Below are 116,882 nucleotides of genomic sequence, written 5' to 3'. Positions count from 1 at the left end.
GCCCTGGAGCAAACAGTTGGAGTTTGTTTTCTGTGGACTGATACTCCAAGACAAAAATAGCAAGAAGGCTGAAGGGAGGAGGCTGGGCCCTGCCCACATAGAAGATGAGAGGCCACATATTTCTCATTCTCTAAGTCAGGAGCCCTGCCTGAACTCAGTTCAGTTTAGTCGCTCAGTCGTGTCTAACTCTTTGCAACCCCATGGACCGCAGCACACCAGGCTTCCCTGTCCATCACCAACTCCCGGAGCTTGCTTAAACTCATGTTCATTGAGTCGGTGATAACATCCAACCATCTCATCCTCTCGGGTCTCCTTCTCCTCCTGTCTTCAATCTTTCCCAGCATCAGGGTCTTTTCCAATGAGTCAGTTCTTTGCTTCAGCTGGCCAAAGTATTGGAGCTTCAGCTTCAACATCAGTCCTTCCAATAAATATTCAGGACTGATTTCCTTTAGGATTAACTGGTTTGATCTCCTTGCTGTTGAACGGACTCTCAAGAGTCTTCTCCAACACCACAGTTCAAAAGTACCAATTCTTTGGCACTCAGCTTTCTTTATGGTCCAACTCTCACATCTATACATGTGAAAAACCATAGCTTTGACTAGACAAACCTTTGTCAGCAAAGTAATGTCTCTGCTTTTTAATATGCTATCTAAGTTGGTCATAGCTTTTCTTCCAAGGAGCAAGTGTCTTTTAATTTCATAGCTGCAGGCACTATCTGCAGTGATTTTGGAGCCCAAGAAAATAAAGTCTCTCAGTTTCCATTTTTTCCCCATTTATTTTCCATGAAGTGATGGGACTGGATGCCATGATTTTCATTTTTTGAATGTTGAGTTTTAAGCCAGCTTTTTCACTCTCCTCTTTTACTTTCATCTAGAGACTCTTTAGTTCCACTTCTCTTTCTGCCATAAGGGTGGTGTCATCTGCATATCTGAGGTTATTGATATTTCTCCCAGCAATCTTGATCCCAGCTTGTGCTTCATTTAGTCTGGCATTATGCATGATGTATTCTGCATATAAATTAAATAAGGAAGGTGACAATATACTGTTTTGAGGTACTCCTTTCCCAATTTGGAACCAGTCAGTTTTTCCATGTCCAGTTCTAACTGCTGCTTCTTGACCTGCATACAGATTTCTCAGGAAGCAAGTAAGGTGGTCTGATATTCCCATCTCTTGAAAAATTTTCCACAGGTTGTTGTGATCTACACAGTCAAAGCCTTTGGCATAGTCAATGAAGCAAAGTAGATGCTTTTCTGGAATTCTCTTGCTTTTTCTATGATCCAATGGATATTGGCAATTTGATCTCTGGTTCCTCTGCCTTTTCTAAATCCAGCTTATACATCTGGGAGTTCTCAGTTCTCTTACTGTTGAAACCTTTCTTGGAAAATTTTGAGCATTATTTTGTTAGCATGTGAAATGAGCTCAACTGTGCAGTAGTTTGAACATTCTTTGGCATTGCCTTTCTTTGGGATTGGAAAGAAAACCGACTTCTTCCAGTCCCGTGGCCCCTGCTGAATTTTCCAAATTTTCTGGCATATTGAGTGCAACACTTTCACAGCATCATCTTTGAGGATTTGAAATAGCTCAACTGGAATTCCATCACCTCCACTAGGTTTGTTCATAGTGATGCCTTGACTTTGCAGTCCAGGATGTCTAGCTCTAGGTGACTGGTCACAGCATCATGGCTATCTGGGTCATTAAGATCTTATTTTGTATAATTCTTCTATGTGTTCTTGCCACCTCTTCTTAATATCTTCTGCTTTTGTTAGGTTCCTACCATTTCTGTCCTTTATTGTGCCCATCTTTGCATGAAATGTTCCCTTGTTATCTCTAATTTTCATGAAGAGATCTCTAGTCTTTCCCATTCTATTGTTTTCCTCTATTTCTTTGCATTTCCTCTATTTCTTTCTATTGTTTTCCTTTCTATTTCTTCACTTAGGAAGTTTTTCTTATCTTTCCTTGCTATTCTTTAGAACTCCGCATTCAAACGGATATATCTTTCCTTTTCTCCTTTGCCTTTCACTTCTCTTCTTTTCTCAGCTATTTTTAAGTCCTCCTCAAACAACTATTTTGCCTTTTTGCATTTATTTTTCTTGAGGATGATTTTGATCACAGCCTCCTGGACAATGTTATGAACCTCCATCCATAGTTCTTCAGGCACTGTGTCTAATCCCTTGAATCTATTTGTCACTTCCACTGTATAATCATAAGGGATTTGATTTAGGTCATACCTGAATGGTCTGGTGGTTTTTCCTACTTTCTTCAATTTCAGTCTGAATTTTGCAATAAGGAGTTTATGATTTGAGCTACAGTCATATACAGAAGGAAAAGGCGATGGCACCCCACTCCAGTACTCTTGCCTGGAAAATCCCAAGGACAGAGGAACCTGGTAGGCTGCAGTCCATGGGGTCCCAAAGAGTTGGACATGACTGAGCGACTTCACTTTCACTTTTCACTTTCATGCATTGGAGAAGGAAATGGCAACCCACTCCAGTGTTCTTGCCTGGAGAATGCCACGGACGGGGGAGACTGGTGGGCTGCCGTCTATGGGGTCACACAGAGTCGGACACGACTGAAGTGACTTAGCAGCAGCAGCATATACAGAAAGGCTCCTTGGAAGTCAGAAAGGGAGGAGGTGCCCTTCCATATTAAGTGATGCTAACTACCCATGGACATCTTCCGCAGAATCCGTCTTGGTTAATTGATGCATGCATACACATGGGAGGATTGTGAGATATACCAAATACAGACTCTGAACCAGGAAAATAAAAATGATTGGCCAAAAGAAACCTGGAAGAAATGCCCCATGTAAGTGATTTAAACTACCAGGAGAGCAAGACCCTCTCACTGAGTCCACCCGTGTGTCTATCCACATATACTCTACTCTTTTTTTCTTCCTAAGAAACACTTCACTTGTTTCACTACTTTTCCTCTTTGTGGGAATTTTCTTGTGCAAAGCTGAAAAGCCAGTGCCTTGTCACTGACCAAATATTTGATGCTCTCCCCACCACCACCTGATTAATCTCTGGCCAGGAACTGAAACCCTACTTCAAGCTGCTGCAGGCTGAGGCCAGCAGAGATCAGTCCACATGGATCCCTGAACTTTTCTGTGCAGGATTTTGGTGCATTCTTTTCCACAGTCAGCTCCCAGATGCTCTGTGTCCTCCTGAGAGCACCACTACTCCCGCCAATGGTGCAGCCTACCTCACCCTGTCCCTGGGGGCAGCAGGAGCTGGAAAACCTGAACACTCTCCTTGGTCTGTCTTTCAGGGTGAGCAAAATGATGAAATACCTGGGCAGTAAAGTTTTTACATAAAGAATGAATCCAAATAGTCATGTTACAATTCTTCTTAGAATAAGAGGACTTATGAGAACAACAGATTTTGCTTCCTAGGATGTATTGGCTGATGGTTGATAAAGCTGGGGAGATCCCATTCAAGAGTCTGAGGAAGTTTTCCACATCCACCTAACTTCTGGAACCAAGTCCTCACCTAGAGACCAAATTCAACTTTTTAGCAGCAGAATACCATGACAAAACGCACATCTTGCAGACATACAACTGCCAGGTTCAACTCAATGGTCATCCACAAGAAACAGAAGTGAAGGAGCAGTTTTTGAGGAGGCAGTTGGGAGAAGGAAACAGAAACTCCTGCTGCACAAATTGCAAAACAGTGACTGCAGAGTGACTCTACTATTGCGCATAACAAAGAAAACAGACTCTTTTAGGGACTTCTCTGGTCATCCAGCGGTTAAGAATCCACCTGCCAGTGCAGGGGGCACAGGTTCCATCCCTGATCTAGGAAGATTTCACATGCTGCAGGGCAACTGCGCACAGTGCACTGCAGCTACTCAGCCCCCTGTGTCTAGGGCTGGTGCTTTCCAACAAGAGCAGCCACTGTAATGAGAGGCTCCCCCAGCACTGCAAGGAAGAGTAGCCCCTGCTCTCAACTGGCAAAAGCCCCTACATAGCAAGGGAAGATCTAGCACAGCCAATAAATAGATGAATAATAAAGACATTTTTATAAGGTTGAAGTACTGTTTCTGACTGTACGAATGTATGTGAATTCAGGGTGGGGGTCGGATCCTGCCACCAGCTCCCAGTAAGACTGCTGGTCTCTGGCTTTTTTTCTTTTTTCTTGCTTAATCTTGTCTGTCCAGAGCCGAATTCTGCAGAAGTGTCTGTTTCCGCACCGCGGTTCCCCACCCTCCACCCCAAGCTTCCGAAGAAGCGTGCAGATGGCGGGGATAAAACGGGTCTGGAGAGGGTGGGGAACCACGAGTCTGCGGAGCTCCAGCCCTGCAGCCCCTGCGCTGGCTCTCGGCTCCGGCTGGCACTCCTGAGCGCGATGAACCAGGCAGTCGGACCCCGCGCCTCCCGCCCGCGGTCCAGCCCGGGGCTGCTGCTCCTGGGGCTGCTGCTTCTGCCGGCCATCGCCCTGGCCCAAGGTGAGCGCTGATGGAAGCAGGGCGGAGAGAGGTCCAGGGCAGCAGAGAGTCCGGGAAGTCCCAGGAACGGAGTCCGTAATCTCCGGATCCCAGCTAGGATTTCCCGAGCGCTTGCTACGTGTGAAGGCGCGGTGCCACGTGCTGGCCGGTGCGCTCGATCACCTAGCCGGCAACACTCTTTCAGAGGGATGTGGTTTGTGGGTGAGGAAATGAAGGTCCAAGGCAGTGAGAAGATCCCCAAGGTCCCTCTGACTATTCACAGAGTCGTCATTCCCTGCCACCTTGGTCCCGCTCCCAGCGGACTCTGAAGGTGGAGAGTCTGAGGACCTCCAATGCGTGTGCCTGAAGACCACTTCGGGGATTAACCCCAGGCACATCTCCAGCCTGGAAGTGATCGGGGCCGGGCTCCACTGCCCCAGCCCCCAACTGATGTGAGTCCTGGAACTTGTTGCTTTCGTGCCCACCCTCTGCTCTCCCCTTCCCTACCGTCCCTCTAAACCCCGCCGCCTCCCCGCCAGTCTAATTCTAAATTCAAACCCCGAGGACTGAAACGCACCTCTCTTCTTTCTCTGACAGAGCTACGCTGAAGACGGGAAGGAAAATTTGCCTGGACCAGCAGAATCCTCTGTATAAGAAAATAATCAAGAGGCTTTTGAAGAGTTAGTTGCCTAAATCTCTACTTTTGCTATAGAAAATGTTTCTTCTTCTTTTTTAAATTTTCAATCTACTTGTGGAAAACAAATCATCTAATGTTTTTATTGTCCTTGAAACTCTACATAAATAAAAGAAATGAAGTTTTGATAGCATGCCTCAATAGAGCAAAGAAATAACGTTGACATCACAATTTCATATGAAGAAAAATCTCCAGAATTTTAAGCAAAAATATATTTTGAAAGAAGATTTGGTTTAATAAAGACTGATTTTACTTAGTATATGTTGGCTGATACAATTTGCATATTTCCATGATTATATTTCTTAATAACTACTTATTTACCTATTAATGTCACAATTAACTTTGCCAATAAATATTAATTGCAGTTAAACTTTCTGGGCTGCTTTTCTAAAAAAAATTAAATATAGTGGACTCTGCTTTTATCCCCTTAAAATTTATACTGCACTCTAGGATAGAAAATTGATAAAAATGAAACTAGAATTCTCTACTACTTAATGGAAATATATTTCAGAGCATGAAATTAAGATATTTTACTCATTATTGGTCCTTTGATAATGTTGACATTTCACAAAAATGAAATGTTAAAAAACAGTTCTTGGGGTCTTCCCTGGGAGCCCAGTGGGTAAAACTCTGTACGTGTCATCTACATATCTGAGGTTATTGATATTTCTCCCAGCAATCATGATTCCAGCTTGTGCTTCATCCAGTCCAGCATTTCTCATGATGTACTCTGCATATAAGTTAAATAAGCAGGGTGACAATATACAGCCTTGACGTACTCCTTTTCCTATCTGGAACCAGTCTGTTGTTCCAAGTCCAGTTCTAACTGTTGCTTCCTGACCTGCATATAGGTTTCTCAAGAGGCAGGTCAGATGGTCTGGTATTCCCATCTCTTTCAGAATTTCCCACAGTTTATTGTGATCCACACAGTCAAAGGCTTTGGCATAGTCAATAAAGCAGAAATAGATGTTTTTCTGGAACTCTCTTGCTTTTTGATGATCCAGCAGATGTTGGCAATTTGATCTCTGGTTCCTCTGCCTCATGACCTAATGCCATTTCAACCTAAGGTGGCAGTGTTTGTGTAGAGGCAGGATTAGACTGCTAAGAGAAAGTGGAGAATGCCCTATTCAGTCTTCTTGAGGTGGGGGAAGTGAGAAGGCTTTGAGATATCAACCTCCTTAAACAGACACTGGGTTTCCCAGGTGGTGCAAGGGGTAAAGAATCCACCTGCCAATGCAGGAAAAGCAAGAAACTTAGGCTCAGTCCCTGGGTTGGGAAGATCCCTTGGAGGAGGGCATGGAAACCCACTCCATATTCTTGCCTGGAGAATCCTATGGACAGAGGATCCTAGGGGGCTAAAGGGTCTCAAAGAGTTGGACACGACTGAAGCAATTTAGCACAAATGATACTATTTACAGAGGTTTATAAAGTATTTCAGAGTATCATCTAAATTTCCATATCCACTTTGCATGCTAGGTAATATTATTTCCATCTTAGAGTTGTGGTAACAGTCTCAGAAAGACTGAGTTTCTCAAGACCACTTTGCTGAAGTCTGAGCAGGTCAGACTTCCAACTCTGTGCTCTTGCTTTCATGGTGGGCTGCCTCTCACACAAGCACATTTTTCAGAGAGGAACTGACCCCAGAACCAGCTCTTGGAGGTGGTATAGGTATTTGCCAAGGGGAAAAAGGAAGAATGAAACAGTCACAAGATGACAAAATAAAAAAGACACAGGACCATTAGGTCCTCAGCATGTTTATCATTCTGCAGAACTAGAGTGTCCACAAGGAGAGGTCTTTCAACTAGTTTCACTCATTTGGTGCTTTTCATTTTTGGTCCACCTTGTGCATCTTCACCCAAATTATCTTCCAGGTCCAAAGTCCTTAGCACGGTCCACAGGATGTGCTATACTCACTTGCCCTCTAGGCCTTAGTTTCCCCATTTATGAAATGGGGTGAATGTCTAATTCATAGATTATTGTGGGGACCAAATAGATGATGCGAACACTTGGCATAACTCCTCTTATGTAGTCTGTACTTAAAAATTAGCAACTATTACAGATATTATTATTTCTATCAATATTGCTCTTAACACACAATTCCCGTCAGCTTGGAGTGCCGAATAAGGCATTTAACAGAGTGATTCTTGGTGATAATTATAAAAACAAGTTGTAAGAGCAACATGTTTCTGAAGCTAAATGAACTTTGGGAGAGGATACATTGGAAATGAGGTGTTCATGGTAAAATACTTTTTTTTTTTTTTGCCTGTTTTTCTTTTACTGCTTGCGTCAAAAAACATAGATAGTTGGATTCAGTAATTCCTAAGTATGACTCAAAGGGCCAAAGGACCAAAACAGTTTTACAAAGTCCTCCAGTTCTGGGGTCTAGTTAATCCTCCCTTCAGAATCACCGTGGCTAACCATCCTGAGAATACTTTCAAGCTGCCGCCTTTATCAGCAATGGTGCTGAGAGAGGGCTTTCCTGCCAGGAAGTCGCAATCAGGTAACAATTTACTGTAGCTACCTGCTGTTCAAACATTCATGGAGTGATAAAGATTGAATAGACTTGAACTTTTTTCTTTCTTTCTTTTTTTTCTGACAGGAATTAGTCAGCAGAAACTGTCCACAAACTAGGCGCTTACTACAGCCATAGACCCTATCAACAAACAAAGCCACCAAAGGGTATTTGGGTCTGGGATATTCTTTTGCATTTTTTTTCCCTTTTAAGGCCTTTGTGGTAAAAAATACTTCCTCTTGAGTGCACGGAGTATTGAGGTCTTAGTTGGTTATAAAGATATACTCATATTTTTTTATCATTATAAAAGGCAATGAATGCATGCTCACTGTAGATAACATAGAAATACAGAGGAAATAAGGAGAAAAAAAATTTTTTATGTAATTTCACTACTCAAAGATGCTCTTTCTATTTTTCAAAATATTAGTTATTTGATACTGTTATAACGTAAAATGTTAATTTTCAATAAAATACTATTGTACACAATCATAAAAGGAACACAATAATTACTTCATCATGTTGAAATTTGTTAGGAAGTATTCTTATTTCAATTTGGGGTAATAAAATAAGTTTTTACATGGCCAGGGAAATAATAAACCTATGTGATCTGGCATCGATTTATATACAAATGGGGCAATGCTCGTGGCTCAGACAATCGGTAAAGAATCTGCCTGCAATCTGGGAGACCTGGGTTTGATCCCTGAGTCAAGAGGATCCCCAGAGAAGGGAATGGCAACCCACTCCAGTATTCTTGCCTGAAGAATTCCATGCACAGAGGATGGGGTTGCAGTCCATGGGTGTGCAAAGAGTAGGACACAACTAAGTGACTAACACTTTCACTTTCACTATATTTACACACATGCAGACTGTATATGCATGTATTCAGTGTTAGACACAAGTGCCTAAAATAAGTTTACATTAAAATACTTATACTTGTTTTGTACAAGTATTGTATTTTGATGTTTTATTTTCTATACTTCTCACCAAACTCAGGTTTGGCTGCTTACTGCTCAAAAGCCGATATTTGAGAGTCGAGTGTTGGTTGGAAAAGGAAAGGTTACTTCATTCAAGAGTCTGGCAACCTGCAGAGAAGGTGAACTTGTGTTCAAAAATCAGCTCTGAAGATTCTAAAGGGAGGAGGAATCATTTGAGGAAGGAGGTCAAAGTCTTCATTATCTTCCCCTGTGTGCGGACTTTCTTCCAATTGGTCAGTGGTGAGTTAGCATGGTGGTGTTCCAGGAATCTTGGGTTCAGTATGAAGTTACCATCCTCCACCTGGGTGGGGGCCTTAGTTCCTGCAGAAGAACTCAAAGGTATTTATATATATATATTACTTGAAGAGGAACCAGGACCCTGCCCCATGACTGCATTATTGTTTCTTGACTGCTCCTCCTTTGTTTCTGCATCCCCTCCCATGCCCGTAAACATTTGTTGGAATCCGAACTTTGGAACTCAGGGAAGGTCTAGGAGGCTGAATGAAACCTATTTCCTACAAACAAGAATAGGGGGCACAAAAAGGATTTGTGCTTTGGAGGACCTCATGTCTTGCTCTTTGAAACCCCTATCCTATTTTATCCACTTAAAAAAATGTTGGTCACAAGCCTATAGAATGATTTCATAATCCACTGATGGATCATAACTTGTAGTTTAAAAACATTGTCTGCTGCTACTGCTAAGTTGCTTCAGTCGTGTCCGACTCTGTGCGACCCCATAGATGGCAGCCCACCAGGCTCCGCCGCCCCTGGGATTCTCCAGGCAAGAACACTGGAGTGGGTTGCCATTTCCTTCTCCAACACATGAAAGTGAAAAGTGAAAGTGAAGTCACTCAGTCGTGTCCGACTCTGTGCGACCCCATGGACTGCAGCCCACCAGGCTCCTCCGTCCATGGGATTTTCCAGGCAAAATTACTGGAGTGGGGTGCCATTGCCTTCTCCGAAAAACATTGTCTAGATCTTTGATTAAACAGTCAAGTTTTAACATTCCACACTCTAATTTGTGCTTCTCAAGATGCTTGGCAAGTCAGTAGGGTCAAGAAAGCTCAGAATCAGCAGAACTGTTAAATCTCCTTGCCTCATCTGCCTTCAATCTCTGTCTCCAGGCCGGATCTGGTAATGAAGTCTTTGGGAATGCCATGAAAGTGAAAGTATTAGTTTAGTCATTCAGTCATGTCCAACTCTTTGCAACCGCATGGACTGTAGCCCACTAGGCTCCTCTGTCCATGGAATTCTCCAGGCAAGGATGTTGGAGTGGGTTGCATTTCTTCTCCATGGGATCTCACCAACCCAGGGATCGAACATGAGTCTCCTGCATTGCAGGCAGATAACTTTACCATCTGAGCCACTAGAGAAGCCCATGAGAATGCCAGTATTTGAGGGGAAGATGTAGCACCAAGTAGGTAATTTTCTGTATTGTAGAGATTCTATGTCCTTTACAGCTTCTACTTATATCCCTTGTCCATTCTGCTTCAGCCACATGCATTTGGTTTGGGGGTCTAATGAAAACTGAATTGAGGGCCAAAAGTACCTGCTTTCTAGAACATGTTGGGAAAGAAGCAAAGACATTCACTGAATTTAATTAGTGGTTTCATACTTATTTCTTCATCCTGTGTGATTCTTCTTTATTTTTGTGGTTGCTGGTTTTAACCCAGCAAGCTTCTGAATAAGACAGTCTGGGTTACATCTTTTGACTCTGTGTGACCCTGAGTTTCCCCAGTTTTCTCACCTGCCAAACAAGGGTAGTAATGTCCACCCCATAGGACTCTGGAAAGGACCATCCCAGGCCTGAGTCAAAATTGGAACTTAAAAAGTAAAAGCTACTTTTCTTCCCTTTCTTTAGAGTTTTACCCCTAGAGCACATATCATTTGCAAACAGTGGTGGCCACAATCCTTGAACTAAGAAGCAACCCATTAAGAATGTGGTCAAAAAGCTGTAACTGCCCGCCCCTCCCCCACAGAACCATAATCCAAAATTTGAGTGCAGATCTTGCCTGGAAAATCCCATGGACTGGTAGGCTGCAGTCCATGGGGTCGCTAAGAGTCGGACACGACTGAGCGACTTCACTTTCACTTTCATACACTGGAGAAGGAAATGGCAACCCACTCCAGTGTTCTTGCCTGGAGAATCCCAGGAATGGGGGAGCCTGGTGGGCTGCCGTCTATGGGGTCACACAGAGTCGGACACAACTGAAGTGACTTAGCATAGCATCAGATCAGATCAGATCAGTCGCTCAGTCGTGTCTGACTCTTTGGGACCCCGTGAATCGCAGCACGCCAGGCCTCCCTGTCCATCATCAACTCCCGGAGTTCACTCAGACTCACGTCCATCAAGTCAGTGACGCCATCCAGCCATCTCATCCTCTGTCATCCCCTTCTCCTCCTGCCCCCAATCCCTCCCAGCATCAGAGTCTTTTCCAATGAGTCAACTCTTCCCATGAGGTGGCCAAAGTACTGGAGTTTCAGCTTTAGCATCATTCCTTCCAAGGAAATCCCAGGGCTGATCTCCTTCAGAAAGGACTGGTTGGATCTCCTTGCAGTATAGCATAGCAACCTGTTAATATGATAGGCACAAGTTGTATTTTCCCTGTGTGGTAACAACTAAAAGAAAATCAAATAATAAAACCATAATGTTTATCAACCAGCATATCTACAAGATTATAAAATCCACAGGACATCTATTGATTGGGAATCTGGCTTCACTGTCTATTTAGTAAAGAAAGCAAGGTAAAGGAATAAACTTTGGATACAACCTTGTCAAATATTTATTTCCTTGCTGAGGCAAACATAAAAAAGAGATTATGGTATTACTAGCCTGTGTTACGGTGAGAGGTAATAAACTTGCAAGGAGGGCGGTGAATGAGCTGCATGGGGACAATCAGGTCGCACTTATCAGCTGTTTGGGGAAAAAGTCTTCTTTTTCTGGTAATTCTAGGGATGATGATAGGATCTTCTGGGCAAAAAGAAGTAAAGCAATTTATGTACACTCTCATTAGAATTACAACCAGACTGCACTGTGATTATTTATCTGTTTCCCTTTTTTAGATTAAGGAGTAAGGGTCATGCCCATTAACCTCTCTTCATTCCCACTTCCAGAAAAATGCCTGACTGTGTTGGTGCTAAATAAATGATTGTCAGATATTAACTACATGGAGGAAACAAAAGCACAGTTAGTACTATTGTGTAATGGTGCAGCAGGGTGCTGGATAAGGCACCTTCCAATAGAGAGTTGGCTGAATCTTCCCACCTCCTGACCTTGTTAACCTCAGAGATTTCACTAAACTATCCACAGACATCATAACACACTCATGCATTTGCCCAGTAAATGATTTATAAAATTTTTTTGTTAGTCGCATTTATAACTGTTAGAGAAACTTTTAAGAGTTCCCCTCATCTGTACATCTACATGGTTCAATAACACACAGATGCTATAATATGTGCTATTAGACATTATTGATCATTGATATTCACATTTGATGCATAAGATAAACATATGTAACATACATATATGTAATATACACATATTTAAAATACAGCAAAGCCATACTTTCTCTACATCTGCCATAATTTCCACCATACCTAGTTGGGTCTCATATTTCTTTAATACCGTCAACCACTTCAGAAATGTCAATCAATGAACTAGCTAGATCATACAGTAGCAGAGCCACCTCTGTGAAATAAATATCATTCAGAATCCTCTGTCTCCAAGATTACCTGAGTATATGGAAGAAGCCTGGAAAGTGAAAATAAAAGCAAAAATATTTCTGGCTAAAAAATTGGAAAATAATGAACACTGGAAAATACCATGGACATTATTCTCAATGTCAAGTTTTTATGATGAGTCGTAATTTTCCTAGTTGAAATCTTCCTGCTATGCGTGCTATTTTCTTTTGCAATTTACTTACATTCATCTTCTGGCTTCCTAAGTTTTGTTTCCGTTAATACGTTAATGTCATAATGATGATTTCATTTCCAAAATAAATTTCTTATGTGATTCTTTCTAAGAAAAGTTTTCTCATTTCCTTATTCTTTTGCAATTTTGGCAATCCTATTGTCATTTATTTAGTGAGTACTACTTTCAGAAAGCTCAGGAAACAATTTTAAGAAAATAGAGATAAAAAGAAATTTACAAAAACTTTCTTAAAACCGAATAAACCTCAAAAAAAAAAAATCCCTGCCAAAAGTTAATATATTGAATAGTTTTCAGTGTTAACTAAATGATTTTAAATATTTATAGACTGATTATAACATCAGATAATCATGCCACTGACAGAAAAATAAATGATCTACTATTGCAGACTTTGACTGTGTGGACCACAACAAACTCTGGAAAATTCTTAAAGAGATGGAAATACCAGATGACCTGACCTGCCTCTTGAGAAATCTGTATGCAGGTCAGGAGGCAACAGTTAGAACTGGACTTGGGACAGACTGGTTCCAAATAGGAAAAGGAGTATGTCAAGGCTGTATATTGTCACCCTGCTTATTTAACTTATATGCAGAGTACATCATGAGAAACCCGGGGCTGGAGGAAGCACAAGATGGAATCAAGATTTCCAGAAGAAATATCAATAACCTCAGATATGCAGATGATACCACTCTTATGGCAGAAAGTGAAGAGGAACTAAAAAGCCTCTTGATGAAAGTGAAAGAGGGGAGTGAAAAAGTTGGCTTAAACTCCACATTCAGAAAACTAAGATCATAGCATCTGGTCCCATCACTTCATGGCAAATAGATGGGGAAACAGTGTCAGACTTTATTTTTCTGGGCTACAAAATCACTGCGGATGATGACTGTAGCCATGAAATTAAAAGACACTTGATCCTTGGAAGAAAAGCTATGACCAACCTAGACAGCATATTAAAAAGCAGAAACATTACTTTGCCAACAGGAATGTGGTCCACTGGAGAAGGGAATGGCAAACCACTTCAGTATTCTTGCCTTGAGAACCCCATGAACACTATGAAAAGGCAAAATGATAGGATACTGAAAGAGAAACTCCCCAGGACAGTAGGTGCCCAATATGCTACTGGAGATCAGTGGAGAAATAACTCCAGAAAGAATGAAGTGATGGAGCCAAAGCAAAAACAATACCCAGCTGTGGATGTGACTGGTGATAGAAGCAAGGCCCGATGCTGTAAAGAGCAATATTGCATAGGAACCTGGAATGTCAGGTCCATGAATCAAGGCAAATTGGAAGTGGTCAAACAGGAGATGGCAAGAGTGAATGTCGACATTCTAGGAATCAGCGAACTGAAATGGACTGGAATGGGTGAATTTAACTCAGATGACCATTATATCTACTAGTGCGGGCAGGTATCCCTCAGAAGAAATGGAGTGGCTACCATGGTCAACAAAAGAGTCCAAAATGCAGTACTTGGATGCAATCTCAAAAATGACAGAATGATCTCTGTTCATTTCCAAGGCAAACCATTCAATATCACAGTAATCCAAGTCTATGCCCCAACCAGTAACGCTGAAGAAGCTGAAGTTGAACGGTTCTATGAAGACCTCCAAGACCTTTTAGAACTAACACCCAAAAAAGATGTCCTTTTCATTATAGGGGACTGGAATGCAAAAGTAGGAAGTCAAGAAACACCTGGAGTAACAGGCAAATTTGGCCTTGGAATACAGAATGAAGCAGGGCAAAGACCGATAGAGTTTTGCCAAGAAAATGCACTGGTCATAACAAACACTCTCTTCCAACAACACAAGAGAAGACTCTATACATGGACATCACCAGATGGTCAACACCGAAATCAGATTGATTATATTCTTTGCAGCCAAAGATGGAGAAGCTCTATACAGTCAGCAAAACCAAGACCAGGAGCTGACTGTGGCTCAGATCATAAACTCCCTATTGCCAAATTCAGACTGAAATTGAAGAAAGTAGGGAAAACCACTAGACCATTCAGGTACGACCTAAATCAAATCCCTTATGATTATACAGTGGAAGTGAGAAATAGATTTAAGGGCCTAGATCTGATAGATAGAGTACCTGATGAATTATGGAATGAGGTTCGTGACATTGTACAGGAGACAGGGATCAAGACCATTCCCATAGAAAAGAAAAGCAAAAAAGCAAATTGGCTGTCTGGGGAGGCCTTACAAATAGCTGTGAAAAGAAGAGAAGCGAAAAGCAAAGGAGAAAAGGAAAGATATAATCATCTGAATGCAGAGTTCCAAAGAATAGCAAGAAGAGATAAGAAAGCCTTCTTCAGTGATCAATACAAAGAAATAGAGGAAAACAACAGAATGGGAAAGACTAGGGATCTCTTCAAGAAAATCAGAGATACCAAAGGAACATTTCATGCAAAGATGAGCTCGATAAAGGACAGAAATGGTATGGACCTAACAGAAGCAGAAGATATCAAGAAGAGGTGGCAAGAATACACAGAAGAACTGTACAAAAAAGATCTTCACGACCCAGATAATCACGATGGTGTGATCACTGACTTAGAGCCAGACATCCTGGAATGTGAAGTCAAGTGGGCCTTAGAAAGCATCACTACGAACAAAGCTAGTGGAGGTGATGGAATTCCAGTGGAGCGATTTCGAATCCTGAAAGATGATGCTGTGAAAGTGCTGCACTCAATATGCCAGCAAATTTGGAAAACTCAGCAGTGGCCACAGGACTGGAAAAGGTCAGTTTTCATTCCAATCCCAAAGAAAGGCAATGCCAAAGAATGCTCAAACTACCGCACAATTGCACTCATCTCACACACTAGTAAAGTAATGCTCAAAATTCTCCAAGCCAGGCTTCAGCAATATGTGAACTGTGAACTTCCTGATGTTCAAGCTGGTTTTAGAAAAGGCAGAGGAACCAGAGATCAAACTGCCAACATCTGCTGGATCATGGAAAAAGCAAGAGAGTTCCAGAAAAACATCTATTTCTGCTTTCTTGACTATGCCAAAGCCTTTGACTGTGTGGATCACAATAAACTGTGGAAAATTATGAAAGAGATGGGAATACCAGACCACCTGATCTGCCTCTTGAGAAATTTGTATGCAGGTCAGGAAGCAACAGTTAGAATTGGACATGGAACAACAGACTGGTTCCAAATAGGAAAAGGAGTTCGTCAAGGCTGTATATTGTCAACCTGTTTATTTAACTTATATGCAGAGTACATCATGAGAAACGCTGGACTGGAAGAAACACAAGCTGGAATCAAGATTGCCAGGAGAAATATCAATAACCTCAGATATGCAGATGATACCACCCTTATGGCAGAAAGTGAAGAGGAACTCAAAAGCCTCTTGATGAAAGTGAAAGTGGAGAGTGAAAAAGTTGGCTTAAAGCTCAACATTCAGAAAACGAAGATCATGGCATCTGGTCCCACCACTTCATGGGAAATAGATGGGGAAACAGTGGAAACAGTGTCAGACTTTATTTTTCTGGCCTCCAAAATCCCTACAGATGGTGACTGCAGCCATGAAATTAAAAGATGCTTACTCCTTGGAAGGAAAGTTATGACCAACCTAGACAGCATATTGAAAAGCAAAGACATTACTTTGCCCACAAAGGTCCGGCTAGTCAAGGCTATTGTTTTTCCTGTGGTCATGTATGGATGTGAGAGTTAGACCATAAAGAAAATGAGTCTGAGTGAACTCCGGGAGTTGGTGATGGACAGGGAGGCCTGGTGTGCTGCGATTCATGGGGTCGCAAAGAGTCAGGCACGACTGAGCGACTGATCTGTTCTGATCATATCTGAGTCAAGGCTATGGTTTTTCCAGTGATCATGTATGAATGTGAGTTAGACCATAAAGACAACTGAGTACTGAAGATGCTTTTGAACTGTGGTGTTGGAGAAGACTCTTGAGGGTCCCTTGGACTGCAAGGAGATCCAACCAGTCAATCCTAAAGGAAATCAGTCCTGAATATTCATTGGAAGGACCAATGCTGAAGCTGAAACTCCAATACTTGGGCCACCTGATGTGAAGAATTCACTCCTTGGAAAAGGCCCTGATGCTGAGAAAGATTGAAGGCAGGAGGAGAAGCGGATGACAGAAGATGAGATGGTTGGATGGCATCACCAACTCAATGGACATGAGTTTGAATAAACTCCAGGAGTTGGTGATGGACAGGGAGGCCTGACGTGCTGTAGTCCATGGTGTCTCAAAGAGTCAGACACGACTGAGCGACTGAGCTGAACTGAACTGAACCACTGCAGAATAAAATAGATAAGCTATAAAAAGAATTTTATTTTAGAAGTTGGACTTTTTCCATCTTTGTATCTCCTACTACACCTATCACTATCTTATAAACAAATTGAATAAGAAAGTATATGGAATAAATAGCTATTATACACTCACTTCCTAACCAGACCTTGTAACTTTAAGTACCTGGATCCTCCCATTTACCATCAGGCCAATGGCCCATAAAGGCCAAGCATACTACACTTCTATTTGTAGCAATTAATCAAGACCTCCCTTGCTGTATTCTTTTTTTTTTTTGGTCATACTGTGCTTCATGAGGGATCTTCCCTGACCAGGAGAATCCATGCCCCCCACCTTTGGAACATAGAATTTTAACCATTGGGCTGACAAGGAAGTCTTTTTGATATATTCTTGACATTGCTCCCATTTTGTTCCAGATCTGAGCAGCTCAGGCCCTCTGACTTTGAACATATTGATGGGTCTTACTTGTGTTCTTTGGACTTGATGGCAGAACGTGGGCTCAGGACTTTCTACAGTCTTTGGTTCAGACTCATTTTTCTGGCTGCCCAAGTTCTTTCACTGGAATACAAACTCTGGCCCATCCTGGTTTGCCAAATGTCCAGAGTGGTTAAACTCAAAGGCTGAGTGGTCAAATGCTGAGTGAACAAATCAGGTAAAAGCAAGTAAGAAAATCTAGGCTGTTGCAATCATTTAAGGATAGTTTCCCGGTGTCCTGCTCTCAGGGATAGTGGCCTAAAACCTTTTATTCATGCATTATTTCAGCAAACATTTACTGAATGTTTAGTATGAGTATGGACCCAACTCACATTGGAGATGGGGATAGAAAGAGTAAAAGGTATGATAGTATTATTGGAGAGCACAGAACCCAGCTTGTGAACCAGTGGTCCCCACAATGTGATCTGTATCCAGGGCCAAGGTAAACACTTAGATGAACTGTGAGATTTCTGATGGAGAGGACATTTGAAACGGCTCCTGAGTGACGGGTGTCTGGGCCATGCTTATCCTCCTGCTCTCTATGTATCCCGGCCTTGATGACAAACTCCAGGTTACAACAAAGACCTGGCCCAACAAAATAAATAAATAAATATTAAAAAAAATACGGAGAGTCAGATACTCCCTCCTCTGAGTTCCTATAAAGTTCTATACAGTGCTATCACAGACTCCCAGGCGACTCCTTTTTATACTCCCATGGACTGAGTTTGGTAGTGGGAGAGTACTGTTTTTGGTAGTGGGAGTATCTGCTTTTGTTTTTTTTGTTATTCTCATCTTTGCAAACTAATTTAGAACCTACTTTAGTTCCTAGGTGGTACTGTTGGTAAAGAACACGCTTGCCAATGCAGGATATGCAAGAGACATGGGTTCAGTCTCTGGGTTGGGAAGATCCCCTGGAGGAAGAAATGGCAACCCACTCCAGTTTTCTCTTTTAGAAAATTTCACAGACAGAGGAGCTTCATGCTATAGTCCATGGGGTCACGAAAGAGTCAGACATAACTGAGCATACACATACTTATGAGTGAAAGACAAATGTTGAAGAGATAAATGAATAGACAGAATAAATGCAGTGAACAGAAAAATGCAATGAATAGAATAGAACTGTGATGAGTTCACCGTGCTCAGCAGACTAGCATCTATTTAGGCAAATTTGCTGTGAGTCCCCTATGTAAAAAGCAATGAGGTTTTCCTTTCCTTTTGTTCTTGCCAGAGAACGTGGCTTTGTGACCATGGAGAGTGTTGTCTCTGACCTCTACCATCCAGAAGGTACATGTACCAGTGTGCATCCCAGACTGGAATTCCAAGACATGAAGTCACAAGCAGCATTCTCTTCATCTGGCCATTCTAGCCATTAGGAGCTTGTCTTAAAGGGTCCCAGTCCATAGGTGGCCTTTGTTGTCTAAATCTTCATTGCTTTGTCAAGTACTGGAAAAGTCCCATTCCAGTAGCACCTGCCCCCTGTCACAGATTAATGCATCTACAGTTGAAGGCATCTCACATTCCCATGAATGACCAGAGACACTGTTTCCATTATATAATTTTTTTTTTAATTATCTATTTATTTGGCTGTGACTTGTCTTAGCTGTGGCATGCCGGGTCTTTTGTTGAAGCATGCAGGTTTCTCTCTAGTTGCTGTGTACAGGCTTAGTCACCCCTCAGCATGTGGGATCTTAGTTCCCTAACGGGATGGAATCTATGTTCCCTGAATTGCAAGGAAGATTCTTAACCACTGGACCACAAGGGAAGTCCCTTCACCACATAGTTCTTACCACCTGTGACAAGGAAGGCCTCCTCTTTCTTAGGCTAACTGGAAATTAATTTTCTGGATCTTGTGAGGACAGCAACTTTTTTTTTCCCACTGCATTGTGGGATGCCTCTTGTTTCCTTGGTTAAGCCATAAAAAGGGTTATTGGTCTGAGTCACTATTGAGATTACTATATCCCACTCATCAATGGCCAGATGATGGATCTTTTGAACTGGAAAAGCTTCCATATTTGAAAAAAGAATTGTTTGAGTGCTCTCATCCTAAGCAATTGTCTTACCCTATAGAGACCATATTATAAATGGATATAAAGAAGTGCAATATAACGACCAGCTTTAAGACCCCTTTAACAAGATGAAAAAAACAAACAAAAACAGAAAATGGAATATTACTCAGCCATAAAAAAGAAATCAAATTGTGCAATTTGCAGAGGTGTGGAGGGGCCTAGAGACTGTTATACAGAATGAAATAAGTCTGAAAGAGAAAAGCAAGTATCATATAATATTGCTTATATGTGGAATCTGGAAAAATGATAAAGATGAACTTATTTTCAAAGCCAAAATAGAGACACAGAGAATGGGTGTATGGATACTGGGTGTGGGGGGAGGACTGGTGGGATGAATTGGGAGATTGGGATTGACCTATTCACACTGCTAAGTATAAAATAGATAATTAATGAGAACCTACTATATAGTACAGGGAACTCTGCTCAGTGCTTTTGGGTGACCTAAATGGGAAGGAAATATAAAAAAGAGGGGATATATGTATACATATGGCTGATTCACTTTGCTGTACAGAAGAAACTCACACAACATTGTAAAGCAACTGCACTCCAATAAAAATTAATAAAAAAGGAAGTTTTGCTATGTTAAATTGAATGATAAAATTTCATTGACTACCTAGATCATTTCCAAATAAGATAAAATATAGACACATTGATTATTAAACCTAGGTTTGTCCACTTTTGGCTTCTCATTACAGAAAAACTAAAGATATTTCGTTTTTAATGATTATATCTTCTGCTACATTTTAAAACATTGTTATATTGTGAGGAAATGTATCCTACTAAAAAATATAAAACATATTTGCAAAATGCTGGTATTGCTTTGTTGTTCAGTCGCTCAGTCATGTCCAGCTCTTTGCGACCCCATATTTTGCAGCATACCAGGCTTCCCTGTCCTTCACCATCTTCTGGAGCTTGCTCAAACTCACATCCGTTGAGTCAGTGATGCCATCCAACAATCTCATCCTCCATCGTCCCATTCTTTTCCTGCCTTCAATCTTTTCCAGCATTAGGGTCTTTTCCAATGAATCAGCTCTTTGCCTCAGGTGACCAAAGTATTGGAGCATCGGCCTCAGCATCAGTCCCTCCAATGAATATTCAGAATTTATTTCCTTTAGGATTGCCTGGTTAGATTTCCTTACAATCCAAGGGACTCTCAAGAATCTTCTCTAACATCACAGTTCAAAGGCATCAAATTCTTTGACACTCAGCTTTGCTTATGGTCCAGCTCTCATATCCATACACGACTACTGGAAAAACCATAGCTTTGACTATATGGACCTATACTGACATAACAATTCACAATTGGTTACTTCTTAGTTTTAACTAGAAATCAAGTTAGGTAAATGTTAAGAATTCTAATGAATATATATAATTAAAACTACTACTAATAGAAATATTATAATAAAGGAAACACTTTTGTATACAGGAAAAATAAGATATGTAATTTGGGTAAGAAAAGCTATGAAAACTTAAGATGCATTTTGTTGAAGAAAATAAAGTAACTTTGCCTTAAAGCTGATTATTTTAGAATGGGAAAGAGAACAAGAGAGAAACTAAAGTGAACATACAGTTATAGAAGGTTTGTAAAAAAGGAATCTTAGGAAAGGAATTTTATGTTTGATCAAACTGGGTAAGATTAAATGGCTTTATTATAAGAGTTTTAAACATAAATTTTAATATCAGTAGCATATTTGTGCAAAATTTGAACTTAATTTTCTTTTATTTGTTAAGAGGACAAAGTTTTCTTCAATTATTACTCTTTTCTTGAAAGATATTATAAAAGAATTTCCTTTATCTTTTAAATTGATCTGCCTAGAAAACAAAGAATTTGTGTCTTTTCATAATAATTTCCTATGCTTTATGTTATCTTTATCATTGGTCTTTGATTACCTAAGTAAATCAAGTCTTCTCAATAGTAAAAGAGTTAAGTTTTGCTCAGAATTATGTAACCTTCTATATTTGCCCTTGAAATCTTTCATTGTTACTTTGGTTAAAAGGATAAGTAGGTACTCTTTCATAATGATCTATGATTCCTTTTAATCAAGTGTCCAAAATCTTTCATATTTTTGACACATTTCCTCAAATCAAATTCTAAATAATTTTTTTGACCTCAAACTAACTTGGGATTTTCCAGAGGGCCCCTGGAACATTTTAAAAGATTTGTTTTCTCTTCATATAAAAATAGAGAAGGAGAATAAGAGAGAGAGAAATGTTACATTGATTAGGCTTATTTGGTACATTAAACTACATGGAAAACTTCTTAGCTTATATTGTATGGGTGAATATTATTAATATGCTAATATCTGCTCTAGTAATTATATGAAATTCCAAAAAATCTGATACATTCTGATTTAATGTTACTATAATTGTTATTATCTTAAAATGTTGTGTGTCACAGAAATAACTAAATTTCTTTGTCAATTGCATAGCAATAAACTTTCATCTGATCTTTAACCATTGTAATTTTTAAGCTTTTTGTCATTTATAGACAGTTACTCTTTTACTCTGATTCTTTTGCAGAAGTATTTCTGCTTCAAAGAAATTCATAGAAAGGACCCTGACAAGTACTCTAGAATACAGGTTTCTGATGTATTTAAGAATATACCACTGAACTGGGTAAGAAATTAGAGAATTCTAAAAAAAAAAACAAAAAACTGACTTCATAAAACTGCTAACAAAATATCAAGATTGAAGAGAATTAATTATTTGGGGCTGAATGAACTGACAAGGATGATTATAATTTTTATGACTTAAAAATATTGCTAGTTCTTTAACCTCTTGTTTTCCAGATGTAAAGAGACCTTTCCTCTTAAACTATCTATGACATGGAAATTTAGTAAAATATCCTTTTATGAACAAAGATAAAACAAATTTTTTCCCCCTATGATTCCTCCAGAATTAAGTGACTTTTAGGGAGTATTCTTATTTTCATGGTAATGTGGTTATTAGCATAGGTTTACTAAGATTCTAATCTCTGGCTTTGACTGGAATGTCATATTTGGGAGAGATATACACACATAGACTAAGGGGAATTCCCAGGTTGTGCTAGTGGTTAAGAACCCACCTGCCAATGCAGGAGATGCAAGAGATAAGAGTTCGATCCCTGAGTCAGGAATATCCCCTGGAGGAGGGCATAGCAACCCACTCCAGTATTCTTGCCTAGAGAATCCAATGGAGAGAGGCGCCTGGTAGGCTACAGTCCATAGGATTGCAAAGAGTCAGACAAGACTGAAGCGACTTAGCATACACACACATACATAGACTAAGATATGACCAGACAGCTTTAAGAAAATAAGGTTGACTTTACAGAGCCAATAAACCTTCTTGGAAAAATCTGTCTGGCACTTTCTTGAAGGGTTCATAGCAGCTTTACCAGGTAAGTAAGATATCTGCCTCCTGAAAATCTGTATGCAGGTCAAGAAGCAACAATTAGAACCAGACATGGAATAACAGACTGATTCTAAATTGGAATTGGGTCAAGGCTGTATATTGTCATCCTGCTTATTTAAATTATATGCAGAGTACATCATGCAAGAGAAGAAGGGGACGGCAGAGGATGAGATGTTTGGATGGCATCACCAACTCAATGGATATGAGTTTGAGTAAGCTCCAGGAGCTGGTGACAGACAGGGAGGCCTGGTGTACTGCAGTCCATGGGGTCAGACATGACTGAGCGACTGAACTTAACTGAAGGTAGGAAACTCCCTGGCAGGTGCAGGAACCTCAGGGTATTTGGGGGACCTACATAAAAGAGGAATAGGCACTGAAACTTGATAGCAACTCTTTGGCTTGACTTCCTAGCCTCAAAAGGATTTCTAAAGGTCCAGTCTGAGATTCCTTATGAAAAGTTCCAGCAAAGAGAACATAAAAGAGCCTATATGGCCGATCACTATTCTTGCTGAACTTATGTAATAATCAGGTCAAATGTATTGAGACGACTTAATTTGCAAACAAATTAGTCTTATTGTTGTTATCTTTGATTAAAAAATGGAATGTTTACAAAGAAAAAGATTATGCTTCAGTGATACACCTTTATGGATATTAGATTCGAGTTCTGTTAATTATCTTAAATTACCTTTGAATTTTTGTTTTCTATCTGTGAACTAACTGGATCCTGAATTCTTCTATTTATCGTTTCCTCCAATACCTGGCTTCAGCTGTCTAAACTAGCATTTCCAACTTTTCTCCCAAACTTATGACTTGAAATCATTAGGACTCAGGGCTTTCACTGCCATGGCCCACGTTCCATCTTTGGTTGGGGTGCTGCTGCTGCTCCTAAGTTGCTTCAGTCGTGTCTGACTCTGTGCGACCCCATAGACGGCAGCCCACCAGGCTCTGCCATCCCTGGGATTCTCCAGGCAAGAACACTGGAGTGGGTTGCCATTTCCCTCTCCATTGCATGAAAGCGAAAAGTGAAAGTGAAGTTGCTCAGTCGCGTCCGACTCGTAGTGACCCCATGGACTGCAGCCTACCAGGCTCCACAGCCCATGGGATTTTCCAGGCAAGAGTACTGGAGTGGGGTGCAATAAGATCATAAAAGCCTCATGGCACAACTGGGAGAAAAAAAAAAAAAGCAAAGCCATGAGAACTAAAGTTGGATAACTTGACATATACTTCATAGAAATCACAACAGCTCACAAATAAACCCCTTTGTCTTATCAATTCTTCACAAATGGGTTTTTATTTTGCCTAAAAGTTATAAACTGAACTTTTCTGGTAGCTCAGTGCTAAAGAACCTGCTTGCTGATACAAGAGACTCGAGAAGGAAATGGCAACTCACTCCAGTATTCTTGCCTGGGAAATCTCGTGGAGAGGAACTTGATGGGCTACTACAGTCCATGGGACCCCAAAGAGTCAGATATGACTTAATGACTAAACAACAACAAAAAACTGCCTGTTTTGGTCACTTCTTTGAGTTTTACATTTTTGTGGAACTCCTGTATGTATGAAATTAAATTTGTGTTTCTCCTGTTCATCTATCTTATGTCAACTTAATTATTAGGCCAACCAAAAAACCAGGAAGAGAAGACAGGATACATTCTCCTCCCCCATACCCTGATGCTGGTACACACTAATATCATTGGCCTATAGAGACAGATGGATCCAGAAATTTGATGCAATGTTCAGACATCTTTGTTTTTCTGCCCCCAGAGCCAGAGTCATTACATCAGATGAGATCATCATAGCATACACAGAGACAGAAGTTGAGAGGGAATAAGTTCTTACAGCAAGCGAGGGGTAAAGTAAAGTGACACTGCCCTTATTTTTCTGACATTTAGTTTTCAGGATGGAGCAGCATCTTAGCCAAGGTATCCCCACCAAAAAGTTGAACCTGAGTCATCAGCCTACAATGTAAGCAGATTTATTTGGGGAAATATTCCTTATGTATGGAACTGGAGAATTTGGAAAAGCAAAATAGGAAAGGAGAGTGTGGGCAATTGGGGTTTAATCCTGTTGGGGAACCTTTGAGAAGTCATGCAGAATATCTGCCTGAAACATGAGAAAGGGGGAAATATTTATTGACTGCCTACTGTTCCCTATTGGGCAAGAGATTTTTTTTTTTCATTGTGGTGATAAAGAAAGCTTGGTGCAGAAAGTAGAGTAGAAGTGAGGAGATGTACGTTTATACCCGCTTGCAGCCGGTTGCTGCAGCAATGACTGGGTAGAACAGTGGACCTCCAAGATGGGAGCATTCTGGATTTTACTAATGGTAAGTTTCAAAAGGTTCATAACAATTGCAGGGTTGGTAGAATTTCACCATTGAAGCTTCCATTTTAAAATTCATTTTATTTATTTAGGAGTTGTGGCTTTCATGGGTTTAAAGACTGTGCATAAAAACCTGGTCTTCAACTTTTGCAAAAGTTAATTGGCTTAAAGAGGCACTTGTTCAAACAAGAAAATGAATTTGTTTATTGTACTAGACTAAGCATTCCTTTGCTTATAAATATTTCTGCATTTGGGTTGATAAGGATATCATGAATTCAAGTGGCATATGAAGGAGAAAATAATAACAACCACAAAAGAAATCTTTTTATTTCATTTCCAAAAACAAGTGATTTTGATTGTCATTCCCAGAAGTCAAATTCTATATGATTTATAGATGCTGGCTACCTCTTGGCATGCTTCATTTACTTTACCCCTCCACCTTTTTTTTTTTGGCAGCTCCTATAGATAAACTGTGGAGAAGGCAACGGCACCCCACTCCAGTACTCTTGCCTGGAAAATCCCATGGATGGAGGAGCCTGGTAGGCTGCAGTCCATGGGGTCGAGAAGAGTCGGACACGACTGAGCGACTTCACTTTCACTTTTCACTTTCATGCATTGGAGAAGGAAATGGCAACCCACTCCAGTGTTCTTGTCTGGAGAATCCCAGGGACGGGGGAGCCTGGTGGGCTGCCGTCTATGGGGTCGCACAGAGTCCAGCAGGACTGAAGCGACTTAGCAGCAGCAGCATAGATAAACTGGAGTCCCACTTCCCCTGAACACATTCATTTACGTCAGTTCTGGGTTGGGTCCAGAGACCATTATAGCAAACACTTACTGTTTTTCATCAGTTACAAGAAATAGATGAGAGATTTGGACAGCATGATTAATGCTGAATACAAACTTTTTAAGTCAATGAAACATGATGAAGTGTCAAAAACAGGACAGCAGATATTCTGGATTCCCACATTTAAGCAAATATGAACTCAGCAAAAAATTTAATTCCCTTTCTAGGAGGCTATCAGGTAAAGTATACATATCTACTGATTTCATTGTAGTGGTATTCTAAATATTCTAACATTGTAGTGGTATCTAGAAAGATAATTTTTTTAATAACCTTTTTATTTTGAAATAATTTTGAATTATAAAAAGTTGTAAAGATAATACAGCTTTGGGGTACCCTTCATTCATTTTTCCCTTGTTGTACCATTTTACATCCTTGTGGTATACTGGTCAAAGCTAAGAACCCAACATTGGCACACTACTACTAATTTATATGAATTTCAACAGTTTTCTCACTTATTGTCCTCTTTTTGTCCCAGGAGTCAATGCAGGTTACCACATTGCATTTGGTTGTCACGTCTCTATATTTTCCTCTGGCCTGTGACAGTTTCTCCGTCTTTCCCAATGTTCATGATCTTGAAATTTATGGAGAATGCTAGTCCGCTATTTAATAATACTCAATTTAGGTTTGAAAAATGTTTTCCTTATGATTGAAAACCATGTGACCCTTTGGAAGGAAGACCAAAGAGGTGAAGTGCCTTTCTCATCACATCATATCAGAGAATCCATGATATCCACATGACATCACACTGATGATATTCACCTTCAACATAATTGTTTAGATAAGAAAATGTTTGCCAGATTTCTCTATGGTAAAGTTACTATTTTTACCAGAATTGGACACTCAGGCTAGATCAATGCCACAGTAGACAGTTACGCTGTTAGTGAAATCAAACTGTGGAGGTATCTTGTCGTATACTGTGTTTGCATTTCAGAATAAGTAAATTTGAAACATTCAGCTAGTGGAATTATAAACAAATTTTTTAAAACCACTCCTCTCTGAATGTTTTTGTTTTTTGGTTGCGCCGATTCTTCGTTGCTGCATGCAGGCTTTCTCAAGGTGCAGTAAGAGGGGCTATCTCTAGTTGTGGTGTGTGGGCCTCTCATTTCGGTGGCTTCTCTTGTGGAGCACAAGCTTAGTTACCCCATAGCATGTGAAATCCTCCGGGACCAGAGGTCAAAGCCATGCCCCCCGCATTGGCAGGCATATTCTTAACCACTAGACCACCAAGGAAGTCCAAAAAATTATTTAGTTAATTAATTAAATAACTTTTTTTTTTGGCCACACCACTCAGCATGCAGGATCTTAGTTTCCCAATCAAGGATGGGACCCATGTTCCCTGCATTGGAAGCGAGGTATTTTCACCACTGAACCACAAGGGAAATCCCCTGAAAATTTTAAATTATATATCACAGAGCATTGTTATAATAGCACAATGGTTAAAAGTCATTTCCTCTGGGTTAGAGTCCCAAGTTTCAATATCTGGTGAACTTTGGGAAGTTCCTTAATCTCTTTCCAATTGTTTCCTTATTTGTAACCTTAAAAAGTACCACAAAGATAATAACAAATACCTTCACAGAGATGTTTGAAAGATTGAATGAGTCAATATTTGTATAATTCTTAGAAGAGAGCCTGGAATTTGGCACCAAATCATTGTGCTGCATTTTGGGGTGGGTACAGAGGCTTAGTAACTTGGCAATGGTATGTGACAACTAAATAAATTAAACAGCTGCTTTCGTATTCACCCAGAACCCTGTATACTCTTATAACTTGTCAGCTACCATGTTTGTTGAAGAAAAAAAGCAAATTTTCAGTGACTTGTTAAATTTGTGCTGTAGACAAAAATTAAGAGAGATTAGAGGAAAAATAATCTCTTCATGCCTTTCTGACTTTTATAAACTCTAGAAACTGAGCCTGCATTACTTATAATTAGAAAACAAAACAATACATTTTACAACTTTTAAAGCCTAACTTTTGTATACCTGGCTTGTTTCCCATGAAATCCCCCAAAATAATTGATAACAAGGGAAGAAATAACACAAATTCTCAATTATTCCTGAGCTTGTCACCATATGTTATAGCCTTTATATTGTTTTTCATTTCTATTGCTTAATACAAATATTATGACTCAGACAGTTAAGAATCTGCCCCAAATGCGGGAGACCTGGGTTCAGTCCCTGTGTTGAGAAGATCCCCTGGAGGAGGGCATGGCTACCCACTCCTGTATTCTTGCCTGGAGAATTCCATGGGCAGAGGAGCCTGGAAGGCTACAGTCCTTGCAGTCCTAAAGAGCTGGACAGACTGAACAACTTTCACTTTCAATACAAATGTTAATACTCCTTTAATGTCCCAGGTTTTTCTTTCAGGATCATACTGAAAAACACTAGAATATTTTTAAAGACAGTTGTTTATTTTAATAAGACTTTTCCAATAAATAAGGTGAAGAGTATTGAATTCAAACTCCTTTCTAACAGATGAAGTGATTGAAAACAAGGCTACAGAATAAAGCAATGATAGATCTGAAAAGTAGCAACAAAAAGCAAACAAGCAAAACCACCCAAATCCCATGTACGTGCATCTCCTAGTAGAGTGTAACTGTGCACTCTTTTCAAAAAAACTAATACAGAAATTTTTTAAATATAAAAAGAAAAATTGAGAGGTGAACATTTCTATTACCTTTTTTTCCTTTATCATAAGATTTAAAACAGAGTTTGTGTTTAGGTTATATTGAAAAAAGCTATTTCTATTTTATCTGTTTAAATGTTTACAAATATTTATAAGGCATTTATTCCCAGTCAACTTTCACACATGTTAACTCACTTCTCATAACCACTGCCAGGTGAGCAAGGAAACGTTTAACACTGTGTAGGTTTAGTTCAGTTCAGTTTGGTCGCTCAATCGTGTCTGATTCTTTGTGACCCCATGGACTGTAGCACACCAGGCTTCCCTGTCCATCACCGTCTCCCAGAGTTTGCTCCAACACCACAGTTCAAAAGCATCAGTTCTTCGGTGCTCAGCTTTCTTTACAGTCCAACTCTCACATTCATACACGACTACTGGAAAAAACGTAGCTTTGACTATACAAACCTTTGTTGACAAAGTAAAGTCTCTGCTTTTTAATATGCTGTCTAGGTTGGTCGTAGCTTTTCTTCCAAGGAGTAAGTGTCTTTTAATTTCATGGCTGCAGTCACCATCTGCAGTGATTTTGGAGCCCTGCAAAATAAAGTCTGTCACTGTTTCCATTGTTCCCCTATCTATTTGTCATGAAGTGACAGGACTGGATGCCATGATCTTAGTTTTTTGAATGTTGAGTTTTAAGCCAACTTTTTCCCTCTCCTCTTTCACTTTCATCAAGAGGCTCTTTAGTTCTTCTTTGCTTTCTGCTATAAGGGTGGTGTCATCTGCATATCGGAGGTTCTTGAAATTTCTCCTGGCAATCTTGATTCCAACTTGTGCTTCATCCAGCCCGGCATTTCACATGATGTACTCTGCATGTAAGTTAAATAAGCATATAAATTAAATAAGCACAATATACAGCCTTGTGTGTAGGTAATAGATAGCGATGAAAGTGCTATCGCTGTAGGCTGGCTGGCTGTGGGATGTGAGTTATCACCCACTGAGTTGGGCTGCCCAGAGCCCTGTTCCTAGATGCCTGTCCCTAGGCCAGAGGCCACTTTTTTCTTCTTTTCCCACTCCTATAGTATTCCATGTCTCCAGGAGGTCTGAATCTAATCTGGAAATTTTGTTCAGTTGCTAAGTTGTGTCTAACTCTTTGCAATCCCATGGACTGCAGCCTGCCAGGCTTCCCTGTTCTTCACCATCTCCCAGAGTTTGCTCAAACTCATATCCATTGAATCTATGATGCCAACAAACCATCTCATCCTCTAGTGCCCCTTCTCCTCCTGCCCTCAATCTTTCCCAGCATCAGTCTTTTCCAATGAGTCGGCTTTTTACATAGGGTGACCAAAGTACTGGAGCTTCAGCATCAGTCCTTCCAGTTAATATTCAGGATTGATTTTCCTTAGAATTGACTGGTTTGATCTCCTTGCTGTCCAAGGGACTCTCAAGAGTCTTCTCCAACACTATAGTTTGAAAGCATCTTCAGCCAACCTGGATAACTACACTTCAACCTCTAGACTTCATGTTGAGTCAATGCAAGAGCTCTAAAACTTCTGATGAAAAAATAGTAAAGGCATCAGGTGAAAAAACTGAAATTTCTGGTCAGAAAAGAGAGACATCAATATTTCAAGAAAAAGGAGGACCAACACTGATGTTCCCCCTTCAGTGAATGGAACAGGATTTTATGTGTGTTTTCCTCTTTATTTCATCAGCGCACATCCGTGTAAGGGTGCTATGCTGCAGAAAGCGTTCTTTTGTGTCCATGCGCTATTTTGTCCAAAGACAGACCAGAAGAGGAGACCCCGACCAGCTCGCCCACAGCTTCAGAGTGACCACCAATCCCATATTCTCAGACCAACTCTGAACCCTTCTTAGGTGGAAAAGGAGATCTGCCTCAAATTTTGGAAGTTCCAGTGTTGCTAAGAGAATATTGAGTTGAACAGAACACAAAACACTAGATCGTTTTACAGCCCTCAACTTTCACTGAAATTAACCCAGAATTCAGCTTTTGACACTGATCCCAGTTCTCATGTATGAAATAAGCAAAATTGAATATAGAGAGGCAGAAATATATAGAAGCAGAGGATAGATAACTAAACAAAATCTACATGCTTACTTCTCTTTAATTCCCCCAGTCTGATAAGTAAAGAAAACGAAGTCTCTCTCTAAGACCACCTCCCCAACCCTGTGGGGGTCTCTCCCCAGTGTCCCCAGAGCTTTCTCCTCTCCCTGCCCCGCGACCAGGGTGGCCTGAGACCCACAGCCCCCATCTGGGCTGGAGCCCCAGCGTGGTGGAGGGAGACTCACCGTCGCGTGGGGATTTGGGTACAGGGATGACACCTCAGTGCGCTGACTACGCGTGAGGCGGGCGGGGCCCCCTTCCTTCCGGACCGGGAATTTCCCTGACCCCGGGGCTAGCAACTCCCTTCTGATCAGGATAAAAGGGGTTCACTCGGTTCGGGGAGCCACAGAGCCCGCTCAGCCAGCGCTCCCGCCAGCCTTCCCGCCGCCGCAGACAGACCCTCCGAGCAGACACCCATGGCCCCAGCCGCGAACGCCGCCCCCCGGCTCCTCCGCGCAGCAATGCTGCTCCTGCTCCTGGTGGCCGCCGGCCGGCGCGCAGCAGGTGAGACCCGGATCCCCAGGGCGGGACGGGGGTGGGTGGGTGCCTGTGAGGACAGCCCCTAACCCACTCTGTCCTTCCCGCAGGGGCGCCCGTGGTCAACGAACTGCGCTGCCAGTGCCTGCAGACCTTGCAGGGGATTCACCTCAAGAACATCCAGAGCGTGAAGGTGACAACCCCCGGCCCCCACTGCGACCAAACCGAAGTCATGTAAGTGTCACTTCCGTTTCTGTCCTCGTCATCACCACCCACCGTGCCGATGCCCCCACCCCGACCCCCAAATGTACCCCCACCTCACGTAGATTCTTCTTCTCTCTGCAGAGCCACTCTCAAGACTGGTCAGGAAGTGTGTCTCAACCCCGCCGCTCCCATGGTTAAGAAAATCATCGATAAGATGCTAAACAAGTGAGTTGTGGTTTTTATTCATCGTGTGACTAGAGTCATTCTGCCTGCTGAAAATTATATCAGAGAAACCTAAGATTTAGCTGAAGGAATGAAAAACCACTATTTCAGAATTAAATTTGCCATTAAGGTCATTAATCTGCTCTGATGCCAGAAGAACATTGCCAATGCTTTCCATCATGGCCCTTGACTCTCCCCATTCAAATGAACGTGGGTTAAACTGCTTTCACTAAAATTCTCACTGCTGTTGGACAGTTCAGTTCAGTCGCTCAGTGGTGTCCAACTCTTTGCAACCCCATGGACTGCAGCACTCCAGGCCTCCCTGTCCATCACCAACTCCCGGAGTTTACCCAAACTCATGTCCATTGAGTCCGTGATGCCATCCAACCATCTCATCCTTTGTTATCCCCTTCTTCTGGCTTCAGTCTTTCCCAGCATCGGAGTCTTTTCAAATGAGTCAGCTCTTCCCATCAGGTGGCTGAAGTATTGGAGTGTCAGCTTCAGCATCAAATAGAATTGGCTATTTGTAGCCAATAATACAGTGAGTACTGCAGGCCCCACCTCCATTCCTAAATAAGAGTATCAGAGAGCCTAGAGGCATCTGCCACACAGTATAGCAGGTGGCAGGCAGTAACCACTTGATGCCAGGCTGGGAAGACTGGGCTCAGAAATCTCTGGAACCCAGGGAGAGGGAAAGGAGAAGAGTGCTGTTTCAGTCTTCTGGAGCAGCTACTAAGGAAAACCTTTTCTTCCTGCAGGGCCAGCTCTAACTGACCAGGTGGAAAACAGAAGCTCTTGGATGGCTGTTCCAGAAGTAGACCCTGCCCCTACAGAAATCAAAGAGGGAAAAGAGGAATCACCAGCTCCTAAGGCCACCTGGATCAGGCTTAATATGTTTGAACATCTCTTAGGAGGGTTCTTCCACTTATTTACTTATTTATTTATTTATGTGTTGCTTGGGTTTCAAAGATTCTGTGTTAATATTTACATGTGACATGATTAAGGATGTGATCAAATCTACTTGCACATCCTGTCATTATTGGTATTATTTATTTTATGAGAAAAAAAGTTTATTTAGTCCTGATTCTTTCTGAGTTTGAAGTAGAAGGTTTGCAAATGTTTGCCAGTCATGAAATTAATATTTCTGAGGAGCCCACATTATGCCAGCCCTTGTGGCAGAAGCTGGAGGATCGAAACAGATAGTGAACTCATTGTCGGGTGGGGGGATACGTGTTTTTGTGAATGTTTTTGTAAATGCATTTGTTTGTAAATGTTTAAAAGAATGTTAGTTATTTATTGAAATGATTTCACAGTATGTTGTCAGCATTTCTCATGTTGAAACTTTAAGAGCTACAATGTTCTAAATACCCTTTGGACATTTTATGTCTTTCTTGTAAGGCACAATGCCTTGTTTCATGTTAATTATGCAGTGCTTTTCTATGTCTGAGAAAAGAGAAATCTAAATATTTATTGATGTTTTTACAAAGAACATGAAAATAAAATATTTCAAACTAAACACTGTTTATTTCATTTTTTTCTGAGGAAAACCATTCTACCTTTACTGGATAAATCTGATGATTTACATCAACATTTCTTAGCTTCTTTTTCTCCTCTTGGACATTCATTTGCTACACAGATAAATCAAACTATCAGTTCAGTTCAGTTCAGTTCAGTCGCTCAGTCCTGTCTGACTCTTTGCGACCCCATGAATTGTAGCACGCCAAGCCTCCCTGTCCATTACCAACTCCCGGAGTTCACTCAAACTCACAGCCATTGAGTCCATGATGCCATCCAGCCACAATCCCTCTCAGCATCAGAGTCTTTTCCAATGAGTCAACTCTTCACATGAGGTGGCCAAAGTACTGGAGTTTCAGCTTTAGCATCATTCCTTCCAAAGAAATCCCAGGGCTGATCTCCTTCAGAATGGACTGGTTGGATCTCCTTGCAGTCCAAGGGACTCTCAAAAGTCTTCTCCAACACCACAGTTCAAAAGTATCAATTCTTCGGCACTCAGCTTTCTTCACAGTCCAAAGCTCACATCCATACTTGACTACTGGAAAAACCAAACTATAAGTTATACTTAATTTCATCTGCTGATAGCTGTCACCCTCCTTGGCTCTCACCAACCCAAGAATGTGCTTTTCCAAACTGTGCACTGGCCCTTTCCCCTTAGTGTGAGAGTCACTATAATATTATGAGAGCAATAATAATATATTGCTGTTTTTTGTAAGGACCTTCTTGTACCTTGCTACTCAAGTATACCTCTTTAAAAATTTCTTTTTTTTTTTTTTTTAATTCTTGTAGCTATCTTTAAAAAAAAATGTTATCTGTTCTTTATTTTTTTTTTAAATAACTATTTATTTATTTGGCTGTCCTGGATCTTAGTTTCAGCATGCAGGATCTTCTGTCTTCACTGAGGCATGTGGGCTCTAGTTCCCTGACCAGGGACGGAACCCTGGTCCCCTTCACTTGGAGTGTGGAGTCTTAGCCACTGGACCACCAAGGAAGTTTCTCTTGTAGCTGTCTTAACAATAACCCTCATTTCATTGCTTTGGCTAAAGGATTTTTCAAACAACTATTAACAATTTAGTGAAACTGGCAGTGAAATGATAATAAAGAGGATTTTTTTTTCTTCAGGACTCAAAGTACTTTGTGTCATCAATAGAAGCACAAAAAGTGAGTGGCTGATAATATATAAAAGATCTAGTTGACATTTGGGTTCAGTTTTCTAACTTTCATAAGTAACTATCTCTGAGTTTGGGTTTCCTTGGTGGCTCAGATGGTAAAGAATCTCACCAAAGAGTTTAAGGTTATCCCAACCCCTTACATCAGTTTATCAAATGCAGTAAAATGGTTTTAAGATTTGAATGTGTTAGTTACCACCCTTCAGCATGTTTTCCTTTCCTTATATTAGAGTAGGATCTCTAGTCAGTCAAAAGAACAGGTTTTTATGTCAGTTTATCTCCATTTAGCTATCTCCATGCCTCTAGAGCTTCCCCAGTGGCTCAGTGGTAAAGAATTCACCTGCCAATGCAAGAGACAGAAGAGATGTGGGTTCAGTCCCTGGGTTGAAGATCCCCTGGAGTAAGAAATGGCAACCAGCTCCAGTATTCTTGCCTGGAGAAGCCCATGGACAGAGGAGGCCTGGCAGGCTACAGTCCATGGGGTCGCAATGAGTCCCACATGACTAAGCACAGCACACACACACAGGTAGCAAGAAACAACCTCTGTGAGGTTAGTTTCACACTTACAAAAGCTAAAAAAGTGATCATCTCTTCATAATTCCAATGTATTGATTATGAGATGAGAAGAAATAAACTGTGAACTACAGAATAAATTAAAGCCAGTTGTTTAGATGCTTCCTAAATGCTAGCATTTGCTCCCTAATCCTAAGTCAGAGGACATGGGAAAATGTTTACAAGTGTGACTCACTTGAGAGAGAGTTCAATTAAGCCCTCACCCTTAAGACCAGTCCTTACCCTCAAACGTGGGACTTGCTATATTGGCCACTTAGCACTTGTCAATACAGAACACAGCCCCTAAAAGCAAAAAGATGTTGCTGTTCATTTTGTTGATGAAAGACAACCATTTCAAAGAATCATATTTACTTCAGAGTAAATTCCAGCTCTACCGGTTGTGGACTGTGTGCTCTAGGGTAAGTTCCTGATCTAACCTTAATTTCCCTTCTGCCCAGTAAAGGTAATGACAGAACACTCTTTCTGAAGTTGTACAGGGATTTAAACGTTATCAGTGTCTCCAGGAATCTGCCATTGGCCCTCAAGGCCAACTCCATAGGTATCATCTCAACTTCCAGTGCTGTATCAAGTGGATATGCAGTGTAGTTTTGACATCGAATTTCCCAGGCAGTTCCCATTGGAAGTGTCACAGCAGGAAGTGAATCACAAAGCATGTGAGGTTGTGGTCACAGCATGAAGGAAGTAGAAAATGAATATTTCGTGTTATGTCACAACGTTGAGGGGTCATCAGCGGGAAATAGCAATGGCAGCAGTGACTGAGATTTCCTGAGCAATGTTACTAAATGAACTAGAGCTAGAGAGGAGAAAGTATGGTGTATCCCATTTTGTTATTGTGAATCTTTCTTTGTGAGTTGTATCAAGAGATGTCCTCTCAGGACTTCCAGAAGTAACTGGAGAAACACTGGGAGATGGCAGAGGTGGCAGATCTGTGATAGCACAATGAGGGCCATCCAGAATCACAGATGGTGCTATTTCTCCTTTCTGGGACTTCTCATACAAATAACAAGGGGAAGGGCTTGTCCTATCTTTACCGTTGATGCCCCGCTTGTATCCCCTCTGCTTACCGATGAGTTCTGAAGTCACAATAAGCAACATCTATACTTTTCTGGTGGCTTCCCAACTCAAGCACCTCTCTCCTGCTTCTTTCCTGAGAGTTTTCTCTGCTTGGGAGTATGGAAGAGGGGAATGGCAGAGGAGTCTGCTCAGCTTACAGGTTGGATGGCCTGTCATGAGATGACTCTCACTGAGGGTCAGGAGTTAATGGATGTGTATTCTATTTTCTAGTTGGACATTTCTAGAAGTTGCACTAAATATATATATATAGTTTCTACTTCTCTCTTCATCATGTTCACATTTTCTTTTAAACTTTTTTAGCATATTTATGATAGGTATTTTAATATCCTTATATATTAATTCTATAATTCTGTCCTTTCTGAATCTATTTCTATTGCTTGAATTTTCCTCCTGGTATGGGTTATGGTTTTCTACTTCCTGGCATGTGTAGTAATTTTTGATTGGATGCAGGAAAAATTGTATATTATGTTATGGAATATCAAGATTTTGTTTTCTTCTTTTGGAGCCTTAGCCTCTGTTCTGATGGGCAGCTAAGTTACTGGAGCATCAGCTTAATCTTTTTGAGGCTTGTTTTTCAGCATAGTTAGGGTGGTCTAGAGAGAGTTCTTTGCTTTGGAGTTCATTTAATTGTACTGCTGAGTCATATCTCTTTTGTGTCTCTACGGAATGCCCTGAGTGCTCACAAGCTCTCTAACAAGTCAGACCTCAAGTGTCTCCCCACTCCAAAAGAGGTCTGAGAACTGCTCAGCCTGAACATCTATGGATGTCCTTTCCCTGAGCTTATGGAGTTTCACCCTATACATTTGTGACTTAGTATTGATTAAAGAGAACCAATGGAAGTTCAAGGCCAATTTCTAGAGCTCTATATTCTTTAGCCAACTCCTTAATAACTATCATGATGTTCTGAGCCTTTTTTTTTTTTTTCTGAGCCTATTTTTTAAGCCTTGAAAAACTAAGTTACTTTGAGTCTTTGAACACTTGGTTGTCATATCTTTGTATCCTTTCCTATTATCATCATAATATCTAAACACCTTATAACATAGTATTTTGTGATTTTAGTGACGAAAAATGAGACTCAAAGAAATTAAAGTTGTGTCTGAATAGTGTTTCTAACTTAGTTTTAACTTTTTGGTTTGTAAAAAGGCCAAGGTCTGATCATGTTGTCAAGTTATTGTAACTTATTTTAATATTGAAATAACATTTTTTCTCCACTTTCTCAACATGCCAAGACTGTTGTCTGAGTCCATTTGGGCAGCTGTAACAAAATACCACAGACTGGGTGGTTTATAAACAAAAGATAGTTATTTCACAGAGTTCTTGAGGTTGGAAGTCAAAGCCAGCAGAGCTGGGTGAAGGACCTCTTCTGGATTGTATCCCCACGTGACATAAGGGATGAGAAAACCCTCTGGGGTCACTTTTATGAGGGTACTAATCTCATTCATGAGGGCCCCACACTTATAACCTAATCACCTCCCAAAGACTTCCACCCCCTAACACCATCACATTAGGGGTTAGGATTCCAACATGTGAATTGTGGGGGAGACACAAGCATTCAGACCAGAGCAACCCTTCACAAATATATGTTAATATGAGCTTCCTTTCATCTGTAATAACTCCAGTGTTGCCTCTACTGCAAAGTCTTTCCTGGCTCTGAGGGGGAGGTCCTCCCTCCACTGCCTCCAGGGTACCTATATATTATAACACAGATCACCATCTTTAATCTGTTTACATGTCTGCCTCCCCCTATAGTCCATGAACTTCTCAAGATAAAAAACTCAATTTTTACTCTTTAAATACTTAGTGTCCAACAAAAGTCCTTCAGGTTGTTCAATGAGAATTAGCCAGAAAAACAAACATTCTTTTTAGACTATGTTCGTCTTCAGGCTACATTAGCCCTCAGTAATCACCGATTCTTCACTTCAGTGTTGTTACAGGTTGAATGGCATCCCCTACTCCCACCTTCCAAATTCATAGATTAAGACTCCAACCCCCAATACCTCACTTGGAGATAAGATTTTTACAGAAATAATCAAACTAAAGTCAGGTCATTGGGGTGGGTTATCCAATGTGACTGGTGTCCTCACAAAAAGGGAAAACTTAGAGTGGACGTGCACACAAGAAGAACAGCATGTGAAGAAAAAGATGAAGGAAAGACACTTGAAACAGCTTTTTCCCTCCCAGATCTAGGAAAGAACCAACCTTATCAACACCATGATTTTCGATTTCTAGGCTCCAAAACAGTGAGATAAAGATTTATGTTGTCTAAGCAACATAGTATGTGGGACTTTTTTTTATGGCAGCCCCAGGAAACTGAAACAAATGCTTTGGTTTTTTCCACTTTTTTTCTTAAGCAGTTTTATAAATGACCTTCATTATCCTATACAGCTCATTTATTTATTTATTTATTATATACAAATAAATGAGCTGTATAGGATAATGAAGGTCATTTATAAAACTGCTTAAGAAAAAAAAAATGAAGTTCATAATCCACTGAGTTAATTCAGCTTCAAGCCTTTTGAAACTGCTGCCTTTAAACCGCAAGTAAACCATAATTTGCTGTTCTTGACAGGACAAGGGTTGCTGTAATCTGAACTTTATTCAGTATCTTTGTGAAAGTGCAAGTCACTCCATCATGGCTGACTCTTTACGACCCCATGGACTGTAGCCTGCCAGGCTCCTCTCTCCATGGATTTTTCCAGGTTACAGTACTGGAGTGAGTAGCTGTTCCCTTCTCCAGGGGGTCTTACCAACACAGGGATCGAACCCAGGTCTCCCACACTTCAGGCAGATTCTTTACCACTTGAGCCACAAGGGGAGCCCTCAGTATCTTTAGAGGTTACCCATACTTTAAGTATGGGGCTTCTCCACTGGCCCTAGTGGTGAAGAATCCACCTGCCAGCGCAGGAGACGTAAGAGACACAGGATCTACCCCTAGGTCGAAAAGATCCCCTGGAAAAGGATATGGCAACCCACTCCAGGATTCTTGCCTGAAGAATACAATGGACAGAGGAGCCTGGTGGGCTATAGTCCATGGGATCAGAGTTGGAAAAGACTGAGGCGACTTAGCACACATGCATGCACACATTATGAGTATAGTTAGAGCTTGGAAGAGTCTATTATAACCTTGAATGGATTTACGCGAATAGGCACAAAAGCCAAAAGTAAATACTTGAGGAGGAAAAGCATCTTCATTTCCTACATTGTACAAACATGACCTTTGAAAAGATGTACAGACATCTTTTATTATTCCATTTTGTAAGTTGCTAATTGTAACTGGCACTGAACCCTTCACGATCATGCAGTTTCCCTCCCAGGGAATAATGGGTTCATTTTTCTGTTCAATACATTCATCTCCTCATGCCTGAAATCGCTCAGTTAAAACAAAGCTTGAAAAATAAACCCAGCTTCCTCATTGACTTGTAAGTGACAAATATGCCACTTGAATAAACTGTTCCTTCTATTCTTCGTGGAAAGAGAGTGCAAGAACAACAAAAAACTTCCATGGTTACAGAGAGCATACAAAAGAGGCTGCAGTATTGACTCTACCATTCAGACAAGGATCAAGATCAGCATAGACATGGCTACTGAGAGCTCACAAATGTTCCTCCTGTTGGCCGTCCTTGTCCTGGGCATCTTTGGTAAGGAGCTGTGGCTTACATCTTTTCCTTCTTGGCTTTGGAAAAAATCGAAGCCCAAATGTTTCCAGATCAAATGAGATTGAATCTGGTGTTAGGGCAAAATGTAGAAAAAATTAAAACCTAAGCAGCACATACACTGAGATTGTGGAATGTCAAAGATGTTCCTGTTGAGTTAAAATTTTAAAATCTGTTGAATTAATTAATTAATATTGAGAATGTTATGAATACCCACACACACACGTGTGCATGCTAAGTCATCGCTTCAGTTGTGTCTGACCCTTTGCAACACTATGGACTGTAGCCCACCAGCCTCCTCTATCCATGGGATTCTCCAGGCAAGAATGGGGGAGTGGGTTGCTGTTTCCTTCTCCAGGGGACTTTCCCGACCCAGGGATCAAACGCATGTCTCTCATGTCTCCTGCACTGGCAAACGGGTACACTGTAAGGGTCTGTGCTTTTCTTATTAAAGATGATGGCAGCAGCGTGGACTTTCCCGGTGGCTCAGTGGTAAAGAAACCACTTGCCAATGTAGGAGACACAGGTTCAGTCCCTGGGTCAGGAAGATCCCCTGAAGAAGGGAATGGCTACCCACTCCAATATTCTTGCCTGGAAAACCTCACGGACAGAGGAGGCTGGCGGGCTACAGTCCATGGAGTTACAAAGACTTAAAGATTGAACAACAAGAAGCAGCAGCACACTGCAAAAAGGTTTAGGACGTTTATTTTAATGGTGGAAATTGCCACCTTCAACTGATAGAATTCACATAAAATTTTGTTATTTAAAGTATTTTATAGAAGGCAATGAAGTTGATTTTTACCATTAAACATTTCTTATTGACCATATATGCCTTCAAGCAATAAATTATTGGTCTAGTACATTTACCCATTTCTCAAATATAGTAGATGTTCAATAGTTTCATTGATCATAACAATAGCAAATGATTATATTTATGTGATTGTCTCCCTAAAAATTTCTGATGGTATTTGGTGAGTTGAGTATCTTGCTGCATTGATCTCAGATTTCATAAGTAAAGAATTAAGCATCACGGCTGTCTTTGTTCTTAGTGTTTCACTATTTTCTCACACAGCTGATCCCTCTGAGAGCCAAGAGCTGCGATGCCAGTGTATTCAGACACAATCTGACTTTATTTCTCCCAAATTCATTGCAAAAGTCCAGATAATCCCTGAAGGTGCTCACTGCAACAGAAAAGAAATCACGTAAGTGCCGAAGATGTAGAGGGAGAAGTCTTTTTTTGTGACTGTTCCCCAAGTTTTATTGAAACATAATTAGCATACATCACTATAAGTTTAAGGTGTACTGCATAATGTTTTGAATTATATATATTGTGAAATGATTACTACAATAAGTTTAGTTAGCCTCCATCATCTCATAGATAAATTAAAAATAGATTTTTCTTTGTGATGAGAACTCTCCAGATCTACTCTCTTAATAACTTTATTAATAACCTTTTCTTTATTGCCTCACAGGTGTTCTTTACACATTCTGGATATTAAACCCTCATCAAATTTATGGATAGAAAAGCTCATTTTCCAATTTGTGGTTCATGTTTTTAATCTTTCTGTGGTGTCCTTTCAATTAGTATAAATATATTTTTAATATGCTTTAGATTAGTAACGTTCTCTTTTCTGCTTAGCACTTCTAGTGTTTTAGTTCAAAAAAACTTTCCTTCACAGAGTTCATAAAAATATTCTTCTGTATTGTCTGCTAAATTTTTTTACAGTCTATTCCTTTGTATTTAAAACTTTAATCCACCTGGAATTGATTCTTGCATATGGTGCATCTTTTCCAATGACTCAGCTCTTTGCATCAGGTGGCCAAAGTACTGAAGCCTCAGCTTTAGCATCAGTCCCTCCAATGAATATTCGGGGTTGATTTGCTTTAGGACTGACTGGTTTAATGGTCCTCATGTAATGAACCTCAAAGGGATGGAGCTTTGCTGTTCTGTTAAGTGCAGTTGAAAACTACAGAATAGATTTAAATAACTAGTTTATGGTATCCTCCTCTCTTCCGATAATAAATGAGGCTTTAATGAAGTCTTAAAATCTAACCAAATTTGCAGAGGTGTAGTGATAAAGAGTACATAGTAAATGGTTGATAACTGGCAGCCTGGAAGATACCCTCTATATGCACATTTTCCAGAGTCTGACACTATATCCTGTGCATTTTAAGTCAAGTAAATGTTCAGTGATTATCAGCTGATATCTCTAAAGACTCTAGGAAATTTATCTTCTAGTTGATTTTTTTTAATTGTTATGTACACTGATATGATTAAAAGTCACATTCTAATAATATGATTAGTTTAAAATATTTGTGTGTTCATTTTAAGCATATGAATTTCATGTTACAGAAATTGTAATGAATAAATTTCAAGTGTTATTAAATTATATACAGTTATATACTCTTTTCTTTTCAGAGTCACATTGAAAGATGGACAATTAATTTGTTTGGATCCTGAGGCTGAATGGGTGATGAATATTATCAAAAAGATTGTATAGGTATAATTAATTTCAATGACTCTCACATTAATATTCTAATTTCTTTTAATTAAAAATATATTTAGAAATGCATGCAGATTCTGCTACATATCAGAATAAAATTACAATAAGACTAAAATAAGTTTATATCAGAAAACCCAAAAATATGGTTCCAAGGCCAGCAGAATTATCATCTGGCAATTTTATGGAAATCCCAGTTCTCAGTCTCATTTCAGAAGTTCTGGGGAATGAGCCCAAGAGGCTGTGTCTAACAAGCCCTCCAGGTGATTTTGAGCTTCCCAGGTGATAATGGGCTTCCCTGGTAGCTCAGTTGGTAAAAAATCTGACTGCAATACAAGAGACCCAGTTTCAATCCCTGATCTGGAAGATCCCCTGGAAATGGCAACCCATTCCAGTATTCTTGCCTGGAAAATCACATGGACAGAGGAGCCTGGCAGGCTACAATCCATAAGGTCACAAAGAGGTGGACATCACTTAGCGACTAAACCACTCAAGTTTGAGAACCATGGGTTCAAACAGATTTAACATGATATCCAAGTTGACCTATTTATAAATATCTCCACTGAATATAAAAGTGATTAAAATTGCTAGAAGCTCTGTTACAGAAATCAATCAGAAGCAACAGAACTATTTGATGAGAAATTTTAAGAAAAAAATTTCTCCCTCTTTGAAAAAAAATTACTTGAGGCACAGCCTTTCTAAAGCTAAACTCCAAATAGAGTTTATAAACTGGTGGATGGAGAAGATAGAGGGAGGTGATAACGGGAGTGTATTTGGATTAACTTGTGAAAAAAAGAAAAACTCAAACTAGCTTTTGGGAGTGTTTTGGTTTTGTTTTGTTTTGATTTGGTTTGTCTAAGTCATAGCAGTAGATAAGACCACTTATCACGGAAAAACTTATAATGGTAACCACTTACAATGGAAAAACTAAATTTTGTGGATTTTTAATTAAAAAATGAAAATAAAATAGAGAAATTTGAAGGTTGTGATCCACCTGAGGGTCACCTTGGCAGTTGAGAGGTGTAATGTGGTAGGAAGTACTTGAGTTTTTTTTTAATCCTACAGGTATGATATAATGTTCCCAAACCATCTAGCTATAAGTGATGTCATTTTGGATAATTCACTTAACATTGAAGATTGACATGCTTTTGTTTGCTCTTGCTTTATAATTAGAGAAGTAGATAATACATATAAAGTGTTTCATTATGACCATTAATAATTTTTAACTTACTATACACTTTTATCTTTAGAGGTTTTTTTTCCCCCCTCACAAGAGACTACAAATGAATAATCCTGTGTATGTGTCTAATTGCATGTCACTCTCCTTGTATTGTAGAGCCCTTAACTGATGACCGCAGAAGAAGCATCACATTCTATGGATCTCAAGAGCCCTTTGTATCATCACAAATTTGGACACTGTCCAGAGTTTTCTTTGAAAATAGCACGGACTTATACTAATTTAGGACCAGGTTGAACTGCTTTTTCTACTCATTCTGATTAATTTCAGGCCAGTGATTGGCTACTTGTGGGAGGAGTAATGGGAGGAGAGGTAATACAATTTCCATTATGTAGGAAGCATAATCCTGAACTCATACAGCAGGTGAGAGATTTCCCCGTTGGGCTCTACACCTCTTAACAGAGCCTACCTTCTCCATGGTGTCCTCTGCCACAGACAGAAAAAAAAAACAACAAAACACTTCCTCAGGAGGAACTTGCTTTTTAAAGAGGCGTTTTACACATCTTGAAAATGCTCTAGGCCAAAAGTCCAGGGGCCAGGGTGCCACGTTCTGAGCAATTGTCTGAACTTCTGTATACTCTTGTAAATGTGAAAACCTGGCAAAAACAAAGCAAAGTATCTCTATCACTTGAAAAATAGTTGAGATAATAGAATTACAGTTGCTTTGAAAGTAAGCATGAAGAATCACAGTGTTATCCTTATTAAAATTGTAAAATCACTTCCAATTAGTATTGAATAAAGCTAGTTTCACGGTACCTATTCACACTGTTTTAGGCACAATTATACACCAGGTCTCCAAACTGTTTACGGCTGCAGATCTTGGCAAAAACAATAATCATATTATTAAGCTGTATACTAACAACTAGCTCTGAGACTGAGCCTGTTAAAAGAACTATCTCAGGACCATGAGGGCAAGACTAACAGTAGTTTGGAATATAAAATTCAAAATTTCAAGAGAAAGGAATCTAGTCGGCACAGTTTGAGTATATCCACTCACAGTCCAGGCTTTCCTGGTGGCTCAGTGGTAGAAGAATCTGCCTGCAATGCAGGAAACACAGGTTTGATCCTGGGGTCGGGAAGATCCCCTGGAGAAGGAAATGGCAATCCGCTCTAGTGTTCTTGCCTGGGAAATCCCATGTACAGAGGAGCCTGGAGGGCTACTACTGTCCATGGGGTCACAAAAGAGTCAGACACGACTGAGTGACTACACAACAAATCATTGTCCAGCCACCTGTAGACAGAAGTGTGAGAACACGTCACAGAGGCAAGGCTTCCAGGAGCTGCCCCAGGGTGACACAGTTCATTTCCAGAGTAACAGGCACACGACTCAGTAGAGTCTCTCTACAACCCAGAGAGCACTCTCCTCAAAACTAAGGGAAGAGTCAAGTTTTCTGTTTTGCTGTGGGTTTTTTTATGTGTTTGTTTTTACAGAATAGCTTAAAATCCTTATTCTAGAAACTACTTGGAAATCCTGAAGATTTGAAAGACTCCTTCCAAATGAACAGCTCAGTTGGCCAGAGAAAAGTCCAAAGATCTTCCTCTCAAAAAAGGAAACAGAAACTAGGAAAGGAAATTTCCTAGGTATATACTGTGGCTTGTTCTGAGTGAGGCTTAAAGCTGGTTGCTCTATCAAGATTTAAATGCTAACATTTTAATCTCTCATTAAGACTGATGATATGATTTTGGATCCTTATAAGGAAGAGAGTTGTAACAAAAATCTTTGTATAAAATAAAAACTGTCACTGGAAATAAATCCACTAAAAAAACATGGATTTGTGATAAGGAAGCATGTCTGCCTCAATATGGACAATGGGTGGAAAAAAAATTTTTTTTTCAACCCCTAAAGGTCTGTACCAATAGTCTGCCTTCAGGTAAGTTTGGGATTTCATTACAGCCCTTGTACGGTCTGGAAACTCCCAGGTAGCATAGAAGGAGGCCCAGATCAATATCTGGCAGAAATGAAAGTCAAACTGTCCTGCTAAGATATGTCTTCAACATGGACCCCAAAGGACTGTCAGAGATAAGAGTCTCATGCAGCTGGTGAGTCTACATACAAATTTATAAAACTCTGGAGGAACCATCAACACTACACAGGAGTCAAGACCCACAGTATAGAACATACCTAAACTTGAAAGTGTTAAAATCAACTAGAGACCATAATGAATAAGCATGTTTCAGATCATTAGACATTAAAGAAGGCTTTGGAACTTAAGAAAATAATATAATATTAGGAAACTAAGCAGATTCAAGAGTGGAGGGGGGAGACAGAGACAAATAGGTAATAGGGAAAGGAACAGCAATTGTAAAAACATTCAAGAAATAAAAATATGATTATATAAAGTAAAATCTCATTGGACAACTTAAACAATAGATGAACTTGAACCAGAGGGACAAGTATTTTTTATTCATCTAGGACACAACAGAGAGATAAAAATATAGAATACACAAAAAGGAAGTTAAGAGACTTTAAGCATAGTATGAGAATATGTAACTTATTTCTGAAAGGAACTGCAGACTATGAGAAGAGGGAGAATGCATAAAAAGTAACATTTGAAAGAACAATAACTGAAAATTTTCTAGGATAGACTAAGCCACCATAATCAAGGAGCCCAGTAGATTCTAAGCAAGATAGAAGAGCAAAAATCACACCCAACTACATTGCAGTGAACCTGCAAGATCCAGAACACACAGAAAAGACCTTAGGATAAGTAAGCATGACCCACTGTGCCCCAGGTGGTCTTGGAGGAGGACTCTAGGAGGCTCAAATCTATGATGGGTCACTGGAAATACATGGTTTTTTTAAATGGAATTGCTGTGGATGAATTAGTTGTGGAAGAGTATTAATTTACTGTGGCTTTTTTCTTTACATTTGTAGTGAGGAATAAAGGTCACCAAATTTGGCTTGTGTTCATTATGCCTAAAGGTGAGATGGTTTCTACAGGATATAGTGAACTAGTAAGAAGAACACAGGGTTAGTGATTCACGTATTTATTTGACTAATTCTAATAGAAGTTTTTCGCTTCCTTATGCTTGTGATTCAAACACTACCTCATGACTCACACATTTCACATCTTTTCCACTATGATTTTTTCTTTAGATTCAGAGTCTTTCAAACTATAACCTGTTGGACTGAGAAAAATATGCCTTTATGACTGCTTCCCCCAGTCTCACCCATCTTAATATGTTAATGTGGAGAAGTGGTGGGCTTTCCTGTGGCTCATTTGTAAAGAACCTGCCTGCCCATGCAGGAGATGAGGGTTTAATCCCTGGGTTGGGAAGATCCACTGGAGAAGGAAAGAGCAACCCACTCTAGTATTCTTGCCTGGGAAATTCCATGCATATAGGAGCCTTGTGGGCTAAAGTCCACGGTGTCTCAAAGAGTTGGATGCGACTTACTGACTGAGCACGCATGCTCAGAGAAGTGGTCAAAGTAGTTCAAACAGGATTTGCAGCAGACTCACTAGCTCTACCATTTATGAGGTTATGAGATTTTAGGCAAGAAACTTCTAAATTTCAGTTTCTCATTCCATAAAATGTCAGTACTAGTATCTACTTTGCTGCTGCTGCTGCGTCACGTCAGTCGTGTCCGACTCTGTGCGACCCCATAGACAGCAGCCCAACAGGCTCCTCTGTCCCTGGGATGCTCCAGGCAAGAACACTGGAGTGGGTTGCCATTTCCTTCTCCAATGCATGAAAGTGAAAAGGGAAAGTGAAGTCGTTCAGTCGTGTCCGACTCTTAGCGACCCCATGGTAGCGACCCCATGGACTGCAGCCCACCAGGCTCCTCCGTCCATGGGGTTCACCAGGCAAGAGTACTGGAGTGGGTTGCCATTGCCTTCTCCGAGTATCTACTTTAGGGGGTGATTAAAAGGACGAAATAAGTGGATGCCTTTTGCTCATTTTATTATAATCTAGAGGTCATATCAAATTACTCATAGTCTTTCTGAAGATTCTGTTTCATTTCTTAGCTTAACACTTTTATTCATACTGTTTGCTCTGCTTGGGCCATGCCTCCTTACCCCTCCCCTGACCTAACATTTAAAGGAACTAAAATCTGAAGAATGATCTTGGTTAGTATATAACTTCCTCCAGGAGGCCTCCTCGAACTCTTCAAGGCTGGGTGCTCTTTGTCTATATAAGCTGTTAAAATTACAATTGCTTCACATTTTACCTCATTTCACAGAGGAAGCTTTTAAATCAGCACAAACTTAAATGACTTGCCAAGGATGACAAAACCAGCTAGTGGCAGAGCCCAGGCATGCAGCCAGGAATCCTGATTTTTTATCCCTAATTACCACCATTACTTCCGTTTAAGCTAGCAGGGCCGGCTCCACCCTGGTTACACCCAGATTCTGTGGGATGCTGAAACATAAATCTCCAGAAAGAGACCCTCTGTATATTTCTGGGTGAGTTGCATTTCTTCCCTATGACATGGTCACTCATCAGGCCATCCAAGACATCCTGACTTCTACTCCTTGCCAGCTCTATCAGTCTCCTTTAATCAGATACCATAATCTTGGTCTGGACCGATGCCTGTCTTTCTTCATTTTCTTCTTAGTGCCAACAAAAATATGCTATCATTTTAATTTAGCCAAATCTCCTTCCAAAACTCGTCATTCACATACAGCTTTTTCTCTCCACTTGAGACTCAATCATTCCCACTGCTGAAACAAATAATCCTCTGTCTCTCACCAACACCCCACACCCTGAAAAACACATTTATACATGACTGTGCCTAATCCCGTAGGTGAGGGAGCTCAAGGAGAGGGTGCATTTATTATCATCCCCCAATCTGCTGTTTTCCTGTTTCCTGTTTCATTATACCATAGTTTATCTAGCTGCCTAAGCCAAGACTGGGGCTTCCCAGGAGGCGCTGGTGGTAAGGAACCCACTTGCCAATGCAGGAGATGTAAGAGATTCAAGTTCTATCCCTTGGTCAGGAAGATCCCCTGGAGGAGGAAATGGCAATCCACTCCAGTATTCTTGCCTGGAGAATCCCATGGACAGAGGATCTTGGTGGGCTACAGCTCATGGGTTGCAAAGAGTTGGACATGACTGAGTGATTGAGCACACACACACACAAGCCTGGACTGAGGGTCATCATTTACCGATCTTCTCTCTGTGCCTCACATCCAGCCAGGCTCTAGGTGCTGCCATTTCTACACATTTTCTAGCCTTCATGTAGCCCTCCTTTCTCTTCCTTCTGTGACTGCCTTAGTCCTGGATATCTCATATTTTCACCAGTAACACTAAAAGTACCCTCCAAACTGGTCTCCATGACTTTAGGATGTCCCTGTTCCAGTCAGTCTTATTCCCTGCAAAGAGATTGTTTAAACATGCAAATCTCACCAAATGGGATAGATTCCTCATCTATAAGGCAGGTCAATAATCAGGAAAGACCATTAACCAGATTCTTTACGAAAGCTACCTTAATTTTCATCTCAAAACACACTAAATGGACACAGTTCTGACCCAGTTCTCTTGGAGTTATTCAAATCATGATAACTCTGGGTAACTGGGTAACTCATGATAACTCTACTACTACTACTGCTACTACTACTAAGTCGCTTCAGTCGTGTCCGACTCTGTGCGACCCCAGAGACGGCAGCCCACCAGGCTCCCCTATCCCTGGGATTCTCCAGGCAAGAATACTGGAGTGGGTTGCCATTTCCTTCTCCAATCCATGAAAGTGAAAAGTGAAAGGAAGTTGCTCAGTCATGTCCAACTCTTAGCGACCCCATGGACTGAGGCCCACCAAGCTCCTGAGTCCATGGGATTTTCCAGGCAAGAGTGCTGGAGTGGGGTGCCATTGCCTTCTCCAATGATAACTTTACCCTATACCATACTTATAATGCAGTATCATTTTATTCAAGTTGCTATTTCCAATCTATGGGCCAAATTTACATCAACAAATAGAGACATGTGCTACATTTACTGAAAGAAAACATGTACATGGTGAAAACTCAAGTAGGGTAAGGAATTAGCCTTTTTTAAAGGGAAGATATTAATTTTTCTGTATTGCCTGGTTTCCAACACTAGAAGTATTGATTTTTAGCAATTTTGTGGGTATATATTCTCAGAAATGTTCTCTGCGTGCATCATCGTATCTGATGACAAAACTGGAAGCACTGTTTCATTTAAGGGCATCTATTTACTGATTTCCTCAGGATAGGGAGTGGAGGCAGTATGTTTCATTGCAGGTATCTGCCATTGTTAGTTTACCAACCCATTCTGATGGACATTCAGGTATTTCCAGAATTTTTTAAATACAGCAAATGATATTACAGTGAACATTTATGTACTGTGTATGCATACAGGTTATGCAAGTTTATCTGTAGGATAAATTCATAGAATAGGAATTTCTGAGTCAAAGGATCTGTGCATTTTACATTTTGATAAACAGTGCCAAAACACTTCCAAAGAATTTGCAGTAGTAAACTCCCTGTTAAACTAAGAAAATGCTTATGTCACAACAATCTGGTAATCATACTCATATCAAACTTTTTGATCTTTACCAGATTGATAGGTGAAAATTTCCATTTCATTGTTTGAGTCTGTATTTCTCTAATTCTGAGTGGTATTGGGTTCTTTGCATTTCTTTCTTTCCTTTTTTCCCCCAGCTGTTTATATTTTGCTATCTGGGATTTTTTATTCTGTTGGTTATAGGCCTTATACATTTTTAAAAGAAATGTTTATACATTGAGAAAATACCATTTTTTCTGCAAATAAATTGCAAAATATTTATTTTGTACTTTCCATTTGTATTTTTATTTTATTTCAATTTTCCTTATGGAGAAACTATTATTTTAGTATGGATAATTCATTAAATGTTTCCTTAGTAGAGTCTGTGTGTGTCTTTCTGTATGTATATATATTCAGTAAAAACTATATATGTAGTATTTTGTCTGCATATATAGTAAAAACTATATATGTAGATATTCATAAATATAAATATCTACTTTTACATATTTATACATATTTATATACCTGTATTCCCTGGTGGCTCAGACAGTAAAGAATATGTCCACAATGTGCGAGACCTGGCTTCGATCCCTGGGTTGGGAAGATTCCCTGGAGAAGGAAATGGCAACCCACTCCAGTCTTCTTGCCTGGAGAATTCCACAGACAGAGGAGCCAGGTGGATTCCAGTCCATGGAGTCACAAAGAGTCAGACACAACTGTAACACTATACCTATATACATACATTTAAGACAAAAATACTGTATTTTTGTATATGCATGCATACATATAAAATGCTATATACATATAGTTTTTAACTGAAAAAGGTATTTAACCACATTATAATGTGTTTTGGGTAATAGATGAGGAAGTTATTACCCAAGTCTCACTATGTTAATATAACTTCTGCCATCATTTTGGTTTTCCAGGTGGCTCAGTGGGTAAGAATCTGCCTGCAATGCAGGAGACACAGATTCGATCCCTGGGTCAGGAAGATCCTCTGGAGAAGGGCATGGCAACCCACTCCAGTATTCTGGCCTGGAAAATCCCATGGACAGAGAAGTCTGGAGGGCTACAGTCCATAGGGTCACAAAGAGTCAGGCACGACTGAAATGATTGAGTATGCATCATTATAGTGTATTTCCTTTCAGTCTGTTTTCCTATTTGAGTTATAAGTCTAATGGCATAAGTCATCTTTAAGGGACACTATAAAGATGTCTCCTATTAGATCAAGATAACAAAAGCAGGAAGAAGCTGGAAGAAGAGTGCCTTGGAAGCAGAAGTTGTAGGGAGGAGTTTATAAGAATTTGGGTGGGGCCTGCATCCCATCCAATCCTACTCCACCCCACTAGGAAGTGGAAAAATGCATGGTATTTTGGGTAAGTGTACTTAGAGAACTAACCAACATACCCATAAAAAGTTAACATGTGTATAAAAACATTATGCTAAAAAATAATGTACAATCAGTCAGTGTCAGCCAAATAGTACTGCAAATAGTACCAGCTAAACAAACAAAAAAAATTGGCCTTTTCCACTATATCCCTCTACCCCTGCTCTGACCCTAGAAAATGCAGAAGCAACAGAATGAGTAGAGGATGTAAAGAGGAAATTGAAAGTAGAGGAAGAGAAAAAGAACAGACCTCCATGATTTCATCCAGTCTTATGACTTTAGATGTCATCTGTATGCCAATGACTCTCAAACTTATAGCCCCAACCTTGAATCTCTCCTGAACGTGACTTGCATATCGAAAATCCCATTGAACATCTCTATGTTATAGATGCCTCAGAGTTAACATGTCCAAAACTGAACACTTGATCACCCTCAAAGAACTGATCTACCTGCAAACTCTATCCATTATAGTTGATGGCAACTTCATCCTTCCAACTGTTTTGACCAAAAATCTTGGAGTTTTACTTGACTTCTCTTTATCCACACATTGCATATTAATTTTTGGTCAGAAAATCATGTGGAATCTAACTTTAAAACATATGTATGGAATCTGACCATTTCTCACCACCTCAACTACTACCTGCCTGATTAGAGAATTAGCATCATCTTTCACTTGGAGATGCCCCAAACTCCAAACAGACCTCCTGCTTCTATACTTGCCACTGGCACTTCCATCATCTATTTCAAAACAGCAGCAATAACTGTGTTCGAAAAGCACAAATCAGATTGGTATTCTTCTTTTTTCTTTTATTAAATTAATTTTTATTGAAGTATAGTTGCTTTGCAATGTTGTGTTAGTTTCTACTGTACAGCAAAGCAAATCAGCTATGAAAGTGAAAGTTACAGCTATGAAAGTGAAAGTCACCCAGTCATGTCTGACTCTTTGTGACCTAATGGACTGTAGCCCACAAGACTTCTCTGTCCATGGGATTCTCCAGGCAAGAGTACTGGAGTAAGTTGTCATTCTCTTCTCCAGGGGATCTTCCAAACCCAGGGATCGAACCTGGGTCTCCTACATTGCAGGCAGACTCTTCCTGTCTGAACCACCAGGGAAGCTGCTATATGTCTACATACATCCCTTCTCTTGGATTTCCTTCCCATTTTGGTCACCACAGAGCACTGAGTAGAGTTTCCTGTGCTATATAGGAGGTTCTCATTAGTTATCTATTTTATACATAGTATCAATACTGTATATATGTCAGTCCAAATCTCCCTGTTCATCCCACCCCTCCCCACCCGGTGTCCATATGTTTGTTATTTTTGTCTGTGTCTCTATTTCTGCTTTGAAAATAAAATTTTATCACTTTTATAGATTCCACGTATTGCCTTAATATGCAATATTTGCTTTTCTTTCTTTAACTCAAAACTTTCCAATCATTTTCCATCTCACTTTGAGAAAAGCCAAAGTTCTTACAATGGCCAGCAAGGCCTTATGCTATCCTCCCCCTCTCATCCTCCACCTCATCCTTTCAAGTCTACCATAACAAAATACCATAGACTGGTGGCTCAAACAACAGAAGTTATTTTCTCACAGCTCTGGATGCTGGATCAGAGTGCCAGCATGGTCAGATTCTGGTGAGAGTGCTCTTGCTGACTTGCTGATGGTCCCCTTCTTGCTGTATCCTCACATGGCAGGGAGAGAGAGAGAGACAAATGAGCTCTCTGGTGTCTCTTCATATGGAGATACTAATCCTATTGGATCAGAGTCCTACCCTTATGACCTCAATTAACTTTACTTTCATAAAGATACTCTCTCTGAATACAGTCACATCAGGGGTTAGGGATTCAACACGAATTTTTTTGAGGGGATGGACCACACACTTTCAGTCCATAATACCTTTACTAACAATAAGACCTTATCTCCTGCTAAGTGCCCCTTGCTTACTCTCCATCCTCATTGACTGGTTGATGACCTTGAACAATCCATACACATGCCTGCTTTAGAGTCTTTGCACAGGCTTCTTCCTCTCCCTGGAGTGTATTGCTTTTAGCTAGCCCCATGGAAAACTCCCTCACTCTTCACTGCTGCTGCTGCTGCTGCTGCTAAGTCTCTTCAGTTGTGTCCGACTCTGTGCGACCCCATAGACGGCAGCCCACCAGGCTCCCCCGTCCCTGGGATTCTCCCTCTCTTCACGTCTTTGTTCAAATGCCAACTTCTCAGTTGAGTCTACCCTTCAGCCTATTTAAAATTGCTACCAACCCTCACAAGCACCCTTGGTCTCCTTATCTTGCTCTCTCTTTTGTTGCTCCACACAACCGTCCAAGATACTTTACAAGGAGCTGGACATATAGTGGAGACTCAAACAGATAGGGAAGGGTAACAAGAGCCTGATGAGAATGGCTGCAACTGACCCAGAGAGCAGGGCAGGGATGGGGTTGGGGAAGAGTGGTTCAGAGACCAGACCACACAAGAGCTGAGCCCCCCAGAATGAATACAACAATAGAATCACAGGCATTATGATAAGACAATGGGAAGAAATTTGAAGGAAGGTGGACAAATAGGGGGAAGGTGGATCCTTTTCTACTGAGCAGATAGGGTTCTGACTCTGGACTATTTCAAAAAGTTGTATTCCCAGCCTGTTTGCTTAAATAATAGGGTGTCACTCTCATCTGACTATGCTATTGCCAACTTCTCTCCTGAGAGAAGGAATATTTCTTGCCATGTTGTACACATGCTCAGTCGTGTTCAACACTTTGCAAAACCATGGATGGTAGCCCAGTACCAGGTGGTAGAGCTCCTCTGTCCATGGAATTTTCCAGGCAACGATTCTGGAGTAGGTTGCCATTTCCGTTCCAGGAGATCTTCCCAACCCAGAATAAAACCAAGTTTCTTCTGCATTGGCAGGTGGATTCTTTACCACTGCACCACCTAGGAAGCCATATTTCTTGCTATATCAGTAAGCAAAGGATATCACAGTCTGCAGCGACTGCAGCTCACTGCTGGTGAGCTGGTGAGTCCTAAGGGAACTCAGGAAGGAAAAGAATACCTACCATCTAGCAGCCATCAGACTGCAACTCCTCCCTACAGTCACTCCCTATGGTCCGCCCCGAGGAAACTCAGAGTGTGAAAACACCAAATACTGGCCACAGATAGCTGAGGTGCCTATCAAAGGAATGAAATCAGTGAGCCCAGATTTGAATCTTCTCATACATAAGAAGGTACTAAATTCCTTAATTTGGGATATTTGGTTTTCTTTCATTAATAATCATCTTTTGATATTCTGACTACCTGCCCTTTATTGCAAAACTCCTATATAAGCTAGCTCCCCCTGCATGCCACCTCAGAGCAGTTATCTCAGTATTATTTGAGATGCTGCTTCCCAGACTTGAAGTCTTAGAAATTCCCACCAAATAAAATACAACTCTTAACTTTTAGGTTGTGAACATTTTTTTAAGTCAACACTCCTTTATATGGCTTAAAATTTATAGATGTTTCTAATGGGAACTGAATACAATAACTTGTGTATGTGTATGCTCAGTCACTCTTGAGACCCCATGGACTGTAGCCTGCCAGATACCTCTCTCCATGGGATTTTTCAGGCAAGAAGGGTTGCCTTTCCTTCTCCAGGGGATTTTCCTGACCCAGGGATAGAACATGCATCTCCTGAGTGTTCTGCATCTCTTGCATTGGCAGAATCTTTACCACTGAGCCAATAATTTAGAGTTGCATTAAGATATGCAATCTCAATGAGGGTCATAGTGACCTTAAAAAGACCGAAATTTGATGTGTGGAGAGTTGAATGGCCTTAGATAATACATTGCCTCAACTTTCCAAAGAGCCATCGTAGATGAACAGATGTATCTCTGGTTTTAAAATTTCAGGGAGGCGTAGAAGTTGATTAGGAAAATCATGTTTAGAAAGTCTCTTTGCAAGGAGAGGGCAATATCCATCACCACCATCACAGCACCAACATTGAGAAACACTGCTTTGAATGATGGAGAATCAATAATCAATTTATAATACCCATTTTATCTATAGTATTGATAGCTTGTATCTATGAATCCCAAACTCTGAATTTATCCCTACCGCTTCCTGCTTGGTAACCATACGTTTGTTTTCTTTGTGAATCTGTTCTGTTTCATATATGAGTTCCTTTGCATCATATTTTACATTCTACATACAAATGATATCATATGATATTTCTCTTTCTCTGTCTGACTTACTTCATTTCGTATGATCTAATAACAAGCTTGAAGGAGCTTTATGGCCAACCCAGTGTATAATTAAACTATACGAACTGATCACCGTACCACCAAGGAAATCCCAGAAATGGCTTGTTCTGACATACAATTCTGATAAACAATGCAATAACTAGTATTTCACTAAAATACTGGCAGTCTTTGCTGTGCATGCTTTCAGTTTCAATGTGCACACATTTCAATTGAATCTGGAAGCATGCACAGCACAGACTGCCAGTATTTAAGTTAAATACTAGTATGCTTTCAGTTTCAATGTGCACACACTTCAGTCAAAACTGGAAGCATGCACAGCAAAGACTGCCAGTATTTTAGTGAAATACAAGTTATTGCATTGTTTATTAGAATTGTATGTCAGAAGAAGCCATTTCTGGGATTTCTTTGGTGGTGCAATGGTCAGTTAGTATAGTTTAATTATATACTGGGTTGGCCAAAAAGCTCCTTCAAGCTGTTTGTAAGATCTTACAGAAAAAACGGAATGAAATATTTGGTCAAACCAATAGCTCCAATCCCTCAGTAGGGTCTAATTTCAGTTATAGTAACCATGAATAGGGCTTGCCAGGTGGTGTTAGTGGTAAAGAACCCACCTACAAATGCAGGAGACATAAGAGTCGTGGTTTCAATCCTTGGGTCAGGAAAATTCCTTAAAGGACGGCATGGCAACTTCTTGCGGGAGAATCCCATAGAATGAAGAGCCTAGTGGGCTACAGTCTATTGGGTCACAAAGAGTCGGACATGACTGAAGCAACTTAGCGCAGTAGCACACAGCACAACCACGAATAATTGTATAAGATACAAACTGTCTTCGTGGAGCTTATGCCATAATCGGGGAGACAAGACCACAGCAAATAAACAAATACATCACATCATATCAGGTTATATCAGAATTATTCTGACATTTACATCAGAAAGAAATGAGATAGGGCAAGGAAGAAAAATAACAGTCAAGGAAATTGCTAGGATGCTCCAGAAAGGCTTTTTTGAGAAGGGGACATTTGAACAGAAAGCTGAATAAAATGAAGGAAAAAGTCATGTGAATTTCTGGTGGAGAAACATTTCTGGCAGGTAGAGGAGCAAAATTCCTGAAATGAAACCTGAGTGGCAAGTTCTAGGAAGAATAATGAACAAAGAGTTGAAATCATAGAATAAATGAAGCAGTAGCCAGGAACTAAAGTAAAGGACTTTGAAGCCGTGGAAAATATTTTGGACTTTCCATATAGTACAGGTGAGAAGCCACTGAAGGCCTAAGAATAAGAGAGTGAAATGTTTGATTCTTTGTAAAATATCACCCGGGCTATAGGTGGAGAACAGGGGGTGAGGATGAGGAGCCAGAGGGCAGGCGAAGAGACAAGCTTGGTGGCTGTTTCAGCAGTTCATCTGAGACAGTGAATGGTGGCTTGGACTCAGGAGATAACAGTAGGGGAAGTGAGGATGTTGAATTAATGGTATCTTATGAAGAGAGATAGGATTTGCTGATGGATTCGATGCAGAGTTCAAAAAAAAAAAAAGTGAAGAATCCAAACAGGCAACACAGTTTTGGTCCTAGTGATTGAGTGAATAGTAATGCCATTTGTGAGATAAAGAAAAGAATAAGTAAGTTCCTCTTGCAGAGTAACGCAAGTTCTTTTTTGGAGAAGCACATTGTGCATATAAGTGGTCATTACAGTCATGGAAGGAGATCAGTTGATGTAGGTCATGATTGTAGATAAAGTTGAGAAAAAGGTCGCATAGGATGGGCCTGGGTATATGCCAGCTTTTAGGGGTCAAAAATCTGAAGATTGGAATTCCCTCGAGGTGCAGGGGTCAAGACAGCGCTTTCACTGGTGTGGGCCTTGGTTCAGTTCCTGGTCAGGGAACTAAGATCCTATGTGCAGTGCAGCCAAGGAAAGAAAGAAAACTGAAGATGATCCAACGGTGGAGACTGAAAGGAAAACAGATGTTTATACTTTATTTCAAATAACTAATAATCCTGCTCCACACCATGAATGCACTGAATTTGCGGCACCAGCAATAGTCCAAATAATTGAGAGAAAATGTCTGCCATGCACTGTAAGAAAAGTTGCTCTTTTTTTTATTACAAGTTCTCAAAAGATATTGATCCAGGATTACTATATTTTGAAGACAAAAGTTATTTGAAATGACTCAATAGGAGGCACCACTATTAGAATGAAAGTGAGAGTCTTTCAGTCCTGTCCGACTCTTTTCAATCCCATGGATTGTACAGTCCCTGGAATTCTCCAGGCCAGAAGAGTGGGGCTAGCCTTTCCCTTCTCCAGGGAATCTTCCCAACCCAGGGATCGAACCCAGGTCTCCCATATTTCAGGTGGATTCTTTACCAGCTGAGCCACAAGGGAAACCCAAGCATACTGGAGTGGGTAGCCTATACCTTCTCCAGCAGATCTTCCTGACCCAGAAATCAAACCGGGGTCTCCTGCATTACAGGCAGATTCTTTACCAACTGAGCTATCAGGGAAGCCCCACTATTAGAATAAGAGAAACTATTTGTGTCAAGAAAGATGTGTGATACCGATAAAACCTTAAATTAGGTATTTTTATTTAAATATTCACACACACACACAGACATGCACACACACACATACACACCCTTACATGCGCTCTGTTTTTGCATTGATGTGGTCTTATTCTTACCAGCAGGAAATAAAGTACTGAACTTGGTGGTGCATGCCCATATGCTGTTCATTGCCTTTCTGAAAACTGATTTGTGCTCCAAGTTGCTACCTGTCCAAGACCACCTTAAATCTTAAAGTTTGAGGTTTAATATCACCTAGACTTCATCATCCAATATGAAATATGGTCAAAAGCTAGTTTACATGTGGTTCTTCTTTATCCTATCTATGCCGTCTCCTAGGTTATGAACTTACTGAAGGCAGTCTTTTATTATACTGGTAGGTACATAAAATTAAGTTCAGATATAGGGAAATTAACAAATCTCCTTAGGGACAAAGAGATACTCCTTTCATGCTCTATTTATTTGAGTTCCTGATGCTCTTCAAATTTTGGTCCATTAATTCTTGTCTTTTTTGACTATTCAACTTTTAAAAGGTTTTTTCAAATGCTTTATCTGCTGTTTTTATTTGCTTTTTCTCTGGGTGTGTACTTGCTTAGTCTCTCAGTTGTATCCGACTTTTTGCAAGCCTTTCAGCTGTAGCTTGTCAGCCTCCTCTGTCTATGGGATTTCTCAGGCAAGAATACCGGAACAGGTTGCCATTTCCTTCTCCAGGTTATTTTTCCAACCCAGGGATGGAACTAGCATCTCCTGTGTCTCCTGCATTGGCAGGTGGATTCTTTACCACTGCACCACCTAGGAAGCCATATTTCTTGCTATATCAGTAAGCAAAGGATATCACAGTCTGCAGCGACTGCAGCTCACTGCTGGTGAGCTGGTGAGTCCTAAGGGAACTCAGGAAGGAAAAGAATACCTACCATCTAGCAGCCATCAGACTGCAACTCCTCCCTACAGTCACTCCCTATGGTGGGTACTGAGGAAACACAGAGTGTGAAAACACCAAATACTGGCCACAGATAGCTGAGGTGCCTATCAAAGGAATGAAATCAGTGAGTCCAGATTTGAATCTTCTCATACATAAGAAGGTACTAAATTCCTTAATTTGGGATATTTGGTTTTCTTTCATTAATAATCATCTTTTGATATTCTGACTACCTGCCCTTTATTGCAAAACTCCTATATAAGCTAGCTCCCCCTGCATGCCACCTCAGAGCAGTTATCTCAGTATTATTTGAGATGCTGCTTCCCAGACTTGAAGTCTTAGAAATTCCCACCAAATAAAATACAACTCTTAACTTTTAGGTTGTGAACATTTTTTTAAGTCAACACTCCTTTATATGGCTTAAAATTTATAGATGTTTCTAATGGGAACTGAATACAATAACTTGTGTATGTGTATGCTCAGTCACTCTTGAGACCCCATGGACTGTAGCCTGCCAGATACCTCTCTCCATGGGATTTTTCAGGCAAGAAGGGTTGCCATTTCCTTCTCCAGGGGATTTTCCTGACCCAGGGATGGAACATGCATCTCCTGAGTGTCCTGCATCTCCTGTATTGGCAGAATCTTTACCACTGAGCCAATAATTTAGAGTTGCATTAAGATATGCAATCTCAATGAGGGTCATAGTGCCCTTAAAAAGACCGAAAATTGATGTGTGGAGAGTAGAATGGCCTTAGATAATACATTGCCTCAACTTTCCAAAGAGCCATCGTAGATGAACAGATGTATCTCTGGTTTTAAAATTTCAGGGAGGAGTAGAAGTTGATTAGGAAAATCATGTTTAGAAAGTCTCTTTGCAAGGAGAGGGCAATATCCATCACCACCATCACAGCACCAACATTGAGAAACACTGCTTTGAATGATGGAGAATCAATAATCAATTTATAATACCCATTTTATCTATAGTATTGATAGCTTGTATCTATGAATCCCAAACTCTGAATTTATCCCTACCGCTTCCTGCTCAGTAACCATACGTTTGTTTTCTTTGTGAATCTGTTCTGTTTCATATATGAGTTCCTTTGCATCATATTTTACATTCTACATACAAATGATATCATATGATATTTCTCTTTCTCCGTCTGACTTACTTCATTTCGTATGATCTAGTAAAAAGCTTGAAGGAGCTTTATGGCCAACCCAGTATATAATTAAACTATACGAACTGATCACCGTACCACCAAGGAAATCCCAGAAATGGCTTCTTCTGACATACAATTCTGATAAACAATGCAATAACTAGTATATCACTAAAATACTGGCAGTCTTTGCTGTGCATGCTTTCAGTTTCAATGTGCACACATTTCAATTGAATCTGGAAACATGCACAGCACAGACTGCCAGTATTTAAGATAAATACTAGTATGCTTTCAGTTTCAATGTGCACATACTTCAGTCAAAACTGGAAGCATGCACAGCAAAGACTGCCAGTATTTTAGTGAAATACAAGTTATTGCATTGTTTATTAGAATTGTATGTCAGAAGAAGCCATTTCTGGGATTTCTTTGGTGGTGCAATGGTCAGTTAGTATAGTTTAATTATATACTGGGTTGGCCAAAAAGCTCCTTCAAGCTGTTTGTAAGATCTTACAGAAAAAACGGAATGAAATATTTGGTCAAACCAATAGCTCCAATCCCTCAGTAGGGTCTAATTTCAGTTATAGTAACCATGAATAGGGCTTGCCAGGTGGTGTTAGTGGTAAAGAACCCACCTACAAATGCAGGAAACATAAGAGTCGTGGTTTCAATCCTTGGGTCAGGAAAATTCCTTAAAGGACGGCATGGCAACCCACTCCAGTGTTCTTGCGGGAGAATCCCATAGAATGAAGAGCCTAGTGGGCTACAGTCTATTGGGTCACAAAGAGTCGGACATGACTGAAGCAACTTAGCGCAGTAGCACACAGCACAACCACGAATAATTGCATAAGATACAAACTGTCTTCGTGGAGCTTATGCCATAATCGGGGAGACAAGACCACAGCAAATAAACAAATACATCACATCATATCAGGTTATATCAGAATTATTCTGACATTTACATCAGAAAGAAATGAGATAGGGCAAGGAAGAAAAATAACAGTCAAGGAAATTGCTAGGATGCTCCAGAAAGGCTTTTTTGAGAAGGGGACATTTGAACAGAAAGCTGAATAAAGTGAAGGAAAAGGTCATGTGAATTTCTGGTGGAGAAACATTTCTGGCAGGTAGAGGAGCAAAATTCCTGAAATGAAACCTGAGTGGCAAGTTCTAGGAAGAATAATGAACAAAGAGTTGAAATCATAGAATAAATGAAGCAGTAGCCAGGAACTAAAGTAAAGGACTTTGAAGCCGTGGAAAATATTTTGGACTTTCCATATAGTACAGGTGAGAAGCCACTGAAGGCCTAAGGACAAGAGAGTGAAATGTTTGATTCTTTGTAAAATATCACCCGGGCTATAGGTGGAGAACAGGGGGTGAGGATGAGGAGCCAGAGGGCAGGCGAAGAGACAAGCTTGGTGGCTGTTTCAGCAGTTCATCTGAGACAGTGAATGGTGGCTTGGACTCAGGAGATAACAGTAGGGGAAGTGAGGATGTTGAATTAATGGTATCTTATGAAGAGAGATAGGATTTGCTGATGGATTCGATGCAGAGTTCAAAAAAAAAAAAAGTGAAGAATCCAAACAGGCAACACAGTTTTGGTCCTAGTGATTGAGTGAATAGTAGTGCCATTTGTGAGATAAAGAAAAGAATAAGTAAGTTCCTCTTGCAGAGTAACACAAGTTCTTTTTTGGAGAAGCACATTGTGCATAAAAGTGGTCATTACAGTCATGGAAGGAGATCAGTTGATGTAGGTCATGATTGTAGATAAAGTTGAGAAAAAGGTCGCATAGGATGGGCCTGGGTATATGCCAGCTTTTAGGGGTCAAAAATCTGAAGATTGGAATTCCCTCGAGGTGCAGGGGTCAAGACAGCGCTTTCACTGGTGTGGGCCTTGGTTCAGTTCCTGGTCAGGGAACTAAGATCCTATGTGCAGTGCAGCCAAGGAAAGAAAGAAAACTGTAGATGATCCAGTGGTGGAGACTGAAAGGAAAACAGATGTTTATACTTTATTTCAAATAACTAATAATCCTGCTCCGCACCATGAATGCACTGAATTTGCGGCAGCAGCAATAGTCCAAATAATTGAGAGAAAATGTCTGCCATGCACTGTAAGAAAAGTTGCTTTTTTTCTTATTACAAATTCTCAAAAGATATTGATCCAGGATTACTATATTTTGAAGACAAAAGTTATTTGAAATGACTCAATAGGAGGCACCACTATTAGAATGAAAGTGAGAGTCTTTCAGTCCTGTCCGACTCTTTTCAATCCCATGGATTGTACAGTCCCTGGAATTCTCCAGGCCAGAAGTGTGGAGTGGCTAGCCTTTCCCTTCTCCAGGGAATCTTCCCAACCCAGGGATCGAACCCAGGTCTCCCATATTTCAGGTGGATTCTTTACCAGCTGAGCCACAAGGGAAACCCAAGCATACTGGGGTGGGTAGCCTATCCCTTCTCCAGCAGATCTTCCTGACCCAGAAATCAAACCGGGGTCTCCTGCATTACAGGCAGATTCTTTACCAACTGAGCTATTAGGGAAGCCCCACTATTAGAATAAGAGAAACTATTTGTGTCAAGAAAGATGTGTGATACCGATAAAACCTTAAATTAGGTATTTTTATTTAAATATTCACACACACAACAGACATGCACACACACACATACACACCCTTACATGCGCTCCGTTTGTGCATTGATGTGGTCTTAAATCTTACCAGCAGGAAATAAAGTACTGAACTTGGTGGTGCATGCCCATATGCTGTTCATTGCCTTTCTGAAAACTGATTTGTGCTCCAAGTTGCTACCTGTCCAGGAACACCTTAAATCTTAAAGTTTGAGGTTTAATATCACCTAGGCTTCATCATCCAATATGAAATATGGTCAAAAGCTAGTTTACATGTGGTTCTTCTTTATCCTATCTATGCCGTCTCCTAGGTTATGAACTTACTGAAGGCAGTCTTTTATTATACTGGTAGGTACATAAAATTAAGTTCAGATATAGGGAAATTAACAAATCTCCTTAGGGACAAAGAGATACTCCTTTCATGCTCTATTTATTTGAGTTCCTGATGCTCTTCAAAGTTTGGTCCAATAATTCTTGTCTTTTTTGACTATTCAACTTTTAAAAGGTTTTTTCAAGTGCTTTATCTACTATTTTTATTTGCTTTTTCTCTGGGTGTATGCTTGCTTAGTCTCTCAGTTGTATCCGTCTTTTTGCAAGCCTTTCAGCTATAGCTTGTCAGGCTCCTCTGTCTATGGGATTTCTCAGGCAAGAATACCAGAACAGGTTGCCATTTCCTTCTCCAGGTTATGTTTCCAACCCAGGGATGGTACCAGCATCTCCTGTGTCTCCTGGGGATTGTCATCTAAATAACCTAGCCTGCTCTTCTTGGAAACCAGAAGTCTCACTCCCATATCTACTTGATAAAATTTGACCCAATTTTCAAAGCTCTTCCAGTGCTTCCACAACACTCTTCTTCATTTTTTCATACACGTGTGATTTCTTCCTGCTTCAAAACCACATATCAGATCTCTGACCTTTTCTTACTCTCCTTATCTATTAGTCATGCATTCAGTGGTTCCTTTTGTATTTCATACACATTATTAATGGCAGGTGGCATATCTTATCTCCTGAAGCCACTAGTTCATGCTTTACACAAAGCAGACACTTAGATTTATTTAATTGAAAAAGATTGCAAAGAATTGCTTGAGAAAGCAACCATAATACAATCACTTCAGTTATTTCCCACATTTCTCAATTGCAACGAGGAATAGTCTTGAGCAATAAAAAAAGTTCCCAAGTCTTTTCCCTCACATTCCACTTAAGCAGAGTTTACATAAAATAATGTGACAGCCCAAGTTTATTCATCTTCTAACAAGACCCAGCTGCTAGAACATTCAACCACTAATAGTTGAACTTGTGATAACAAACATATGTTTCATCAGTCTACTTCACAGAACTTACTAAGTAGCCTCAGTTCACAGAGAAAGAAAGGATTTGACTCCCAAAGAACATAATGCTATACAGATGCACTCAAGTAAGACTGAATGCCAAGCTGCACGACAATACATGAAATTATGTGGGGCAAGAATATGAAACATGTGTTATCATACTTGCTTGTGTATTTCAGGAGAAAACTGTTGTTGCCAGATAATACAGTTTGAAATCACACAACCCAGGGGACAGATTCTAGGCTTGTCATTTATCTGTTACTTGTTGAATCTGAAATACCATGAAACAACAAGAAATTATTATATAGCAATCATTTAGAAAGGGAAAAATCAGTCAAATAATAATCTAGGTTTTCCGTTTGTGGTAAGCATATTGTGATTTCAGGGATAGTAAAAGAGGTGTCTCAGAATCGTTGGAGTATAGTATAGATCTTAGAGTGGCTTCCCAGCTGGTGCTAGTGATAAAGAACCCACCTGCCAATGCAGGAGATGCAAGAGACACAGGTTCAATCCCTGGGTCAGGAAGATCCCCTGGAGGAGGGCATGGCAACCCAGTAGAATATTCTTGCCTGGAAAATCCCATAGACAAAGGAGTCTGGTGGGCTACAGTCCATGGGACCACAGAGAGTTGGGCACGACTGAGTGTGCACACACACACACACACACACACACAGATCTTAACATCTTTAAAGCTCCATTTTTATATTCAGTGAGCAAATAGGTATAAAAATACTTTCTTCAAATCAACTATACTCCAAGTAAAAAATCCTTCTGCCATTTTATCAACCAAGTTTATATTATATTCTAAAAATTATTTTCTATGTAAATATTACTTTTCTTGTTATGTTTTCTTTATTAATCTCAATACTGACACAAAAGAGTCAAAATCTATAGCAACAGAATCAGTCATAGCCTAAAGATAAAGAATCTGGCACTAAGTTCAGTCACTCAGTCGTGTCCGACTCTTGGCGACCCCATGAATTGCAGCACCCCAGGCCTCCCTGTCCAACACCAACTCCCAGAGTTCACCCAAACTCATGTCCATTGAGTCGGTGATGCCATCCAGCCATCTCATCCTCTGTCATCCCCTTCTCCTCCTGCCCCCAATCCCTCCCAGCATCAGAGAAGGGTAAGCAAGTTTACAGGTAAAATGCCTGCTTTTCCTGAGCTGTTTCTCCTCCTGCCCCCAATCCCTCCCAGCATCAGAGTCTTTTCCAATGAGTCAACTCTTCTCATGAGGTGGCCAAAGTATTGGAGTTTCAGCTTTAGCATCATTCCTTCCAAAGAACACCCAGGGCTGATCTCCTTCAGAATGGACTGGTTGGATCTCCTTGCAGTCCAAGGGACGCTCAAGAGTCTTCTCCAACATCACAGTTCAAAAGCATCAATTCTTTGGCGCTCAGCTTTCTTCACAGTCCAACTCTCACATCCATACATGACCACTGGAAAAACCATAGCCTTGACCAGACAGACCTTTGTTGGCAAAGTAATGTCTCTGCTTTTGAATATGCTATCTAGGTTGGTCATAACTTTCCTTCCAAGGAGTAAGTGTCTTTTAATTTCATGGCTGCAATCACCATCTGCAGTGATTTTGGAGCCCCCAAAAATAAAGTCTGCCACTGTTTCCACTGTTTCCCCATCTATTTCCCATGAAGTGATGGGACTGGATGCCATGTTAGTTTCCTGAATGTTGAGCTTTAAGCCAGCTTTTTCACTCTCCTCTTTCACTTTCATCAAGAGGCTTTTTAGTTCTTCTTCACTTTCTGCCATAAGGGTGGTGTCATCTGCATATCTGAGGTGATTGATATTTCTCCTGGCAATCTTGATTCCAGCTTGGGCTTCTGGCACTAAACCTACCCACAAAGAACAGATCAGCAGAGGTTTGCCAGTTGCGCTGTAGGTTGTACAGCTCAGGAAAAGCAGGCATTTTACCTGTAAACTCGCTTACCCTTCTCATCATGTATCTACCTGTGGAGAAGAAAGGATATTGGAAAGCTAGCTAATCTGACCTCTCTGCTTCTGAGAGGAAAATTGACTTATTTAAATGGGTGAGTTTGTAATAAATTAACAGGGTTTATTTGACATAAGGGCTTCCCTCATAGCTCAGTTGGTAAAGAATCTGCCTGTAATGCAGGAGAGTTGGGTTCGATTCCTGGGTCGGGAAGATCCCTTGGAGAAGGAAATGGCAACCCACTCTCCACATGGAGAATCTCATGGACAGAGGAGCTTGGCAGGCTACAGTCCATGGGGTCGCAAGAGTCAGACACAACTTAAGGACTACAGAGATAGAGAGAGAGAGATGACATAACATCTCCCTTTCACCTTTCTCAGGGGAGCCACCTACAGGAAAGGATCTGCCCTGTCTCTGCCACAGGTGAATGTCATCCCACAAGGGATGGCTGAGATTTTCCAGCCCAATTTGTGACTGGGTAGGTACATCTGCCTGGTTCTGGGGACCAGTTCACCTACCCATTATCTCTAACACTAGTTTTATTAATAGTAAAGGTGATATTTTGGTCTCTTATCTAACATCCATTTTCTTAATTGGATCAAGACATAATTCAGGAAGTTTTAATGAGGTATTATTTGTAAGTCCCCTAAAACAACTATCATACATGCTCTTGGCTCTGATGAGCAGGCATGCCTCTGTATTACAATACAGAAATGATGATGAAGGCTGCGTCTTCAAGATGTCATTGGGATGGACTTCCCTGGTGGTCCAGTGGCTAAGACTCAGTGCTCCCAATGAAGGGCTTGGGTCTGATTCCTGGTCAGGAAACTAGACCCTACATGCTGCAACTAAAGATCCCATGTGCAGCAACTAAGACCTGTTGCAACCCAACAAATAAAAATAAATACTTAAAAAAAAAAATGTCATTGGGAGATTCAGTTCATTATGTAGCCTTCCCTTCCTCACCCTGTTGACACAGTCATGAATACAACCCCAGCCCACATCTGAGTGTGCTCTTATCTGCTGCAGAGGGGGGCCACTCCTTTCTTCTCCCTCTTCTCTGGCTTCTCTCAGCCTCCTCCCATCATTAGCACTATCTAAAGCTTTATCTCTGGCCTGTGATGATCTTGGCTGTCCTCTCTTTGCCATTAGTGAACAAAAGGAACCCAGGAACTAATCCAAACCAACAAAAGGGCAGGCAGCTGCAGTCTATTGAGCTGACAGCAAAGACCATATATTGACTCACTGTGAGCCATCAAATTAGGAGCATAAGGAACTCTACAAACAAAACCACAACCTACTTTGCTTGGTCACATTCTCAGAACCCAACAAGCTAGGACTATGTGTAGCTATGAAGGAATATCAAGAAGTTGAGATTGGAGGGTAGCCAGGACATTGGATGAGCATAATGTTTCCCAGCTCTATGCTCATCTTATTTCCTTGTATAGATTCTGTACCAAGCAAGTAAATTGTATTTTTTTCCAAGAAAATTCAGCCACAATACTTGCATTTTTTTTTTTTGCATCGAAGGAAACTATCCCCATACATTCCACTGACTTTCATGTTACTTATAACAATTTGTAATTATTTTGTTCAGTTGTGTCCTGCCTCATTTCCCCTGGCCCACCATTTATGCAGCAGACAGCTCTACACAGGTATAACCTGATAGCACTTGGCTTTGGCTATATATACCATGTCTCTCAATTTGTATCCTGGAACTTCTCTGACACAGGAGCATCTAGAAGTGAAAGGCAGTTAACCCTCTTGGTGGGTATTGGGCAATACTGGAGGGTAAAATTTCTCCCCTTCTATCCCTAAGGCAGATAATACTGAGGCACATCTCTCTGGGTATGATCTCTGTCTCTGCACCTGGAGTGAATTGTAGAGTTTCCATCCCTAAAGATAAGATGTATGATACAACATGAACTTCCTCAAAAGGATAATTTTGAGCTAGTGAGTTTGGAGCAATGCAGAGGGCAATGGTCAAACAAGTTTGTACTACACCTTGACATTCCACCCTTGCAAGAGAAAGGCACTGGCCCTAAAGGAAGAAATTGTTAACGATCTCTTAACAGAAAGAGAGTTTACGATCACCCATTAGAAAGAAAGCAAGAATGAAGTCAAGAAGCAAAAGTGAGACTTGGTGCTCAGTGAATACAAATTTTAACCTTAAGGCCAACGCTACTCATAATGATGTAAAAAATACTATTTTAGCGTTCTTTGGAAGACTTACAGTATTTTGGATAGATCTGTCACGCGAGTGTATGTTTCTCGGTTCTTTGTCTTGTCACAACAAAGATTTGGAGCGACGGACATTGAAGCCCTCGGCGCGTCACAGCTCTCAGGTCTTGGACAAACCGTGCTACAGCTCCTAGGCAAATCAGTGTTACAGCTCTATTTTATTTATAAGATAGGAGGAGAATCCAAGACCCGAAGAGAAGAGAGTGGAGAAGTGCGTGGGGAGGGAGAAAGAGAGAGAGAGAGAAAGAGAGAGAGCGTGCATGCACGCGGGAGAGAGAGTCCGAGAGAAAGCGCTTTGGCTCCTCCTTTTATATGTTTTTTCCTCCACCTGGGCCTGCCCTATGCAAATTGGGCTTAGCCAGGAGTGCTGTTTGTTCTGTTTGTTCTGCCTGAAGTCTTCACTCTGATCCTCGGACCTTCCTTGTCTTTTAGCCACCGCCATTTTGGACTCCTTTTCCCTGTTCTACCTACCTAACAGATCTAATCCTTTACAACATTCTACATAGACATTACAATTTGCAGTGATACAGTTATTAAATATAGATAACTTGGGTTTCCCTCATAGCTCAGTTGGTAAAGAGTCTGCCTACAATGCAGGAGAGCTGGGTTTGATTCCTGGGTCGGGAAGATCCCCTGGAGAAGGAAATGGCAACCCACTCCAGTATTCTTGCCTGGAGAATCCCATGGACAGAGGAGCCTGGCAGGCTACAGTCCATGGGGTCACTAGAGTCAGACACGACTTAGTGACTAAAGAGAGAGAACTTATTTTACAAAGCCTCTTCTCTTTTTTCAAATCAAGATGATCAAACTAGCACATTATGCCAAGCCCAATGTGTTTCCAACACAATTACAGATTATGTATTTGTTAGATGTTTATAAGTGAGACATTTCCAAAGTAAAGCTGGAGAAGCAATTCACTGAGTACAGAACAAGAACAATAATGGAATTGTGCCCATTCCTGTTTTTTTTTTTTTTTTTTTTCTCTTTCTTTCTAAGTTCAGGCTTACAGTGGAGAAGGAGTCAGGCTGTTATGAATCTGCTGAGGTAACTTCTCTTTCTTTGGGTTATATATGACAAAGATCCTCCTTATATCAATCACTGCCTTCAGTTGTAGACCTGGTTTAAATACTGAAAGGAGTTGGAATAAAAGCAGATCAATCTAGTATCCCAGCCAAATAGAATCACTCAGAATCTTTGCTTTGGTGGCCTCAGGGGTCACACTTGCTTAAGGTATACATTGGATTCACTGAAGAAAAAAAAATATTTTATTTTTTTGAAAGTTTGAAGGATGAAATAATTTGACCTAGAAAGAAGAAATAGGACTTTGTCACTCACAGAATAAAGAGATTATTTGTGAGTTACTTCTGTTGCCAATGACTAGCAAAGAATCTTCAGAAGAGAAGAGGCAACAATTTCCTTTGATGAAGTGTTTCACCAAGTTGGGTCTACTGCAATGGGAATTCTTCCATTCCTGTCTCATTCACTATGTATTTCAAACATCATGCACCTTCTAAAAAGACACTCTAGAAAGGGGTAAATTGGATCTTGATAGTAATAAAATATATGGAATCTTTCTTGAGTTTTGTCATTAAAATCATTAAAATTCAGATAATTACCAGAGAGGACATTTATGAATTCCCAGCAAAGAGCCATATTCTCACTAGATGCATTTTTGAAAATTCTATTATGGTTAACCAACTACAGTGTGTTTCATCAGCAAATCAATTTTTACTTTTAGAAATAGTTCCTTTGCAGAGAAAGTATCAGCTCTGAAGTTCAAGATGTGGAATAGCATTGTGGAATATTTTCACACTTTAGGACTGGGTGGGAAGGACCCATGACTACTTAGTCTAAAACCAAATACTCTGAAATAATTTCAATAGTGCTGAGGTCAGATTCAGGACTTTGATACTTTTTGAACTTATCATTTGTACTGCATGCTGATCTTTTTAAATTGAATAATTGACCTATTATATTGTTTATATATATTATATTAAACATTATATTGTTTCAGGTATTCAGCATAATAATTCCATAATTGTATTTATTTGCAACATAATGATCTTTTAAGAGATCCTTTCTAACACAGTGACACTACGATGAACACAAAAGGTATTGGGAGAATTGGAAGTGTAAATATCAAGTTGTTGACTGAGGCTATGCAACCTGAACCACTGTGACTTCTTACCACAGTGGAAAACCTACTGGAACCAAAGCAGAAAAATCACTTCAAACCCTAATGTACTCATTAGAGGAGGCAGTTAGGCCTCAGTTCAGCCAGAAATAGTCTCTGGATGAGAGTGTCTTCATTTTCTTCCCCTCAAAAAAGCCTAGTTTGACAAAAAATTCAGGTTAGTTTTATTTTACTTCTTTGTTGTGGTTCAGTAACTCACTCATGTCCGACTGTTTGCAACCCCATGGACTGCAGCACGCCAGGCCTCCCTGTCCATCACCAACTCCCAGAGTTCACCCAAACCCATGTCCATTGAGTCGGTGATGCCATCCAACCATCTCAACCTCTGTCATCCCCTTCTCCTCTTGCCCTCAATCTTTCCCAACATCAGGGTCTTTTCCAATGAGTTGGCTTTTTGCATCAGGTGGCAAAAGTATTAGTTTCAGCTTCAACATCAGTCCTTCCAATGAATATTCAGGTTTTATTTCCTTTAAGATTGACTGGTTTGATCTCATTGTAGTCCAAGGGACTCTCAAGAGTCTTCTCCAGCACCACAATTCGAAAGCATCAATTCTTTGACACTCAGCCTTGTTTATGGTCCAACTCCCACATCCATACATGACTACTGGAAAAACCATAACTTTGACTATACAGACCTTGGTCAGCCAAATGCTTAGTATTTGGCACAACCCTGACTATTGACTGGACATAATAAGAACCTAGGTAGTGACAAAGTAGGGTCACTAGAGTGGGGTCTAGAGCAGTGGTTTTCCACATATGGTCTGGAGACACTTAGGAGATCTTGAAACACTGCCAGGGTGACTGTGAGGTCACAAGACTTCATAACATTAGAATGTGTATGCCTCACAACCCTCCCACCAATTCTCTCTGAGTGTTCAGTGGAAGTTTCAGTGACTATGTGATATGTGATGATATCATTGCTCTGGTGGCTAATGGAATATGAGTTGGTATTTTAAACTTTCTGTTTTAATTTCTAATACAGTAAATATCAATGGCTATAATCCATATCTTAAAGAAAACTCTTTAGTTCAGTTCAGTTAGTCGCTCAGTCGTGTCCGACTCTTTGCGACCCCATGAATTGCAGCACGCCAGGCCTCCCTGTCCATCACCAACTCCCGGAGTTCACCCAAACCCATGTCCATTGAGTCGGTGATGCCATCCAGCCATCTCATCCTCTGTCATCCCCTTCTTCTCCTGCTCCCAATCCCTCCCAGCATCAGAGTCTTTTCTTCGCATGAGTCAACTCTTCGCATGAGGTGGCCAAAGTATTGGAGTTTCAGCTTTAGCATCAGTAGTTTAGGACCCTCAATAATTTTAACAGTTTAAAAGTATCTTGAAACCAAAAATTTACAGTTCTGGAACAATGCTGTCCAGTAGAATTTAATGCCATAATGGAAATATATGGAACTTCCATAGATGGCACTAGTGGTAAAGAACCCGCCCTCCAGTCCAGGAGATGTAAGAGATGTGAGTTCAGTCTCTGAGTCAGGAAGGTCTTCTGGAGGAGGGTATGGCAACCCATTCCAGTATTCTTGCCTGGAGAATCCCATGGACAGAGGCACCTGGCAGGCTACAGTCCAAAAGGTCACAAAGAGCTGGACATGACTGAAGCAACTTAGCACAGCACGCAGCGCAGCACAATGGAAATATTCTATCAAACTGCACTGTCTCAGATAATAGCCATTAGGCATATGAGACTGATGACACCTAAGATGTGGCTAGTGGCTGGTGCAACTAAAGAACTGAGTTTTAAATTTTTTGAGTTTAAATTTAAATGTAAATTGCCTCTGTGAGTGATGCTATCATATTGGGCAGTGCAGACATAGACCATCAGTTCCCTGACTCCTGATTTAATACTTTCTTAGCTTCCCTGGTGCCTCAGATGTAAAGAACCTGCAGTGCAGTGACCCAGGTTTGATCTCTGGTTGAGAGGATCCCCTGGAGAAAGAAATGGCAACCTATTCCAGGATTCTTGCTTAGAGAATCCCATGGACAAAGGAGCCTGGTGTGCTATGGTCCAGGGGGTCGCAAAGAGTCAGATGTGACTGAAATGACTAACACTTACTTACTTACTTACCTACCAGTCTTTTATACAAGTATTTTTACAGTTTTTCCTTCTGCTAACTATCAAACTCTTGGCTTGGTTTATCTGGTATATAAAGGAATATTTAACAACAAACATGCAATGACAGAATTCTCCCGTGTACCTCTGAAATGTGAATAAATTCCAACTCAAATCTTTGACTCTAAAAAATAAAAAAAATGTTCTAAAGCTTGTAGTTGCCCCTTTGAGTTACGCAGACTTCAAAATAATGTTTATTCGTGCTTCATCTTGAATTAACTATATAGGCTTCAGATGATAGTTTTTAAATTATAAACAATGTTTGGGGCTTTGTTTGTGTTGCAGTTGCACAGACACAGGAATGTCCATGCTTGGTTACACAAGGTTAGCTGAGTGTTCAGACATGTTATTGTTAAACTGGCCTGCTTTGGTGTGGTCATCATTCACTAGCATCTGGATCTCAATGAGCAGAAATCCTGGATTTCTCAATTAGTAGAACTGCCTGGATATTGTGCACCTGGCTCTTACTAATCACAGAATTAGCTTGATAATATAAGCTCTGAATTATGTGACTGTATGAGTTACTAAATCTCTCTAAGCCTACTTTTTCCCAAGGAACATAGGGTAATGATAATATTAATTAAGAGAATTAAATGAGCTAATGTACATAAAACACTTCATACAACTCCTAAAAACTGTAAATATTCAACAAATGGCAGTTGTTGCCCAAATTATGGCTATTAGAAGATGTGCTATGTAAATACAGCTAATAGCCATATTAGAGAGCCAATGATGTGCTGGACAGAGTGTCAGCGTCATGGAGTTTACATCTAGTAAGGGAGAGGGACGAACAATTACATAAATAAAGAGGAGTTCTAGCTGGTGCTAAACTTTCTAAGAGAATAACTGAGTCATCAATAGAGAAAACCGTTTAGATGGAGAGGCCCAGAAAGACCTCTTGATGTAAACTATATTTAAACTGACATCTGAAATACCAGTAGGATTTACTGGTTGAAAGATGTTTCAAGGCGTGTCAGTTCAGGATAATGGTTAATAAATAGGCTTAAAATCAATGACTAAACAAGACATAAGCTCATTTCTCCGTCACATTTTAGTACAGGATGGGTGGTCAGGCTCTGCTCTGTAAAGTAACCTGGGGATCCAGGTTAGAAAGGCAACTCTGTCTTCTCATTGTGATGTTCAGAGTTGCTCCCCATTATCGTTTCCAGCCAGCAGGAAGGGAAGGGAGATGGATATATAGGGAGAACTTTAAACAAATGACCTGAATATTGCACTTAAAGGAAAGGTCATCTGGATGTTCAGATAGGCTATTACTGAACTAACCTGCCTCAGTGCGATCATTGTCATTCACTAGGACCTGGATCCCAGTTAGAGAAATTCTAGAGCAGTGTGGAGTTTGTGCACCTGATTCTTCCAAACCAAACTCACAAGAGATATATGAGCATACAAGGGCATCCTTAGAAGTATACATTTTTAATTGACCGAGTTTCTGAAACTTTCTAAGCCTATTTCTTCCTTGTGAAGTCACATAATGATAATATTACTGCCTTGTCTATATGTTGTTGAGAGAGTTAAATGAGATAATCCCTTGCACTCATATGCTACTGATGTCAGATGGCTTGTTATAAGGCTACAGCTAGATGAAAGGGCAACTAGGAAATTTGTCTCTCACAAGACAGTCATATTCTGAGTAAAAGGGAAAATTGATTGTGGTTTCTACAATTTATGTCTACCACACAGGCAGAGGAAACCCAAAGCTGTAATATGGGAAAGAGCTTGGCACACTAAAGGAACCAAGTGGAGACTAGGGTGGATTAGGGAAAGTGGTGTGAACATGAGGCTAAGTGCCAGAATCCTCTTCTGCAATCAATTTATAATCCACTAGGAGGCACAGACCATGACTTTCTTGGTGGCTCAGGCAGTAAAAAATTTCTTCCGCAATGAAGGAGACCCAGGTTTGATCTGGGTCGGGAAGATCCCCTGGACAAGGGAATGGCTACCCACTCTAGTATTTTACCTGGAGAATTCCATGGGCAGAAGAGCCTGGCGGGCCACAGTCCATGAAGTTGAAAGGAGTCAGGCACTATTGAGAGACTTTCATTTTCTTTCAGGAGAGACAGAAATAAGCAAACGTGATTAATGCTATTATAAACACAAATAAACACCATGCATTGGTAGCAGAGAATGAGGACATTGCTTTTCCTCAGGAGTTTGTGGCGAATGGGACATTTTAGATGGACCTCTGTGGCAAAGAATTTGGGTGCGAGGTGACAGGTGGAGTCATGGGAAGGAAGACGGGCATTTGTACAGAACAAAAGCAAAGGCAAGGAGCCAGGAAATTTCAGGGTAAATTCCAAGAGTGCAAGGACTGTGGTTTAAAACATGGTCAGAAAGAGAATTTGCTTGGCTCCCAAGGAGAAATTCTGCACCGTTATTACAGCTGTGTGTTGTGCTTAGTTGCTCAGTCGTGTCAGACTCTTTGTGACCACATGGACTGTAGCCCACCAGGCTCCTCTGTCGACGGGAATTCTCCAGGAAACACCGGAGTGGGTTGACATTTCCTCCTCCAGGGAATCGTTCCAACCCAGGGACCAAACCCAGGTCTCCTGCATCACAGCGGGATTCTTTACCATCTGAGCCACCAGGGAAGCCCAGTAATACAGATAGGAAGTATTATAACAACAACAAAAATTCATGGAGTTAAGATGTAATATCAGTTCCTTGAGTTATGTTCAAAACTGTTTGAGAAAACAGTGCTCTCTGTCTTCATCTAATATCATAAAAAGTAAAGTTTCTCAGTCGTATCTGACTCTTTGGGACCCCATGGACTGTAGCCTACCAGGTTCCACCGTCCATGGGATTTTCCAGGCAAGAATACTGGAGTGGGTTGCCATTTCCTTCTCCAGGAGAGCTTCCCAACCCAGGGATTGAATCCAGATCTCCCGCATTGTAGGCAGACATTTTACCATCTGAGCCACCAGGAAAGTCCTCTAATATCATAGGGCCCCCTTTATTCATCTCTCCAACTAAGGAAAAACTCCTTTGCATCAAAATCTTGTTGAACAAGTGAATACTTCTGATGCGCCAATTTTATCAAAAAGATAAAATATTGCTGCACTCTTATCAGTAACACACACACAATACAGAAGTAATTTTTGTTTACTTACTCTGAATTTTACTTCAGAGTAAGTACACTTAGAACTTCTTTTTTTCTCTCAAAGTTAAAAATATATTCAGACCTTCATTCACTTGCTCATACACTTGTTCATTCAAGAATGTTCATGAATGTCAACAATCTATATAAATGCTAGACACTGGGATGTGAATAAGACACAGTCCATGACCTCAAGAGATACAGGATCTCATAAGAATGGGAGAGGAACAAACATTACAATATAATGCAGAGCAGGGTCAAAGACATGATATTATGTAGGTATACATTAAGTGCAGAAGGAGGGGGTTGCTCTGTGAAAAGAAACAAGGAAGGCATTATGGGAAGCTTGAATATTGATTTGGATTCTGCAACCTGAAGAAGAGTCTTCCAGTCTGTGGGGAAAAAAAAATCACAAATTTCTGAGTATGGCTGGCTAGTTTAGGAGTGGCAGTTAGTCTAGAGTAGATGGAACAGCTAATCAAAAGAAGGAGAAATAGAATAGAATATAGCAAGTCAAAGTTTTAGGAGCCTGAGCAAATATTTTTGAAATTTATTTCAAAATAATGGGAAATGATTGCAGATCTTTAGGAGCCTGAGCAAATATTTTTGAAATTTATTTCAAAATAATGGGAAATGATTGCAGATCTTTAGGAGCCTGAGCAAATATTTTTGAAATTTATCTCAAAATAATGGGAAATGATTGCAGATCTTTAGGAGCCTGAGCAAATATTTTTGAAATTTATCTCAAAATAATGGGAAATGATTGCAGATCTTTAGGAGGAGGATAGACACAACTGGATCCACATTTTAGGAAGAGGGCTCTGGTGACAACACAAATGGTAAGAGGCAGCTGAGCTCAGTGAGCACAGAAGTGTGGTCTCTACAGTGCATCCTACCCTTTCATCGTTGTGTGATACTGAGCAAGTGATTCACTCACTCGGTGCCTTATTTTCCTCTTCTGTAAAACAGGATAATGATGGCTACTTTACAGGGTTGTCATGAAGATTAAATGAAGTAATTCCTATCAAGATTTTAGAACAGTGCCTGATACTTAATAAGCATGACAGTATCTATTTCATAGAGTTGTGAGGTATTAAATTAAGCAGACACATGCAAAGCTCTCAGCAAAGAGCCTGGTACTTAGCAATTGCTCACAAAAGGGTAGGTTTTATTATTAAAAGGTACTCTTCCCTTGTGGCTCAGACAGTAAAGCGTCTGTCTGCAATGCAGGAGACCCAGGTTTGATCCCTGGGTCAGGAAGATCCCCTGGAGAAGGAAATAGCAGTCCACTCCAGTATTCTTGCCTGGAAAATCCCATGGATGACGGAACCTGGTAGGCTAGTGTCCATGGGGTCGCAAAGAGTCGGACACAACTGAGCAACTTCACTTCACTTCACTCATGCAGGGAGCTTGTAATCCCATAACTCTTTACCCTTGGATAACTCCCAGCCCTGGGGATGTAACTGACATAGCGAAAAAGAGGACAGGCTTGGGAATCAAGTAAGCTTGATTCTTGTTCTGCCATTTAAAGTGGTGTGAGGGACTTCCCTGGTGGTCCAGTGGCTGAGGATCTGATTTCCAATGCAGGGGATCTGGATTTGATCCCTGGTTGGGGAATTAAGATCCCACATGCCAGGAAACAACTAAACCCACATACACCATGACTAAAGAGATCGTGCTCTGCAACAAGGGAAGCCTGCACGCTATAACAAGAAGCCCACCTGCTGCAACTAGAGAGAAGCTCCCATGCGCCAAAAGTAGAAAAAGCCTGTGTGCCTCAATGAAGACCCAGTGCAGCTGATAAATAAGTATTTAAACGGTGCTGTAAATGCGGACATTTTTCTAGAACTAGGACCACCTCGTTTCCCTCTGAGATAATTAGAGTACTTCCCACTCCCAAAGGCTGTTGTAAAGGTCACAGGAAACAGTTTATATAGAGTAGCTAGACTGGTGCAAAGTGAACACACAGTAGAAGTTGCTTCCCCCTCAGTTACGAGCTCCTCCTTACATCTCCTGTGAAAGATGAAAAGTCACACACCCTGACCTCAGCCTCGGTACGCCTAGTCTCGAAGACAGTCTTGGTGAGAAGCCAGGCAGAGGATTAGGCACTGTTTTGGATCATGACTTAAGGGTTTTAGAAAAGGACAGGACTAGAATGAAACTAAACCAACTCCTTTACTTGCCAGACCGCTTGCTCTCTGTCTCCCGCTAACACATAACCCAGACTAGCCACAGACCACCAATGGGCAGATGAGCCCTTGTGCAATGTTTTCAACTGGATAAAGTGTGGGAAATGAGGCAAGAAGGAAAGACCAGCAGACAGGGCATTTGGGAGTTAAACGTATTAGGTTGGCCAAAAAGTTCGTTTGCGTTTTTCAGTTACATGTTATGGAAAACTCTGAACAAACTTGCAAGCCAATCCAATATAAAGGATGACTGTAATGCATCTGGAGCAGAGGACAACATATGCATTAACATAGAGGGAGGTGAGATTTTTTTTCCCCATCAAAACACAGAATAAGCACACCTAAGTAAGTAAGGGTTCTTCATATTTGGATGGTGTTATGTCATAGTGGATGAGAAAGGTGGTTTGGAAATATGGATTATTGAGTTCAACCCTGGTTTCACCACTTGTTCAGCCTTGGCAAGATATTTAAAATTTCTCAGCTGCAGTTTCCTCATGCAGTGCTAAGTCACTTCAGTTGTGTCCGACTCCTTGTGCCCCCATGGACTGTAACCCACCAGGCTCCTCTGTCCATGGGATTCTCCAGGCAAGAATACTGGAGTGGGTGGCCATTTTCTTTTCCAGGAGATCTTCCCAACCCAGGGATCAAACGTGCAACAGTTTCCTCAGTGGTGCCTAAATCATTACATTCGTGCAATGATAAAATATCATAATCCATACAAAGCAGGTGAAATAGTCTTGGCTCAAAGCAGCATGTGTTTAAAATATTAACTATTGTATTTATGATTTAAGCTTTTAGTTAAGTCAACACAGCTCAAAATATATAAAGGAGAGGTAATTATCTATCTGTTGTAGGTGGTACAGATGACAAGTCAGAGTTAGATACCTACTTTATAGCCTGAATGATATAATTTCTTAGATTTAGTCAGTATAGAATGAACCTAAATTGATTCCCCTGAAAATGACTTCCAAATAAATTCTTTTTTTTTTTCCCATTAAAAAATTATCTTTCTAAACTTCTGGATCTCAGGAACTTCTCTGTTTCTAGAGTAAATACTCTTACTAAGCATTTTTACTAAGTGATTTGCTTCTCAAATATCTTCAGGCTTGGCCATGGCTCATAAATCTTTTATGCATCACTACCACTCTGCCATGTGGTTTGGATTTATTGCCTTTCCTTCAATCTGTATAATATTGGGTTGGCCAAATTTTTCATTTGGGTTTTTCCATACCATCTTACAGAAAAACCCAAACAAACTTTTGGCCAACCCAACACTTCTTGGAGACAACAGGGCTGTTTTCACCTTCTTGCTCTATGATAGCATTAACTTTATCTAGAAGGTGCCCTCCTGGTCTCTACTTGGCATTGGTCAAGTGCCAGTTTTGTTCCTAAAGTTGTGCTAGGTACCCTGAGTGTACAGGTGCAAAATATGGGTCGTGCCTTCTAACAGTTTCAGTTCAGTTCAGTCGCTCAGTCATGTCCGACTCTCTGCGACCCCATGAATTGCAGCACCCCAGGCCTCCCTGTCCATCACCAACTCCCGGAGTTCACCCAAACTCATGTCCATTGAGTCAGTGATGCCATCCAGCCATTTCATCCTCTGTCGTCCCCTTCTCCTCCTGCCCCCAATCCCTCCCAGCATCAGAGTCTTTTCCAATGAGTCAACTATTCACATGAGGTGGCCAAAGTACTAGAGCTTCAGCTTTAGCATCATTCCCTCCAAAGAACACCCAGGGCTGATCTCCTTCAGAATGGACTGGTTGAATCTCCTTGCAGTCCAAAGGACTCTCAGGAGTCTTCTCCAACACCACAGTTCAAAAGCATCAATTCTTCTGCACTCAGCTTTCTTCACAGTCCAACTCTCACATCCATACATGACCACTGGAAAAACCATAGCCTTGACTAGACGGACCTTTGTTGGCAAAGTAATGTCTCTGCTTTTCAATATGCTATCTAGGTTGGTCATAACTTTTCTTCCAAGGAGTAAGCATCTTTTAATTTCATGGCTGCAATCACCATCTGCAGTGATTTTGACGCCCCCAAAAATAAAGTCTGACACTGTTTCCACTGTTTTCCCATCTATAGAAATAAATCTCAGATGCATGGAACAGCTAGAGCCAAGGCAATTTTGGAAAAAAAAAAAAAGAAGAATATGGTAAACACAGGACATGGGCCCACCAGAGGGATGAGAATAGATATACATTGCTTTCTGGGAAACAGCGATCATTAGAGCCAAGAAAAGGAAAGGATACAGTGAAAAAATATTTCTACAGGCCAGATGGCTGACTGGCAGCACCACAGCTGGGGACACCATACTTCATAACCTGCTGTGGCCCCTTCTAGGCACACAATGCACTTTTCTCTATGGAGACATTATAAATAGTGCTTAGTTATCAGCTTTGTTTACCAAGGATGATTAAATCCAAAGAGGAGCTAAACTATAGAGTACTAGAGAACATTAATAATTAACATTTTGGAGGATAATGCAATGTAAAAAGAACTTTTGCTTACCTTGCCTTACTTAAGGCTGACAACTAACCACTCTATGAGGAAGTTTATGATTTCCATTTTCAAAATGAGTAAAATAAAATTGACAGAAATTAAACATATTTCTTAAGGCCACTAATTTACCCCCAAGTGATTACTGGTGGGTGTTATTGTGTTCCATCACTAAAATCTGTGCTATATCATACTGCCTCATATTTGGGATTAGAAAGGTTATGGATTTATGTGTATATGCATGTGCGTGTGTGTTGATGCTGTGTCAGAAAAGGGATTATTCTGTGAAGCAATCCAGCATTCAGCACGTTATTTCTAGACAGAAAACATGTCAAATACTAACAACCCAACTTGGATGCAAAATTTTAGAATATAACCCACTTGTAAATTGCAAACTGATGACAGAAAATATAAATATGGGCCTCCAGCCTAGCATTTTACTATCTTATTTTTCTGTCAAGCAAAAAGATGTCGATTTCCTTTTCAGCATAGTTTTCCAAGTACTGATTGATGAGATCCTTGGAGATATACTAATATAGGTCTATTTTTCTCTCTCACTTTAGAATAAATAATTGTGCTAGAAATGAAAGGATCCCCTTTATCAATAATAACAGACTTCTGAGACTTTCCTGAAGGTCTATCGGTTAAGACTCTGCATTTCCACTTCAGGGGGCATGGTTCAAACCCTGGTTGGGGAACTAGGATACCATGTGGGCCATGGCTGCACCATGTGGCCAAAAAACAAAACAAAAAATAATAATAACATGCTTCTCTGCTAAGTTGTATAATGCATTAGTTTCGGAGGAACTTTTTGCTATATACCCATTACAAAATGGGGTTTATATTTTACTTAGACTGTTTGGCTTTAAATGAATATGCATTCCACACTGTATTCCATTTTATTTTCTAGTTTTCCTATCTAAGATCAAGATTTTGGTCAGAGACACTCAAGCCATATTTGCTTCAGTGAATTTGTAAGTCTTCCAAGCTCTTGGCTGTCTATCCCTAGATTATTCCATTACCTCTCTACTATGTTCCCTGACCTCCCATGCCTCAGCCAGGATACTTTTTGTGCTAAGAATTTTCACCAAGAATTACAGATAAATGTCTAAAAGCGTTTTGAAAAAGATTGTCTATTTCCTTTTCTATGGTTCCAAAAATTTGTCAACATCTGTTTAATAAAATGAGTCTGTATGTTCCTTCTTTTGGGAAATGAATAATTGAAGACATGTGAAGCTCAGTTAATACCTTCATGAGGCTTTGATCTCTGTTAACGCCTCCGCCAGTTGGCCAACATTTTAGAATGATTTAAACTGTTAAATACTGGAATGTGGCAACCGTTTCCATTTTTTCATAAAGCTTTGTCAATATTGACATTAAAACATGTACACACATTTAAAAGATGATATGAACTGAAAGCTGAACAGTGACTTCTATTCCTACATCTTCTTCAGATCAAGAATTTTACTTGAAAGGATTGCTTTGTCATTTTTCTTATAGTTAGTACTTGTTATTGTAATTTCTCTCATAGTTAGCACTTGTTATTGAGAAACAAAAGTTAAATAATTTGTTCAAATAAATAAAGTAATAGTCAAGGCTAGGATTAGACCCCAGGTTTTCTAATTCTTATCTCCTAGTCCTGAGCTTGTTTCACAGGATTCTACTCCTTCTGATCTCTATTTCTATAAGGCTGATACCAATATCTAAACAGGAAGCTGTCATGGACAGTACGGTTAGTCTCTAATGATCTTCTGCAAGCTCCCATGGCCATCATCTTTGCAACTTTTTGAGCTTTTCCCGGTCCTTTTATTAAAAGGTTTAGACTTATTTGCCAGTTAACTTGTGTTATTCTATCTTTTGTTGGCAATGTGGATTTAGCACTAAGTGTGCAATTGAAAGGGCTTCCCTGGTGGCTTAGATGGTAAAGAATCCGCCTGCAATTGCGGATTCTTTGTGGAGCTTATCTCTTCATGGTGAATTTGTTAAGTGCTGAATTATGGTATTGAGAATAATAATAGTTCTACTTATCTCCAGGCTTTTGAATTATGCTCTGGTCATGCTTATGAGACATTTTGTGGGTTGGAAGATTTTTCCTTTCCCACCTGCCTAGACATGATATGTTACAGAACAACTCCAAGTAAAAGTCTGACCACACAGCCCAACCCGCAGGGGAAGTCAGAGGACTTGGGAGGACAAGCAGACACCCTCAAATGCAAAGCCTATTTGTCCAGACCTCTGTTCCACTGAAAGCAAGCCTTCAGCCACCAGAAAAGCTAAGAAAGCAGTAGATCTAGCTTGAACCAAGATAGAAGTCACGGTTGAGTAATATTGTGAGACAGTCAGAATGTGAAAGCTTGGAAGAGAGAGACTGGAAAGCCAGACTTACTGGGGTAAGTGGCAGCATAGTCAGCGCTTGATCCAGAAGTACTCAAGAAAACAAAGCCTGCATTTAATGAGTAAAATTACTTGGGAGAAAATACATTTCAAGAATTGCAAACACTAACTTGTTAAATTAATATCAGCTAAACAGTGGCCTTTATTTTGAAATGAACTTGTCTTCTAACTCTAAATGATTAGACATTTGAAATTCTTTGGGAGGTAAAGCCATTGCAAAAGGGCAAATAAGGGGTCAACAAAAAGAACAGACAAAGTCTCATGGGAAGTTTTAAATTATTTTTTATTAAAAAAAATCTGGAGCATTAAAACAAAATCATGTCTTTGGGATAGGAATTAGACTTCCAAAAATATATCCTAAAATTTAATCTTACATAACTGCATTAGAAACTTTAAACACAAAGATATCAATGTAAGATTTTTACGAGAAAAATGAAGGTACCATAAATTCTTAAAAACATGGAAGTTGTAAAATAAATGATTTTCTTCATGGTAAATGAAGAAAACATCATGTTCAAACAATTTAAAATAGCTTAAATTGTGCATTATGATGCATCAAGTGAAAAATGTGAAAACTTTGAATTGGCAAAGTATTCGCTATGTACACAAAAGCTTCAAAATACAGACTGACTATCTCTTCAATTCAGTTCAGTCACTCAGTCATGTCCAACTGCTTGTGATCACAGCACGCCAGGCCTCCCTGTCCATCACCAACTCCTGGAGTCCACCCAAACCCATGTCCATCGAGTCAGTGATGCCATCCAACCATCTCATCCTCTGTCGTCCCCTTCTCCTGCCCTCAATTTTTCCCACCATCAGGGTCTTTTCAAATGAGTCAGCTCTTCACATCAGGTAGCCAAAGTATTGGAGTTTCAGCTTCAACATCAGTCCTTCCAATGAACACCCAGGACTGATCTCCTTTAGGATGGACTGGTTGGATCTCCTTGCAGTCCAAGGGACTCTCAAGAGTCTTCTCCAACACCACAGTTCAAAAGCATCAATGCTTCGGCGCTCTTTATAGTTCAACTCTCACATCCATACATGACTACTGGAAAAGCCATAGCCTTGACTAGATGGACCTTTGTTGGCAAAGTAACGTCTCTGCTTTTTAATATGCTGTCTAGGTTGGTCATTGGAGAAGGCAATGGCACCCCATTCCAGTATTCTTGCCTGGAAAATCCCATAGACGGAGGAGCCTGGTAGGCTGCAGTCCACGGGGTCGCAAAGAGTCGGACACGACTGAGTGACTTCACTTTCACTTTTCACTTTCATGCATTGGAGAAGGAAATGGCAACCCACTCCAGTGTTCTTGCCTGGAGAATCCCAGGGATGGGGGAGCCTGATGGGCTGCCATCTATGGGATCGCACAGAGTTGGACACGACTGAAGCGACTTAGCAGCAGCAGCAGGTTGGTCATAACTTTCCTTCCAAGGAGTAAGTGTCTTTTAGTTTCATGGCTGCAATCATGACCTGCAGTGATTTTGGAGCCCAGAAAAATAAAGTCAGCCACTATTTCCACTGTTTCCCCATCTATTTGCTATGAAGTGATGGGACCAGATGCCATGATCTTAGTTTTCTGAATGTTGAGTTTTAAGCCAACTTTTTCACTCTCCTCTTTCACTTTCATCAAGAGGCTTTTTAGTTCCTCTTCATTTTCTGCCATAAGGGCGGTGTCTTCTGCATATCTGAGGTTATTGATATTTCTCCCAACAATCTTGATTCCAGCTTGTGCTTCCTCCAGCCCAGCGTTTCTCATGATGTACTCCGCATAGAAGTTAAATAAGCAGGGTGACAATATACAGCCTTGATGGACTCCTTTTCCTATTTGGAACCAGTCTGTTGTTCCATGTCCACTTCTAACTGTTGCTTCCTGACCTGCATACAGGTTTCTCAAGAGGCAGGTTAAGTGGCTGGTATTCCCATCTCTTTCAGAATTTTCTACAGTTTATTGTGATCCACACAGTCAAAGGCTTTGGCATATATCTTAGCAATGCAATTATGTGACATTTATTTCTCAATTATTTTTCAAATATTCTGAGGAACACAGAAAGTGGTCTAACATCACACACAAAAACTCCAGGTCTGCATTTGGCTGTCTAGCTTGTAATTTTTACTAGCTTTATGATCTCATATACCCTACCAGGCCTTGTTATTTTGGGTCTCAGTTTCCTCATCTGTGAAAATGGAATAATAATACTTAACTAATAGAACTGTTGCAAAGATTAAATGAAATAATGTAAAGCAATAGACAGTCCTGACACACAGTTACCATTTTAATAAATTTTAACCATTTATTACCTTTAAAAAAAGGAAAATGTGCACATGCACACCCACACACATACATATCTAAGTTTTAAAACTTGAAAATAAACACAGCTGCCCATTCTAAAAGACAGCTGAGTATTGTTAAAAACCCAGTTTAATCACAGCTTATTTTGCTTACTTAGTTTACTTTGAGAAGGACATAGCACTGAAACAGACAAAGAGTAGGCTGGTCAGATCATCAGTGCAAGTCCTGCCTAAGCAAAGCATGCCTCTTCCCTATGGCTTCATTCAGCTCTATTCCTCATGGATCATGTTTATCCAGTTCTCTCCTGATTGCTCAGTGCTTTGGGATGAACTGAGATTATTAATCCTGTCTTATGAACATGACATGATATACCTAGAAATATAGATTTTCCTACAAACCATTGGATGTGGAAGTGTAATGTTCAAATGCTTTTTTTCCCACTCATGGAGGATTACAGACTCCATCTTCTTTACAGGCCACCTGTAAAAAGAGAGGAAGTGCTAGAAAAATGTACTGAGTTTAGTTTGTATATATTTGCCGTTCCCTATACGTTATAATAGTTCACTATCTCAAGTGTCTGTCTTTGCTTCAAAAAGGAACAAAGGGTGGATTGAAAGAGATAATCCCAGACTTCCCAGTGGTTCAGTGGTTAAGAATCCATCTACCAGTGCAGTGGACATGGTTTTGATCCCTAGTCCAGGGATATCCCACGTGCTGCAGAGTAACTCAGCCCACAAGCTGCAAGTGCCGAGCCTGCGTGCTGCAGTTACTGAAGCCCGTACACCCGGAGCTTCCCTATGCTCCATAGCGAGAGAAACCACAGCAATGAGAAGCCGGCGCTCCACAACAGAGGACTGCCCCTGCTCAATGCAACTAGAGAAAGCTGACATGCAGCAACAAAGACCCAGCATGGCCAAAAACAAATACAGTAAATAAATAATGTTTAAAGAAAGCCAATCCCTCAGAGAACAGAACTGCCGGAGAACTAAGCAGTTTAATCCCAATTCTCCATTAGTGATCTCTATCCACGGGACTGTGTAGTTTAGTAGAAAAGTAGAGGCTGAATTTTCAATCCAGATTTACTGCAGCTAAAATTGGGAAAATTATTTAATTTCAGAATGTTGAATTTTCCATTTAAAAATCAGGATCTATGACAGATACTTCAGAGAGTTATTAAAAGGATTAACAATTATTATTTGGAATAAGATATATGGTATGTAGTAGGCATCCATTGAATGATAGCTGCTACCATACAGGGACTAAACACAAGGAAGTGTGGAATTTCCATAATGATAACAAGTGAAAATAATTGCTAGCATATAACATGTACCAAGAATTATTTTGAACAGTCTTCCTATCAGTCTGCAGTTAGTCCTCATAACAGCCTTTAGAGTTGGATAATATTATCAATTTACCCAATATTAATTTATATAATATTAACTTTTCTCTGTTTTTAGATAGTGAGCATGATATGCACTCTGAAGCTCCTTGCAACTCTATTAATATCTATATTATAAAATATCTATCTTGCTCTAGCTTATGAACTCTTCAATGACAAAAAGTAGATCTTTGTATTCCCAGGTTTTTCCTGGTTTATAGTATTCTAAGGTTAAGCTATTTGCCTCTGAGATTGGGAACTAAGCACTAAGTACTGTGTTCAGCACAGAAATTAATTTCATTTAAGATTTTAGGAGCTCCAAAGGAATGAATGGGCTTCCCTGATAGCTCAGTTGGTAAAGAATCCTCCTGCAATGCAGGAGACCCTGGTAGGATTTCTATAAGCCAGGGTCAGGAAGATACGCTGGAGACGGGAAAGGCTACCCACTCCAGTATTCTTGGGCTTCACTCCTGGCTCAGCTAGTAAAGAATCCACCTGCAATGTGGGAGACCTGGGTTCCATCCCTGGGTTGGGAAGAAACCCTGGAGAAAGGAAAGGCTACCCACTCCAGTATTCTGGCTTAGAGAATTCCATGGACTATACAGTTGCAAAGAGTCAGACACAACTGAACAACTTTCACTTTCACAAAAGAATGGACTAATTGCATCTTTGTCATTCACAATACATATTTGCACATTTAAAGATCAGAGTTTTATGGTAATTGTCAAGATCATTCACCAGTTTGTATTGAGTAATAGCTCAATAGAGATGTTATCCAGGGTGGAGTGCTGTATACTGCTGCTTTTGGAGATCTGTTGCCAATTCAGTGTTTTCATCACCTTCTGCTGGGCCCACCAAGTCAACCACCATATAGTCCACTCATTTCATCTGGTAATACTCTTTGCTCAAGGCCTGTGTCCACATAATTAATGGAACCAAGTGTGGTTGGTTGGACCAGTCTTTAGACCATAGAAATAACCAGGGACCAGGTTGCAATCTACAGAGTCTGGTTAAGTGGCCACAAACATGGCTGGAGTCAGATACACTGGGATTTGCTCATCAAAGAACTGCAAGCAATCAGTGGAATGCACACTAGCAAAAAGTCCTTATATTGATATAGAATTCTTTTCTGCATGAGGACAGCAAAGAAAATGAATCCAAAAGAATGTTTACAGTCGTTATAATAAATCTGTTTGAAATCTACAAATCTCCTTCAGAACAGTATTTCATGAAATTGAATTCAATGAATTGCCTGCAGACATTTCAGGGAAGAGTCAGGGATTAAATGACTTTTGCACAATAAATTTATTTTCTTGATGATATGAGTGCTTTTAAAATAGGACATTTACATAATTTTAACGCAGTCATATGTAAGTGGTTTGTGGTCTAGAGTATTTCACCTCCTGAGTAATCTTTTCATCAGCTTATGGAAATCCTATGGTTGTTCAGGAATATGCTTTTATATTCCAATAGGGACATGGAGAAGTTTGAAAAGCCCATAATTTCCTTTTAAATTTTACTCACCAGTAATACAAGACGATACTTATTTAAAGATGCAACTACCTATACTAATGGTTGCCATCTCCTTGGAAATAAGCATGCAATTTTTTTAAAAGAGCAATATTGATTGCTATTTGCGGGCCCTGTTAATGTTTTTATCTTTTTCTCCCTGCAGAGTTGTTTCAAGAGTCTCACATAACTTTGAAGTAAATGTTAGTCAAATATTGATCCAACACTATAATAGAAATGTTGAGGACACTGAGTGAGAGGTTACAAAATATCTATGATATTTATTTATATATCTATTTATATCTATGATATAAAATATCTATGTCATGTTAGAATGCTTCAAAATTAATGCATCACCCTCCTGAAAATTTCAAAAGAAGCTATGTAGGCAGTAGTACTGCAAATTCTAGAGCATCAGTTCCACCTTCTAAAGTGAATTCTCAGTGATTAGTGAATTAGTGAATGCTCAGAAATTAGACAGTGCTGAACATATGAGCAAAAGATTATGATTTATAGGACATAACTGGAGGCAAGTCAAGTTGACTGGTAAGGTTATGAGTATATTAACAAAGACAATATCATATTGAATATAAGCACCCATCTCCTGGCAATCTAAAAATACAAGTTCAGAATGCCCTGGTGGTACAGTGGATAAGAACCCACCTGCCAATGGAGGGGACACAGGTTAGATCCTTGGTCTGGGAGGATTCCACATGCTGCAGAGCCATTGGGTCCGTGCGCCACAACTACTGAAGCCCAGGCACCTACAGCCGGTGCTCGGAAACAAGAGAAGCCATCCATTGAAGAGCCAATGCACTGCAACCAAGAGGAACCCCTGCTCACTGTAACCAGAGCAAAGCCCACACACCACTGAAGACCCAGCACAGCCAAAAATAAAATAAATTTTAACATATATTAAAAAGAAAAAAAAGCTTTGACTATTAGTAAATAGTGATGGACAGGGAAGCCTGATGGGCTGCAGTCCGTGGGGTCACAAAGTGTCAGACATGACTGAGCAACTGAATTGAACTGATTAGTAAATAAGAAGGAAAAAGGAAAATACCAAGGGAAAGCCAAAGGTAGGTTGATGACCTACCCTGGAAGGAGAGATATGTGCATCTACTTTGTGAAGAAAATTATGGTGTAGGGTCTCAGCCAGGCAGACGTTTAAAGAGAGGTCATATATTCTGCAAAAACTTCTTTTGGAAGAATATTCATCATTGCCTCTCAATCATGTAATTATTCTTTCCTATTAAGTAAATGAACAAAAGAACTTGCATGAAATCTCTGCATGATCTATTCTATTGTTTTAGTGATTATCATTTATAGGTGCTGCTGCTGCTAAGTCGTGTCAGTAGCTGTAGAGCTAATAAAACATTCTCTGTCTTGACAGGTAAATAATCATAAAGAAGTGTACAATCCTTTCTTTCTTTTCAACCCAGTAGCTTAAAATTATTATAAAATATTTTGGAAGTTAAGAATGATGTAAAAATAATCTAGTAAATAGTTGTTCTGCTTTAGGAAATAAAAAATTATACCACAGTTGAAGTCCCTGTAGATGCTCCTCAAATGCATCTCTAGGAGTTGCCCCTATTTTGAATTTGATGATGAAATGTGCAGAATCACCTGGAAGTTCTTTCTGTTGGGCAACCATGATGACCTATAAAGTCAGTAAGTAAGTGAAAGTCTTTCAGTCGTGTCCAGTGCTTTGTAACCCCATGGACTACAGAGTCCATGGAATTCTCCAGGCAGAATACTGGAGTAGGTAGCCTTTCCCTTCTCCAGGGGATCTTCCCAACCCAGGCATGGAACCTAGGTCTCCCACATTGCAGGTGAATTCTTTACCAGCTGAGCCATAAGGGAAACCCAAGAATACTGTCCCTTATCCAGCATATCTTCCTGACCCAGGAATCGAACTGAGGTTTCCTGCATTGTAAATGGATTCTTTACCAACTGAGCTATCAGGGAAGCCCTAATGACCTATAGAACTATTTTAATAGTCAATGCTTTGGATCTGGCTATTGGCAGTAGAAAGTTTCAAAATAAAAAATGTTCAGAGAGAATTAGGATAATGAGCTTTGACTTATTCATAGTGAAAATTTGCTAATGTTCTGATAAAACAGAGAATAGCAACTCAAAATAATAGAGAATAGCCAATCAAAAATAATTTAGTTCAAATTCCTAGATGCTTCTTTGAGATCAAGTCAGTCTCTGTCCCATTCTCCTGATCTTGTTTACAACCCTATTATTACAACTACCCTCCGAAGGAAGAAAACATCTTAGGTTGAGAGCTGGGAGGCGTATACCTCTATTGTTTTCTAGGTCACATACGCCTCGGTGTTCCTCTGATTTCGGTCACTGCAGTGGGGAAGAGCGCCGGACAATAATCTCAGCAGCCTTGCACTGGGAACTTCCACATCAAGAGCTGGCATCTTTCTGCATTCCACTTTCACAGCTTTCACTAAGGTAGTGGGAGTGTGCCTGACTAGTGTGCAAGAACAGCTGGCCCGGAGCTGGGGGCTGAGGAGTGGGGGGAGGAAGGCAGGATAATGCCCCTGTGCCCCTGGGAGCCATCCTCAACCACTGGCTGGATGAGGAGAACTGACGGTTATCTACTCCAGACTCCAGACCTCTAAAGGAGAATATTAATCCCCCAACATTGTCTGCTTCCTGGAAACTCCAGGGAAATAGAGATCCTGTTGTCCACAGCAGCAACTCAATGAGGAATGCTTGCTTACACTGACTTTACACACTTCCCTGTTCCATTTCTCTGTTTCTTTTCTCTGGTGTCCTGAATCTCTCCACAGATGAACTACCAGGACCCAAAGCCTTGTTTAGTTTCTGATCTTAGGAAAGTAAAAACTAAGGCAGTTCTTTTAAAAAGAGAGAGAGAAAAAAAATTTTTAATTATTTTGTCTACAAAAATACATCTCTTTCATCCACATGTATACACTGTTATACTTACAATGGATAACCAACAAGGACCTACTGTATAGCACATGGAACTCTGCCCAGTATTATGTGGCAGGCTGGATGGGAAGAGAGTTTGGGGCAGAATGAATACGTATACAGTTCAGCTGCTCTTCTCTGCACTTGAAACTATCACAACTTTGCAAATTGACTATAGTCCAATATTAAATAAAAAGTTAAAAAAAAACACATAAAGAAAAGAAACACTCTGGGAGTTCAATAGATTGTAAAATTATTTATCTTTCCATAGCCCAGTTGTCCACATTAAAGTTCCTTGGTTTGCATTGCTTTCGTCTTATGTTGTTTTCTCTTTTTGGACACAAGCATCAACACCCTGCATCCTAGTTTGGTTGCAGGATGGTGATAATGCAACCCCTGATGCTCTGCCCCTCACCTCCCCTTAGTGTTATGTTGCAATGAACAGATTTGTGCATGTGCGTGCTCAGTCACTCAATAGTGTCTGACTCTTTTGTGACCCATGGACTATAGCCCACCAGTCCCCCCTGTCCATGGGATTTCCCAGGCAAAAATACAGGAGTGGGTTGCCATTTCTTACTCCAGGGGATCTTCTTGATCCAGGGATCAAACCCACGTCTCCTGTATCTCCTGCATTGGCAGGCGGATTCTCCTGCATCTTCTGCATTGGTAGGCAGATTGTTTACCACTGAGCCACCTGGGAAGCCAAACAAAGTGAGTCACCATATTTCTGGGATACGCTTTATGCTTGCTCAAGAGGTTACAGCTCTTGTATACTTTTCCCAAGTGGCCTGATCTCAGTCCCTATGGTTAGTTGTGTTTGTTGGCAATGAATCTAAAGATCTAAGTATGGTCTGCCTTTAGAAAACACTGGACTGTGAGTCAGAGACCCTTGGTTCTTTTTTATGATTCTACTTAATATGTTGAGTAACCTCCTACCCTTTCTGGGCAGTTTTTCCATCTGTAATGGAGCCACCCAACTGTATGCCAGACTAAGAGTGGCAGAGTTAGTTCTAGGAGCCTTTCAGAAGCTTAAACTAGAATTAAGCTAATTCCACTGCACCATCCTGTGTTTAAAATCAAAAGTATTTCTGTAAGTTGTTTTATTTTGATGTGGTTGGAAATATGCTTTGACTACAAAAGAAGTAAGAGTGATGTTTCATCCTTCTGTTTAGTAGTTGAATTCTGATGCAGGGTGATTATTTATAACTGAGAGAAACAAAAACATTTAAAATACTGAATAACGTTATTAGTTCTTTACATTATTTTCTAAACCTCATCCTGGTCAAATCAATATCATATTCCCTTCTAATAGCAAGGTTTCATTCCTTTGCATAAAACAATGCATCAACCTACAGGACACTTCTGGGAAGTAGAGCTTGGCATTTAAGAGTACTCTGTTAGAACATACACACAAACCTCTCCCACACTAAAACTCTGTGCATGAAAATATAGGTTGCAGAAGGGAGAGGAGTGGAAGCAAGGAATTGCATGTGATGGAAAAGCTCCTTTCTTTCATTTTACTTTCAGCATGGGAGTGTATGTGTGGAGTGAGGGGAGACATGGGTTCCATCCCTGGTGGCTGGGGGAGGAGTGGGTGGGAAGATCCGCTGGAGGAGGAAATGGCAACCCACTCCAGTATTTTTGCCTGCAGAATCCCATGGACAGAGGAGCCTGGTGGGTACAGTCCATGGGGTCACAAAAGTCAGACATGACTTAATGATTGAGCACATTTTTGTAATAGAGATGGCTTATAGTTCTGCAAATTCTCTTTAATGTTCATTGATAAAAGCTACAGCCCGTTCATTTATCTTATCATCAAGCACCATAATCAGATTAATAACTATTTTATCTGCAACACTGAAGAAGGGGTGGATATGGGGGAGGAGTGGAGGTAATTTTTATTTGGAAGGAGAGACAGGAGGCTCTGGAGAGCAGGCTCTGGTTTGCCAGAGAGCATTGATAAAGCTGTAGGTGCCAAGATGCAAGAACAAGGGAGAAGCAAAGAAGCTTGGGAATGAAGGTGGGATGGTACCAAAAAGAAAAACTGCTTAACAATCATGACTTTGCAATTTTCCTTGATGAACTCACAATGATGTGTCTAGGTTAGCACAAAGATGACAAAATTCCTCCCATCAGCTCATCCCAGTTTTCCCAGTAGAGTCTGGTCCCCGCCTAGAAAAAGACAGAAAAAGGTTAATTTAAAAAGCTGTAAAAAAGAAAAACTCTCTATATTACTACGTACTCAAACACACACATGAATGTTTGAACACATCCCCCTCTCCATATTTAATTACCAGTATATTAAAAATATTAGGATTCAAATCCTAAAATATTGATCCTTTATAATTATCATACAGTACATGAAGAAATGATTCCTGTAACATATGCCTCTCAGCTTCTGAACATCTCCTTACTATCTAGTTTGAGAGGCTATTTCAGGCTTACCTCATACTTTCCCTTTGGTTGCTGTCAATCCTTCGTTAAAGTGCTCTGCAACTACCCCCTTATAATTCAGTGTGTGAGTATTGCTGGTGATGACATGGGACAGAGGAGGTGTCCACCATCCTCCCTTCCGCTGACACTTGCTCAAAGCAGCAGCTGCCTATCACCAAAGGTCACAATCCAGAATTCCAGACACCCATAGTGCCTCCATACATTTCTTTAGGACTCCATTATATTCCAGATTCCATTGGTTTTTGTAAATGATTTATTAAATGAATTTAAAAATAAACATATTCATATCCTCTTAGTATTGTGTCGTCTCTTCCATCCTGGATCATATCCTTTCATATTTGAATCTCCAGATTTCAGTATAGCTTTCACCACTTGGTAGATTCTTAATAAATATGTGATCAGAGGAAGGAAGAAAGGTCCATCTTATCAATATTATTAGCAATTCAGACAGAAATATTAAATGCCATAATATGCCTAAGGCCTGTAGCCAATGCCTGGCAAATAGAAGGTACACTATGAGAGCAACCAAAGGAAAAGCTGAGCTATTTCTGTAATCTGATGGTTCTGGCACATAACAGAAAATAATTATTTTGGTTTACCTCATTCTCAACATTCCCTTTGACAACATAATAAACAAGTCAAAGAAATCATGAAAAGGTGCATTTGATGCTACTCTTGTTCAGCCTCAGATTTGAACAATTTTAAGAAAGCTGTTTTAAAGGACAATGGTAAATTGAGTTTTCTGATCAAATCATTGTAAAGTAAGTGATTGTCCAGAAAGCGTGTGTAAGTACTAAATTGAAACCACAAAACCAACAGATGAATCCTAAGTAGAAAGGACAAAATCTGAAAATTATGGTTACCATGTTTACAATAAATTTATTACTGCCTGAACATTGCTGCAGTTTTACACAAACCAAAAGAATCTATAAATGAATTAATGCCTAGACTAGTTTCAGAAAATAGTTACACTTCTAGCTGTAAGAATGAATCAAAGTTTAGGATTATAACTGACTTTGATGGGAAACAGAGGGACAGATCAGTGAAGAAGCACATAGATTTAGTATTAGTGACAAGGTTCTAGCTTTGCTGCTCACAGTGTGCATTCATGAGTGTTTTTGTTATGCTTTTCCTAATGCTTTATATTTTTCATCTTTTGTAAATATTTCTTTTTATTTATCAATTGTTGCATAATAAAATAGCATATAGTCAACATTTTGGAAACTACTAATCTAGTATATCAAGCCCTTGGTTACCTTATATGTTAAATCAAAATAATACTTATAAAATTATCATTTCAATTAGATGAAATATGCAACAGAATGCTTGGTATATGTGTGCAACATATATAACCATTTATGCTAATCTTTGTTCCAATTTTAAAACTGGTCTTTGAAGGTACACTTTAGTTTTGGTAAGTTTCAAAAGATTATGTATGAATATTGCATTTGAGTTCATCTTGAAATGCTTTAGGTGTACAAGTACATTTTTGATGAAAGTGACCATATCTTAACTGAACAGCTTTCTCCAAAGTATAAAGAGAATATGAAACATGTGTCCTCCATATAGTATTGCAAATGCTGTTTAATGTCTTTGTCTTGATGACTGCCTGCAAGCACTAGCCATAAAGCAATTAAGAATATAATTTTAACAACTCACATAAAACATTTAGTTGGAAATCCTGGGCATATGGTGAGTCACATTTAATTATTAATTGTTATTTATCTACACTACAACTAGACTGTCTAAATTACTTTCTTACAGGATAAAGGGAAAAACTTCTGTAGATTAGTAAGTTCAACAGTTTAATCTTATTTCTGCTTATTTTCCTGAGACAAAAATCAAATACATAGCAGAGCATGCACATCAAGTCTTTCTCGATTATTCTGAAAAGTCTATAAGCTCACTCAAGAAAATATAGTTTTCTATATTTTTATCTAAAGTGTATACTCAGACCACCTTGCTAAATTCTGGGCTGCACAATCCCTAGCAATGCTGGGCTATCTACCCTGCTGGCCCCTTCTTGCTCTGCAAAACCAAACCAACAAACATGGAAGATGGTGCACCATTTAGAGCTGGATTTTGAAGCTGAATTCAGAATCAGTTGAGAAATACCATCGGAGATGTGTTTGGATCTTTCCATTGAAGATTAAATTAATTCTTTCCATTATCCCATGGTATCAAGAGTGAAAGCAGTGATGGTAACCAGAAATACTATTATGTCCTAACCATGTTCCAGGCAGGGCTTCCCTGGTGGCTCAGACAGTAGAGAATCTGCCTGCAGTGCAGGAGACCCGGTTTCAATCCCTGGGTCAGGAAGATCTCCTGAAGAAGGAAATGGCAACCCATTCCAGTATTCTTGCCTGGAGAATTCCATGGACAGAAGAGCCAGGTGGGCCACAGTTCATGGGATCACAAAGAGTTGGACATGATTGACTGACTAAACATTTTCACTTTTTCTTTCATATTCTAGGCAAAATGTTCAGCACTTTACAAGCACATGTGACCTACTTCAAATCTCATAAAAACCTCTATGAAGAAAGTTTGATTATCTTGAAGTGACTTATTCAAGCTATGCCACTATTGAATTAAACTAGAATACCAAACTTCTGATTCTTATCTATAACTTTTGAGGGTGATGGATATTTTTAACCTCTATACCACAGTAACCAGTGAATCAGTGAAGTTGCTTAGTCATGTCTGACTCTTTGTGATCCCATGGACTGTAACCTACCAGGCTCCTCCATCCATGGAATTTTCCAGGCAAGAATACTGGAGTGGGTTGCCATTTCCTTCTCCAGGGATCAAGCCTAGGTCTCCCTCATTGCAGGCAGATGCTTTACTGTCTGAGCCACCATGGAAGCCCAAAGTAGTTCTTAAATGGTCACTGTATTAATTATTTTACAATTTATTCAAATATCTACCAGTTGCAATCAATTGCCAAGCATTTCTCCTAGAATTACATTATCTAGCCTGGAAAGCATCTTTGAGGGTCCATCTTAAGATCTTAAGGAAATAAGAGAAAGAAATAATGAATTAGTCATGATCTTATAAAACCTTTAATCTGTGGTTTTCCTGACAGGATCTTACATGGTTTATAATTTATAGCTTTTCTCTGTGTTTCAGGTAGAAGAAAATAAAGAGGAAAGGGTTCTGAAATGGCTTTGCAAGTATTTTTGGTAAAAACCAAAAAATAAATAATTGCTAACTAACCAACTTATAAAAGAGGAAAAAAGTAAAGATTAGAGATTTTCTCATCCAAGCAGGCTAGGCCATGCACTATTTGAAGTGTTCAATGTCAAGTATAATTTATTAACCACTTTTATTGAGACTAGCCTTGAAGAAAAATATATAGACACATTTAACAGCCTTCTTGACCATTTCAAACATATGAGGCTTGCTTTTCTATCTTCTTCCAACCAGTGGGCAATTGATTATTAAGGAGACCACCTACACTTTCAATTATTATTATTACCATAAATTTTGCTGTAGTAAATTCTTACTGTTTGATTCATTTTCTATGACTACAGAGCCCTGAAGGGATATGGATTTGGGGCCACCTTGTGACGGATTTAGAAAAGTCCTGGAGTCTGGCCCCTAGGGTCAGAAATTTTATTTCAGTTACTAAATTGTTACCTTTCAACAAATATATTTTGCAAAGGGGTTGCATGTGGTAATGGCTGATTTTTACTAATGAAAGAATGATTACCAGTGTTAGACTAAGTTGACTTGTTTTTGTGTCCCAGCCACTGCCATAAACATATATATATATTAACATAGTAAATCATTTTATGCTCACAAGAATACTATGAAGTAAATGCCATCATATCACCACTTTACAGATGAGGCAGCCAAGGTTTAGAAGGAATAAATAATTTATCTAAGTTCCTGCAGAGAGCAAGTGAGGTCTTAAGAAACCTCAAAATATTCTGGCTGAAGATATGAAAAAAAAGCTGTTCTATGTGAAAGTGAAAAATGACATGAAGTAAATCACCGTTTAGGAACATTTTAAAGCTTCGAATTGTATGTTATTAGGATATTTTGGATTAGAGACTCTGTATTTATAAATGCACAAAATAACATAAAAAGAAAATAATCCTGGAAGAAAACCAAAAAACTGATAATATTATGAACAAACTCAACAGTATAGAAATTACAAAGCATAAATAATGACATGCCTGGTACTTATTCCCCTATGATCTATTTTTGATCTTTCAGTCATGTTAAAAGATAATTTGTGTGTGTGTATGTGTGTGTGTGAAACTAAGGAGCACATATTTTTCAAGCTAAAATTAGTGCTAAATACTCTTGAATTCTATTTACAGTGTGCTGGAATTTTCACTGAATTATGCATCCTATATTTTTCCTTCAGGGATCACAGACAACATCCTCAAAAGTAGAAACACTACTTTCTCCCTATGTTGTTTGAATTTCCTATCTCCATTGTTGGCGTAGACATGGGGTTCCATAACCCGATCCCCACTTCATGGAAGAACTTTGCTGTCTGGGGGCAGGGAGCTGCTTTGACCAAGATCATGGCCTTCCTGGGTCAGCCTGCATTCAGTGGCTCAATGAGAGTACAAAGGTGGGTCATCTCATCTCCAGGTGGGGTGACATTATTTGCTCTGGGGTGGGATGACATTATTTTGCTCCAGGTGGGGTGACATTATTTGCTCTGGGCTAAGTCTGTGTCGGAGAAGGCGATGGCACCCCACTCCAGTACTCTTGCTTGGAAAATCCCATGGACGGAGGAGCCTGGTAGGCTGCAGTCCATGGGATCGCGAAGAGTCGGACACGACTGAGCGACTTCACTTTCACTTTTCACTTTCCTGCATTGGAGAAGAAAATGGCAACCCACTCCAGTGTTCTTGCCTGGAGAATCCCAGAAACGGGGGAGCCCAGTGGGCTGCCGTCTATGGGGTCGCACAGAGTAGGACACGACTGAAGCGACTTAGCAGCAGCAGCAGCAAGTCTATGTAGGGCTTTCAGAACAATTCAACTGTTTTCTTCTGTCCAATTCTGCTCCTTCCCCCTTTTTTCTTAGGTTTTGATCCTTAATGTATGTCTTAGACTCCAAAATCATCTTGGAATTTGTCTCCTGTTTTTTTTAATTGTGATAAAAAGCACATGACATCAGTTTTACTCCCTTAACACGCTTGAGTGTACAGTACAGTAGTGTTAACTACATGCACTTTGTTGTTAATAGACATCGAGACTTTTTCATAAATATCTGCTTCCTGAGAATTCAATCCGTGACCACACTTTCTCTAATGATCTACATCTTTTCAGGATGTTTTGAAGTGTAGTTCTTCTTTCTTGGTAATATCCTAAACAGGTTTGCAATATGAAATTGTGAGACTGAAAGATGGCAGAAACCACGTAATGTAGAGTATCTGTAATGATCACATCTCTTTAAAATGGGGTCTGTGAATGTTTTCCATGCACCTTGAAGATTATGTTTTTCCTTTCTCTAGCTTGCATAAGAAGTGGATAGAAATTGGAAGACTTTCTCCTGGGAAGTTTTAAGAAGACAGTGAAAGGTAATTATTTTTATTGAGAGGCCAAAACAACGTTGCAGGTATCTAACAAAGTTTTTGACTCAAAGTTTTCAGTCCTGAGCATCCTATTTGGGATTTTAGAGTTTACTCAAAGTTGATGTCACATCGAAATTATTTTTATTGAGAGGCCAAAACAGTGGTGCAGGTATCTAACAAAGTTTTTGACTCAAAGTTTTCAGTCCTGAGCATCCTATTTGGGATTTTAGAGTTTACTCAAAGTTGATGTCACATCGAAACTTTGTACTTTGGTGACTCTACCGAAGTACCAATGTGCTTTGGTAACACTACAATAGGTTAGCCTCTTGTAGTGGTTTTCAGTCCTGTTGCAGTAATTTATAGGTGGCTAAGAATTTTTTTGCTACTTCTTCCATTGAGAGGCAGAATCTAATTACCCTCCTCTGAATCTGAGTTGACATCGGTGACTTCCTTGACAAATAGGATGTGACACAAGTGGTATGGCATGACTTATGAGCTAGATCTTGCAGCTTCCCCTTAATCCACAGGACCACTCTTCTTAGGAGTCTCTGAGAAGACTAGTGTTTTCCTCAGGACTTGAGAGGTAGGGTTAGGGGGACAGATGAGGAATGAGGAAACTTTTGAGGGCTTAATTACTAAGATGAATGTTTTTGATGATGAAACAATCTGGTGAGGATTTTGTAAACATATATGTATACCAAAGACCATAAAGTTGTTCATTTCAAATATGTAGTTTTTGTAGGAAAAGTATGCTTCATTAAAGTTGCAAAGAGAGATGGAAATTGGTTATCTCAAAGAATTTCCTCAGGTGCCAGAAAGTCTGGCCCAGTGGACTCATAGCTGGGAAAAAATGTCAACTGAATTTCACAATAGAATGAAGCTGGCAAAGGCAACATAACTATTCCTCACTGGATAGGAACACCACAGATTGCATCACTGATCCCCTGAACTCCTAAAACAATGATTGTTCTAATGAAAGTGTTTCTGGTGCTGCATCTGAAAAGAGAGGCACCTGCTTCTTCTGCTACCACCCATTGCCAGAGTTACATTAGCTCTTCCGGGTGAGTTTCAACACAGATCATCTTCTTAGGTACTAAACCCTACTGGGAGTCCTCAGATCAGCCCAGAAGAATCTATTAAAGTTCATTAAAAATACATTTGAATCAGTTCTAATGAGGTAGATGAAACTGGAGCCTATTATACAGAGTGAAGTAAACCTGAAAGAAAAACACCACTACAGTACACTAACGCAAATATATGGAATTTAGAAAGATGGTAATGATAACCCTGTATGCGAGACAGCAAAGGAGACACAGAGGTATAAAACAGTCTTTTGGACTCTGTGGGAGAGGTAGAGGGTGGGATGATTTGGGAGAATGGCATTGAAACATGTATAATATCATATACGAAATGAATTGCCAGTCCAGGTTCGATGCAGGATACTGGATTCTTGGGGCTGGTGCACTGGGATGACCCAGAGGGATGGTACGGGGAGGGAGGTGGGAGTGGGGTTCAGGATGGGGAGCACATGTACACCCATGGTGGATTCATGTTGATGTATGGCAAAACCAATACAATATTGTAAAGTAATTAGCCTCCAATTAAAATGAATAAATTTATATTTTAAAAAAAGAAAAAAAATCTTTTTGAGGAGGAAAATGTGGTTTTTTTCTTCCTTTCAACAGGTTTTGGTACCTAGTCTTACCATCTCACAATCTCACTATGAAACCAGGGCTTCACAACAAGCTAAACAGTTCATAACAGGGTTTGGCAAACAAATACTTAACAACAAACCTTTGTTGACCAATAAAGGTATAGAAATCCACTGTCAGTCAAGTTTTTCCTGGGACTCTTTTTTACTATGACAACTCGAAATGTATATATGATGAGATTTCAAAGTAATTGTGTTGGTCAACTTTTCTTTAATAGAGGTTCTTAGACCATTGGTCTCTACCAAAAATAATTATCCAAAATTGTTTAATAGACTTCAGTTACTCAACATTACCATTACTTGCTTCCCTTTCATATATCCATTATACTTTTCATCTACAGAGTATACCTAAACCCTAGCACAAATCTTCCCCTCTAGTATATCCTTCTATTTGCTGATTACTTGAGCTTCTCCTAAATAAAAGCTTTTTAGATCCAAATCATGGGGTTTTCTACGACACCCAGAAGAGAAAAGGAGTATGCTTTATTTTTCCCCCATCTCTCCCTTCTATTGAGATAGTTTGCATTAGCATGCTATGGCACTAATATACCTGTACTTTAAAGAGAGTAAAAATAGTCTTGTCAATGTACTTTCTTCTACTATAAATTTTAGATCTGTATGACCAGAGTCACCAGATCTCTTTCTTTAATTCTATAGACTATTCAAGGAATTTTATCTTGTCAATAATACACCTTGTTTTGGGGACCTCAGAAGTTATAACATGTACATTATCACACAGTTGCAAATTCTAGCTTCTAGATTCAGGATAATACAATCTTTTTAAAAGTACTTTGAAAGTAAGCATTCATAGATGTCAACTTCTTACCACCTTAGACAGTTCCCATGAAGCCCAGGACCCCTCATTCTCTGTCAAATATATCTTGTCTATGTATCCAGATGATCTGTTGCTGGTAGAAAGTAATTTAGAAAGCTACTTAATCATCTGCAAAGTGGTTATATGAATTTAAATTTCTCTTTGGGCAATGTATGTGTTCACCTTTTCCCAGATACTAATGCTCAGAGTTGTTTGATATATTGTTTCTTAGTACCACATTGTGGTCTAATTTGCATTTCTGTTAGGCAGAAAGCATTAGCATCTTCTCACTTAAATTTATTCTCCCACATTTTGTAATAGATGGTTTTTTTCTTCTTGTTTTAATTAATTGAATAAGCTGAAAACTCATTGTGGAAAAACAAAATTTTTATCATGTTTTAAATTGATGTTCCACATTTCAGATGCACCTAAATTATCTCTGACTTTACTAGGTCTTAATAGGAATAATTTTCAATCTGCTCCACCTTTATTCAGAGTTTTCAATCTTTCTCCTAACTATTGCACCAGACTACTCTCATCAACTCTTATGTGCCTGTAAGTCTGTAGACATATAAGAATACCTAAATTTTTATCCAGCCTTGAGCCTCCTAGCTATGTAACCACAAGCATATCACTTAACTTCTCTGTGCCTTGGTTTCCTCATCTGTGAAATTTTAAAATGACACTACCTATTTTGAGTTATTATGAGGATTGCACATATGCAGACAAGATATAGAACAATGATAATTAGACAAAAGTACATAACACACAAAGAGCATTCCAACTTCTTCTACTCATTCTCTTGCTTGTTTGCCTTATGTTTTTAGCAGTTTATTGACAGATTCAAAGGTGGTTTAAAATAATATTTAATACAGCTTTGAAAATTATCTTTAGGAGTCAATCTAGCTACCTATTCCATTTGATGGAAACAGAAGTCTATAGATTTATGTTTCAAGACCATGGTTGTGTGCCTTATTTCCTCACAGTACGGCTTTATTCACTCTTATAACCCTGGAAAAAAGTTCATTTCTCATCAGGATATGGAAAGCGTTTATGAAGAAAAGCATTTTGGCTTCTGAAAGCAATTATTAAAATAGATATTCCTCTTATTGTCTACTGCCAACTCACTTGTCAAGACAGTCTTTTACCTGGGAGAAAATGGATAATAATCAGACCCTCTCTTAATGCTAATAATCACTGCAATCGGACAGTATGGCTAGCTTTGGATGCACTGTAGATTCAAAATTAAGAGAAACTGGACCTAAGGAAGAAGAAGCCATTTGTTTGAAGCCCAGTTGTTAGCAGAAGTCACATGTTTAACTTTCATCAGGAGGCTGTTTAGTCGTTCTTCACTTTCTGCCATAAGGGTGGTGTCATCCGCATATCTGAAGTCATAAATATTTCTCCAGGCAATCTTGATTCTAATTTGTGCTTCCTCCAGTCCAGCATTTCTCATGATGCACTCTACATATAAGTTAAATAATCAGGGTGACAATATACAGCCTTGAAGTACTCCTTTCCCGATTTGGAACCAGTCTGTCATTCCATATCCAGTTCTAACTGTTGCTTCCTGACCTGCATACAAGTTTCTCAAGAGGCAGGTCAGGTGGTCTAGTATTCCCAACTCTTTCAGAATTTTCCACAGTTTATTGTGATCCACACAGTCAAAGGCTTTGGCATAGTCAATAAAGCAGAAATAGATGTTTTTCTGGAACTCTCTTGCTTTTTCACTGATCCAACGGATGTTGGCAATTTGATCTCTGGTTCCTCTGCCTTCTCTAAATCCAGCTTGAGCATCTGGAAGTTCACGGTTAATGGTTCGTGGTATTGCTGAAGCCTGGCTTGGAGAATTCTGAGCATTACTTTACCAGAGTAAGAGATGAGTGCAATTGTGCGGTAGTTTAAGCATTCTTTGGCATTGCTTTGGGATTGGAATGAAAACTGACCTTTTCCAGTCCTGTGGCCACTGCTTAATTTTTCAAATTTGCTGGCGTATTGAGTCCAGCACTTTCACAGCATCATCTTTTAGGATTTGAAATAGCTCCACTGGAATTCCATCACCTCCACTAGCTTTGTTCGTAGTGATGCTTCCTAAGGCCCACTTGACTTCACACTCCAGGATGTCTGGCTCTAGATGAGTGATCACACCATCATGCTTATCTGGGTCATGAAGATCTTTTTTATACAGTTTGTCTGGGTCATGAAGACCTTTTTTATATAGTTTGTCTATTTTCCAGGCAAGAAGTGGGTTGCCATGCCCTCCTCAGGGGGATCTTCTCAACCAAGGAATTGAATCTGAGTCTCCTGCACTGACAGCCAGATTCTTTACCACTGAGCCACCTCTTCTTAATATCTTCTGCTTCTGTTAGGTCCATACCATTTCTGTCCTTTATCGAGCCCATCTTTGCATGAAATGTTCCCTTGGTAGCTCTAATTTTCTTAAAGAGATCTCTAGTCTTTCCCATTCTGTTGTTTTCCTCTATTTCTTTGCATTGATTGCTGAGGAAGGCTTTCTTATCTCTTCTTGCTATTCTTTGGAACTCTGCCTTCAAATGGGTATATCTTTCCTTTTCTCCTTTGCTTTTCACTTCTCTTCTTCTCACAGCTATTTGTAAGGCCTCCTCAGGCACCTATTTTGCTTTTTTGCATTTCTTTTTCTTGGGGAAGGTCTTGATCCCAGTCTCCTGTACAATGACAACCTATGGTACAAAGTAAATCATTCTGACCAATAAACAATGACACTGAATATAATGTCAGGTAAATCCTTGCTATTTTGTTGTTCAATATAATGAAATTATAGCAATTTTGCTCTAACACTAGTCTCATGGTTCAAGAATAATGAGTAAACATGAAAGCAATATAAGCAGGGTGCTGCCAGCAGAAAAGATGAGAGTGGAAGCATCAAATGCCAGAGTTCGATCCCTGCATTGGAAAGATCCTCTGGGGAAGGCAATGGCAAGCCATTCCAGTGTTCTTGTCTGGAGAATCTCATGGAGAGAGGAGCCTGGCAGGCCATAGTCCACGGGGTCTCACAGAGTCAGACATGACTGAAGTGACTTAGCATGCACAGGCCATTATATTATTCTCTTAATATTTTTACCTTATAATTGTGTGAACATTTAGTTAATCTATCTATGTACATATGTTTTATTATATTTGAACTAGATTACATTTGAAAATATTATTTTATTTGACTATTTTAAAAGTTATAGGAATTTTACATGTCCTTAAATTCTCTTGGTGATAGGAAATGGCATAATTTTACCCACTTTAGAAATTAAGAAGAAACTAAACACAAAGGTTAGTTTCCAGCCTTGCATAGTATTCAAAGCTACTGTCTCAAGACTGGTTGTCCCAAAAGCTATCACTCAGTTGTGAATTCAAGTTTCAGTAGTTTATTTTGGAAGTGATTCCAGTGAACAAAGTGGGTGAAGTGGAGACAATAGTGAATAAACAAAAAGGTAATCAATGAAGTGTAATTTATAGTTATGGGTTAATTGGAGCTTCACTACCTGTGTGTGTGCTAAATCACTTCAATCCGACTCTTTGCGACCCCATGAACTGCAGCCCACCAGACTCTTCTGTCCAAGGAATTTTCAAAAGAGACACGTGTACCCCAGTGTTCATCGCAGCACTGTTTATAATAGCCAGGACATGGAAGCAACCTAGATGTCCATCAGCAGATGAATGGATAAGAAAGATACGGTACATATACACAGTGGAGTATTACTCAGCCATTAAAAAGAATACATTTGAATCAGTTCTAATGAGATGGATGAAACTGGAGCCTATTATACAGAGTGAAGTAAGCCAGAAGGAAAAACACCAATACAGTATACTAATGCATACATATGGAATTTAGAAAGATGGTAACAATAACCCAGTGTACAAGACAGCAAAAGAGACACTGATGTATAGAACAGTCTTATGGACTCTGTGGGAGAGGGAGAGGGTGGGAAGATTTGGGAGAATGGCATTGAAACATGTAAAATATCATGTAAGAAATGAGTTGCCAGTCCAGGTTCGATGCACGATACTGGATGCTTAGGGCTAGTGCACTGGGACGACCCAGAGGGATGGTATGGGGAGGGAGGAGGGAGGAGGGTTCAGGATGGGGAACACATGTATACCTGTGGCGGATTCATTTTGATATTTGGCAAAACTAATACAATTATGTAAAGTTTAAAAATAAAAGAAAAGAAAAGAAAACAAAAATCTAAAAGGAACACAAAGAAAAAAAAAAAAAAGAAGAAGTAGGTTGCCATGCCCTCCTCAAGGGGATCTTCTCAACCAAGAAATTGAACCTGAGTCTCCTGCACTGGCAGGCAGATTTTTACCACTGAGTCACCTGGGAAGCCCAGAGCTTTCCTGGAAACCATGTAAAACATGCTTTGGAGTTATCCACCTGAGGGGCAAGGGAGTTGAGCTATTTACATGCTACTCTGGTGAGTCAATATGCCAGCAAATTTGGAAAACTCAGCAGTGGCCACAGGACTGGAAAAGGTCAGTTTTCATTCCAATCCCAAAGAAAGGCAATGCCAAAGAATGCTCAAACTACCACACAAATGCACTCATCTCACACGCTAGTAAAGTAATGCTCAAAATTCTCCAGGCCAGGCTTCAGCAATATGTGAACCGTGAACTTCCTGATGTTCAAGCTGGTTTTAGAAAAGGCAGAGGAACCAGAGATCAAATTGCCAACATCTGCTGGATCATCAAAAAAGCAAGAGAGTTCCAGTAAAACATCTATTTCTGCTTTATTGACTATGCCAAAGCCTTTGACTGTGTGGATCACAATAAACTGTGGAAAATTATGAAAGAGATGGGAATACCAGACCACCTGATCTGCCTCTTGAGAAATTTGTGTGCAGGTCAGGAAGCAACAGTTAGAACTGGACATGGAACAACAAGCTGGTTCCAAATAGGAAAAGGAGTTTGTCAAGGCTGTATATTGTCCTCCTGTTTATTTAACTTATATGCAGAGTACATCATGAGAAACGCTAGACTGGAAGAAACACAAGCTGGAATCAAGATTGCTGGGAGAAATATCAATAACCTCAGATATGCAGATGACACCACCCTTATGGCAGAAAGTGAAGAGGAACTCAAAAGCCTCTTGATGAAAGTGAAAGTGAAGAGTGAAAAAGTTGGCTTAAAGCTCAACATTCAGAAAATGAAGATCATGGCATCCGGTCCCATCACTTCATGGGAAATAGATGGGGAAACAGTGGAAACAGTGTCAGACTTTATTTTGGGGGGCTCCAAAATCACTGCAGATGGTGACTGCAGCCATGAAATTAAAAGACGCTTACTCCTTGGAAGGAAAGTTATGACCAACAAAGGTGTGTCTGGTCAAGGCTATGGTTTTTCCAGTGGTCATGTATGGATATGAGAGTTGGATTGTGAAGAAGGATGAGCGCTGAAGAATTGATGCTTTTGAACTGTGGTGTTGGAGAAGACTCTTGAGAGTCCCTTGGACTGCAAGGAGATCCAACCAATCCATTCTGAAGGACATCAGCCCTGGGATTTCTTTGGAAGGAATGATGCTGAAGCTGAAACTCCAGTACTTTGGCCACCTCATGCGAAGAGTTGACTCCTTGGAAAAGACTCTGATGCTGGGAGGGATTGGGGGCAGGAGGAGAAGGGGACGACAGAGGATGAGATGGCTGGATGGCATCACTGACTCAATGGACTTGAGTCTGAGTGAACTCCGGGAGTAGGTGATGGACAGGGAGGCCTGGCGTGCTGCGATTCATGGGGTCGCAAAGGGTCAGACACGACTGAGGGACTGATCTGATCTGATCTGAGCTGGTGAGTCATTACCACACCACCTGACCTGCCTCTTGAGAAACCTGTTTGCAGGTCAGGAAGCAACAGTTAGAACTGGACATGGAACAACAGACTGGTTCCAAATAGGAAAAGGAGTCCATCAAGGCTGTATATTATCACCCTGCTCATTTAACTTATATGCAGAGTACATCATGAGAAACACTGGGCTGGAGGAAGCACAAGCTGGAATCAAGATTGCTGGGAGAAATGTCAATCTGCATATCAACTCAGATATGCAGATGACACCACCCTTATGGCAGAAAGTGAAGAAGAATTAAAGAGCCTCTTGATGAAAGTGAAAGAGGAGAGTGGAAAAAGTTGGCTTAAAGCTCAACATTCAGAAAACTAAGATCATGGAATTTGGTCCCATCACTTCATGGCAAATAGATGGGGAAACAGTTGCTGACTTTATTTTTCTGGGCTCCAAAATCACTGCAAATGGTGATTGCAGCCATGAATGAAAAGACACTTTCTCCTTGGAAGGAAAGTTATGACCAACCTAGATAGCATATTCAAAAACAGAGACATTACTTTGCCAACAAAGGTTCATCTAGTCAAGGCTATGATTTTTCCAGTAGCCATGTATAGATGTGAGAGTTGGACTGTGAAGAAAGCTGAGTGCCGAAGGATTGATGCTTTTGAACTGTGGTGTTGGAGAAGACTCTTGATAGTCCCTTGGACTGCAAGGAGATCCAACCAGTCTATCCTAAAGGAGATCAGTCCTGGGTGTTCATTGGAGGGACTGATGTTGAAGCTGACACTCCAATACTTTGGCCACCTGATGTGGAGAGCTGACTCACTTGAAAAGACCCTGATGCTGGGAAAGACTGAGGGCAGGAGGTGAAGGGGACAACAGAGGATGAGATAGTTGGATGGCGTCACTGACACAATGGATATGGGTGTGGGTGGACTCTGGGAGTTGGTAATGGAGAGGGAGGCCTGGCGTGCTACAGTTCATGGATCGAAAAGAGTCAGACATGACTGAGCAACTGAACTGAACTGAACTGGTGAGTCATTAAAGGTTGCTTCCAGGCCTATTAATTTCCCAGTATTTCCAGTCTTCTGTTCTGCTGGTGTAGTGGATTGATGGCCAGAGGGCCCTGAAAGACTAAATACAGTGAGTAGTAAGGATAGGGTGGTATGGGTGCCAATCCGGCTAGAACTCTGATTTTATTTAGTTGAAGTTAGCACATCTACTGAGAAGTTTTTGGAAATAATGGAAAAATTATCCTTTTTTATCGTTTATTTTTCTCATCTTTCAAAGCTGTTGATAACATTGAATTCAGTTCAGTTCAGTCGCTCAATCATGTCTGACTCTTTGCAACCCCATGAATTGCAGCATGCCAGGCCTCCCTGTCCATCACCAACTCCCGGAGTTCACTCAGACTCACGTCCATTGAGTCAGTGATGCCATCCAGCCATCTCATCCTCTGTCGTCCCCTTCTCCTCCTGCCCGCAACCCCTCCCAGTATCAGAGTCTTTTCCAATGAGTCAACTCTTCGCATGAGGTGGCCAAAGTACTGGAGTTTCAGCTTTAGCATCATTCCTTCCAAAGAAATCCCAGGGCTGATCTCCTTCAGAATGGACTGGTTGGATCTCCTTGCAGTCCAAGGGACTCTCAAGAGTCTTCTCCAACACCACAATTCAAAAGCATCAATTCTTTGGCACTCAGCATTGAATTAGGTAAGAGCAAAGAAACTTTTTCATTGTGCCTTTTTTTTTTTTTTGAGAAATTAATAGTATTAAGTTTACTGTTTTACTCTACATTTTCAGTAATTAAAAAAGCGAAATTGCTTTTGCTGTTTTTTTCTTTCATTGAAGAGGCAAACAAATGAAAAAGTAATCATTTAAGCAGCAGCAACAGAAAAGGTGGCAGGTTGGAGTTAGTAATATTCCATCAGGTAATTGAGGAGCTGAGTTTTCTGAGTTTTCCTTAGTAGTTACATGATAAATGAAAATTTTAATTGCGAAAAATCAAACCAACTTTTCTCAAAACTATCTGTGTAACTACTGTCTGCACCCACTTTTTCTAAAGTCTCAGGAGAGGTCTCTTTGTGAATGAGCTAAAAAAAAAAAATTGGGAGATGCTTTGCTGCTGCTGCTGCTAAGTCGCTTCAGTCGTGTCTGACTCTGTGTGACCCCAGAGATGGCAGCCCACGAGGCCCCCCACTGTCCCTGGGATTCTCCAGGCAAGAACACGAGTGGGTTGCCATTTCCTTCTCCAATGCATGAAAGTGAAAAGTGAAAGTGAAGTCGCTCAGTTGTGTCCGACTCTTCACGACCCCATGGACTGCAGCCTACCAGGTTCCTCTGTCCATGGGATTTTCCAAGCAAGAGTACTGGAGTGGGGTGCCATCGCCTTCTCCGGGGAGATGCTTTATTTACCTGTTTTTAGGTATTCTTTGGCATTGAAATCGTGGTCCTTTGAGTTCAGTGGTTAACTGAAATGGTCCCAACAGGATTTCTTCACAATTTTCCAGTAACCACGGCAGCACTTCACTTATGTTGCCAAAGGCCATTGGACCCAGAAGTCACAGTAAAGGGAATTCCTGGGTAATCTGGAGGCAGGTTGCTAAAGTTAACCAGGATGAACCAAGAGTTGCTTTAATCACTGCTGTTGTTCAGTCGTTCATGTCCCACTCTTTGTGACCCCATGGACTGTAGCCTGCCAGGCTCCTCTGTCCATGGGGACTTCCAGGCAAGAATACTGGAGTGAGTTGCCATTTCCTTCTCCAGAGGATCTTCCCAACTCAAGGATTGAACCTGTGTCTTTAGCAATTCTCCTGCATTCTTTACTGCTGAATAACCAGGGAAGCCATAACATTCCCAATTTAAACTTATTATTTCAGAAACTCTGTCCTGCTTCTCTAATTACTTTAAAGGATGAAAGTTAGCCAGCTCCCCAGGCGGTGATTCAGAATCTGTTTATATCAAGTAAGTGGAATTACTGCTCTAGGATTTGGAAGCTAGGGAACACGAGCCAAAACCAAACAGACATCTGCACCACATTAAGTTTCATAAGGACAGAGATATTTCTTATTTTTGTTTACCACTGAACACCCAGAACCCTGTTACTCTTCATTGGCAGATGCAAAATAACTCAGCACTTTTAAAAGCAATTACATGATTTCTAAACTTTTACAGTGTAATCTATTCTGAACCATTCTTCATTATTTGACACATTTTGAATGGAAAGGAATGGAACATGTTATCATCCACTGGCACTGAAGCAGTGCGCTCAGACTTGGCACAATGGAAGCAAGTGAAAATAATAAAGGAATAGGCACTGGTTTCATTAAAAGGAAGAACTCTGCTGCATCTCTTTAAACTCTAACATGATGAGTTAAGGATCACACACACACAAAAGTCTTAATTTTAAGAAGAAGATTGCTGCAAATAAGACTACTTTTTGGCTATCCTTTGACTCCCATTGGTGGCTCAGAGGGTAAAACATCTGTCTACAATGCGGGAGACCTGGGTTCGATCCCTGGAGAAGGAAATGGCAACCCACTCCAGTATTCTTGCCTGGAAAATTCCGTGGATGGAGAAGTCTGGTAGGCTACAGTCCATGGGGTCTCAAAGAGTCGGACACGACTGAGCAACTTCACTTTTACTTTGACTTCCATTTGCTTTCTTTCAGGGAGGTCTGGAGTGCTGGAGTTCATGGGGTCGCAAAGAGTCAGACATGACTGAGCAACTGAACTGAACTGAAAATGTTTTTGCTGACTGCTTTGAGTAACTTTCTATGTGAAGACTAATATTTATAGTTTTTAAAATTAATGTTGAACCTCCATATGACACTTTTCTTTCCACTTGATTTTGCAGAATCCTTTGTGAAACCATAGTGATATTTCCAAGAGGTCAGCTATAATAACATCAACAAATAAACCATCTTTAGAAAGAATAGAAACTTATGTCTATTTCACAGAGATGTGTTTTTAAAAAATTATTTAATGCTAATGAAAGATGAAAGAAAAAATTCAAGTGCAGAAACCACATGTTAAAAACAAGATGTTACTTGCTGTAGAACAGATTCTCAGAAGGGTCTAGGATCCCTCATGAGGTCTTCAAAACAGATAGGAAATGATTATTGTCTGAATCTTCATCAACAGAATGATAATTAAAACATATGGGTTACCTAGCTCAATGTTAATGAACAATATTTATCAACTGTGGATCCCAAGGAATATAATACAAATTGTAACTGGGTTTGGGTACATATGTATTTATATATAGTGACAGTAGTAATGTTAGTCGCTCAGTTGTGTCCAACTCTTTGCGATGCTATGCACTGTAGCCCACCAGGCTCCTCTGTCCGTGGGCTTCTCCAGGCAAGAATACTGGAGTGGGTTGCCGTTCCTTTCTCCAGAGGATCTTCCTGACCCAGGAATTGAACCCAGATCTTCTGCATTGCAGGCAGATTCTTTACCATCTGAGCTATAGGGAAGTCCCATACATTGGTCTATAAAATTCAACTTATATTCAGACATGTAAATAAATGTGTTATAAAACAAGATTTTATTTTTAGCAACCAAATGTTTATACCAATCCAAATATCACAACTTCCTTAGAGGAATAGAGATAGAGCCTAAATAATTCAAACTCTGATTCAATCACAGCTGACTTATGCATGTAGCATAATAGACACAGTGCCTAGGCACCACAATAATTTTAGAAGCCTGTGAAAATATTTCAATTTCTTTTAAAATCAAAAGAAAACATACATCTTTAGAGCCAAAGAAAGTGTTAGTAAAGGTAAAGTTGTCCAAGGACTCTGGAAGTCATTTTTCATCCTTGTTCACATTAAATGAAATTTTTTTTGTTTTGAAAATAAATGTTTGTTCTTAAAGCATTTTGTTCTCAAAGCCTTACTTTCTGAGGATCATAATTAGATAAAAGAAAGCTCTAGTAATCAGAAGTATGTACCTACCTTTGCCTGATGCTACAGAGAGCATGAAACTGCCAAGAAAGCAAAAGAGCAATGGTCAGCTTGGCAGTCATGTTTACCCTGGATCCTCTCTTTGCAGGTTTCTGCAGCCCCAGACACCATTTGCTTGACTGTCTCTGAGGACTTGTGTTGGCTGGGGTGCTCCTGAGGCTTTTTATATTATTGCAACACTAAAGGTACATGGGTTCTCATCAGGTACTACATTACTGGAAATTACACAAAATCCAGTCTGTCTCCCTGCACTTTGAAACTAACCTTGAGAGAGGCAAACACTCGTAGGTCTCCACAAATTTTCCACATGCTTAAAGGTTAATTGATTTGGTATAAGAGCTATTTTGTTTAATGTCCAGGTCTTTCTCTGTTAGGGCTGCTGTAGCAAAAATAGCATATAGGCTTGTGGCTTAAACAAGAATCACTTATTTCTCAGAGTTCTGAAGACAAAGAATTCCAGGATCAAGGAGCCAGCAGATTAGGTGTCTGGTAAGAACCCATTTCCTGGTTGTAAGCAGCCTTCTTCTCACTGTGTCTTCCTAAGGCAAGGAAGAGTGATGAAGCTATCTAGGATCTCTTTTGTAAGAACTCTACAGGCATACCTCATTTTACTGTGCTTTGCTTATTTGCAGACATTGCATTTTTTTTTATATAAATTGAAAGTTTGTGGCAACCCTACATCAAGCAAGACTATTGGCATCATTTTTCCAATAGCATTTTCTTGATTTGCGTCTCTGTATCATATTTTGGTAATTTTGGTAATTTTCCAACTTTTTCATTATTATTCAATTGCTTTAAAAATTTTATTTTTACTGGGGTATAGCCAATTAACAATATTGTGATCATTTTAGGTGAACAGCGGAAGGGACTCAGCCATACATATACATGTGTACATCCTCCCCCAAGCTCCTTTCCTATCCAGGCTGCCACACAACATTGAGCAGAGTTCCATGTGCTATACATTAGGTCCTTGCTGGTTATCCATTTTAAATATAGCAAAGTGTACATGTTGATTTGCTATGGTGATCTGTGATCAGTGATCTTTGATTTAATTATTGTAATTGTTTTGGGACATCATGAACTCTGTCCATATAAAATTGAGTTTAATCAATAAATATGTGTTCTAACTGCTTCACCAAACACTATTCCCCCATCTCTCTCCCTCTCCTTGGGCCTCTCTATTCCCTGAGACACAACAACATTGAAATTAGGTCAATTAATAACCTTACAATACCCCCAAGTGTTCATCTCTCACTTTAAATCATAAACCAGGAATGATTAAATTTAGAGAAGAGTTCAGTTCAGGGAAAAAAGCATGTTGAAAGCTAAGGTAGGTTGAAAGCTGAGCTTCTTGTGCCAAACACTTAGCCAAATTGTAAATGCAAAGAAAAAGAGAAGGAAATTAAAAGTGCTACTCCAGTGAACACACAAATGATAAGAAAGTGAAACAGTCTTATTACTGATATGGAGAAAGTTATAGTGTCTAGATAGGTGATTAAACTAGCCACAATATTCCCTTAAGCTGAAGCCTATCCAGAGCAAAGCCCCAACTCTCCTCAGTCTCTAAAGGCTGAGAGAGGTGAAGAAGCTGCAGAGGAAAGGTGAAGCTAGCAGGGCTTTCATGAGGTTTAATGAAAGCAGCTGTCTCCATAACATAAAAGTGCAAAGTGAAACAGCAGGTGCTCATGTAGAAGCTGCAGTAACTTATCCAGAAGATCTAGCTAAGATAAATGGCAGTTACACTAACACCAGACTTCCCTGGTGGCTCATTGGTTAAGAATCTGCCTGCAGTGCAGGAGACCTGGGTTTGATCCCTGGGTCAGGAAGATTCCCCTGGAGAAGGGTATGGCAACCCACTTCAGTATTCTTGCCTGGAGATTTCCATGGACAGAGGAGCCTAGTGGGCTACAGTCCATAGAGTCGAAAAGAATCGGACATGACTGAGTCGACTGAACATGCATGCATGCACTCTAACACCATCCTCACAGATTTTCAGTGTAGATGAGACAGGATTCTATTGAGATGCCATCTAAGACCCTCACTGCTAGAGACAAGTCAATGCCTGGCTTCAAAGTTTCAAAGGACAGTCTGAAGCAACCTAGATGTCCACCAGCAGATGAATGGATAAGAAAGCTATGGTACATATACACAATGGAGTATTACTCAGCCATTAAAAAGAATACATTTGAATCAGTTCTAACGAGGTGGATGAAACTGGAGCCTATTATACAGAGTTAAGTAAGCCAGAAAGAAAAACACCAATACAGTATACTAATGCATATATATGGAATTTAGAAAGATGGTAACAATAATCCTGTATACGAGACAGCAAAAGAGACACTGATGTATAGAACAGTCTTTTGGAGTCTGTGCGAGGGGGCGCGGGTGGGATGATTTGGGAGAATGGCATTGAAACATATATAATATCATATATGAAATGAGTTGCCAGTCCAAGTTCAATGCACGATACTGGATGCTTGGGGCTGGTGCACTGGGACGACCCAGAGGGATGGTATGGGGATGGAGGAAGGAGAAGGGCTCAGGATGGGGAACACATGTATACCTGTGGTGGATTCATTTTGATATATGGCAAAACCAATACAATATTGTAAAGTTAAAAATAAAATAAAATATAAAAATAAATAAGATGGAAAAAAAAGAAAACAAAGGACAGCCTGACTCTTGAGTCTAATGGCAATGCAGCTGATGACTCTAAGTTGGCTGATAACTCTAAGCCAATGTTCATTTACCATTCTGAAAATCCTAGGGCCCTTAGAATTATGCTAAATCTACTCTGCCTGAGCTCTGTAAATAGAATAACAAAGTATGGATGACAGTATATTTGTTTACAACACGGTTTACTGAATGTGTTCAAATCACCTTGAGATCCATTACTCAGGAAAAAAAGAATACTTTCAAAATGTTAATGCTCATCAACAATGCACTCAGACATCTGATGACATGTATGATGGAATTAATGTTATTTTTTTGTGCCTGCTAACAGAACCATCCATTCTGTGGCTCATAGATCAAGGAGTCATTCCAACTTTCAAGTCTTATTCTATAAGAAATATATTTCATAAGGCTTTATCTTTATTCATAGATAGTGATTCTTCTGGTAGATTTGGGCAAAGCCAATTGAAAAGCTTCTGGAAAAAATTCACCATTCTAGATGCCATTAAGAACTTCCGTGACTCATGGGAAGAGATCAAACTATCAGCATTAATAGGAGTTTGAAAGAAGTTGATTCCAACTTTCATGGGTGACTTTGAGGGCTCAAGACTTCAGTGGAGGAAGTAACTGCAGATGTGTTAGAAATAGCAAAAGAACTAGAATTTAAAGTGCAGCCTGGAGTTGTGACTAAATTTCAACTATCTCATGATAAAATTTTAATGGATGAGGACTTGCTTCTTATGGTGAACAAAGAAAATGGCTTCTTGAGAAGGAATCTATTCCTAGGGAAGATGCTTTGGGGAGTGTTGAAATGACAACTAAGAATTTAGAATATATGTAAACTCAGTTAATAAAGAAGTGGCAAGGTTTGAAAAGATTGACTTCAGTTTTGAAGAGAAGTTCTACTGTGAGTAAAATGTTGTCAAACAGCATTGTATGGTGCAGAGAAACTGTTTGTGAAAGGAAGAGTCAAATGATGATGCAAACTTCACAGTTATTTTATGAAATTGCTAGAGCCAAACCTTCAGCAACCTCAACCCTATTCAGTCAGCAGCCATCAAGATTGAGGCAAGACCTTCTACCAGCCAAACGTTTAGGATCTGCAAAGGTTCAGATGTCAGTTAACATTTTTTAGCAATAAAGTGTTTTTTAATATAAGTTATGTATATTGTATTTTTTTTTAAGACATAACGCTGTGGCACAATTAGTATACTATAGCAAATTGGGAACATAAGTTTTATATGCAATAGGAAACCAAAAAAATAGTGTGACTCGTTTTATTGAGATAGTCACTTTATTGGGATTTTCTAGAACAGAACCCACATATCTCCAAGGTATGCTTATAATCCTGGTGGAGCAAAGGCTCCACCCTCATGAACTAATCACCTCTCAAAGAAACTATAGTCCTTTAGGCTATAACGCTTGCTTTGTAGAAACTTCTTTCTAAGCGCGGCAACGGCTGCGACCAGCGCACTAAGCGCAGAGGCGGCCTAAGCACGGTCGAAGAGGAGCTACCCCACGTCCGAAGTCAGGGGTGGCGGCTGGGAGGAGTTACCCCACGTCCGAGGGCAGGGGCGGCGGCGGGGAGGAGGTACCACATGCCCCACGCCCGAGGCCAAGGGCAGCGGCTGGGAGGACCAACCCCACGTCCTAGGAGCGGTGGCTGCGCGGGCACAGGAGGGCCTAGAGAAGGAATCCCACGTTGAAGGTCAGGAATGGCAGCAGTGAGGAGATACCCCTCGTCCAAGGTAAAGAGCAGTGGCTGCACTTTGCTGGAGCAGCTGTGAAGAGATACCCCACGCCCAAGGTAAGAAAAATCCAAGTAAGATGGTAGGTGTTGCAAGAGGGCATCAGAAGGCAGACACACTGAAACCATACTCACAGAAAACTAGTCAATCTAATCACACTAGGACCACAGCCTTGTCTAACTCAAAGAAACTAAGCCATGCCCGTGGGGGAACCCAAGACAGGTGGGTCATGGTGGAGAGATCTGACAGAATGTGGTCCACTGGAGAAGGGAATGGCAAACCACTTCAGCATTCTTGCCTTGAGAACCTCATGAACACTATGAAAAGGCAAAATGATAGGATACTGAAAGAGAAACTCCCCAGGTCAGTAGATGCCCAGTATGCTATTGGAGATCAGTGTAGAAATAACTCCAGAAAGAATGAAGGGATGGAGCCAAAGCAAAA

At 40.1% G+C, this 116,882-nt stretch overlaps 3 protein-coding genes and 1 long non-coding RNA gene across 10 annotated transcripts; 3 read left to right on the top strand and 1 right to left on the bottom strand.

The window, feature by feature from the left end:
* Positions 1 to 4,224: 4,224 nt before the first annotated feature.
* On the top strand, positions 4,225 to 5,486 carry LOC147370478 (platelet factor 4). The gene is made up of 3 exons (XM_086407354.1): positions 4,225 to 4,443; positions 4,706 to 4,874; positions 5,020 to 5,486. Exons 1-3 carry the CDS (start codon positions 4,344 to 4,346, stop codon positions 5,105 to 5,107), a joined length of 357 nt encoding a protein of 118 aa, XP_086263480.1. The 5' UTR covers positions 4,225 to 4,343; the 3' UTR covers positions 5,108 to 5,486.
* A 25,400-nt stretch (positions 5,487 to 30,886) lies between these two features.
* LOC147370477 (growth-regulated protein homolog gamma) lies at positions 30,887 to 33,045 on the top strand. Its single transcript, XM_086407580.1, has 4 exons — positions 30,887 to 31,130; positions 31,214 to 31,337; positions 31,449 to 31,532; positions 32,288 to 33,045. The coding sequence occupies exons 1-4, from the start codon at positions 31,043 to 31,045 to the stop codon at positions 32,301 to 32,303; spliced, it is 312 nt and encodes a 103-aa protein (XP_086263706.1). The 5' UTR covers positions 30,887 to 31,042; the 3' UTR covers positions 32,304 to 33,045.
* A 6,354-nt stretch (positions 33,046 to 39,399) lies between these two features.
* LOC147370476 (C-X-C motif chemokine 15-like) lies at positions 39,400 to 43,708 on the top strand. The gene is made up of 4 exons (XM_086405412.1): positions 39,400 to 39,498; positions 40,586 to 40,715; positions 41,933 to 42,014; positions 43,351 to 43,708. The coding sequence occupies exons 1-3, from the start codon at positions 39,438 to 39,440 to the stop codon at positions 42,012 to 42,014; spliced, it is 273 nt and encodes a 90-aa protein (XP_086261538.1). The 5' UTR covers positions 39,400 to 39,437; the 3' UTR covers positions 43,351 to 43,708.
* LOC147370475 (uncharacterized) lies at positions 40,203 to 112,123 on the bottom strand. Of its 7 annotated transcripts, XR_015165307.1 has the most exons (5): positions 112,009 to 112,123; positions 92,825 to 92,908; positions 88,451 to 89,036; positions 85,299 to 85,380; positions 82,891 to 84,784 (listed from the first exon to the last, which is right to left on the bottom strand). It is a non-coding gene; the product is annotated as an uncharacterized LOC147370475 (long non-coding RNA). The 7 variants fall into 7 exon arrangements; XR_015165309.1 differs by lacking the exons at positions 82,891 to 84,784; positions 85,299 to 85,380; positions 88,451 to 89,036 and adding exons at positions 40,203 to 40,694; positions 43,661 to 43,847; XR_015165308.1 differs by lacking the exon at positions 88,451 to 89,036 and having other exon boundaries at positions 82,892 to 84,784.
* Between the last annotated feature and the right edge of the window lie 4,759 nt (positions 112,124 to 116,882).

Source organism: Bos grunniens, chromosome 6, assembly GCF_055505025.1.
Source record: "Bos grunniens cultivar Pamir isolate PY7600 chromosome 6, Bosgru_T2T1.0, whole genome shotgun sequence".
Classification (NCBI taxonomy): Eukaryota; Metazoa; Chordata; class Mammalia; order Artiodactyla; family Bovidae; genus Bos; species Bos grunniens.
The sequence above is the reverse complement of the archived record's forward strand: the minus strand, read 5'-3'. Positions and strand labels throughout refer to the sequence as shown.

What these genes read in the sequence shown, in the direction of transcription:
- LOC147370478 (XM_086407354.1), top strand. Translation starts at nt 4,344, where the DNA reads ATGAACCAGGCAGTCGGACCCCGCGCCTCCCGCCCGCGGTCCAGCCCG. An exon ending in GGCCATCGCCCTGGCCCAAG is followed by an intron (nt 4,444 to 4,705) that starts GTGAGCGCTGAT and finishes GACTATTCACAG; the next exon opens with AGTCGTCATTCCCTGCCACC. An exon ending in TGCCCCAGCCCCCAACTGAT is followed by an intron (nt 4,875 to 5,019) that starts GTGAGTCCTGGA and finishes TTTCTCTGACAG; the next exon opens with AGCTACGCTGAAGACGGGAA.
- LOC147370476 (XM_086405412.1), top strand. Translation starts at nt 39,438, where the DNA reads ATGGCTACTGAGAGCTCACAAATGTTCCTCCTGTTGGCCGTCCTTGTC. An exon ending in CCTTGTCCTGGGCATCTTTG is followed by an intron (nt 39,499 to 40,585) that starts GTAAGGAGCTGT and finishes TTTCTCACACAG; the next exon opens with CTGATCCCTCTGAGAGCCAA. An exon ending in TGCAACAGAAAAGAAATCAC is followed by an intron (nt 40,716 to 41,932) that starts GTAAGTGCCGAA and finishes TTTTCTTTTCAG; the next exon opens with AGTCACATTGAAAGATGGAC.
- LOC147370477 (XM_086407580.1), top strand. Translation starts at nt 31,043, where the DNA reads ATGGCCCCAGCCGCGAACGCCGCCCCCCGGCTCCTCCGCGCAGCAATG. An exon ending in CGCCGGCCGGCGCGCAGCAG is followed by an intron (nt 31,131 to 31,213) that starts GTGAGACCCGGA and finishes TCCTTCCCGCAG; the next exon opens with GGGCGCCCGTGGTCAACGAA. An exon ending in TGCGACCAAACCGAAGTCAT is followed by an intron (nt 31,338 to 31,448) that starts GTAAGTGTCACT and finishes TTCTCTCTGCAG; the next exon opens with AGCCACTCTCAAGACTGGTC.